This window comes from Prunus mume, linkage group LG8, assembly GCF_029339155.1.
Source record: "Prunus mume cultivar Tortuosa linkage group LG8, ASM2933915v1, whole genome shotgun sequence".
NCBI lineage: Eukaryota > Viridiplantae > Streptophyta > Magnoliopsida > Rosales > Rosaceae > Prunus > Prunus mume.
In genome coordinates this window covers 20,370,164-20,492,445 of record NC_142705.1, presented here as the reverse complement: position 1 = coordinate 20,492,445, position 122,282 = coordinate 20,370,164, and the positions used below count along the sequence as shown (strand labels likewise).

The following is a 122,282-nucleotide window of genomic DNA, read 5'->3' as shown; positions in this document are numbered from 1 at the left end:
ATCATTATGAATAGTATATTATATTAATTAACCAGACCAGAAATCTTTGAATTGCCATAAAACTCACGACTATAACATGAAGATTTCGGGACTACTTATGCAGCAATGTGGAAAACTAGTCTCGCATGATCTACAAAATACCATTCTGAGCTATACTCACTAACATTTTTTTAAACCAGTTTCATATTTTATCAGCTACCTCTGCAGTTGAATTGATTTCCTATAGTCATGGACCAATAACTAAACTCATGCATTACCAAAAATTTCCTTTAAAATCAGTAAAAATATTTTTCGAATGCTATTTCAACAATGATTGACTTTACAAAATCTTTATGCAAACTTGCAACTTGCACAAAGTCTCATATCGAAACTTTGTGCAAACTTCCACTTCCACCTCTCTATAAAAAGGGGTACAGGTCCCCAAAATGAGGTAACGACTTTTCACATTTACTGTTACTCTGCTAAAATTACCACATATCGTTGACTTAAGCATTAGAGAGCCTTAGGCAGACACCACACTGGTGCCCGAAGCTTGACGACTGTTCCTTCCTTATTTCCTTCTGCAAGATCCACCACTCCTTCACCTAAGTTGACCCTCCGAAAAAGAGCATCAACAGTTTGGCGCCGTCGTACCTCTCTACCAGCTCTGCTGGCTCCATCTCTCATCCGACCCTGTCGTCTCTTCTGCCTCTCCCACTCCACTATGCCGAGTGAAGCTAGCCTTAATACCCAACATCATACCCCTTATGGGGAGTCCTCCCGAAGGAAACCTTCGGCTGAAATGGAGCGCCTTCGTGCCAATGTCGCAAAGATAACGAAGAGCTATGATGTGGGTTTAAAATGCCATATTCCAAAATCCCAAATAGCAAACTACGCAAAACTTCCTGCAACAAATCTCATGTCTGTGGATGTAGAGAAACTTGCTAGTTTATGCAGTATGTTGTCCAGATTGTTCCATCAATATCATTATCAATCTATACAATTCCCATATGTGGATGGAGAAAAATACAGAAGGCTACTTATATTGATGCAATTTTTGATCCAACTGTCGTTTTGAAATCTCTCATACAAACTGATCAGCTATGGCTTACTCAGTTTGCACAGTAGATCCCAAAACTTGATCAAAGTCTTTTGCAATATGATCAAGCACTAACCTTGATCAGACATATTGGTTGTAGAGGATCTTCTTCTCTATGCAACACTGCAATGCTATTTCTCTATGATGGGGGGAGAATTGTTTTAGCGTGTGTTGTTGCTAGAGAAGGGACCCTATATATATGCATCATTCGAAAGCCTTGCCCATCAAGGAGCAATCAAGTGTTCCAGTTGCATTAGAATTAGTTGTTTCAATCCACGTAGAATTAGGAATTCTATCATCTCTTGTATTTCAATTAGGATAGCTTTTATACAGAGATAATCCGATAAGCCTGAGTATACTTCCTGAACATGCAAACCTCTCGAGTCCTGACATGATTAGAAGACCATAATTCATGGTTAAGACAATGAATTGTCTTACAAGTATATCTAGCCTTGTTTGGCATGTGGTATCCTCATGATATATAAGTTTTTGTCCTTGGTTTTAGGCTTAGGGGTACCCACTTTTGTGGACAAGGGACAGGCTGACCCTGAGTTTTTGGGGCCATAGGAAAAAATAAAACAAGGCGCCTACACAAGACAATCCTACAACCAAAAAAATAAAAATAAAACCTTAATTTTATTGGTCGGTTCTTTTTCCTCAGCTAGAAAACACTATATAATCAAATTTGGCTTAATTGTGCAAGATATAGGGCTCTTTACAATGTAACAGTTTAGGGTTTAGGCGCAAGTAAATATATACAAAGGCCCCAAGAAGACATAGGCCTCTTTTCGAAGAAATTGTTGAGTTTTACAACCCTAGAATTATACATATTATGTCATATTTATTGGCCTCTTTAACTACTGAGTTTTGCAATCTAAATACAACTACTTCAACTGATTGGAAATAAGAAAGTTCAAAGGCAATTTCTTCAGAGCCTTTTTGCCTAAAACCTGGTAATCGACCTGGGTTGGTTTGCTTCAGATTCTGAATCTCTACATTTATACTCCACGTATTTATCTACATTTCAGAATAATCTAACAACTTAAAACAAAAAATATCTAGCATAAAATTAGGGGGTGTATTCAATTGAGATTTTAAAAGATTATTTATGGATAAATAAGTCCAGTCGATTTTAAAAGACTATTTAGGAATGCAATGACTTATAAGATTTTTTTTGAAGATTTTTATAATTAGGATTTTTTACGTTTGTATTTTAAAAGATTTATATCATAAAAATTTATAAGATTTGAAAGGACCACATGAATTTTTTACTTTTACGATGCTAACCAACCAACTTTTAGTCAGATGATGAGCAATGTCGGTCTAGTTCAATGATGCACGAATTCTCCAGGAACAGCCTCTACAAATAATTTGGAATTTTTCCTTCCAAAAGGTTTATTATTATTATAATTATTTTTTTAGGACCTTTCCTATTAAGAGGGGCGATAGCACACTAAACTCACACACACTACACAAATGCTATGACTCAAATGGAGGATCTATCCCAGAGGGAGCATTTGCTCCAAACCACTACACTAGTGGGTGTTTTGCAACCCCTGCTACAAATTAAGTTAGACACTAATTGTAATTTCCATGATGCAATTAAGTGGTTAGGCATTGACTTGACTTAAGTAATTGAATAAATTTGAAGTTTTCAATTAGTTTGGATCATACTATATTGATTGACTTGATAAACAAAAACAAGTTGCACATTGAAGAGTATACAAATTAGATAATCACTTTTTCTTTTTTCTTTCTTCTTATTTCAATAATTTCTAATTTTATATTGGGGAAATTTTTTGAGGGTGCACTAAGTGGAACTGAATTTTTTTTAAATTATTTTTTGGTGCATTGGAGCAAATTTTGGCGAGACAATAGTACCTACTCAAAATTTGGCCAAATATTTCCTAATTTTCTTCCCACACAACTGTTAACCTAGACTAGACTTGAGAATTGAGATGGTGATTTGCCTTCCTACACACACCAAACTCTTTCTCACTATTGTCTTGCAGTTGTTGACTCGACTTGACTTGACTTGAGATGGTTGGTAATGGTGCCTTTCAATGTCCACTCAATTTTTTAAATTTGTCTCCCATCCAAGGCGGGGCACAAGCTATAATTATCTTCTTGCAAATATGGACCTTGACTTAATTGAAACATATGTCTACCAACCCAATATTATTATTGTACGTATATATTTATTGATACTTATATAGTAAAGCATAAATCTTCCACCAATCACATATTAAAAATAAGATAAATTAATATTACATGTGGTGTTACGATTACTCTTAAAAATTTCTCATATTATAATTTATAGTGATGATCTTGCAATTCTTAAGTAGGAAGGAGTATATTTAGTGCTGAATCTGATCGCTAAAGTTTCGGAGCAAGGAAGTCAAAGTGTCCTTCATTTTGTATTCAGCTTCACATCTATTAGAGAGATGATGCACAAGCTGGTCTGTAAAGATGGTCTCCCTAACCATCAAGGTAAAACCACATGGATTATTTGTGACTTTTGCATAAGGTTGCAATCTATGAGATGCATAAAAGAAAAGAAACAAAGTTAATTGACTCTCGACATAAATGTTTGGAGATGTCCCAAATCAAGTTCTTACAAACAAGACAAGTTACAAATCATTTACCAAAGAAAATTCCCACTATATAATTCCTTACAAAAAAATACATATTTACCGATGTATAAAGGCACAGGTAGATAATAGTGAAACATTCAAAATACTAAAAATTGTCCTTGATTAAAGAATTTATTAAGTATTAAAACTTTCAATAAATAAGGATAATATAGTAAATTAATTTTTTTCATATTAAAAAAAATTAAAATTCAAAATCAAAATAAAAACCTGGTTCTTAATTCATGCAGGACACAACTTCTCTTTTTAAAATTTTAAAAGAAAAAAAAAAACTAATTGACACACAGCTTGTATGAATCGAACAAGGAAAATAAAGGGTGTCGTTTAATCGAACTTCGCGTCGTCACTTAGAGGCTTGACTCTAAAGACTTGGACTCTTTATTTCCACCAAAAGCACATTTTTAAGAAATCACTTTAAAGACTTAAAAGATTTACAATCAAGTTTTGCATATTGCCATCACAGTGACTTATCTTTTTGAAGTCGGATGTTGCTGGTATGCTAAAAAGAAAAGCTTGTATTCATTTTTGGCACATCCTTTCAATTTGAGATCGGATTCTTTCTTATTTAAATGATTTTATATCCTTGTAACATGTTTAACACATTCATAGATAGAAGACCAAAACATATCATACATATGTTACTGCTAGAAATTAAGTTGGCCACTAATTTTCAAGATGCAAGTGGCCAAAAATTGATTTGAGACTTGAGATTAATGGACAAGAAGACTTGTGAAAATTTCGGGCTTATGGGCCAAGCTTAGGGTCTCTGACATAATTTTTGTGAATAGAACTTTAATGGCCAGGCGGGCCCTACGTTAATGCATTCACATTGTTAGTCTGGTAAGTGTACTTTGAATTGAATTTCATTCACACTGCATGAACGAGATCGATGTATATATTTATGGCTGTTGCTTGGTTGATTAAAATAACACTATAACTGGAATTAATATCTCAATGGGAGAAGTCCGAATCAATTGTTCTTACACGTAATTAAAAATATAGAAAATTAGTTACATACCCATTTCTAAACATAAAACTATAAAAAAACCCTATACTATTTAATGTATATAAACACACCCAAAATAAACCCAAAAATCAACAGCTGTATATTTTTTAATTTAATTATTAAGATGAAATACCTTTATTACCCTTTTAACATGAAATTGGATTTCCTAATAAACACCAGATCAGACTCACGACCTGCAATCTCTCATCTTCATCTTCAACCCCAATTTTCAGTTTTTGTTCTTCCACCTCAGTTTTGACGATGAAATCCTAAGCTCTGTTATCAAGTAACTCTCTCTCTCTCTCTCTCTCTCTCTAAAAGAATAAGAATGATGAAGTCAAGGATTCTGATTGTGTAAGGTAACTATTTCTTCTAATTCTAATTAATTCGTCTTTTATATGTTGGGATCTGTGAAAAATTTGGAGGATTTGCAACATGAGCAAATGGACAATGACTTGGCGGATTTAGAGGATGAAATGGCTCATGGTGCATTGGTGACTTGGCTCAATATAAAATCCTATTCGATCTGTGATCTTCGATTTTGAGGTATTTGATTTTTTTTTTAATTTGAATTCATATTCGATTTTATTGTAGTCTAATTTGGGTGATTTCATATTCGATTAATTAAGTTGCTGGTTAAGTTTTCATAATTTTTGCAGTTTTGGAGTTTAAATTTGAAATGTAGATCCAATTCTTCTTGATTTTATATGTTTACTTTTGTTGTTGTCAATTTGGAGATAAGCTATTGGATTTTCTGATTTCATTCTATTTGTATTTAGATATTCGTTTGAGTTTTAAATTGTGATTTTAATTTCTTTTTGTTTATAATTTGGATTGATTTCAGATTCGGTTTGGTTGTGTTTTGGTTTGAGCTGTGGTTACAAATCTGTGATATTTGATTCGGTTATCATATTAATTGAGGTATGTTTTTTCAATTGAATCTGAGTATATTCGTGTTTTTTCTGTTTATGCACTATTGGTTTTTGAGTCGACTATAATTTGCTGTTAGGTAGCAGTGTTATTACCTTATATTGGAACTTTACATACATGTTTTAGAAAGTGTTATTACCTTATACTAGAACTTTACAATGGTGGGCATGCATTAGAAATAGGATTTTATATGAAACTAGCAGTGTTATTACCCTATATTGGAACTTTACAATGGGTAAACATGCATTAGAAATAGGATTTCAAAGGAATCTAGCAATGTTATTACCATATACTGAAACTTTACAAGGGGTAGACATGCATTAGAAATAGAATTTCAGAGGAATCTAGCAGTGTTATTACCCTATACTGGAACTTTACAAGGGGGTAAACATGCATTAGAAATAGTATTTCAGAGGAATCTAGCAGTGTTATTACCTATCTTACTGGAACTTTACAAGGGGAAGACATGCATCATAAATAGGATTTCAGAAGAATCTAGCAGTGTTATTACCCTATACTTGAACTTTACAATGGGTAGACATGCATTAGAAATAGGATTTCAGAGGAATTTAGCAGTGTTATTACCCTATACTGGAACTTTACAATAGGTAAACATGCATTAGAAATAGAATTTCAGAGGAATCTAGCAATGTTATTACCCTATACTGAAACTTTACAAGGGATAGACATGCATTAGAAATAAAATTTTAGAGGAATCTAGCAGTGTTATTACCCTATACTGGAACTTTACAAGGGGTAAACATGTATTAGAAATAGTATTTCAGAGGAATCTAGCAGTATTATTACCCTATACTGGAACTTTACAAGGGGTAGACATGCATTAGAAATTGGATTTCAAAAGAATTTAGTAGTGTTATTACCCTATACTGGAACTTTACAATAGTAGACATGCATTAGAAATAGGATTTCAGAAGAATCGAGCATTTATGTTTAGCTCTTAAGCTTGTACATCATGTTGGTATTGTTTATTTTAAAGTCTAAATTTGGTTGGATAAATGTTACTGTTAGTTAGTAATGGGGTTGTGTATCAAAATTATGCAAGAGTACTATTGGAATGTTTATTATCTTCTACTTGTATATATGAAAATAATGGCAGTGATCTTTGCAGTAACATTTAATGTATTTTTGTGGTTGTTTTCCAGAACAATATCGCAGTTTTCTGTCCAGGCTTAACAGATGGCTCACTGGGAGACATGTTTTACTTTCATTCTTTCCGCAGTCTAGGTCTGATCGTTGATGTAGTGCAAGGTATGCTGCTCGTTACTTTTTCATTGCAGCTGATAATTAACTTGAGAAAGTGTAATCACAAGATAGCATGCCTTGGAATAGATATTAGGGCCATGAACGACGAAGCTGTCCATGCAAATCCAAGGAAGACTGGAATGATCATTCTCGGAAGGGGCCTGCCCAAACACCACATTTGCAATGCCAACATGATGCGTAATGGTGCGGATTATGCTGTCTTCATCAATACTGCACCAAAGTTTGATGGGAGTGATTCTGGAGCTCATCCGGATGAGGCTGTATCATGGGGAAAATACGGGGTTCTGCTAAAACTGAGGTATTACCTAACCTACGTCATATCTTCACTATGCTCATTCCCTTTTAGCTCTCATTTTTGTTTGCATTATAATATATACTTCTATCCACCAAATGCTAACCCTTCCAGCGTTTTATCCATCTGTTTAATTTCCCTCCTTTTGATTGGTTGAACCAGGTACATTGCAATGCAACAATTGCTTTCCCTTTGCTGGTTGTTGAAACATTTGCCAAGAAAGCTGTCGAGACCATGACTTAATATATAGTTTCATTGTGAAGATTGATTTATGATATAGAGTTTCAAGTAGTCGTGATGAAGTGATAACTGCTTGATGGGGCTCAGCAGACATGATAATTACCACATTGTATTCAAGGGTTTGCAAGATCCTATGTAGGATTAAGAATACAGAAATTCACATTTTTCCCCTTGTGTTAGATTTTTGGTCTATCGTAGGGGTTGAGATGACATACTAGGGGAATTTACTTGTTATTTCTGATCATTTTATTCAAATTCAAGTTCGAACTCCTATATGAATGCTAAGTCCATTTACTTAAGAGGTATATATCCCTATTCTCTAGTTAGGCTAAAATTCTTGTCAAATTGTTATGTTCACCAAATTACGCCACTTTTAAGTCATTCCTGATACCTCCATGAAAATTAAAAAAATGTTTGGGCTTTTTTATAAAATTGGGCTGGGCTTGTTTTGGGTGTTTTTTGAGTTTTTTTTTGTTTTTTTTTTCTGGTGGCCATCAATGGCAGTCCTGTAATTTATAGGAACTTCAACACCAATTTCTTATATGGTAAATGAATTTTGGGTGTGTTTCTAAAAGTGCATTCCATGTGGGGTTTTTTTATAATTTCAGCTTCTATTTTGGGTATATTAGTGAAGCTCCCTTAAAAATAATACAAAATCATATTTATTCCTACTAAGCACTCCAAATTAACTCATAATCTTCTGTAGATATTTGTGCAAGACAAAGTAACAAATCATTACTATGATTAAAAATAAAATTAAAAAAGTTAAAGTTTGACAACAAAACTATGGGATGGGTGAAAATAAAAGAGAATTAATTTGCTTTCAGTAGTAAATGATATGATTTAAAATACTCTACAGAAAATAACATATATGGCAAACAATTGTTTCAAGTTCTTACAAATCATTTACCATAACTCAACGGTGTGGATAACTCCACACCACCAACTATTCATCCAATGGTCTATAACAGTGGGTGCATCCATGCACCAGGCCCTTTCAAATCTTATAAATTCTTATGATATAAATCCATGTGGTCCAGATTGAAAATATTTTTAGAATGCTAGTTCAACAATGTTTTGACTTTACAAAATCTGTCAGGTCTGGAAAATCCAGTGCTGGTACCGTATAGAGCAAATCAGGAACAAACTAGGGAAGAACATGGGAACGAAATATGAGAGGGTAGGTACAGCAAAATCCACTACTCCAGCACTGCAAAAGCGAGCATGAGTTAGTCCAGAATTGCATAATTTGTTTTCCAGAAATGATTGTTACTGATCATTACAATTAAAAATAAATATAACTAAAAACAAAGCATGTACAGATATGGAAATAAAATTAACAGAAAAATTCCAAGTACATGGGGAGATAAACAGAACATTTAAGTAGGACTTACCACAAAAAGCAAGGGTCCCTGTTTAAACTTGTCATAAAATGAAAATGCCAACGGCTTTGGATTGTCCCCAGGTCCTCTAATAAACCCACTGAATTCATATATGGTATAAATCATAAGTACCAGATAAATTGATATCAAGTTATATTTGTCAGCAAACAACAATATTGAATCAATGATTAGATAACAATACTCAGCATTTGGCCAAAAATGAGAACAAGAAAAAAAAGAAGAAGAGTATAATCAACTCACATCAAAGATGCAGATATTAGAGGAGTCCTTCTAACATCATAAATGGCAATAAGACCTCTGTATAACTCATCACCATCTTTAAAAGATACAGCCAAACGCTCTCCTGAAGCATCCCAAGCTATCTTCTCAATGGTCTGACTGGAGGAAATAACGACTTATCAGAACTTTCTTCACGTACAAGTGGTATGTATTGCAAAATATACACACTGAGGTTTTTAACTTGCAACTGTAATTTAAAATAACAAACTATAAAGCTTTTCTGCAATTCTTAGTTTGAGGATTGTTTAGTCTGATCAATCCTCATGGAGAATTTTAGTAGCGTCCCCGTCCCATGTGAAGCAGAAAGCACAAGGCAGGAACATAATTATGAACAAGAGAGGAACAGAAAAAGAATGTAAATTGGAATTTTATATATCTACTTATTTACTTATGGATAAAATCAGGCAATATGGATGGCTTCATCATGTCGGCTTTAGTAACTTTTTCTTCTTCTTTCCTTTTCAGTTTTTCTTCTGTTTTCAGAAGGCAAGAGTAGCAAATGGATTGGCTTTGGGTACTCCTACATGGCAGCACAGAGCACTGTAATGGTATTGCAAGGGATGGTAAAGATGATGAATGGATGATCACTAAAGATGGCAGCAGTGGTTATTTGAGGGTTGGGGGGTGTGTTGTTTCAGTGGTTTATTGGCTTGTTCCTCCCGGTTAGTTTGGGAGGGGTTGGTGTTGTTTGTTTCTTTTTGTGTTGTTGTTGTTCTTCGGTTGTGGTTGCCTTATCCACCTCCGTGTTCTTTTGCTTAATAAATTTCGTTTCTTCTCAAAAAAAATTGTTGCATGCATTATAAGCACTCCAGAAAAGAAATGTTGAGAAACTAACTTCACCAGAGACCACCAAATAAAGGCCGATGGTCGTGCTACTAGACAGTCTAGAAATTACGGCAAATTACCATGGATACTATTAAAAAAAAAAAATTAAGAAATCCAATTAGCTCACTTCCAGAAACCAACTTATCAAGAAATCATGCCAAATAAAAATGTCTTTTGCAATTAACTCTTAACTCTGTTAAAGCAACAATATAATACAGTTCTGATAAAGAAACCCCATTAAATGACAAATGGTTGATCAAACACTCATAGGGCAATCAAAATATAGAGAATATTAAAACAGCAACAAAAGATTACTGTTTACCTGTTTGTTAAGGACATAATCTCTGGTAGCTCAACAGGTAATAAGTGCGCATCTGAAAGTTACAATCATGACTTTACCAGTAAGAATCGAAATACATTTTTCAATTGCTTCTCAAAAACTGTTATCCATCATGACACTATTGACATTCATTTGAAAATCAAATTTTGCAAGTTCTTTTAACCATTGCATCACTGATCTGTAAAAAGGATCAGTGTGTACACGGAAATACTTCCTTAGAAAAAATATCAGTACATATGAAACGTCCAAAGTGCGCACTGCAAACACTAAGGAAATGTATTCAGACAATTTTCGCTCTTTTGAAAGAAAGCTAAAATAGGTAATCCCTTGAGAATCTTGTGTGTTTCACATCATAGGTGCAAATTCAATAATCAGGTTGAAATCAACGAGAAAATTTATAGGCAAGAAATCAGACTACTTATTGTTTTCTACTAAAGTCATTGAATAATGCCATAAAATTTCACGTTTCAACAGAAAACCAAATGAGATAGTGCTATTGCATTAGATACTTTAGTCAATGTATGCAATTTACAGCCTGTTTGCTTAGTTAAGGGCCGACTCTAATTGTCTATTATAAGGGAAGTTGCAGGAATACTTGGAAGGGCATTTCTAGAGGATACGACTCTTTTCAGAGCTGCTGTAAATTGGTAGTTGGGAGAGCGGTTAATGTGAGATTCTGGGAGGATATTTGGTCATGGGGAGAGTTCTTTGGCAGATACTTTTCCAAGATTATATAGGTTATCAAGTTATCATGGAATGTCTATTGCAAATTGTACAAATCCAGATTTGTTCCCTTACAGTTGGGATTTTGGTTTTAGGAGGAATCCAAAAGGCACTATATGTCAACGGACTCAAACATAAAACTTGTAAGTAAGCTCGCTTACCAAGTGATGGAGGCTTCGAAGCGAAGTGAATGGAACCCAATGTTGAAGATTTAGAGAAAGCAAGAAGTATCATATGCCCATCAGGATCCCATGATGCTCCCTATAAGAGGACACAACGAGTATAAAAAATATATTAAAATAAGTGAAATTTCCAATCAATATAGAACTTTCTGTTCAATTAAATCCGAATGTGCTTTTAAATGAGCTTGATGAGTGAGGGATTAACATATGGTGGAGACGGATCCGAGAGAGAGAGAGTGAGAAAAGAGAGAGAGCGAGAGAGAGAGGGGGTACAGAGTTTTGAGAGGTGTAAAAGGCCGGGTAGTCTAAACTTTGAGAAACTTGGAGGGATTCTTGAAGTGAGCATTTTAATATTTCTATGCAACACATAATGACGGGAAAAATTCCATAGGCTGACAGCTGAATCATCAAAATGTTTTTTTTTTAGCTACATGGGTCATCACTTTAAATAAAAATTCTATGCATCAACAAATTATGAACATTCATTTTTCTTTACCTTGACGAAGCCACTAGTTGAAGACCATGGTTCAGATGTCCATGTGTTTGTCTCCCAGAGATAAAATGTTCCATCACTGTAAAAGAACAGAATGATCATCTTATGAACCAGCTTCAACTAAGAGTGGGACAAACCAAATCAAAGTGCAATTACTCGAAGAAGAAAGTACAATTTTGCTGAGAAAAAGTAATCTCCAGTTGGCGACCACTTCAGCATTGATATGCCACCTAGTCCTCGTCTAATGGGTGTCCCAAGCCCTGATAAAGCAAATACAAAAAATGAAATCATACATTCCAAAAGTAGAGTTTACTTTTTCTGCTTCAAAAAAGTTAGACAATCTCATCACTCATCAAAAAAATAAAAATTAATAGATTTTGGATAGAGGGGTGCAGTAGAGAAAGAAACACAAATATTAACTCAATAATGCTGGAGTCTGCTCAAGCAAAAGCAGCTTTTAGAAAGAGCTTTCTAAAATAATTTTGAAAGCACTTAAAACACAGCAAAAAGCACATGAAAAAGCACCTCAGTAAAATATACCAAACCACAATTCATTGCTTCTTAAAAGGAAAGCAAAGAAACACTATCAATATTTGTATAATATTTCATTGCCTGCTCAAGCACAAGTAGCTTATAGAAAGCACTTCCTAAATTTTTATTTTTTTTTCAAAAGCATCTAAAATACAAGCAAAAGCACCTTGGTAAAATATACCAATTCAAAATTCATTATTGAAAAGAAAATCACATGCAAGTTGTTACAAAGCAATCATGAATGGAGCCCTTATCTTCTCATTGTTTTTTTCCCAATCTTCACAGTACATACCAAATCATTCATAAAAAAAGGATTAATTAATAGTTCTCAGAAACCAACATCAGTTCTACAACGGTATATGCAACTCAAGTGACAAATACTTTGAGGTTGCTGTTAAGTAAAGTGTAAGTAAGATCAAGTTATTTGGACAAACAAAACTAGAATGGTTGTGGTAATTTAGTAATTAACATGCTAATGATGATAAGCAAACATCAATTTTAACATGCAAAAAAACAAGAAACAATGTCTGGTGGTAATGTAGTAATTAACATGCTAACGATGATAAGCAAACATACAAGCTTTAACATGCAGAAAACATAACACAATGTCAAGCAATAGCCAACAAAGTCACCAGAAAACTAGAGAACACATTACGAGTGGAAGTAGCAGGTAATATATGTTCAATACCTTGAGCAACATCCCATATGGTAAATGACGAGCTCTCATAAGAGCCAGATGCCAAATATGTAAATACACGTCAAGGAAATCACATATAGCACTACTGAACAAAACTGAAGGTGAAAACAAAGGCTCTTTTTCAATACAAAGAAAACAGGGCCTTTGTTACTACTTGAGACAAAATCCTATATTATCCTTCCTAGTATATAGAAAGAAAATTGATGTCATTCGATAATACTATAGAGCACGTAAATTTATGTGGACTACTGCAACAAAATGCAAAAGGTAAACAAAAGCGAAAAAGTTTTCTCAAATTTTTTAATAATCATATGTAGATGACAGTGATAAATTGCAAGAAAGCCTATATTTTCATGCAGAGTCTCATCAATTTAACATAATTGAAAACCAGAACAGAGATTGTTTGGATATCTTCCATCGGGACTCCATGACAGTGCACTAATCTGTTCCCCATTATGACTTCGAAGAAAATCCACCAAAGTATATCGGACTCCAGAACCTCTAGAGAGAGTTCCCAAGAACGAAGAAGCACCAGATCTGACAGAGGCTGCACTTCCGGGGAAAGAAGCAGCCCAAATGCAAATTCCACCACTGAAATTAAATCCCATGCAATGAGAGAAAATCAGACTTACAATCATATAGCCCATCTAAATACATAAAATGTAGATATGCAGAAACTATGATACTTGCTTGCATGCTACTGAAAGTTGTCTTCCACCATTTGGCCTCCACTCAAGTACCTTGACCTCTCTCTGGGACTCATTAGCCAAAATGCACGGCTCCTTCCCCTCTGTTGAAGTATAAATTGTATTGGCAAGCCAACAAAGATAGCAGAGAAACAACTTATACAGTTGAAACCACTAACTAGTAAAGCATCTAACCTGAATCCTCAAAATCACGAACTATAACTTGATTTGGGCCAGATATAAATGCTATAATATGTTTATGTTGGTGCCAGCTGACTCCTTGAAGATCAACTTCTGGTAACAAGTTTACCTACAAGTTCAGTTAGTAAGGACCTAGATTTAAGAATCCTTTTACCACTTTCTCATCTAGAAGTCTTTATGCACTTTCTTCATAACTGTTGTCTCTCATATCAACCTTGTTGCTGCTTAACTACTAACAACAAGCTAAGAAATCAGAGCTAAACAAGGGTTGCCAATACACTGATAAGATAATGTAAACTACTTATGGCAACATGGACTCAAGGCCATAACTCTACAGTTTCATGATACATGCAGGACATGGCATTTAAAACTTTATTATCTTTCTGAATAATTAGGGTGAATTTGTAATTTATGTGTCATATCTACATTCAACGACTTTTGAGGGGCACATGTCTTGACAATAATGGGCGGCTGAAACGTGGCACAAACAGAGATGGTTCTTCAACAAATATTGGATGCCATGAAACAGAAGTCGAACCAAATATTGGGTTAGCATTACTGCTACTCCGCTCAGATTATTGGTTTGTCTTGCCCAATAAATCTCATACTCAACATGGTATTTGAATGCTTAATTAGATAATGCCTAACTCAACTCCCATTGTAAGGTAATGACTCTTCCAAAAGGGCCACATGCAAAAATACACACACAAATGGAAAAAAGTTCAACTGGGTGATTAGTAAATACAGAAAAGAAAATGCAACACACATGATTAGGATGGAAGAGAGGTGTGAGAGAGCGGTTGAGGATCCCCTGCAAAGTTTGTAGAAATCCCTTTGTTGGAGCTGTTGTTGCAACTTGTTGGTCGTCCTGCTCGGGGCTCGGTGGCCGCGCCAGCTGATCAGACTGAAACGGAACCGGACTGAATACCATTCCCTACACAAAAATTTCACATACACCCCCAAATTCCAATGCCACATGAACACGATCAATAATGTACAATGTATTTAAGAACTGAATTTGAAAAAAGATTCACTACTCACAAGAATCTTTCCATAAGTGTCCTTGGCTACATCATCGGAGAGGCTCTCAGCAGTGACTGCAAATTATATGCATATATAATATGAATATCAATTTACATATAAAACACGTAGAGAGAGAGAGAGAGAGAGAGAGAGAGAGAGAGAGAGGTTTGTTCATACTGAGGTCGCGATTGATTTCGCATATGGAGACAGAACCAGGATGAGGAAAGGAAGGCATTTCTTCCTTGTGTTGGAGTTTGTCGACGACTAGGGTTTCGTCGTGCCTCTTCTGTGCTCACACTTCTTCCCACTTGTGAAAATGCTCAAGCTCAACTCAGGTCAGTTCCTCAATCGAATTTACCAAATTATATTGTAACGGGCGACTCTTTTCTGCCCTCCGAAGATTTTTTATTTTTATTTTCAAATAAATCCTCTGTGCGTAGCTTTCTAGCGGTTTTTAGATTTTAATTTTTAATCCCTCTATCGACATCTGCCCTCCCGCTCAATCTGTGCAGGCTGTGAAATTTTATGTTTTTGAGATTTTTTTTAATAGGTTTTTTTTTTTTTTTTTTTTTTTGGGCTAAAGTTAACAAGGTGAGGGGAAAACTCACACACATGTGGGCCTCATCATTTGACCTATGGGCTCATGGGGTGATAGGGCCTGTCCGCCCGTTATGCTTTGAGATGCCTGGGCTAGGCTAGGTTTGGGCTTGAGTGTCAAGTCCACCCCCAATTAAGCTCAAGAAAGCTCGGTCCCGCCGTTGAGGCCCGAGTCATGGGTCGGCCCGCTGAGGCCGTTGAGGCCCTGCCGATGGGCTTTCTTAAGCTCGGGCCATGGGTCGGGCTTGGCTTTGAATTTTCTAAAAAATTCAGCCCTTTGGCCTGTATTTTCTCTCCTTTTAAAGCCCGGCCCATTGACGAGCCATACACACATGTATGATTTTCAACTGTTTTACCTCCTCCCTTGGATTTAACCCTCCGAACTAAAAAATCAGCTAATTTTGCACTTGAATTTATTAAAACAACTAATTTAGCCCTTGCTATAAATTTTTTCAAATTTCATCCACTTTTTCATTCAAAAAATCAAGTGATTTACTTTTATTATTATTATTATTATTAAAAACTAAAATAGTTAGGGAAAAAAAAGTGATACTCTCTCTCCTCGTTATTTGGGTTGGGTCCCAAGCAACAAACACCCTCAAAACTCAGCCTCCAATGTGAATTTTCCGGCGACACCCAGCATCCTCCCTCTAAAACCCTAACCCCTAGAAACCCAGAGCACCACCAAAGAAGCCATGCCTCCAAAGTTCAACCCATCTCAGGTGGTCGATGTCTTAAGAACCCAAAATGCATGCAATTCAAAATTGGAACCAGCCAATTCCATAAAAACCCAAAAAAAAAATTATTAAAAAAAACTCAAAAACAACCTCTAAATACAGTATAATGGGTACTAATTGTTTGAACACAAAACTAGCAATATTTTGACACATTTGGATTTTGGTCTTTGTATAATGTTCATTCCTCAATTAATTAATCAGAGATTTCAGTGATATGTATCTTTCGTTTGAAGTTATGAGTTACTTGTTGAAAAGCTTCGTGATTTAGAAGCTTATAAAGTGTTCTGTCAAGACCTTGAGGACGCTAACATTGAAATGTGATGAAACACAAAGTGCTAATGCGAAATAGCTAGAAATTACATGAGACGCTCAAAGAGAATAAGTCTTTGATAATAGAAAGTGTATAGCTCTGTTTGACATTACAATTGAAAATCTTAATAATTGATTATCCCCACAGAAGCCTACAGACCCTTATTTAAGCTAAAACAAAAGCTAATGAAAGGACTCAACTATTAACTACGATACATGTATCATACTAGAAACCACATGGAACTGAATTTCTTGCACCACCCAAGACTTCTCGACTTTCCAATTACCCAATAATGGATCAGTCATTAAACATCTCCCTTAATGCACTGCATCATACTCCCCTCGTGAGAAGAAACTTGATGTGTTCATAAATTCACATGATTTTATATCCTTTTTACTTAGTTTTGTGAATTAATTTGGACTAAAGATGCTGAGTTGAGTTATTTCCTGTTTTTCAGCTTATGAGCCACGGAATGAATAAATTCGTCAAGTATTCATCATAATAGAGTTCGACATGATTCCAATTGGAAATGGGAGACAGCATCTTGAAGTTTATCCATGAATATTTTCATAATTTTTGAAGGCTGCTAAGGTGCCCATTTTTAATTAGACAATTCAGCATAAATCAATTCCCGGAGAATACTGAGTCAGCAGGGGTATTTTGGCTACAACTCACTCATACAACATCGGATTGAGGCACATGATATATGGCTGAAAAGAAGACATCCAGAGCTTTCCAAAGAGTGGTCATACGTAATTTTTGGAGGTCAGAAACGTGTCCAAATCGCATTCGTAATGAGGATCACGTGCAGTTTCCTGGAGGTTTTAGGAAACTTAGTTTTAATTAGCTTTTCTAGTTAGGAACTGACTTGGAAATCAAGTCTTCGTGTAAGGCCACTTGTTTAGGCCCATTCTAACTAGGTTTTAGGTTCTTTTAAGAGGGGAGGTCGTAGAGGCTAAAGGGACAAGAAATTTCAGACTTCAACCGTGGAGCAAGGAAGAGCCACCGTGCCTCTAAACTCTAAGGGTTTTCCTTATCTCTTTCTCCATGTTTTATTTTTGCTTTGTTACCATGATTATGAGTAACTAATTTTCTTTTACTAAGACACAATGTAACCCTTTTCTAATTATTCAAAGCTTAGTTATGTCATGCTATTAGAATTTCCATGTTGTTGAAATTTAATCACTGTGCTTATTTTCCTAACTAATGATCTTGATGCTTAGCTACCATCTAGGTTTTTGGTTAAGTAATTTGATGCATGTTAGGGTATACGCCATGCCTAATATGAGTTTTGCTTTTATGATTAAATTCATGAATGCGCCTAAGGTAAACACTATACTCTTAGGGGTTTGTGTGATTGTGTGAAGTTCTCATTGAACCTAAGGTCTTTTTATATGTTTATATTTATGCCTCACGCCAAGGATAAATTGCATGTAAGAAGAAGTGGTTAATTGCTGTGAAAAGAATTAGTCATAATTTTGGAGAACTAATCATCAACATAACTTGGGAATTTTGATAGTATGCATGCTAAGGTTTGGATAAGAGGAATTGTGGTGAAATTGTTGTCTTGGTAAGCTTCTTTAAAATCTTTCACAAACTTATTTAGTTCACGTTTTTCTTCGTTATCTTGTCTTTTAATTTTCTTGTTTTCAATGTTCTTTCAAAGAAAATCTTTCAAAACCAACTTTCAAAAATCCTCTATTAAGTTTTAGTTGAGTCATTAGTTTTAAGTTTATTAATTAGGGTGTCTAGAGTAATTTAGGATTTAAATTAGTTTATAATTCACAACAACTTGAGAATTTATTCAGTCTCTGTGGGAACGACCTTGTACTTGCCTTGGCTATATTGCATTAACCTTGTGCGCTTGCAAGTTTATTTCTTGAATTTAACTATCTAATTTTCAGGTAGTAAAATTATACATCAAGTTTTTGGCGCCGCTGCCGGGGACTAAGTTTAATTCTTTGTGTTGTGTGATTTTAGCTTTACTTTAGTCTTTATTTCGGTTGCATATCGTCCCTTTTTAATATTTGTTTTATTGTTTTACTTTATTGTATTTCTTTGATTTATTCTCTTTTATTATTTGTTTCTTTGTTTTCCAGCACCACCTGTTATTCACTATCTCTTTTGTTTTGTTGTCTGTAGGTTGCTCTCAAATATTTGCATGTTGTGTGTGTGTTAGTTGATGGTCAGCACAAGATTCCAAGGTCAAGAATTAGTACCCTTTGATCCTGAGATAGAAAAAACGTTCCGAGAGCTCTGTCACATCAACCAACAAGCATTTGATACTGATTTAGAGTCTGACACAGAGTCAATGGCAGCCAACACTAAGCCCTTGAAGGAGTATTCACAGCCCACAATTTTAGAAGAGCCTTCATGTATCACATTTCCTGAAATTGATGATGTTTCGTTTGAGCTGAAATCCGGTACCATTGGTCTTCTTCCTTCGTTCTATGGTAAATCAAATGAAGATCCCAACATTCATATTAAGGATTTTTACATAGCTTGTGGTACGGTTCATATCAAGGGAGTTTCACAAGAAATAGTGCGTCTGAGATTGTTCCCCTTCACTCTCAAAGACAAGGCCAAGTCATGGTTCACCTCTCTTCCTGCTGGATCCATCACGTCATGGGAAGAACTTGCTCAAAAATTCATGCTGAAATTTTTCCCTGCCACAAAAACATTGCTACTTCGGAAGGAAATCACGAACTTTGAACAAAAGCCTCAAGAATCTTTTCATGAGTGCTGGGAGCGATTTTGTGATCTACTACAACAATGTCCTCATCATGGAGTGGAAACTTGGATGCAAATGCAGATCTTTTACCAAGGACTAACCTCAGCCAGTAGAAACAATGTTGATGCGGCGTGTGGAGGAGCTCTGAGTGAGAAAGATCCTAAGGAGTGCTTCAAAACTTTTGAGAGAGTTGCTGCCAATTCTATGCAATGGGGCGATGACAGATTCACAAGGAAGATTACTGTGCATAGTGTCGATACAAATCCTGGATTCGCTTCAGCATCTCAAGTATCCAACTTGGAAAAGAAGCTTGAAAATTTCATGCAGTCAATGACCAAATTTGTTTCTCCTTCCTCTGTGTGTGCTATTTGCTCTGATAATTCTCATCCAACTAATAATTGCCCTTTGAGTGATCTTACGCAGGAGCAGGCTAATCAAATAAATTCATTTCAAAAGCCACGACATGATCCCTACTCCAACACGTATAACCCGGGATGGAAGAACCACCCCAATTTCTCATGGAGCAACAACAATCCGTCTGAGCAGCGCATTTATCCTCAGCAAAAACCTGTCAATCCGAATGAACCAAGAGAACCAACTTTGAAGGAGATTATGACTCAATTTATTCAGACTCAACAACAAACAAACAATAACCTTCAAGCTGGTTATCAAAATTGTCATGCTGCAATTCAGAAATTGGAAGTCCAAGTGAGCCAGATTGCAAACATAGTCAATGAGAGGGAGAAAGGCAAGTTACCTAGCCAACCTGAAATCAATCCAAGAGGCCAGGAGCACATTAAGGCGATAAAAACATTAAGGAGTGGGCGAACTTATGAGGCTAGACCTGAAGATGTTTCTAAGGCTGAAACAGAGGGAAAACAAGCTGCTGAAATGGAGTTAGACGTGGAAGACATGAATACACTTCAGCCACACCCTGTCCCTGCCACAACGGATGTTACAGAGGCCCCAACAGCAGCTATTGAGCCTACCAAAGAACCTACAGCAGCTACCCCTTCCAAGGAGCGAATATATGTGCCTCAAGTTCCTTTTCCGCAAAGACTACAGAAGCACAAGAGAGATCAACAAACAATGGATATTCTGGAATTGTTTAGAAAGGTTCAAATAAATATTCCATTGTTGGATGCAGTGAAGCAAATCCCAGCTTATGCTAAGTTCCTCAAGGATGTTTGCACAAACAAGCGAAAGTTTGCTACACATGAGAAAGTGATGTTGTCCGAGGAATGCAGTGCAGTTCTCCTTAAGAAATTGCCACCAAAACTTAAGGATCCAGGGAGTTTTACAATTTCTTGCATTATTGGAAATTTACATATTGAAAAGGCTTTAATTGATTTGGGTGCAAGTATTAACTTAATGCCTTATTCTGTATTTCAGCAGCTAGGCATTGGAGAGATCAAACCAACTTCTGTGAGCTTGCAACTGGCTGATAGGTCTATCAAATATCCACTTGGAATCGTTGAAGATATACTAATCAAAGTGGATCAATTTGTTCTTCCAGCAGATTTTATCATCCTTGACATGGAGGAAGACAGAGAAGTTCCCATCATTATGGGACGTCCTTTTATGGCTACTGCTGGCACCATTATTGATGTGAAGAAAGGTTTATTGTCTATGACTGTGCAAGGCCAAACTGTTGAGTTCAAGGTGTTTGAAGCCATTAAGAAACCTGTGGAGATGGATGAGTGTTTTTGTGTAGATGTCGTTGATACTATTGCCCACACCACTTTCCTAGCTAATGTAAACGAGGATGAACTTCTCACATGCCTAGCTAACCCGGAGCTAAGATCAGATTCTAATGAGGCCCAACACCTTATAGCAGCTTTGGATTCGACACCTATTCAGTTCCCAAGGTGGCGTCACACATATGAGCCACTAGGGACACCTAGCGCTCCTATATTGCCTTCCGTTGAGATACCTCCAAAGCTAGAGCTCAAGCCATTGCCTGAACACTTGAAATATGCCTTTCTGGGAGAATCGATACACTTCCTGTGATCATTGCTTCTGATTTGACTGTTACCGAGGAAGAAAAGCTTTTGCGGGTTTTGAGAGAGTACAAAACAGCTTTAGGATGGACCATAGCTGACATTAAAGGCATTAGTCCATCCATGTGCATGCATCGAATTTTACTAGAGGATGGTTCTAAGGCTACCATTGATGCGCAAAGAAGATTGAATCCTAACATGAAGGAGGTAGTCCGAGGTGAAGTTTTAAAACTTCTTGATGTAGGTGTGATCTATCCCATCTCTGACAGCAAGTGGGTTAGTCCAGTTCAAGTCGTCCCCAAGAAGTCTGGAATCACAGTGGTTCAGAATGAAAACAATGAACTCGTGCCTACAAGAATGACCACAGGATGGAGAGTCTGTATAGACTACAGGAAGTTGAATTCATCTACTAGAAAAGATCATTTTCCCTTGCCTTTTATTGATCAAATGTTAGAAAGATTAGCTGGTCACTCACATTACTGTTTTCTTGATGGCTATTCAGGTTATAATCAGATTCCCATTGCCCCTGAGGATCAAGAGAAGACGACATTTACCTGCCCCTTTGGGACGTTTGCTTATAGGAGGATGCCTTTTGGCTTGTGCAACGCACCTGCGACCTTTCAACGATGCATGATGAGTATATTCTCTGATATGGTTGAGAGAATAATTGAGGTTTTTATGGATGATTTTTCTGTTTTTGGAGATTCATTTGATACTTGTCTGTTTAACCTCAAACTTGTGTTGGAAAGGTGCACGGACACTAACCTTGTTTTAAATTGGGAGAAATGTCATTTTATGGTACAACAGGGTATTGTGCTAGGCCATTCAGTCTCTAGTAAAGGCATTTCTGTTGATAAAGCAAAGATAGACATCATTGCTAAATTGCCGCCACCAACCTCAGTGAAGGGTGTGAGATCTTTTCTTGGCCATGCCGGGTTCTACAGGCGTTTCATCAAGGACTTCTCCAAAATCAGTCGTCCCTTGTGCAACCTGCTCGCCAAAGACGCCATTTTTGAGTTTGATGATTCATGTTTACTTGCTTTTAACAATTTAAAAAAGCTTCTTACTTCTGCTCCTATTATCACAGCTCCAGATTGGAGTTTCCCTTTTGAACTGATGTGTGATGCTTCTGACTATGCAATAGGTGCTGTTCTTGGTCAACGAAAGGAAAAGCTTTTACACGTGATTCATTATGCAAGTAGAACATTGAATGATGCACAACTCAATTACTCAACCACTGAGAAGGAATTGCTTGCCATAATCTTTGCTTTGGAGAAGTTTAGATCTTATCTTGTTGGATCTAAAGTCATAGTGTATTCTGACCATGCTGCTCTGAAGTACCTAATGACAAAGAAGGATGCCAAACCCAGACTCATTCGATGGATTTTGTTGCTACAAGAGTTTGACTTAGAGATTCGAGACAAGAAAGGCTCCGAAAATGTGGTAGCAGATCACTTGTCAAGGCTCACACCGAGCCACAAAGAGGAAGTGTTGCCCCTGAATGAGTCATTTCCGGATGAACAACTATTTTCTGTACAGCATGGAGTCCCCTGGTATGCAGACATTGTGAATTATTTGGTTAGTGGAATTATTCCAGCTGATTCTAACTCTCAGCAAAAGAAGAAGTTCCTGTCCATGGTCAAATTTTATTTTTGGGATGAACCATACTTGTATAAGCATTGCCCTGATCAAATTATCCGAAGATGTTTACCGGAGAATGAGCAACAGAGCATTCTGAATTTTTCTCATAGTTATGCATGTGGTGGACATTTTGGTCCCAAACGGACAGCTGATAAAATTTTGCAAAGTGGTTTCTTTTGGCCAACTTTGTTTAAGGATGCCTACAAGTATTGTGCAGCTTGTGATCGATGTCAAAGAGTTGGTAATATTTCCAAAAAGAATGAGATGCCACTTCAAAGTATTCTTGTGGTTGAACTCTTTGATGTCTGGGGTATTGACTTTATGGGCCCTTTTCAGTCATCCTGTAGCAACAAATATATATTAGTGGCTGTAGATTATGTGTCAAAATGGGTTGAAGCTATGGCGTGTCCCACTGCTGATGCTGCTGTTGTTATGCGTTTTCTAAAAGGATTCATCTTCTCACGGTTTGGCATTCCAAGAGTGATCATCAGTGATGGAGGGAAGCACTTCATCAACAGAGCATTTGACAAGCTTATGGCTAAATATCATATCCATCATAGAGTCTCTACACCTTATCATCCTCAGACCAGTGGCCAAGTTGAGGTTTCTAATAGAGAAATCAAGAGAATCTTAGAGAAAACAGTCAGTGCTTCAAGGAAGGATTGGTCTCTGCAGCTAAACGATGCATTGTGGGCTTATCGGACAGCTTACAAAACACCTATAGGCATGTCACCATTTCGATTGGTGTATGGGAAAGCATGCCACTTGCCTATGGAGTTGGAACATAAAGCATATTGGGCTATCAAGAAGCTCAATTTTGACATACAGGCTGCTGGTGTGAAACGGAAGCTACAACTTAATGAACTCGAGGAGCTAAGACATGAGGCTTATGAGAATGCAAGGATATATAAAGAAAAGACCAAAAAGTTGCATGATCAAGCTATTTCCAGGAAGACATTCGTGACGGGAGAGAAAGTGTTACTTTATAACTCCAAACTTCGACTCTTTCCAGGCAAATTGCGTTCAAGATGGACAGGCCCCTTCCTCGTCACTCAAGTTTCTCCTCATGGTGCTGTAGAGATTCAGAATATGTCAACTGGGACCCAATTCAAAGTGAATGGTCATCGCCTCAAGCATTATCTAGAATCTCACTTTGATCCTCAAGAGGTGGTGTCATTCTTTGACACCATTCCATCACCATGTTCCTGAGCACCATTCTTAAGTCCAGCTAATGACTTAAAACAAGCGCTTCTTGGGAGGCAACCCAAGTTTTCTAACTTTTCCTTGTTAATTTGTTGTTTTTGCTTCTTTTGCTGTCTTTTTGGTTTCCTTAGCAATTTGATTATTTTGTTTGTGTGTAGGAACAAGTCGAACACATCCCAGCATGTTTAAGGAGTCTTTTTCAATGTGTTGGCACTCCTCATTTGGACCGCAAAGCAAGGGAAGGCAACAAGTTGCAGTTCGAGACTCCACAACCTGTAGTTATAAGTATTTTCCAGGTTTCAATGCCCAGATTTTGATCCAATGCTCCCAAGGCTGCAAACTAGTTTTTGTGGGTGTCCATACACCTAGGCTAACTTCAGGGAGTAGGATTCACGGCTTGAAAGCCAAGCCATAAGGCCTTTGTGCACAAGGATACCAAACAGCTCACATATGCCTTTTTGTTGGGGTTGCAATTGCCAAGAGTTGAAATCATGCAAGAGGAAAGGTTATTTTGGTTGATGTTTTTGTTGGAGAAGTTGAGAAGTTTTCCTATGCACAATATCATTTTCTTAGTTCTTCCGCACCAAGGAGTGGCCCCCGCAAGTGACATATGGTCTCAACAAGATGTTCTGGATGCTGGTTTGGTTTGGAGAACTTTATTGTTCAATTTTGCCTTTTGGCACAATTATGGTCATTTTTGGATTCTCCTCATAATTTTCACTATGGAGTGTTTCACATGAATTCAAGGTTTCAGACATGTTGCAAATGGTTATGGTGATGATTTGGACTAAGTTTGGGGGTCCCGTATGGCCTACATTGTGTTTTAGGTGGATTGGAAGTTCAAAAATGAGCCAAAATACCAAAACTGATACTGCTGCATTTTCTTGCTGTTCATCGGATTTTTCGTTCACTAAAACCCCTTTTGCGAGGGGTGTTCATCGGATTTTTTGTCGACAAAAGGTTCCTGACAACCTTTAGTGACGGTTTTCTGCAGAAAAACCATCGCTAAAGGTCATTTTTCCAGATTTTTGCTGCTGTTGCTGTCCTCAAAAGCTGCTGCTTCACACTAGTTTGGGGGTGGTTTGCCTCTCACACTAGAGCCTCATGCCTCACCATAAACCGGGGAAGTCCTCTTCTTTTACTTGTTTCTCTTATTGATTGATTTACTTTTTCTTTTTTTTTTTTTTTTTCTTTATGCTTCCATCCTTAACTATGCATTGCATGTTTTCTTTTCTTAACATTGAGGACAATGTTTAGTTCTAGTTTGGGGGTGGGAAACTTTGTTTAGGTTGTTTTCTTTTACTAAAATTTTTATTATAAACAAATAAAATTAAAAAAAAAAAATTTAAAATATAAAATTAAAAAATTAAAAAAAAATTTGTTATTCTTAGTCCGTTTTTGTTCTTGTTAATTGTGGACAATTCAAAGTATAGTGAAATTTCAATTTTGAATTTGATATTCATAGGTGAGTTTAAAGGTTTGAACATGCTTCCATTATGAAATCTAGGATGAAATTTGCAATCACAGTTATTTACTTTGGATTAGTGGATTAGTCATATGCTTCACCTTGAGACTTTCACATACACGCCAACATTCTTGCAGGGAGTTAAACGAGTTTTGAGTATGCTCATCCTTTTCTTTTATAAAATATAGGACTAGTTAGCATTTAACTAAAAGAAAAAGGTATAACATATTGAAAGTGACCAAAGAAGTCACAGCCCCATGCAAAAGCAAGGTACAATTCAATGAAGCTAGGGTGAAAATTGAAGTGAGCTAAAAGCTAAAAGTCGGAATTACATACAAGCCTTTTCAACTCGAGTGAGTAAGTCCTTCGGGATGTCTTCACATTTAGTGCCCTAAAGTCATTTGATTTGGGAGTCACTGACCTAAAGCTCGTTACATGGGTTGATTAGAAAGCTTGTTCCGAAAAAAAAAAAAAAAAAAAAAAAAAACCTTTGCTAGTTGTTTGCTAGGTAGTCCGTATTTTATAGCATAAGAGGTGCTGCATACTTGAGATTGGTTTAATTTTCTGCGTTTGTGTTGGCCTCACACTACACCAAGAATAGCATGTGAGTTCTTTACTAATCTTTTGTAAATCTCTTTGATTGTATGAATTAATTGTTTAAAATTTTGGAAGTTTGTTCTTTCTTTTAAACCTTTCTATGAGTTGAGAATTCTGATTGGTGTTCCAATGTACTTTTGATTGATTGCAATTGGCGAGGAGAAAAATTGTACTGAGACTAACACCTTTGGTTTGTACGAAGAAGAGTCCTGTCTGTCGTGTGTTTCTGTTTCTTTCTGTTTGTTTTCTTCTTTTTTTTTTTTTTTTTTTTTCTTTCTTCGTTCTTTATTATTATTATTATTTTTTGCTCGAGGACTAGCAAAATCCAAGTTTGGGGGTATTTGATGTGTTCATAAATTCACATGATTTTATATCCTTTTTACTTAGTTTTGTGAATTAATTTGGACTAAAGATGCTGAGTTGAGTTATTTCCTGTTTTTCAGCTTATGAGCCACGGAATGAATAAATTCGTCAAGTATTCATCATAATAGAGTTCGACATGATTCCAATTGGAAATGGGAGACAGCATCTTGAAGTTTATCCATGAATATTTTCATAATTTTTGAAGGCTGCTAAGGTGCCCATTTTTAATTAGACAATTCAGCATAAATCAATTCCCGGAGAATACTGAGTCAGCAGGGGTATTTTGGCTACAACTCACTCATACAACATCGGATTGAGGCACATGATATATGGCTGAAAAGAAGACATCCAGAGCTTTCCAAAGAGTGGTCATACGTAATTTTTGGAGGTCAGAAACGTGTCCAAATCGCATTCGTAATGAGGATCACGTGCAGTTTCCTGGAGGTTTTAGGAAACTTAGTTTTAATTAGCTTTTCTAGTTAGGAACTGACTTGGAAATCAAGTCTTCGTGTAAGGCCACTTGTTTAGGCCCATTCTAACTAGGTTTTAGGTTCTTTTAAGAGGGGAGGTCGTAGAGGCTAAAGGGACAAGAAATTTCAGACTTCAACCGTGGAGCAAGGAAGAGCCACCGTGCCTCTAAACTCTAAGGGTTTTCCTTATCTCTTTCTCCATGTTTTATTTTTGCTTTGTTACCATGATTATGAGTAACTAATTTTCTTTTACTAAGACACAATGTAACCCTTTTCTAATTATTCAAAGCTTAGTTATGTCATGCTATTAGAATTTCCATGTTGTTGAAATTTAATCACTGTGCTTATTTTCCTAACTAATGATCTTGATGCTTAGCTACCATCTAGGTTTTTGGTTAAGTAATTTGATGCATGTTAGGGTATACGCCATGCCTAATATGAGTTTTGCTTTTTATGATTAAATTCATGAATGCGCCTAAGGTAAACACTATACTCTTAGGGGTTTGTGTGATTGTGTGAAGTTCTCATTGAACCTAAGGTCTTTTTATATGTTTATATTTATGCCTCACGCCAAGGATAAATTGCATGTAAGAAGAAGTGGTTAATTGCTGTGAAAAGAATTAGTCATAATTTTGGAGAACTAATCATCAACATAACTTGGGAATTTTGATAGTATGCATGCTAAGGTTTGGATAAGAGGAATTGTGGTGAAATTGTTGTCTTGGTAAGCTTCTTTAAAATCTTTCACAAACTTATTTAGTTCACGTTTTTCTTCGTTATCTTGTATTTTAATTTTCTTGTTTTCAATGTTCTTTCAAAGAAAATCTTTCAAAACCAACTTTCAAAAATCCTCTATTAAGTTTTAGTTGAGTCATTAGTTTTAAGTTTATTAATTAGGGTGTCTAGAGTAATTTAGGATTTAAATTAGTTTATAATTCACAACAACTTGAGAATTTATTCAGTCTCTGTGGGAACGACCTTGTACTTGCCTTGGCTATATTGCATTAACCTTGTGCGCTTGCAAGTTTATTTCTTGAATTTAACTATCTAATTTTCAGGTAGTAAAATTATACATCAAAACTCGCCCTCGAGTTTGAATCGAATTCGCCAAGATATTCAGACAAGTCTTGCACATTAAAAGTAGGATGGGTACAATAGTCGAAGGTAGCTCGATTTTGTAAGCATTGTCATTGATCTTTTCCAAAATTCGACATGGACCAATTTTCTTTTCCTTCAATTTATTATAAGCGTCAGATGGAAAACGCTCTTTTTTCAAATAAACCCACACAAGATCACCTTCACGAAATACCTTTACACGCCAATGAGCATTAGCAGCTTCTCTGTACTTCTCATTGCTTTCCTCGAGTTTCTTCTTCACATCCTCATGAACTCTTGCTATTGAAACAACAAAATCTTCTGCTTTCTTGCTGGTTACTGTAGGATTAGAAATGGGAACAAGATCAAGATAGTGGCTTGGAGTTTTCCCATAGACAACCTCAAATGGAGTCTTTCCTGTAGAACGATTTACACTCGAGTTGTAGGCAAATTCTGCTTGAGGAAGTACTGAATCCCATTGTTTTGGCTTCTTTGCTGACAAACTCCTGAGTAAATTGCCCAATGTTCTATTCACAACCTCAGTTTGCCCATCCGTTTGAGGGTGGTAGGCACTACCATAAAGCAAATTAGTACCAATTCTCTTCCACAAATGCGTCCAAAAATGGTTGAGAAATTTTGTATCCCTGTCCGAAACAATAGACTTTGGAACACCATGATGCTTAACCACCACTTTGAAATAAATATAAGCTATATAGGAAGCATCCATTGTTTTCTTGCATGGAATGAAATGAGCCATTTTAGATACACGATCAACAACCACAAAAATAGAATCATTACCTCGCTGGGTTCTTGGCAGACCAACTACAAAGTCCATGCTTATAAGTTATATCATGCCAAGGGGCTTCTGGAACGAGTAATGGCATGTATAACCCAGTATTCTATTTCTTCCCTTTGCTGGTTTGGCATATACGACACCTATTCACATACTGCCATACTGGATGACATTTCAATATATTGCAGGCCAAAAATACCTGTCCCTTACAAGGGAAATTGTCTTGTCATTTCCAAAATGTCCACCTAAACCGCCAGAATGCAGCGACACTTGAGCAAGGATGTTGGAAAACATGAACGACGAACTGCTAAAATATGAAAACTATGAGAGAATATTTGTTTGTGGGAATTTTCTGTGTATTCTTCTCTTTGTAGGAGATCATATTTATAATACGACGAAACCTGAATGGGCAAGTAAATAATAAATTCCTAAATCTATTTACAATAGGAAATCAAGAATTAAAGTAAATCAATTATAATTATAATAGGAATTCTTGGTGTGTAAGGAAAGTAAGTTAATATCCACAAGTCACGCCAACACTCCCCCTCACGTTGGTGCATAGATGTCGCCAATGCCCAACTGATCCAGTGAATTGTGGATTGCTTTACTGGAAATCGCCTTTGTCAAAATATCCGCCAATTGATCCTCGGATTTCACAAAAGGAAACTGAAACACTTTAGCCTCAAGCTTCTGTTTGATGAAGTGTCGATCCACCTCAACATGTTTAGTACGATCATGTTGAACCGGATTCTGTGCAATGGCTATAGCAACCTTGTTGTCACAAAAGAGATTCATTGTAGATGTAGGTTATACCCAAGTTCAGTAAACAACTTTCTTAACCAAAGAAGTTCACAAATCCCTTTAGTCATGCCTCTGAACTCGGCTTCTGCATTGGATAAAGCTACTACATTCTATTTCTTGCTCCTCCATGTCACCGAATTATCTCCCACGAATGTGAAGTAACCCGATGTGGATTTTCTATCTGTTACATTACCTGCCCAATCTGCATCTGAATAACCATCAATATTTAGATGACCATGCTTTGAGAACATAAGTCCTTTTCCAGGTGCAGACTTCAAATATCTAAGTATCCGAAGAACTGCATTCATGTGGTCTTCACTTGGAGAGTGCATAAATTGACTGACAACGCTCATTGCATAAGCAATGTCTGGTCGAGTATGTGACAAATAGATCAATCTTCCCACTAACCTTTGGTATCTTTCTTTGTTAGTTGGAACTTGATCCGGATATTCTCCAAGATGATGATTCTGAATAATAAGAGTGTCCGCAAGTTTGCAATTTAGCATTCTTGTGTCTGTCAACAAGTCCAAGACATATTTCCTTTGAGAGAGAAATATGTCTTGCTGCGATTGAGCCACCTTAATTCCCAAGAAATACTTGAGTCCACCTAGATCATTCATCTCAAACTCTGTAGCCAAATAGTCTTGTAGCTGTGATATTTCCTGTTTATCATTCCCAGTAATAATCATATCATCAACATAAATTATTAATGTTGTTACCTTCCCTTTCCGATGTTTCAAGAACAAAGTATGATCTGAGTTGCACTGTTTGAAACCATTGTTCTTCATTGCCATGGCTGAACCGTCCAAACCATGCACGTGGTGACTGTTTCAACCCATACAATGCTTTTCGTAACCTGCAAACTGTTCTAGTCTGAGTAGTATTATAACCAGGAGGAATGTCCATGTACACCTCCTCCGTGAGTTCGCCATGTAGAAAAGCATTCTTTACATCAAACTGGTGTAGTGGCCAATCCAAATTAGCTGCAAGGGACAATAAGACTCTGACGGTGTTTAACTTTGCAACTGGAGCAAAGGTTTCTTCATAGTCTATACCATAGGTCTGTGTGTACCCTTTTGCCACAAGTCTTGCATTGTATCGCTTGATAGATCCATATGCATTGTGTTTTATAGTAAACACCCATCTACAGCCGATAGTCTTTTTTCCTCATGGTATAGTCTCCAATGTCCAAGTCTGATTTTTCTCAAGAGCTTTCATCTCCTCTTTTATAGCTTGGACCCACTTAGGATCTTTCAATGCTTTAGAGACCTTGGTTGGAATATGGATAGCAGACAACTGATGCACAAAAGCCTTGAGTGGTTCAGACAGCTTCTCAATGGATATATGATTTGCAATTGGATACTTGGATGTCTTGCCAATATCAGGTGAATAGCGGTTTGGTGGCTTCCCACGATTTTTCCTGAAAGGTAATTGATATCTAATAGTTTTATCTTCTAAATGCACAAGTCTAGTAGGAGTAGTTACCTCAAGGATATTCTCAGGAGATTAGTCTGTTGGTACTGTTGAGTTAGAGGAGGGTCTTCATCTTGTTGTTCTGTATTGTCTGTAGGTGTGAGACTCGGATCATAAATATCTTTGTATTGATCAGGTGGGTCAGGTAATTGATCGCTATGAATGGGCGATTGGTTGCTTTTCGGCAGAGAGTAATCTTGTGCTCCAGACTCGGGATGATCAATCATTTCTGTACATAGGAGAATTTCTTCGTTTTCCAAGTTGCTCCAATTCTGCTCTTCACTTCAGATCTCCCCCTTAAGCGTAGAATTGGATGATGGGTCATGGAACAACAGCTCAGATTCTAGAAAGGTCACATCTAAAGTGACATATGTACGTCGGGTAGGAGGGTGATAACAACGGTAGCCTTTCTAATGAGTGGCATAACCCACAAAAACACAACGAAGTGCACATGGATCAAGTTTGCTACGTTGATTTTTGTGGAGATGAACGAAAGCCACACATCCAAAGATTCGGGGTGTGAGTACCAAAACAGAGGGCAGAGGTCTGTTTTGTGCAAGCACCTGTAAGGGAGTTTTAAAGGTCAATACACCAGAAGGCATGCGGTTGATTAGGTGAACTGCAGTGACAATAGCATCATCCCAGTGATGGCGAGGAACATGAGCACCAATCAAAAGTGCTCGAGCGGTTTCAAGAAGATGTCGATTCTTTCATTTAGCAACACCATTTTGTTGTGGTGTCTGTGTTGGCTGCGCAAATCTCACGGCCTGGTGCTTCGGGCCGAGGGATGTGCGTTAACACGTGACATCCTTCTTTGGATGCGTGTGGTTGTGCGTGATGCACGGCGTACCACCGCGGCGTCGAGATGGTGATGAGGTTTGGGTCGAAGATTGTTTAAATGATGCGCTGTTTCGAGTTCGACTCTGATCAAACGACATTGTGGCCAGAGAGGAACCTGATCTCTGCCGTGTTCATGACCGAGCTACAAGGCATTTAATGGTGGTGTTGGTGGAGGGTTTTGGGTCGTGCTCGCGCTGCTCGAGAGCGACGGTCGTATGATATATGGGGTGAATGAGATGACAACAGAGATGGTGCTCCGGCGCCTTGAAAATCAAGGGTCGTATGATATATTGATGAATGGATTTTCCTTACAATCTACCACTACTCCTAGGAAAGCAAATAAATGTATTGAAAGTGCATTACAGGAAAATATAATTTGCTCCGTGAGAGGCTTTTGGTTTGGTGTTTGAACCCCTTGAATGTAGTCTTGAGCTTAGTATTTATAGGGGGAGTCCTAAAGGGACAATCAAGGCTGAAAAGATCTACGTGGTGGAGCCTGATCGGGGTAAGTGGGTAGTCAAATCGGCATTTGGGATCGTGAAGCATGGTGGTGTGACTCCCATGGATCTGGATAAATCTCGCCACCGCCTACGATCGTGGGTTCTCGCCCCTTGGCCGTGGTAATGCATTTCATGCCCGTCCGTGGTTGGTGATCCGACCTCAAGTTGTAAGCATACTTGTGAGAGTGCTTGTGCCTAACTACTCGATCTCTATTGCAAATCCCGACTTCACTACTTCCTTCTTCCCTCGTGCATTAAATGCTTATTGCAACTAGTGGGCTTGCTACAATAGTCAGAGGCATTATTTCATTAAATGGGGCGTGGGACCCGAGGCCACGTGGCAATTTGACCGCAGTACCTTTGGCCATGTCTTTATGGCCCTCGGCTTTGGCTCATAATACCGTAGTTGCGAGGATTCGCTTCGCAGCTTTTCTCTTGTTTTCGGAGGCGAAATGCCTAATGAAACGTGGCCATTTCAGTTCATGAGTAGGTGCTATGGCCGAGAGGAGGTCCTTCGGGTTTATGACCGTGATTTATTAGGCACAAACATTGCCCCACGCCCTGGATTCTTCGGCCGGCTCGGGCGTAGGTCGGATGGATTCTAAGGATAAACCCTTTGCATTCCTCCCGAAGTGATTGATACTAGCGCTTTAAATGCCTACGCATTTATTGCTCAAGCACGTCTCGTAGGCCATCATTGCCCAGACTTGCGCGAGCCGTTGTTTAGTCTCGTTAAATGAAACGACGGCTTCCGGGCTTTTGACACGTCATCGCGCATGCGAACATACTGTCGACCATTACGTTTCTCGAGAGAGCCATGCCCTTTCGTTTCGAATTCTAACGCCAATATAAAAGGCCTTGTCTTCTTCATTTTTCTTTACGCTTTCAGAATCCTCGAAGCCCAAAGACGCCAAATCATTCTCTCAATTCTTCAACCTTTTCGAACTTCACGTTGAACTCTTTGCTCCTTTTTCTGAGTGCTTGGTTCCCGCCATTCTAACTCGCTCTGATGCCCCCTTGTTTCTCCAAAATCGGGTTGAGCCAAATCCACCGATCCTTGCGCCGTGGCCTGATCCAGATGGTTTTTCCTCTCCCGCCGCCACCAACTATCCTTCGTCTTGAAATCCAACGTGTGCCAAGGCCATGATGTGGAGGAGATTCCCTCCCGACCCGGGCGGAGAATGACCTCCTCCTTATGAGGTCGTGGAGAAACTGTAATGCGATTGATGAAGATGGGAGGGCCTGGTATGATGATTCCAACTTGGCCACGCTCTTGGTCTAGCACCTTGGCCGCACCGTGTCCAGAGTGGACGCCCGCCCATGTCCCGAGTGACGGCCTCGCTTCAACTTGGCCGTACCCATGTCTAGAGGACGCCCTACCCATGTCCCGAGTGACGGCTGGCCTCAACCTGGCCGTACATCCATGTCCGAGTGACGACCTTGGCCATGGCCGCGGCTGAAGATGTGGGGTGGAGACACCACCTAGGAAAGAATCGTCGCCTATTCTAGCGAGGATCAAGAAGCGGCCGTTCATAGATTTAGAATGTACTCTATTTTTCGATATGTATGTTTATATGTTTCATTCGCCATGACCGGCCGTTCTTTTTGTAACCGTGACCCTTTTCTTTTAATCTAAATGAAGTATGACTCCCTTTTTCTTCTGACCGAATGTATGTTTTTTCTTTTTTCCTTTCATCTTTGTCGATTGTAAACCTCATAACCCGTTCTGGGCCATCTCCTATAATGACAGGGTATATCTCTTCAAATACTGGCCGTTTATTGGCAAGTTGTGCCATTCTCCATCCCTATCTCTTAACTGAAATGCACCTCGGCCAAGAATTCATTCGATAATAAACGGCCCTTCCTAGTTGGGTGAGAATTTACCGAACCGAGGGTCCTTAGTCCCGATAGAAGCACGACACGCCATACCAAGTCGCCGCGTAAAGTCATTTGCTTCACTTTCCTGTTGTAGGCCCTCGCCGCGATCCGCTTTTGTTCTGCATTAGGTTATAAGCATCGAGTCCGGATTGCTCCAGTCTTCTAATTCGAGCCATGGCTGCGCGATAATCCTTCTCTTCCTACCAGTGTCGTTTGGTCACACGGAGAGACCGAACCTTTAACTCCATCGGAACGATGGCATCATGGCCGTAGGTTAAGGCATAAGGGGATGTGCCGAGCGATCGTTTGAGACTCGGTAAGCCCAAAGGGCTTCAGGAGTAAGTCGTGTCACGCCTAGGTTTTTCCTTAATCATTTTCTCGAGGATACCCTTGATTACCTTGTTGTCGGCCTCGCCCGTCTGCTAGATCGTGGGTAGTAGGGTGTCGAGTGGACCAATTTGATCCCTATCTTTTCGGCATATTCTCGAGTCTCGCCGATGCGAAATCGGGCCGTTATCGGCCGTGATGGTTTCGGATATATCGAATCTGTGATGATGTGATTTTCAAGAATCGACCACCTATGCGCTGAAATAGACCGATAGGACTTCGCTCGACCCATTTAGTGAAATAGCCGGCTGCCACCAAAATCCGGCGCATCGTTAGATGCACCGGTGGGTAAATTTTGCCGATGATATCCACGGCCCATCCTCCAACGCCACGGTTTAGTGACCGGTGGAGGGCTTCAACCGCACCCTTTGTATGGGCCGTAGATTTGACACTTGATACACCTTTCGCATACTCTATACAGTTCTTTAAAATGGTTGACCAATAATAGCCGTGCCTCCGGACTAACCATCTCATCTTAACGCCAAATTGGTGAGCGCCGCAAATCCTTTTGTGGGATTCGGTCATGATAACCTTAATATCTTCGGCGCTGGGGCATAGGAGCAATAAGCCTTTCGATCCTTTTCGATACAGCTCGATCCGTAAATCAAATAACACCGAGCCCGGAAACGAGTAGTCCTCTCATGGTTGCCGGAGGATCGCGCAGATATTTTACTATGGGTAGCGCCAATCGGCTTCGGCCGATGATTCTTGCGTCGTCATTTCTCGCTCGACCAAAGCCGGCAGGCACGCTCGATTCTTATCACGCATCGCCGTCGCTGTCCGAATGTTCACACCGACGCTACTGGGCCATCTCGTTGGCCTCATGGTTTTCGGCGCGTGGTACGTGAACGAAGGAAATCTTAGAAAACTCGTCGGCCATATTGAGGGCCGTCACATAATACATGGTTAAATTCTCGCCGCATGGTACTCCCGGCAGTTGGTTGATTACCGTTGAGAATCACCGAGACCAGGACACGGGTCGCTTTCATTTCCTTTAGAAATTTCAAGACCGATGATGAGTGCTTCATATTCGGCCCTGATTATTGGTGCATTTGAAATCAAGTTGGAACGCAAATTGCCACCTTTGTCCTTGGGGGACTCGATCACGACCCGCCCCGATCTAACCTCGATCGGAGCCATCGAAGTACATAGTCCAAGAGTTCTTCTCTATGCGGGCCATGCCGATCTCGACCTCCAACTCTTCTTCCCGCTTTGAGTCGGGTGGTGGGCAAGAAATCGCCAATGCCCGACCTTTGACCGATTTCGAGCCACATATTGGAAGGTGAATTCGATAATGCCATCATCCACTTCCGATTCGCCGCTGTATGATCGGCCGAGTGACCATGTATTTGATGAGGTTGGTCTTGAAGATGATCTGAACGACCGAAGGAAGCATATAATGGCGCAACTTGGTAGCCGCGAAATAAAGTGCCAAGCATAATTTCTTGATCGGTGAATAGTTTAGCTCGGCCATGTTAAGGGTGCAGCTCAGATAGTGCATCGCTTGCTCTCGCTCGACTCATTGTTCCGAGCCGCCAGATACCGATAGAGCCCTCTCGCCGAATGTAAAGCCTCAAGGGCTTCCTCTTTCGGCAGATAAGGACCGTGGTTGAGATAAATATTTCTTGATGTCGTCGAGGGCCGCTTGATGTTCGCCCCACACGAACCGTTCTGTGTCTTTCGGTTTGAGCAGAGGAGTCAACGGCCGGATTTTTCCTGCCAAATTGGACATGAACCGTCTCAAAAAGTTGACCTTACCGAGGAAGGACTAGAGTTCCTTCTTGGTCCTCGACGGAGGCGCTGCCATAATGGCCGTGGCTTTATTTTTATCTACCTCGATCCCTCGTTGGTGAACCAAGAAACCGAGAAAGTTCCCGACGGTGACGCCAAAAGCACATTTCTTAGGGTTCATCTTCAGGCCGTGTGTCCGCATTCGATTGAAAGCCTGTCGGAGATGCTCCACGTGGTCGGCTTTGGATGGGGATTTTACAACGACGTCGTCGATGTAGACCTCAAAGGTTCGGCCAATTAGGTCGTGGAAAATAAGGTTCATAGCTCATTAGTACGTTGCGCCGGCATTCTTCGGCCAAACGGCATGACCACCCATTCATAAGTCCTGATTGCGCTTGGACATCTGAACGCCGTCTTGTGGACATCTTCCTCGGCTATGAAGATTTGGTTGTAACCAGTGTGGTCGTCCATGAAAGACAAGAGTTCGTGCCGCGGCTCCGGCCCACCGGAGGTCGGACATAGGCATGGGATACTCGTCCTTGGGGTCGCGAGGTTTAGATTTCTGTAGTCGGTGCACACCCTCAAAGCCCCGTCTTTTTCAAAACTGGTACGATGTTAGCCACCATTCAACGTCGAGCCGTGAGGATAAAGCCGGCTTTGAGGAGCCGTTCAATTTCTCTTTGACCTTAAGCTGTATGTCGGTTGAGAATCACCTCGGCGACTGTTGGAAAAGCCTAAACCCTTCCCTAATCTTTAGTTCGTGCTCGACCAAACTTCTTGGCAATCCAGGCATCTCATGATAATCCCAAGCAAAACAATCTTTATATTCATGGAGCAGGCCGATAATCTACCGCTAATTCGAGGTTCAAAAGTCGCTTACAAAAGAGGCCGGGTTTGGACTCGGTCCCTACATTTATTTCTAATAACGGGTCCTAGACCTCGGGGTAGTCATCCTCCATCTCGGTGGGCGCCGCTCCAAGTCGTCAAAGGCTAAAGTGTCCGCTTTATCTCGATTCGTGGAGGAATTCGATTAGGTTGATCAGCGAGTTTGGCTGTAAGGATTCCTCCGCTCAATATTCTAGCGTCTTTCCAAAGAGGTCGGTCACGCCGCCGCTTCCTTTTCTTTAATGGTTTTGTCTATCATTTAAAGGCTAGTGAGGTCGATCAATACTTCGCACGCCAAATCCTGTCGAACATTCTCGGCGCCTAACTCCAAGACTTTCTGGGCCGTTGTCTCGGTCGGTCGACCACTTGCATCGTGGTCGGTGAGGACAACCCATCCAACGTCGTCATCGTAAATCCGTGCTTGCACAACATTGGTTTCGAAGGGTTTTTTGTCGGCCGGGTGTATGGATACCCTCGCCGTCCCAAAAGAACAACAGTTGGAAGAGGGAGGACGGTATGCAACCGGACTGGTGGATCCAGTCACGATCGAGCAATATATTGTAGTCCACACCGGATGCGACTACGTAGAAGGCTGCGACTCTTGTCTGGTCGGCAACGGTGATTTTTAACGGTAATACCCCGATGGTCTTAGATTTATCGCCGACAAAGCTGCTCATGACCACATCGCTGGGGATAAGGGCCTCTTTTGACATATCCAGCTTCTTCATCACGGAATAGGGAAGGATGTTAACCATCGCCCCACAGTCAAAGAAGACCTTGGACACGGGCACACCCTCTACATGAGCCGAGATGTACAATGGGTTGAGGTGTCGGTATTTGTTTGGCTTGTCCCTGGGTATTACCTCGTTAAAAGCTACGGCCAACAACTCTTCCTTTGTTTTTGGCCTTTGATCAAGCCGCTCCTCGCCACGCCATTATCCAAGCCGTTGGTCCGCCTCCGGAGCTGAAAACTCGGATGGTAGCACCAAGACCATGTTCATGCCGACCTCCTTTGGCTCTGCTGGTTTCCCTACCACCTCCTCTTTGCCCTCACGCCTGGCAGGGTTTTTCCTCAACCACCCCGAGGACCTCCTCGATTCTTCGTCGGAGATTCCCAATATGGAGTCGCCTTCAGCCTCGTGTCCAAAGAAAGGGTCGCTGGGCCCTCGACCATAGGCCTCGCAGTCCTAGGGGTATCGTCCGTGGATGCTTTGGTCTTAGGGGGATCCGAGGTCTCGACCTCCTCCTCGAGGGCTTGTCTAGCCTTAGCTAACGCATCCCTCGCCATTAAGTAGTCGCCCGCACGCCTTACCCGGGCCCTTTCCTCGGCCGATCAAGATAGTGTCACTGAGTCATAGTAAAATATTGGCGGAGGTATTCTTTGCTCTCTTTTCTAGCACAACTCTTTCTCTCTCCATCTCTCTCTCTAGCTTCACTCTCTCTCTCACTCTCTCTCTCTCTCTCTCTCTCCCCTATTCGCTCTCTTGCTCTCTGCTCAATTGTGAACCCTCCTCAACCCCATATTTTAGGTATGGCTTCTGAATAGCTACTTGCAACCTTGAAGCTCTACTGGATCGCCGACCTTGAATAGGTAGTGTTGATGGTTATTTTCTCAATATCTATGGGATTATGTGAAATGAGTTTTATTTTGATTGCTTGGGTTTGTGTTAAATTAGTTTTGGCTTTAATTGCTTTCGGTTAGGTTTTTTGAATCTTCATGCTCATCCATCTGAGTTTTTACCAATTGCATTTAGATTGCTCTGAATATGTGAATCTTGAAACTTGGGATTTTCCATTTGATGTAATAGATCTGTATAGTGTGATTGTGATGAATCCTTGTTCACTACTGCGTTAGTGTTGTATTGCTATTGTGTTCCTGTTTTTTTGTTGTCATATTGCTATTATGTTGCTATTTTTAGTAGTTTCCCTAACAGGTTTCCAATCCGTTTCAAAGCCCATATATCAAAACATTCTAATTGAATAGCTGACACTCGGATCCAAGCTGCCATCCTGGTAATATGGGCAGTTGCTGGGCAAAACCCAAGTCGCCACTTTTGCATCACTAGATACTGACCTGAGATTATCCACGATCCTCCTGTAAGTACAGAGTTAAGATCTTCCTCCAAGTCACATTTGACAACAAAGTAGTTGTTGACAACGTCAATTAATTTCCATCCCCCCTTCAGATTCCATTTCTGTTGTAATCGGGCATGAAGAAAATTGTAGGTGTGTGGTCTGCCAAGGAGCTTGATTATGAGTGCATTTTGCCAAGGCTCACATAAACGAGTCATAGCTTTCTCAGAGAACTAGATACAAGGGCCACGCTCTTCGCGAGAGGTCACAACATCCTTCTCGTCGTTCAAATCATCATAGTCGGCCTCCAAAGAATTCATGTCAACCCCAAAAAATTTTGCCATGCTCATCTTGTTCATTAGTTTATCCTTGAAACTACACGAGAACGTAGAGGGGTTTGGTAGCTGGGCTAGTTCGACAGGAGTCGTTGGCTGCTGTTCGTGAGTCATCTCACAGTCAGCAGATGGCTCCGTTGTGGGTCTACTTCTTTTGGTCATCCGATAGTTTTGAAGGAAAGCTCCAGGAAATCCCTCTTCCATGTCACCACGAAGGCAAGGCCACACTGAGCCGACGGAGCCAGTCGATCTGGTCCTGAGAGAGCTCAAGTTTCTACGTGGCGGCTAGGTCGCGCTTTTTCTCTTGCGAAGGGACTTTTTTCAGTTACTCAAAATTAACTCTTTTTATTTTTATTTTTTATGAATTAACTTGGTTGTTTTTTGTTTTAGGCGAAATTACCAGTTTTTTCCATGTGGTGTGTTTACAGGTTTTGCTATGCTTTTTCCCTTCTTATCGCCGGAGGCTGCATGTTATCATCAGGTCTCAACCACTATCATTGGCTTTTTGACTCCACAGATGTCTCTCCTGTGGGTTTCCCTCGGTGGCACCTATGGAGTTTGGTATGCCCTTAAAGTGCAAATAGCACTTATTGCTTGGATTATGGCAGCGCTACTCATTGCACTTATTGCTTGGATCAAGCTCATAAACAATCTGAAATGGACGATTTGTACTCCATCCATTATTCCACATTATGAAAGCTACATATATTCATGACATGATTGGGCACATAAGGCATTCCTTCTCCCAAAAGTAATGAAGAGATTTACTTTCACCTGTAAATATTGGTCTGTTGGCATGCTCATTACTTGATCTAGAAGCAAATATGTAATAAAAATTGTTTACTATATGCAAACATATAAAATCATATAATTCTAATCACAAGAAGAAACTAGAAGAAATACGAACCAAAAAATAAGGGGATAATTTTCTGTACAAATAAACTAGACTTCTGCAACTGAAGATGTTAGTATAAAGCTCACATCAGCCATCTTGAAGAAGACATACCGGAATTTCATTGCATGTGGAAATTTGATGGAAAATGACCTGTGAATTTGAACTGTGCCAAAGGACCATCCCCTTCCAGTTTAGTTTCTGGTGACTTTGTTCCAACAAGTGACCATGACGAGCTGAAATTCACTGAAGTGCCTTTCCACAGTGACCACACACTAACATAGTGCAAATTCCAGATACAATGAAGCTCTTACCATATGGTGCAGCATGTTTAAGTCGGCAAACTGACTACTTATTACTCCTTTGAGGAAACAAACTATAATGGTGCATGCTCAAATACAACTTCACAATGCATGTGGTATGGAAGGAAAGTAATATTAACAGAAAGAAAACCAGGACTAGGAGTAAAATCAATAGAAACGAGTAAGCTGACATCTGTAACAAAAAATGAACATGTAAGATTTTAAGATTGTTCATGTGAGTTTCTGTTTAAGTACTTCTTTGATACATTAAAAGAATGGGAAATGCTTGATCCAAAAAATTCTGTTTCTATGCACAAATATTCTCTCGTATTACAAAAGGAGAAAATAGTACATTTCCACTCTGAAACATGGAAAGAGAAGCCATAATATAGATAAATATCAAAGCAAATGAACTACCTGCTAGTTTTGCAATTTAATCCCCATATTGACATAGGCCTATGAAACCACATACTGCTGCAAATGTTTAGTTCTTTTCTTGTTCTTCAGCTTACGGAAAGCACATGACTCTATTTGTCTAATTCTCTCTCTACTAACTCCCATCAGCTCCCCTATCTCTTGCAATGTCTTCATTCTTCCATCCTCCAATCCAAACCTCCATCTGACAACCTGTTTCTCTCTTGCATTGAGACTATCTAGTACCTTCTCCAAGTCCTGTTTCATGAATTTTTTCATCAGCATATCTTCTGCTGTTTCTGCATCGGGATCTGCAATTACTTCCTGTGCAGAAAGACATGACCTCGTCAGAAAAGGAATACTTAAAACACAAAAGGTGACAAAATGTTGGATGAAAATTGCCACTTCATTGGAAGTAGAGAAAGGACAGACCGAAGGTTTAAGATTCTGGTTGATGCCAATTTTCTGCTCCAGAGATCTAGGGGCTTTTGGAGTCAGTAATACAGCAGCAAGCCTCTTCATTGACAGCCCTGTGGCCTCTGCAACTTCTTCATCATTAGGATGTCTTCCATTTACACTATACAATTGCTTTTTAGCCTCTCTAACTCTATAAGTCGCCTCCACCATGTGAAACTGTTTTACCAAAATATTGCAAATGCAAAGAGTAAAAAATATGAAGCATATACAAATTCAGCAGGAATGTGAATCAGAACAATGACCTCTCCACCTCAGAATCAATTTGATAGTGTACATTCAAGTGTGGTGAAAGAAAGAAAGAAAAACAATTGAATTCTACCCTGTGTTGGTCAACTGAAGTGAGGTCCCAAAAGGGAGAATCCTTTATGTCCTAGGCGTAAGCAGTTTTTCAAACTAGCCAGTCTCAACAATTGAATCCAAAAATTCACGTTACCATTGTACCAAATAGGAACCACTGGAAAAATAAAATGAACATGAAGGTAAAACTCACAGGTAAGCGAATTGTTCTGGACTGATCAGAAAGAGACTTTCGAACAGCCTGTTTAATCCACCAGTGTGCGTAGGTTGAGAACTTAAAACCCTTAGAAGCATCAAATTTCTCTGCACCTCTTACAAGACCTCGACATCCTTGCTAAAAGTCAATAAGCAAGATTTAGGTATTATTCAAAGGTGGCAAGACTTCAGGAACATAATTATTTCAATCCTTCAGGAAAGTGTTCATATTAGAGCAAACTATGGTACATATGATATGAAAATAAGATAAAGTAATACCTGAACAAGATCTTGTAGATTCATCCCAGCTCCCTGATAATTTTTTGCAATTGATATAACAAGCCTTATGTTGCTCTTGATCATTTTGTCTTTGCACAGAATACCATAGTTTATGCGCTTCCTCAATGTCTTCTGATCAACTCCTGCTGCTGCTGCCCACTGGGCAATTGTGGGCTGACCACCACATCTTTGTACAAGCTCCTCCTGGAGCTTTTCCAGTTTCAATAGTTCCTAAAACATATGAAAAATACTTGAGGCATCAGAAATCAGATCATAGAGAAATATAAATAAAATAGTCAAATTAAGTCCAAATATCCCAAGAATATTTTCCTTAATGCTTATATATTTCTTGAACTACATGAAGTAGGAACTCCATTGTTTTCCTAGTTTACTTCTACTTGTACAACATTCCAATGACCTTACTTTTTGCCAATTTAATTGGGACAAAAGTATTTAATTTTCTAAGACTGAAAACAATTTCCTTTGAAATTATCTCCACTTTTCATCCATGATATGATAGCATATCATATCAATCAAAATCCAAGCAGTAATTGTTATCCAAAGCTTCCTAAGAAAAGCATTATATTCTTTTGGACCAAAAAAAGGCATTCTATTCTTTGAATTTAATTCCATGAAATGCATGAACTGGCAAAGTAACTAACTAAATAATTGACCATCAACAATTCCAAGGGCATCTATCAAAACCAACCCATGGGAGGTACTATACTTTACCTTCATGATAAACTACATAAGTAGGATCAACCGTTAACAAACTGTAACCAGACATCATCTAAAATATAACCTACAAAAGGGTACTTGTGCATGGTTCATTTTTGGACCAACATAGAATCATCTTTCTAATGGATATCATCATGGATACTGACCTATCACCTATCAGAGGGTAAATTATTTCATTTTTGCTCTTGTTTTTTTTTGGGTGGAGGGGGGTGGGGGCGTGCGCAGGGGTGCAGTAGTAATGAAATGTTCAAGGGGTAATTCATATAGCATTATAAAAAAGGTGGATTCAAAACTCTCACAAGATCACTGTTGATGATACAAGTAATACCTGTATTCCTTCGGAAAGCTCAATTTCTTCATTTGCAGTAAGAAGCCTAGAAGTGTGGGTAGTTGCTCTCAGGTAACGCAATGGATCAGAATGGTCTACATCTTGTAAAGAGGCACGCTTTTTTCTGCTGGTTGAACCAGACTTCACTGACACAACACTTGCAGCAGCCTTCTCTGCTGCTTTGGCTCTTCTGGCCTTCCTTTCTATTTGACGACTCGATCTTGCAGTTATACCCTCGGAAAGTTGCTCCTGCAGAAGTTCAAATTCTTGATTTGTTGACTCCACATCTTCTGACTCTTTTATGGCAAGCTGAATGAAATGATTTTCCACCAGTGCAGTTTCAGATCCCATGGAAGCTCCTAATCTAGAAGGTTGTTTGGTTTCCATATGCTTAGCCCATTTGAAATGCAAAGCATTAGTCTTGGGAGAAACTGGAGATGAACTTTCAGCTTTAGCAGAGTGATTAGTGCTAACCAGCAATGCCACATCCTTTGCAACCTTGAGAGCCGCTTTTGCAAGAGTAACAGCTTCAGCTGCAGCAGCTGCTATTACAGCCTCTTCACTTGTAAGAAGATTTTCTGTAGCTAAAGTTGCTCCAAAGTTTGCCTGGTGATAAACATCAAAGCTATTAGAGTTTTAAGCTCAACATCTTTCATACATAGGAAAAACTCAAACTGAGAAAGAAAATACCTGGAACCCTAAACCCGCTAAATATACCATGAGGTCAAATTTGTAATTGTAGTATGCAATGAACTAGTGAAGGTGGCTAGGTCACAGCCAGCTAAAAGATGTTCAAAAAATTGTCCGGGAACCTAACCACCATGCATGTGAAATTTTTAGAACAGTATTTATTTTCAATTTGACAAACACAAACCTAATATGTGCAAGTTTTCTGTTATCCAGGAATCATGCAAATACAGCAGGCATCCAACTAAATACAATGGAGCAATAATATCAAACATGCTCAATCCAATTCGTAAAAATTACAAAGTATCCCAAATGTCTGCATGTCTGCATTCAAGCATTGTCACCAAAAACAAAAATAAGTAATAGATAAATTCTGCAAGCTTTATCCCCGAGGAAAGAAATTCTAATTAAAGATACTATATGAAATACTGAAAAGTAACTAGATATCCAGTAGACCTATTCTAACCTCAATGGGAGGACCAGTTGCCCCTGTATATGTCCATGGTCTATTTGCAGCCAAAGAATCGGAATTAACTTCTAAAGAAGGTAATCTCAGCTTCTCCACATCAAGAACTGTAGTTGTTCCTGTTGATGTTGAACGCGATGCAGTGGATAAAATAGATTGAGCCCGGAAACAGAGAGGATCTCTACTCTTTGCTGCATATATCAACCAAGAAATCATGAGAGAAATAGAGCAAATAAGATCCACGACCTTGTATTTCTTTTAAAATATCATAAGAAATGTACATGTCTTCTGTTCTACAATCAATAAGCCTGGCTTTACATGACTACAACTTTGGTATGGAACATTCTCACAAATGTGCAATGCAAGTATAAGTATTCAAGTCAGTTCATCACAAAGGAAATTATATAGATGTCATGCTTCAAAAATATGATGGAAAAACGAGTAAAACTAGTTCAGTTTCTAAGTTTTAAGCGGTTTTAGACATAATTACATAAGATTTCAATTGCAAAAACCAAATTTTCATAACTGATAATGTAGACCAACCAAATGGGCACAACCCATTTAGCTAGGATACAACATTAACATAACATTTAGCTGGGAAATAACATAATTGACTTGAAGCAAGAGATTGAAACCTTGGAAGCCCTTGGCAATGGAGGTTCCCTCCTTAAATAACCCATCAAAGAAAAGTCTCTGAGTCCTAACTCTGAAGCCCAGGACTGTGAGCTTGGTGGACATGACTCCAATGGCCCTCTTCTTCTTGTGCCTGTGGTTTGTTGGGTAGGAAAGTGGCAGTGGGGAGAGAAATGAGGGACATATTAAAGAGGAAGATACATTAGGAGGAGTGTGTTTGTGGGAATTACAAAACCCAACTGCTGATGATGAAGAAGAAGATGAAATTGATAAGATTGACATCTCTTTCTGCTGTTCTACATATAAAGCTTCAAAGACATAGCATGCTTCAGCCTTCACCTCTGAGTCAAAAGAGAAAAGACATAGCAGTAGTTGCAGCAGCGGAACATAGTAAGTAGAAGAGAGGGAGGAACTGAAGATGGATGCGAGAGGGAGAGAAAGAGTGCTTCAAACTGAGCCGTTTTCTTATCCTCTAGGATTTGGAGTTTTGGACCACCCAAAACTACAACTCAAAATAAGTGTTGAGGAGGGAGAAGGACCAGGCCCGTTTCTTCCATCTAGCATTTCTATCCGGTATTGAACGTTTTTCACAATTTTTTTTTTTTTTTTTTTTGGGGTCAAACTTTTTTCACTTCGAAACAAAATTAAAATCCTATTTAATATTATTTTCTTAAGAAAAAAAATTGCTCATTTATAAATCAGATTTTGTTACTACTAGCCTCGTGTGCTAAGGCCTTTTCTTAAAACAAAAATCTTATCTTTTAAATATATAAATATATAAAAAGTAATTTACAAAACTGAAAAGAAAACAAAAAAGAGATGAACGTGGGTGTAGTGGAGAGAGAGGTATGTGGGTGGAGAGAGAGGAAATAAAACCCTTAAAAAATAAAAAAAACATCAACAACATATTTTGTATGTCTAAAATAAGGCCATTCCTTACCTCAGTACTAGGGACATCTACTGAAACAGAAATCCCAGCTTGAACCCCTTCAGAAGGAGGCTCCACTTCTCCAGCTCTTTCCTTTGGAAGAACTTCTCCAACATTAGGAATTGGGCTCGAAGGTGGCACCGAAGTTAATGGAGAGGTAGGAGGGGGAGGAATCTGCAGACAAATAAATTAAGATCAGCAGTGACAATTTCATGTCTTCTACTAATCAACAGATGAATAGCAAGAAAAGAATACCTAAAGGGCAGCAGGGGACGACTGTGGAGTCTTTGCAGGTGAAGTCCTTGCCCACTTGCTTTGAGTAGTCTCGGGCTGAGCCTGGCCCACATCGCCACCACTCACAGACTCCTCAGGCAGGGACCTCTTTCTGGTACCCAGTTTTTCAACTACATCAAACGAAGGAGCGATCCAGAATCCATGCAATTAGGTAAAGAAATTCTTAGAAATTACGAGTATGGTTTCTTTTGCCTTTACATGAAGAAGCAAGAAAAAGAGGTACAATAGAATCGAGCCTACTAGCAGCCTTGACAACAAGAGAAGCAAAAGGCACTTCCTTCACCAAATTTCGCTTCATTTGAACGAAAATCAAAGCTTTAGTGCTGGAAATTGAAATGACGGAAATCTAAATTCCGTCATTTTAGAACTCTATGTAATTTGCAATTCCTTCATCCAAACAGAGCATTGTTGTCTCTATCATTATGCATAACTCATTGAATTCCTTAAAAAGCTTGGAAAGTTGTGTCTTCATTGAGTTCAAGGTGGGCTTCTTCAAAATGGAAGAACATGGGCGATGCCACTGAATATAATCCTCATGGTGCTGCCTTGGTGTGCACTTTTTTATGTCTATAAAACCATGGTAGAGGTACATTTCATACCTACTTTTGTTTAGAGGTTGCAACAACTAGGGGCGGCCATGGGTTGGGTTGGGTTGGGTTGGTTTTAGTCCCAACCCGATATATAGTTGTTTATGATTTCTTGGACCCAAGAACTGCTCATTATTAGGCCAAGACAACTGAACCCAAACTTTTTGTGACGGGGTTAGGCAGTTTGGACGAGTGAACTCAAAATTAAGCCTACTTTTAAGTTTCGGTTCCAACCCATAACCCAACTTGTATGTAGCGGTTTATGATTTTTTTGAACTCAAGACCCACTCATTTTTAGGCCAACCTAACCCACTATGATCGGATTAGGCAGTTCAGTCGAATTGACTTGAAATTGTGCCCATCCCTAACAACAACCACTGTTCCAATAAATAAAACACCATGACTTTGTGCATGGTATGGTAAACTTTGTCCACAAACAACGAATACTTCTCAACACACAATAGGAGAGCTTAGGCAACGAAATAAGGCTTAGCTGAAGTAAGAAGCTTGGGGGATGATCCATCCCCATCCCATAATTCTAGACATGGGATTAGCAAGCTCGGCATTACCGACAAAATCATGGTGTTTCCCTTTTGTCGGGCGAGTAGGCTGATTGAAGAAGTTTTTCTCCTTTTTTAATTGAGTGCGCAACATGCCACCACCAAGTCGCAAATGGCTTGAATGGAATGTAAGTAGATGATGCATCTGTTGAAGAAAAATGTGAACCTCCCAACATAATTTCACCACCACTAATTAAATAATGGAGTTTTATTATTTTAGGTTTGCCCCATTCGAGACGCGGTGTCTCTTAATTACAATCCCTTGCTTCAAGGGAACAACCGTTGATTCCATCATAAAGAAACAGAATGTGTGTGTTTGGTTTTGCAATTGCCCCTAAGTCCAACGTCAGGGTGCCTATGCATCCCTTCCAGGAATCAACCCACTCGTAGTTCAAAGAATCACAATGAATAAATGACTCATTGCAAGAAAAATTTGATTTGAATTGTATTGAGAAGTGTTTGAGTGAATTTAGCTGAATAAACCAGGGATTCAATACAGAATTGTGTTCGGGGCGAATTTTGTTAAAAAATAAACAAGGGATTCAAATTTGGTTGCTGTTGCGTCTATTAGTATGGTGCCTAAGTACCCTTGATGGGATCAAACCAACGTAGTTCGGAATTGATTTGTACGGAGATGGATATTTGATTTGTGGGAATTTAGTTGATGTAACCAGTGATTCAAATTTAGTTGCGGTTGCGTCTTTTTGTGTCTATTGGGATGCTAGACTACCTACATACCCTTGATGGGATCAAACCAATGTAGTTCAGAATTTAGAAATTAATGGGTAAGTATGGACCCACTAATTGAGAATTTGTGTTTGAGAAATTTGAATTTAATCTCATTGAAATTCGCATGGGTGGATGACCCATGGGAAAAATTGGATGATTTTGTACCATTTTTCTCATTGTCAATGTCCAAGAAAAATAATGAGCAATTTTGAATGAACCCACTAATTTTCTACAATTGACATTTGCATTTAGACCCAAATATGACTATGAGGATTTTAAAAATGATCCCTTAACCATATAATAGGTAATTCGGGCCTCTGTAAATTTAATGGGTAATTATTTGGATCACCCATTAAATATTTTGGGCTTTTAAGAACTAATGGGCAAATATTTTTGGCAACCCATTAATGTGTTTCGGGCCTTCGATATTTTTTATCAATTACCCCATGAGCAAGGAGTCCATATCATAAAATCTTTGGTATCCAGCAACCAATTGAAGCCAACCTGATAGCTATGAAACTCTTCTAGAGTTTGTTCCGAAATAAAATCAGGCTTTGCAACTCCCATATTTATTTGGAGTACTTGAGATTAACTCAAATATTTCACTATATCTCTTAGAAAGATCAAACAACAATTCCAAAACAAGTATTATTCGTGCGAAGCAAGCTGGAAGAGAAAACCAACAGTAAGGCTTGTTTCTTTTCTTTTTTTAACTCCTTTTCCTTTTAGCTGGCATCTCCTTCCTCTATCTTGGCCATCATCATTTATTTTGTCTATCATTCAAGCAAAGTGGCGCATAGCCACTTTCTTCTTTATTTTATATTATTTTTTTTTGTTCGTTGACTTTTCTTCGACCTCTTACTATTTTTTCCTTTTGTCTGTTCTAACACCAACACAACTCCTTCCTCTTGCTATTTCTCTTCGTTTCTTTTTGTACTGTAGCGAACCTTTTTCCATTGTCATATCCAAAGCAAAACACAGAGCTTCTTTTGTTTTGATTGTTTGTACAAAAACACTAGATGCGGAATTCAAGGAGTGGGCTGCACAACGTAGCCTCCCTTTTCAAGCTTTCTTTCTTTCTTTTTTATGTTTTGCTCACTTCCCTTTTTCTTCTTTTTCTGTCTATATGCAAACAACTGATTTCTATTTTTTTTTGTTTCAGAGCAGCACACTGCATACAGAAGAAATTAGTGAGCGCTTGTTTTTAACAAAGAGGGAGAGAGTTGATCAGATTCTCCAAAGGCAAAGGTATAACCTTTTTTTTTATTTTCCTCTACTTTGCTTCAATCGTCAATTCCCATTTTTTTATTTTTTTTTATTTTTATAGAACTATGCCCTTAAAGCCAACTAATTATGTAATAGTTAGAGTTAAGGGCATCTTTGATCAAAGACATATTATGTTATCAATGGGCAAGAAAAGTTGTTTATACATTAAATCATCATATATTATCTTTCAATATGTAGAACAACCATAGTCCAAGTAATACACAAGTGAGTTATGTAATGAGATTGCATACATGGAGACTTCTCATCATCCCTAAATCCTGAATATGTTTCTGGTCATAGAAATATTGATTGGGCATCCATATTCCGAAAATACCAGTACACACAGTATCGTCTCTATGTGTAGGGAATGGCAAGGTCTCAAGTCATTAAGTGTGGAAACACATCGATATGTGTGTATGTGCTTGTAGAAGAACAAGTACACTAAACGCAATCCAACACATGAGTTACAACATGGAAGTCTTTACTCACATGTGAAGCTGGAACTCATAAATTGTAATGGTGCAAATTAATCCTTAAACCTGAGGCATCATAGATGTTTTGTGGCTATGTTGTTATTCTTTGAGGCACTATATAGTCATGCTGAATTAGGCATACCTTAAAGGTGCTCATCAGGATTCTCAATAGAGTCATGGAAGCAAATGAATGTACAACAAGGAATCTCTACTCTCAGTAAAGGAGGGAGAATACTCCAAGATATGATTGGTCAAATCTCTACGCAGAGTAATGGATAAGATTTGAAAGAAGAAGTCTTCAAATCTTACCAGGATAATCATATAAAAGGAATTATTCACATTAGGATACTGACAATCGGATTCTATGATCTGATAATGTGAATAAGGAGTATTGACATAAGAGAAGGATTCAATTGCATGGTCATCCCAATTTGAATAGGTTCATTCACAACATCTCATTTAGCTAGAATAATTGTGACTTGCTGCTAGGCAACAACCATAGTTTGTGGATGTCTTAAAAGGTTTCAATTAACCTTTATTCACAGGAAGAGTTAAATTGTGGAATTTAATTCGTATATCATCTCTGAGGAGTTATGTCAACCCATTACCTTGCTAAAGGGATCCTACGGATCTGCATACCCAAAGAATTGATTAGAGGTACAAATGAGGACAAATGAAATGAGGAGACACAACACAAGTCAATGGTTGATAATCAAATGTCAAAGTCAACGGTCAAAAGTCAATACGTTGACCAGAGCAATTGACCAAAGTCAAATAGTTCGACCAGGTCAATTAAGTAAGATTATAATTATAATTTAATAGTTAAATTGCAGTTAAAAGATTAATTATGAAATTAATATTGACATATAGAAATATTGGATTGGGCTTTTAAATATGATTTAAAAGGAAATGGACAAAATAGCCCAAAAGGCTATTGGGTCCAAGGGATAAGTGGCATAAGATGACATGACCCATGGACCAATGGAGCCCCAAATACCCACCAAATTGTCTTTTGTATTGTCCTATATAAGCTAAGTGTTGGAGAAAACCTAGCTAGGGTTTTTGGTTTCCTACTTTGGTTGATGAGTTATCTTCTTTGTATCTCATCTTCCATAAACCAAAAAATTGGTCTAGTCAAGAAGTAGACTTGCATCCATACTTCTCGATTGTCTTCTCTTCATCTATAGGAGCATTTGGTGTGGTGAGGTAGATGACTCCAATCTTGGAGCCTTAAGGTGAAGGAGTAAAAATCAAGATAAACAAAAGGTCTTTCTAACAAAGGTGTTCATTCTTGAGAAATCAAGAAAAGGCCATCAAGGCACTACTACAAAAAAGGAAAAACACGACGGGAATTCACCGTCGTGTATTCAGTTTTCAAATGGTCGTGGAATACACCGACATCTTTTCCATAACAAAACCACGACGGTAAATAACCGTGGTTGTTAAAACAAAAAACGTCATCAACAAATAAAAACCGACGTCTTTGTACTGCAAAAAGACATAAAAAAAATCGACGATGAGAATAGACGACCAACTCTGACAAAAAACCGTCGTTAAAAAGGAAACATATGACATAGATTCACAGAACATGGCCGCAAGATTCACATACAACGATGAGAACTAAAACTCAACACCGTTAAATAAACCTTTAACGACAAATAAAAATATGACGTCTTTAAATACATAACAAATGACGTTATGGACACCTACTACGTTACTACATTTCCAACAACCGTCGTAAAATAAATTTTCCACTTCGATTTTTCTATGAATGATGACGTGGAAATAGATGTAAGGGTCATTACTTACGACGCATGTATGTACAGAGACGACGTTGAAATATATAAACAACGTCGGTTCCAAATAAATGAGAGCCGTATTATAGAATTTATACTTCATATTTTGAAATATAATCTATGTGTAATGACTCTGAAACGGCATCGTTTCTCATTCCACTGCCGTGTAAAATAATTTTAACGACACGATCTGAAAATAAACGACGTGGAAGAAAAGGATTTGGTCATTAATTACGACACATTAATTTATAAAGACAACATTGTCATCTATATACAACGTCGTTACCATGAAAAAGACTGCCGTGTTTCATAATTTATATGTCATCATTAAAAAAATTAACGTGTCTAATTCATATATCTTAACGTCGACAAATTTACCAATGGAGTTCAAATACCGTCGTGAATTCATCCTTTTCCACTTCGTTTATGAAAGAACATGCGACGTGGTAAATTTATGACGACGTCGTCTTTTGTAACGTTCTGGTTAAATATCTCGCCTTTTAGACGTTGGTATTATGGGATTGGAGTCGTGTTATTTTGAATTACATGACGGTTCTTTATGCTTCTCCGACGTGTTATCCTGAATAACTGTTTCACAATAGCGTCGTGGTTCTTCATTGTTATGTTGCTTTAAGACGTCAGTAAATATATTGCGGTCGTTGAATGCTCCAAAACGTCATTTTTTATTAGAACAGACGTTTTATTTTCACATTTTTATCAAGATCGTCGTGTTTGTAATCTGGAACCAGTAATTTTTGTACTGATTTTTTTTGTGGCCAAAACCTGTATAATGAAAGTGATGAAATCACATTACAATATATTACAAAATTAATGTCATACACTGCCAATTACATAAAGCATCATTCAATCCATATATCTTCACACCCATCTCAAATATTTTGACTCCCTAACTCACCCACCACTTCATCAAATGTGTCAACATTTGGCATCCCTCTAGTAAATGGCTCACACTCAATTCTCACATCACCTAAGACATCATCACCAATAACATCATTATATTCTCTATTTGACATTGATAACACTACCGACCAACCACGATGCATCGGGTCGTCAACAAAAAATACTTGTTTGACTTGAGAAGCCAAAACAAATTGGTCATTTCTATGTCCAATTTTACTCAAATCTACAAGGGTAAATCCAAGTTTGTCCACTACAAGACCAGAAATACTATCTATCCAATCACACCTAAAGACTGGGATTGTAAACTTTTGGTAGTCAAGGTCCTAAATTTCTTGAATGACACCATAGAAACCCATATTTGAGAGAATTGGGTTTTTATCCTTGGCACTAGCAACTTGCATGGTATGTGCAAGTAAATAAACTCCACTATTTTGAGTTGTCCGCACATCATCTTGTGCCTTGATGTTGAATTTAATACCTTTAATAAGATAGCTCCTATATAATGGCACTGCCATGTTTGGACCAGCTGCTAGCCACCTTAAATTTTCTGATATGCCATGATTGTCTTCCTCATTAAGTTTACTTTGAACCTGCAAATTAATCATAACTTAATTCAATCTAACATAGAAAGAAGAAAATTAAAAGTCCAATATGTTATTCAATAACATATACCTTGAAGCGTAGCCATTGAATGAAAGTGCTATTGTGCTTATCCTGCAGCCACTTTGTTCTCTTTCTAAATTTTGGATAAGCGGTCTTGATGTGGATCATATGTTGCCTACATGACACAAAAAATTCAAGCATTACGGTCCCAAACATATAAGATAAACATAAGAAATAATTTAAAATGGAAACTTAAAGAATAAAACTCATACGTACTCGATATAAGGTAGGACTTCCTCCGTATTCTCCAAGACATATAGATGTGCTTGGTTCAACAGGTCTCGATCAACTACGCTCACTGTGCAACCTGATAATGGCTTTGAAACTCCCATATTTTGGCTTGAAGGCACTCCAACTGTACTAACATCAGATAAATGCTCGGTACAAAACTCTACAGCTTCTTCAGGTATATACCGCTCAAGCAATGCAACCTTCGGGACGAGTACGATTCTGAACATACCCCTTTAGCACTTTCATATATCTTTCAAATGGATACATCCATCTAAAATATACTGGTCCACATAGACAAACTTCTCTGACAAGATGTACTACTAGATGAACCATGATATCAAAGAATGAAGGGGGAAAGTACTTCTCAAGCAAACACAAAGTAATTACTACATCTTCTTCCAACTTATCTAGCTTGGAAACATCAACAGTCTTTGCACATATAGCATTGAAGAAGAAGCACAAACGAGTTATTGCATACCTTGCAGGCTTCTCCAAAACATGAACGAATTGCCACAGGGAGCAATTGTTGCATTAAGGTATGACAATCATGTGATTTAAGGCCAAGAAGTCTTGAATCTTGTAAAGATACAAGATTTTTTATATTTGAAGAATAACCTTCAGGGACCTTCATACCATAGAAAGAATTGCAAACCTCTTTCTTCTCTGCTCTTGACAAATTTCAAGGCCCGGGAGGCAAACGAGTACGTCTTTCTTCATACTCGGGTTGCAAATCTGTTTTGACCCCATGTTCAATAAATCTAATCGAGCAGCAATCCCATTTTTATTTTTCCAGGATCTCCAGAATGTACCAATGATACTATCGCAAACATTCTTCTGAATGTGCATAACATCTAGGACATGTCTCACAGGAAGGTATTTCCAATACTCGAGATCAAAGAATATTGATTTCTTCTTCCAACAAACTTTGTCACCATCTTCAACCATATGCAGCACTTCTTCTCCGGTTAATGGCTCGGGAGGTGTGCCATATTCAGGTTTCCCATTAAAAGCTGCACGTTGCCTCTTATATGGATGATTGATTGGTAACCATTTTCTATGCCCAATGTAACAAATTTTGTGGCCATTTTTCAACCTGTGACTAGGTGTATCATCGCCGCATATTGGACAAGGTTTAAATCCTTTAACAACACAACCAGATAAGTTTCCATAGGCGGGGAAATCATTAATTGTCCACATTAATGCAGCTCTGAGTGTAAAGTATTCTCCATTATGTGCATCATACACTCCTCCAATCCCATCCCACAAAGATTTTAAATCATCAATCAAAGGCTCCAAGTAGACGTCTATATCATTTTCGGGCTGTTTAGGACTGGAAATCAATAAGGTCAACATCATGAACTTTCGTTACATGCACAGACCATGGAGGGAAATTATATGTAACTAAGATAACTGGCCAGCAACTATATCTGCTACTTAGAGAACTGTGGGGATTGAATCCATCAGATGAAAGAGCCAATCTCAAGTTTCTCGGCTCATTACCAAACTCGGGCCATTTATCATCAAGAAGTTTCCAAGACGGGGAATCCGCCGGATGAGACATCTAATCACAATTGATTTTTAGCAGCATGCCAAGTCAAACTCTTAGCTGTCTCATGTGATCGAAACATCCTTTTAAACCTTGGAATTGGAGGAAAATACCACACCACCTTCGCTGGCACACCCTCTTTCAAGATTGAATCTTTGCCTTCCTTCCACCTTGAGATACCACAAGTAGGACAATTAGTTGAATCCTCATACTCTTTCCTATACAAGATGCAATCATTGGGGCATGCGTGCATTTTCTCATAACTCAGCCCCAATGCACACAAAGTCTTTTTTGCCTCATACATAGAGGCCGGTATTGTATTTCCTTCTGGAAGCAAATCGCCTTGAAGTATCAATAATTTTGTAAAACAAACATCACTCATCCCATGTTTTGCCTTCAAATTATATAACTTCACTAATGCCGATAACTTCGTGTACTTTCTACAACCAGGGTACAATGGTTGATCTCCATCCCCAATCACATTGGCAAACTCATAAGGATCGGATCCAAAATCACCAAAATCATTATCATCCATCTCTATTTCTTTAGACACAAAACTGTACCTACTATGGTCATCATCTTCTTGAACATTTCTACTAGCATTAGTAGTTGCTTCCCAAGGTTCTCCGTGAAATGTCCAATTCTTATAGCTTTGGTCAACTCCATTAAAATATAAGTGATCCCTTATAATTCCAACCCCAAACAATTTCAAATTAACACATTTAACACATGGACAATGGATATGTGTTGTAGTTAGAAGATTTTCTACAGAAAAGTTCAAAAATGCTTCCACCCCTAACTCATATGCCTTCGATCTTCTATCCGAGTGCATCCATGACTTATCCATCTCCGACACTATACCCTATTATATATAATAAAGTGAAAAGACAAGTAATGACCATCACTATAGCAGATTATATAAAGTTCTAATAGCAAGTAATATACAACACGGACGACGGTTTTTAAACAAAAACAGACGTATTTGACATATATAGACGACGGATTTTCAACAAACGTCGTCTAATTATAACCACGACGGTAGTTAAATAACACCATCGTGTATAAGTAATACAAACGACGGTTTATGAAAAAACCGTCGTCGTATGCCTAAAACAGCGTCGATATCCCAGTTTATTTTCAAGATCCCAAAACCCTATTAAGAAACCAACATATACATGAAACCAAGCATGAAAACAATAAATCCATTCCCAATTCAACGTAACAGAGAGTCATTAAAAGATCCGACAAAATTAAATCCATTCCCTATTCAACATAACAGAGAGTGATCAAGAAAACATTAAACATAAAATCCATGAACCCATACCTCCAACAACATTATTAACAGATCGCAAAACATATATCTAAAACCCTTTAACAAAACAACCTAATATCATTCAATGAATTTACAAGGGGAAGAGAGGGTTTGTACTTATAGGTTGGCAGAGCTCACAGATTATGGCCTAGTTGGATTCGACAGAGCCTAGAGAGCCCAACTTTGAATTAGAGATGAAGTGAGAGAGCGAAATGTTATGTTGCTAAGAAATTTGAAAATTTTAGGGTTCAGGGTTAGATGTATAAAACTAAGAGCCAAATCTGAAAATTTTAGGTCGTGCGAATATTTTTAGAAAGCGCGCTCTTTAAAACATCGACGGAAAAAACAACCGTCGTTAAAAGTTCACTTTAAACATGACACTTATTACATTAAAGACGTCGTGGTAAAACTTTGTACGACACAAAATCAAACAGAAGTTGTCAAAACTATGAAAAACCATGGCGAAAGTTCTACCAAAACTAACGTAAATATAGTATTCCACGACTCAAACACTGAACATAACACCGTTTATTTTGAAGAAACCACGTTGTCTATTGAACCAATAGGAGTTGACGTTGCATTTTTTTGATTTATTTTAAATTTATTTTGAATATTTTGAATTAAAAATAATAAAATATTCTTATATCAACAACAAACCACGTCGGGGTTAATTAATTAACGACGTTGTAAATAATAATAAACGACTCACTTGTAAAAAGGACGTCATTTAAAAGAGAAACCATGACGGATGTTTCACCATCCGACGTAAAATCAATATTCCACGACTTAAACAAAAAAGGTGTCGCCGTGTAATTTAATTACCACGTCATATCTGTCGTCTAAATATCCTTTTACGTCGGTTTTTGACATAATTATGTCGTTGGAAAGTTATTACACGTCGGTTACACAATTTGTTTTTTCTTTTAAATTATGAAAACCTCAACAAATTTTCTGGGAAAAGAAGGATATATATTATAGACAAAATTTGTACATTATATATTATAGATTGTACATATAAAAATATCAAGTGTTCCAAAAATCCTCTACTCCATATGAAGGCAAACAAACTCTGCCCATTCATTCCGGACTTCATCAATGGCTGCTTGGGGGTATGGCGCTTGCTCTTTTCCCTTGGCAAACTGCAATCCATAAACAATGATTATTAAGCTTTACAAAATAAAAAGAAATTCAGTCACAGACGACGCTATTTTTCATAACCGACGTAGTATATCGATTCAACGACGGTAATTTTAAAGGACCGTCGTTGATAATACAAAAAACCACATAAAATGTTTCTGAAAATTTTCTTCTTACCTTCTTCTCAAACTCCAAGGAAGGATCCATGATGATGTCCCTCATGAAGCGCATCACATAATACCCGCATTCGACACTGCTGGGTTGCTTTGGTGTGCCTGGCAGAGTTTTCCAAATTGGTGCTTTACGGCCTGGTCTGCCTATGTGGGAATTATATATTTTAAAGCACTGTTCACGATGTTTTTGCCTTCCTCATCAACCACACGATTTCCAGGCAGAGGATCCAAAAATAGACGGTTTCCCTCTTTGCTCTCACAATCAAGAAGACGCAATGACGGCTGCTCAAAATGAACATAAAAATGACGGTTAATATAAAAAGGCAGCACAAGAAAACAACGACGGTTATTTATAAAAAACGACATATTATACAGTGTCACACGACAAAATAACGTAGCAATCGACGTCATTATGAATTTATCACGACGGTAATTAACCACGATGTGGTTAGTTATTTCAAACGACTCAATAAATAAAGAACCGACGTGGTTAGATGTTTCAAACGGCACAAAATTAGTTAAACAGCTTTATACGCAGTCAGTTAGTGAAAATCATACAAACAAAATCCTTTTAAGGAGACTAACCCTGGATTGTAAGGCATCATGAAAATCTGTTCACCATCTGTCTTCTGAAGACGATCGTTACAATTGCGTGATCATCGGTTAGTGACCTGCGTTGGCACTAACTTGAGCAGGGTCGATAAAGCCAACCATGCTGCACATATTTGCTTCTCTCAAACGATCATATAAGCACCTAAATATATAAAACAAAGATTTATAAATAAAAAAAAGTCAGCACAAAAAACACACGACGATTATTTATAAACAAACGACGTATTATACAATTTCACACGACGAACTGAAATAGAAACAGACGTTATAACCTATTTATCACGACGGTAAAAAAAGAACGACGTGGTTAGTGGTTTCAAACGACGCAATAAATAAACCACCGACGTCTTATGCTAAAATGTTTATTTGTTTTCAAACACAAATTTGAGTGTGAAATAAATATTTGATAAGGACAAACCTCATATATACTGCAACCACGGTAGCCCCAATTTCTTCCATGCCTGCTAACTGTGTAATATCTTCATGCAAGACGAAGGTACTGCGATCTGCACCAAACACCTCATTCTCAATTGTGAAGGTCATGATCTTCTCCTGAGGCTTTAGTGTCGTTTCCACATAACGACAAAGGGATTGTAAGGAAGATTGCACCTCCACATTTGAATAATCAACTACTTCATTACCCTGTTTAAAGAAATAAAGCAAAATAAAATGACGTGGTAATTCAATAAAAATGACGGTTTAAATAAAACAACGTCGTCTGATAATAATTTAAAAGACGGTAATAAAAAACCGTCGTGTTGAATAATTTATTACGTCATAGGAAACAAATTCCGACGTCTAATTTGAAAACAAACGACGGTTTAAAGAAAAATATCGACGTCTGAAATTTGAAAAACAAATAAAAAAGGCAAAGTTATGAGAATATACCTCTTCGTCATGCTTTTCTTCATCTTGTTTTTCTTCTTTCTTCTCTTCATCATTTTTTTCTTCCATTTTCTCTTCATCTTTTTTTTCTTCTTTTTTTTCTTCCTCCTTCTCTTCATCTTTTTTTTCTTCCTTATTCTCCTCATCTTTTCTTTCTTCCTTCTTCTCTTCATCTTTTTTTTCTTCTTTCTTCTCTTCATCTTGATTTTCTAAATCCCCAGATTTCTGTTTTAAGTAAAAAAGAAATATATATATATAAGACAGATTGTACAGAAAGTAAAAAAATTAAATCAAAATGTCGTGGTAAGGCATAACATAAGACGGTATGTAAGAATTATGGACGTCTTAAAATTATTAAACGATGGTAAATAATAAACGTCGTGGGATTTGTCTATTACATCGGTAAGGACTAAAACCGTCATCTAAAAACCATAAGGCACGACGTCTAATGGCGTGTAAAACAAGTAAACTAAAAACGACGTGGTATTGAAATACAAACGATGGTTTATTTATAAAATAGTCGTGGTATGATTTTCAAACGACGGTTTTCTTCGTAATAACGACGTCTAATAGTTTTTTAAAAAAAGAGAATTCAAAGTTCAGATATGTTACCGTTTCTTCCTGCATTGTTCCCCATTTTTGGCAGTATCATCCTCAAAATGTAGGGATCTCACATCAGCCCCAGAGCAGCTTGCTTTGTCAAACATTGGATTTTTGGGACTTTGCTCTAGACCTTGGTTTTGACAGGGGCAAGTTTTCGGTTTAAGCATGCTTGGATCAAAATTGGGGATGAGTTGGGAAAGTGACTCAAGAATGTTCCTCTCAGCCTCTACCAATTGCTTGGTTCTGGCCTCCATCCTTAAAGTCTCTTTCCTTGATCTAGCTTCCATCTTCTTAGTCTCTTCTTGAAGGACAATTCTTACACTTTCCTTCAATTGATCGGCAAACTTTACCCTCTGTTGTCTAGGTAAATTGAAGTATTGCCTAGGGGAAATCCCAGCACCTACCCCTCTTACTCTCCCTGGATGCTTGGGACGCAAAGCCAAGGTCAACACATCATTACTACCAGATACACTGAGACTGCCTTCAACCACTTATTTTTGCAATTCATCCTAAAATAAAGACATAAAAAAGTCAGCACAAGAAAACACACGACGGTTATTTATAAACAAACGACGTATTATAAAATTTCACACGACGCAATAACATAGAAGTCGACGTTATTAAAACTTTATAACGACGGTTGATAGGAGCATATTTATGCGACTTTGCTATCTTATTTCTTTGCATTTACTTAGTTAATTCCCATTTATTAGAGTGATTTAGCTTATTTTCGTACTATTGTAGGTCCAAATGGCAAGATTGGAAAGAAAGGGCATTTTGGAGCATTTTAGAGCAGTTTTGGACTTGGAATGGATAGCATATGCATGGGCCAAGATGGATGGACGTTTTTGAAGTTCGAATAGGCTAGGAATGTGCTAAAAAGATGGGGAAATTAATTCAAGAATCAGCTTCTGGGAAGTAAAACCCTAACTGATTTTATTTTATTTTACCTTATCCTAATCCTATTCGACCTAAATTCCAGCTGGAAAAGGGGGGGATTAATTTCATATTAGGAAACCTAAAAACCCTAATTTCGTGGGTTTCTATTGGGCCCTATAATGCCTAAAGAAATCTGCCAAATAAAACCCTAATTTCGTGGGTTTCTGCTGGGCCCTTTTACCCTAGATCTACCACATATATAAAGGAGGGGTTACCGCAGGAGAAGGGAGTTCTTTTGGTGCCGTAGCAAGAAAGGAGAAAGGGAGAAGAAGAACTTGGTGCCGGAACCTGCTGCATCCATTGGGTTTTTCAGAGTTCTTCCCTTGATTAGTTCAAATGTTTATTCTAGATTGCTTTTCAATTATTATGAACATGTGTAACTGAATTTCTTCTTAGTTAGAGGTGAATTCGAAGCCATGGACATATGTTTTACATGAATTGATTACTTCCAGTTATGGTTTCCTAAAGTATGAATGTGATTTACTTTTCTGTTTTATTGAGAACTTATTCTTGCATGTTTATTAAGGATGCATACTTAGTTTGTATGCAGGGATTTGATGCTAGAATATAAGGGAATTTCACCTAATCGTTATGAACTTATATTCATAAGTAGTAAAAGTCACTAGTCATGATTGCGTTAAGTAAATTCTTGGCAGGAGTATCATGCTTTTCATAGTTACAATTGCCTTGTCAAGGCTTATGATTTTCATAGAACTTAATGATCTTTGATATGTATCTCTATCATGCTGTTCATATAGGGAACTTGATAAGGATAATTTGATTGCGTCGCTGAGTCCAATTCAATGAACTTAGGAAAATCTGAGAGTTAATTAGTGCATTCACAATTAATTTGGGGCTTTGTCATTCATACTTTATAGAAAGAGTAACTGGAGATCGATTTGTGTGCATATGTTCCATGTGTGGAGAAGAATCCTCTAACTATCCCTTAATCCATATTTCATTCACGACTTAGTTGTTTGCTGCTGTCAGTTTTACTTTATTCTAAATCATCCAATTTCCCCCCAATCATTGTTCCCTTAACTTAGTTTCCAATTTAATAAGTCTAATTTGTGTTGATTAGCATCCCTCCTAATCCCCGGAATAGAATGATCCCTACTTACTCGTACTACGATTGCATAAATTATAGGGTTTAATTTGTGCGTTAGTTATTTCTCACGCCAAATTTTGGAGTTTGCATTGATTATAGGAAGCTCAACGCCACCACAAGGAAAGATCACTTCCCTTTGCCGTTCATTGATCAAATGCTTGAAAGGTTAGCCGGTCATTCTTTTTATTGCTTTCTTGATGGCTATTCGGGATATAATCAGATTGTTATAGCCCCAGATGACCAAGAAAAGACTACTTTTACTTGTCCGTTTGGTACTTTTGCTTATCGACGAATGCCATTTGGTTTATGTAATGCACCAGCCACCTTTCAAAGATGCATGGTAAGTATCTTTTCCGATTTCGTTGAGAAGATTATTGAGGTTTTCATGGATGATTTTAGTGTCTTTGGTGACTCTTTTGATGGCTGTTTAACTAATCTCACGTTGATATTAAAACGTTGCATTGAAACCAACCTTGTTTTAAATTGGGAAAAACAGTCACTTCATGGTAAAACAAGGCATAGTTTTAGGACATATAGTTTCAGAAAAGGGAATTGAAGTTGATAAATCAAAAATAGGTCTTGTACGCCACTTACCCTCTCCCACTTCGGTGAGAGAGGTTCGTTCTTTCCTTGGACATGCAGGATTCTATAGACGTTTTATCAAAGATTTCTCGAAGATTTCAACACCCTTGTGCCGACTTCTACAAAAGGATGTGCCGTTTGTGTTCGATGACGAATGTGAGAAGGCGTTCAATCACCTCAAAGAATTGTTAACTTCAGCACCTATCATTGTTCCACCAGATTGGAGCCTTCCGTTCGAGCTTATGTGTGATGCATCAGATTATGCTTTAGGGGCTGTTTTGGGACAACGGAAGGACAAGAAGCCACACGTCATCTACTACGCATCCCGAACCTTGAATGATGCTCAATTGAATTACTCCACCACTGAAAAAGAACTTCTTGCTGTTGTGTTTGCTTTAGATAAGTTTCGTTCTTATTTACTTTGTACTAAAGTTATAATTTACTCTGACCATGCAGCTTTGAAGTACTTACTCACAAAGAAAGAAGCCAAACCAAGGCTTATTCGCTGGATGCTTCTTCTTCAGGAGTTTGACGTGGAAATTAGGGACAAAAGAGGATGTGAAAATGTAGTGGCTGACCACTTGAGCCGTTTGGTACATGAAGAAGACCTTCTACCTATTCCAGAGGCATTCCCAGATGAACAATTGCTGACCATTGAGGTAAGTGAGCCATGGTATGCTGATATTGTGAATTATATTGTGTCTAAACAAGTTCCAAGCACCATAACTAGGCACCAACGCGATAAACTTAAAAAAATTGCACGGTTTTATGTGTGGGATGACCCTTATTTGTGGAAATATTGCCCTGATCAAATTATTCGTAGATGTGTGCATGATTCTGAGTTTAATTCAATCTTAACCTTCTGTCACACTTATGCATGTGGGGGTCACTTTGGTACACAACGCACAGCACTTAAGGTTTTAGAATGTGGATTTTATTGGCCTACTATCTTTAAGGATGCTAGAATTTTTTGTATGACTTGTGATCGTTGTCAAAGAACGGGCAATATAGGTGCAAAAGATCAAATGCCACAAACCCCTATCTTTTCTGTTGAGATTTTTGATGTTTGGGGTATTGATTTCATGGGCCCTTTTCCTTCTTCACATGGTTTTAATTATATCCTACTTGCTGTGGATTATGTTTCAAAATGGGTGGAAGCAAAAGCCACCCGTACCAATGATTCCAAAGTGGTTGCAGATTTTATTAAAACTAACATATTTGCAAGATTTGGAATGCCACGAGTACTTATAAGTGATGGGGGCTCTCACTTTTGTAATCGGACCATAGAGGCACTACTTAAGAAGTATAATGTCACGCATAAGGTTTCAACACCTTATCATCCCCAAACAAGTGGACAAGCCGAAGTTTCCAACCGGGAAATCAAGCAGATCTTGGAAAAGACAGTTGGACCAACTCGAAAGGATTGGAGCTTGCGTTTGAATGATGCATTGTGGGCATATCGTACTGCCTACAAAACACCAATTGGAATGTCTCCTTTTCGGCTCATTTATGGGAAACCATGCCATCTTCCAGTTGAGTTGGAGCATCGTGCACATTGGGCAGTCAAGACTTTCAACATGAACATTGATGCCGCTGGACTTCATAGGAAATTGCAATTGAATGAGCTTGAGGAAATTCGGACTGAAGCTTATGAGAACGCTCATATTTACAAGGAGAAAACAAAGGCTGCCCATGACAAGATGATTCGTAGTAAAACGTTTTCTGTGGGGCAGAAAGTGTTACTTTTCAACTCTCGCCTTCGTTTGTTTCCGGGTAAGTTGCGTTCTAAATGGATTGGTCCTTTTGTTGTTACTAATGTTTTTCCCTATGGTGCAGTCCAAATTCAAAGTTTTAAGACAGGACATGAATTCAAAGTGAATGGACACCGTTTGAAGCCATACTATGAGTCTTTTGAGGAGCATGTAGTGGAGGATGTACCCCTCCATGCCATTGGCCCTAGTGAAGCTTAAAGGGAGGTACCGTCCGGCTGGAAGACGTTAAAGCAAGCGCTTCTTGGGAGGCAACCCATGTGTTCAAATAGAAAGACAACGGAATCTCCGGGCTCTACAACCAGATTTGCTCTCTTTTACTCTTCTCTTTATTATTTTTACTTTGCTATGATTGTCTTGTTTGCTAGTTGTCTCTCATTGCTTTCTTGTTTAAAGTTTTCTTTTGAAACATTGAGGACAATGTTTAGTTTAAATGTGGGGGGGTAAACAGAGTGCTTTTCGTGATTTATTTTCAAAATTCACCACCTATCACTATTAATGTTGTTATTCACTGTTTTAAAAAGTGTTTTCGTGCTTTATTTAAAATTTAAAAAAAAAAACCAAAAGAGTCAAGAGTCGTTTTTGTTGTTTGTTTGTGTCTTAGGGTACCTTCCAACACAATGATGAGGATTTGGTTTTTAATTGCATGACTTTTAAAGAAAGTTACAAACATGGGTGGAAGTCTGATATGCTCTTTGGTTAATACTTAGTTATAGTTGTCAATTACGAATTCACATGTAATCACACACCAAAAAAAAAAAAAGGATCATCTGTTTTTGTAACATGCTGGAAGGAAGGAACTCAAACTAACGCTACAACCCTGAGAGACTTGAGCCTGTTCTTTGTTTGGAGAGTTATTAATCTTGATATTCTTGTTTTCTAAAGTCGTTGCATGATCTCATTATTTCTTTGCTTGGTTGCTACTTAGAATGCTTTTTCATCTCTTTAGTTCCAAATACTAGAACTCATGCCCGTTCCATTCAAAGCATCAAATTGATTGCGTAACAAATAACAAGATGAAGTTGTTTAGTTACCATCAGAGCCAAAAAGCCTTATCCCTTGCATATGCATTGTAGGTTTAACCCTTTTGAAGCCTTATTTAGCTTATTTTCTTTGTTAGCTTGCATTATCCCTACCAAGCCTAGTATAAGAATATCCATACCCTTGTTCTTAAAGAATAGTCAAGCATGACTTGTTGGGAATTCCTTTTGATTTACGATTTGCAGAAAAAAAAAAAACAAAAAACAAGTGTGGGGGAAGGATTTGTTCCTTTGGATTAGTGTTGTTCAAAAAAAAAAAAACCAAAAAAAAAAAAAAAAGAGAGAAAAAGAAGAAGAAGGGATATGTGAATCTGACCCTAAAGTTGTATAAATCTCCCATTTGTGCTAAAAATTGGGTGCTGCAATCACAAGTTGAATTCCAAGTGTTGATTTCATTGCTCTGTTTACTATTACTTTAAGAACCTTTGTTTATCCTCAACCTTTCTTTGTTAGCCAATACCTTAGCCCCAATACAACCCTTAGACTTCTATCTTGATTGTTATGTGTTTCAATATGTGGAGTTTGAAATTGGTATGAGTTTATGGAATCCCTGGTTCTCGCTTCTAAGTAGTAGCATTCTGTTCATGAGATCATATACACGTTCGTATTAATAATTCCAGAAAGTGCTTTCTTTGTTATAACATATGTGAGTGCTAGTCTACACATTTACATCAATCTTCTCACATATACTTAGTATAGGGAGTGTAGTCAGAAAATCTGTGTGAAAATAGAGAGTATATCGGGTGAGGAATTGAGTGAATTCTCTAAGGCATGTTACCACTTTCAAATGTTGTTTTAATTGATTAAATGTGAGCTAGTGAGTGTTTACTGTGATTAAGTATGAGCTCGAGGGTAAAGATAGCTCAAATCTGTGTGAGTAGTGATTTTTAACATGTCATGTTTCATTGGAAATCCCTGAGGCAATTGTTGGAAGGTTTAGGTTTATTTTTATTTTTTTAATTTTAAATAAAGCACGAAAACACTTTTTAAAACAGTGAATAACAATATTAGTAGTGATAGGTGGTGAATTTTGAAAATAAATCACGAAAAGCACTCTGTTTAACGGTAGTTACTAACGACGTGGTTATTCATTTCAAACGACGCAATAAATAAACCACCGACGTCTTATGCTATAATTACAGAAAATAGAGCAGTGATTCCATATTCAGACCTTTAACGACGTTTTTTAAAACATTTCGATGTAGTAATACAATTCACACGACGTAAAAATTAACTACCGACTTCTTATGCTATAATTACAGAAAACAGAGCAGTGATTCCAGATTTAGACATTTCACGACGTTTTAAAAAAAAAAATCGACGTAGTAATATAATTCACACGACGCCAAAATAACATATGACGTAATAAGAATTATGAACAGTTTAATAAAACAGAATAGACCTTTAACGACCTTTTTAAAACATTGCGACGTAGTAATGACATTCACACGATGCAAAAATATAACATAAGACGTAATAAGAATTATACACAGTTTAAAAAAAAATTAAAACAGAGTGTGTAGGCTTACAAGTAATTTTTCTTTCTCTGCCACCTTTGGATCCGGGATGTTACCATGTTTGTCCTGTCTAGCTTTCTTCCATAAGGTAGATCGATCAATTTCTACCCCAGGCATGGTTTCCTCCAATTGATCCTCCAGACTAGCATATCCTTGGATGATTGTACTCAAGTTTCTCCCTAATCTGTGAATGTTGAGAATGCACAGACTCAAATTCTTTGGATAACCTTGAAGCTACAAAGGCATCCCATTCTGCTTTCTCTATGAATTTATATATTTCAGGGGGTTGGCTTAATTTCTACCTCTCCTTGATGTATGGAAGGATATAATGCCTCGTCAGTGTAGACTTGAAATCCTTGGCAGCAGAAGATAACACCGAGTTCTTGCCTCCTTGACCTACCACAAAAGCCATGTCAATGGCTTCCCAAATCTGCTCCTTTATATCCTTGGGGATTTCAGCCCATTTCTTGTCCACAAGTGAGACTCTGGAGCGTGCCAACACACCAATGTAGGACTGCATCTCAGTATGTGCAGGGCCACATCCTTTCCCCCTTTTATTGTACTCAACAACTGGCTTGATTTTCTGAATTTTTCTCTTCACAACACGAGGCAGTCTACTCATACCTCGACCTGACTTTGAATCCTCGGACATTGTTGTCGTGCTGGTTGGTTCTGTCTCAGTAGATGAAACAAACTTCATCTTCTTCAAGGGCTTGTCTTGAGGAGTTACCATTCCAAGCTCCTTACCTTCATTTTTTTTGGAGCCAGAGTCCTTACTTTGGTCTTGAGAAACCATGGTTGCAGAAAAAACAAACATGCAAGTGAAAATATTTCAGTAAAAAATTAAGAACACAAACGACGGTTATTTATAAAACACGACGTATGATAAGATTTTACACGACGCAATAATATAACATCAGACGTAATAAATGTTTAAAACGAGAGTACTTAAACAACGACGAAACAATATTAAAGAAGACGTAATAAGAACTTATTACGGCGATATTTACACGACGTCGTGATTTTTAAATTCACATGACGTGAATATTAATATAACGTCGTGGTATGGACATTCACACGACGTAAATAATAAGATACCATCGTCTGTATAAGAATCCAAAAACCTTTTTCTTTCTCTGTGAATGTTTGATTGCAGGTTTAATTTCTTTGAAACATGGTTTTTGTTTTTCCTAATTTGATAAAATACAAAGAAAAAGAAAGAAATGTTTGGCATCTTATATAGATGACGGTATCTTAGTATAACGTCGTGGTATTAACATTCACATGACGTCAATAATAAGATACCGTCGTCTATATAAGATACCAAACCCTACTTTCTTTGTCTTCGTATTTTATCAAATTAGGAAAAACGAAAACCATGGTTCAGAGAAATCAAACCTGCAATTAAACAAGCAAATAAAAAATCGACAGTCATTTTAAAAACAACTTAGATCAATTTTAAGACGACGCTAGGACGACTGACAAACTGTCGTGGTCTACATATTTAACCACGTAAATAAGAAGCTACCATCGTCTTATTTAGTTGAAGTAGTTGTGTTCAAAGTTGGAAACTTTCCCTCTTTGTCTGTGTATTTTATCAAACTTGGAAAGAATAAAAATGTTTTTGGCCAGAAAAAAGGTAAAAAGATTTTCAAAACAAAAACCGTATGAGCATGCAAAATAGCAACAAAAATAGTGAGAAATGAAAGCTTACCTTTTGAGTGCAATGAAAGCTTTCTCTCGGAGTTTGGTGTTTAAGTTCAGAGACGACGACGAAGACAAGAGGAAAATGATGAGATACTGACGATTGCTCGACAAGGAAAAAGACGAAAAGTTTTCTCTGGGAGATTGAAATTTTTTCTCGGGTTTGGAAACAATGCATGTGTAAGTCAGGTAGACGAAAAGTTGTATATATATATACAAACCGTTTCATAATAATAAGACGGCGGTTTACATAGAACGACGACGTATAAATAAACAAATTACGACGATAATTTGAACTTAGGACGTGGTAAATAAATACGACAGTAGTGTTGTAGGTACCATCGTAGTAAACTCCTAAATAAAAGTCGATAAATCAATATCTCACGTCATGGTAGGAGTATTTAACACGACGTTTTTTTCTAATTTACCGACGTTGATTTTTATAATATACGTCGTTTTTTTGTAATATACCGACGTAGAATTTATAAATAAGTGGCGGTTTGTATGTAAGGACCGCCGTGGGTTTTAAAAACTTATTGTATAAATTTGTCGCTTTCTTTCAGTTTCAGTTTTCATTTAGGTTTCCAAGTTCTTCCTCTCTCACAGACACACTCTCTCACATCTCAAAGACAATAATTTGGATGTCTTTCTCAAAGAGAAATGGAGCTTACTCTCCAAAAAATCTATGTCCACAAGAGGAAGCTTGTCAAGCCTGATAGGAGACTTAGTGCTTCTGAGTACTCCTTGCTTTCCATCAAAAGAGATGCAAGCCTGGCCTCCACTCTGTCGAAGGAAAGTTAAGCCGCAGGGAAACTCGAAGATCGGATGTGCTCCTCTGCTCGATTTTCTTGGCTAAGAAGATCTGTCAGATTTGTGATAGCCTGTTCCTTTATCCATAGAGCTTCTGAAGAAAAAGATGGGTTTTCAAGAATGCGATAAAGAATAGAAATGGCTTCAGATGGCCTCTAAAGCCTGAGCAATCAAATCAGATGGCTTCAGCTGTCAATGCTTTGAACTATCCAAGTCCTGCAGAAAGAAAACGGTTAAAGAAATTGAAACAACGACGGTTTTCTGTTCTTCCGTCGTCTTTTTTTAAACTAAGACGACGCAATATTTTTTTCGCGACGTGGATTCGTTTTTAAAATGTCATTATGTGTAATATAACCGACGTGGATTTTATTTTTATAATTATAAATAGAAATTTTTTTCCCTTGTTCTTTCAATGTATTTTTCAAAAACAGTGCGTTATAAATAGAGTTTTTTTTCAAGAGGAAATTAATGTTCTAGAATTTGTAAAGTTTCTTTTTTGGGTGACTGAGTAAAATCAAATACGAATATAAAAACAACGACTGTTTTTTGTTATATCGTCGTCTTTTTTGTCGTCTTAAGTGAGACTAAGACAACGTAATGTATTTGTTCCCCGACGTGGATTATTTTTGTTAAACGTCGTTAGGTGTAATATAACCGACGTGGATTTGATTTTTTAATTATAAATAGAGTTTTTTTTCACGGGTTCTTTCAGTTTTAGTATTCGATTAGGGTTTCAACTTCTTCTTGCCCCTTTCTCTGTCTCATGTCATCTCTTAGGAGGCAATTGTTTGAATGTTGGTGTGTGTGTGTATGTTTGTGTATCTGATTCACAAACATACACACATCACCAATTTTCAAAAAATTGTCTCTCTGATTGCAAATCTGTGACTGCAGTCGTGAAGTTTTAGGAGGCAATTGTTTGGATGTTGATGTGTGTGTGCGTTTGTGTAGATACACAAACGCACACATATCATCAACTTCCAAACAATTGTCTCTCTGATTGCAGATCTGAGGCTGCCGTCGTCAAATTTCAGAGGCAATTTTTTGGATGTTAATGTGTGTGTGCGTTTGTGTATCTCAAAGACACAAATACACATACATCATTAACCTCTAAAATATTGTCTTTCTGGTAAGATTATGATGAGGAACAGAGTTTCATCTTGTAAGATTTCCTAACCCTTGTGATCTCAAAAAATCTGATTATTTCGGCGGTTTTCTATATAAACTGTCGTGGTTATTTCAATTCTTGTCATTAAGTAGATCTACCAAAATAGGTTAGAAACAATGACACACCAAAATGAACAGTCTACAGGAACAAAACATAAAGAAATAAACTGAAAACTAAAAGAAACCCATCAAAAGAGCACACCACCGCCTCTCATGTTCTGTCAAAGAATGCCTCCTATGTAAATGTAGTCCTTTGTAGAGCGCGAGAATTGTTTAGCATGCAATGGGTCATAACCAAAAGAAAACAAGACAACCACATGAACAAAACATAAAATAAAGAACTACCACCAAACGCCACCACCACCAAACAAGACAAAACAAAACACCACTACAAGCCCAACAAATAAACGCTCATACTATAATGAGTGGAAAGTTATAAGGGGTAAGTTATAAACCATCAGATCAATCCAAGGGCTAGGGAGAATTGAGATAAATTTGTGCAATCGGGTAGGTGAGGAACCCAAACTCGAATTTAATATCCAGCATTGAAGTTCATTCCAAAAAAAAAAAAAAAAGGCAAGTCGAAGTTTGAACAAAAAACCCATCGATGTAAAACCCATAGCTCTGAGAAACTTCTAAGCTTTGAGAAACGGTTGAAGGCAACGGTTAACGACGATTGAAGGCAACGGTTGAACGCAACTCCATTCTCTAACCCATGAAAAAGTATTTATTTTGAGTGGAAGGGGCAAATGCGTGGATTCCGAAAGCGTGAAGGGGCGAAGCAGTGGAAAGGGAAGGAGAGAAGCCGTATTCATTGGAAGTGATAGGTTCCATTTGTGGAGCAAAGCCGCACAAAGAGTCCGCACAGACACCTTGCGATTGTTCAATAACCAGCATTTGGTGAGTAATTTATGAAATTTGGGTTTAAGGTTAGAGTAAGGATTTTCCCCAATTTGTACCATCAATGTTGTTGAATTTGGCATCTCTTCTTTGTGCTTCACTTACATGTTAATTTTTGCTTGGGAATATGTTAAAAAATGAATTAAAATCAAGTCAAGAACATGTCAATAATGATGTGAATAAGATAATGGTGTTGAATTGGAGGACGCCCTCAAAACCTTCCACATTTGAAGCAGTGCACAGTGCAGATTATCTCTCTGGCACTAGAGAATATATATTTTTTGAAATAAATATTATTTCCTTTGTTACTAAATTTGCCTGTGAAAAATGAGAACAGATAATAATAAACTCATGAATAAAAGTGCAAAGCATTTGAAATAAAGGTTGATCTATGACAATTGTGGCTGACTGAAGAAAAAGTTAGAAAGAAAGAAGGATGTGGCAATGACTTAGCAAGCAGATAGCAGAGCAGATGCTTTGCTTTGCTTCCTTCCACCATCTTTCTTATTTATTTATTTATTTATTTTGTGTTGTGTATGAGATGACAATAATTGTCATGTGTGTGAAGTGCAAAACTTGCCTAGATTGCACTCACACTCACTCATGCATCAACCATTGATTGGAGTTTGGATCCATAAATAAAACACATGCTATTGCTTGTAATTCACAGAATCATTGCATTAACAGGTATTTGCAAAAAATTTGTCATATTGATTTGATGATGTTAAAGTCTGTGATTAGTAATCCCTATGCGCATGTACTTTGTAAAATTTGTAATGTGCCTGGTTGACTAGTTGTGTAAATACCAATATGTTTGTGCAAATACGTGGTAGTATATGTGTTCATGTTATTTCATCTTGTATTTCAGGAAATGGGATCCAACGTGGAGCTGGTATGGCCAGAGTCAGAGGCATATGCGTCACGGGTGAACAACTGCTCACATGCAAATTCATCCCTAGCTGCAATTCCAGCAAAGTTGACTGCCGACCAATTAGAACAATTCAAGACATCATGCTTTGGCCATCTTCTGAATATAGATAAGATTCAATTTAGCGGGCAGATTGTGAATGGGGTTGTGTTGCGTCGAGTAGCGGGGCAGGGTGTGAAAGACTTGGATGAACTGAGTTTCTTAATAGGGTGCAACGTTGCTCAGCTCACTCGTCAGGATTTCTGTTTGATCACAAGGCTTCGTTTTGGGGAAGTGCCTGAAGTTTCAAGTGGAGAAAGTGATGAAATTAGACTTCATAAAAGATATTTTATAGACGAAGGAATTACATGTAATGCTTTAGAAGAAGCATTTTTGAGGTGCACAGAGGAAGATGACATCTACAAGCTAGCTCTTGTTTACTTTGCTGAGTTAGTGGTTTTGGGAAGAGACAAGTATTTGAACATCAATGTAAATTACCTGACCCTTGTAGAGGACTTGGATGCGTTCAACAGGTATCCGTGGGGTTTGGTGTCCTTTGACAAAACTCAAGACAGTCTATTTTCTGCACCGACAAAGTATATGAAAAGCTTTGAAAATGAAGAGGGATGAGGGAAGGGGAAAAGTAAGGTAACGGAAACAAGCCGAAGAAATGAGAAGGGCAAGAAGGATAAGCATGATGAAGTGCAAAGAGGTGGCTGGAGTTTTAAAGGTTTCACGTATGCTTTCGAGGTACATGGTAATAATGTTCATATCAGTTATGCTTTGTGGACTTTAAAATTTAAATAATGACTTTTGTCCTGTGAATTGTGTAGATTTGGGTATATGAATTAATTCCTAGAATGGCGGACCTAAATTACTGCAAGGTTGTTGATCCGACAGCTGTCCCGTGTATTTTGTGATGGAGAACTACTACGTCTATTCCCAAGATGAGAAAGTTGAACAATTATTTTTTCCAGAGCAAAGAGGTTTGGTTTGCAACCCTTGGAACTATTTATAAAATTCAATGAAATTATTAAGTAGAATGTTTGAATATGACTCTTCTCTGTATTTTGAAACAGTCAATTCAGTTGCGGGCGCTACGTCCGAGTGAAGAGGAAATGAGACAACCATATTGGAGTTGGCCACAGGATCACCCTGCTGTTGTCTCGGCAAAGTCAATTCCTTCTTCATGTGCTGACTTTGATGAGTTGAACAAGGTGTTAAGCTTGTTGAGGTCTGAGTTGTTTCAAGTAAAGCGGGAAAAGGACGTCCTTGAGTTAAAGGTTATATGGATGGAAAAAAATTTGAACCACTGCTTAAGTCCTCATTTTGAGCAGGAAGTAAGGAGGGACCTAGCTGTATTGAAAGAGAGGACGAATCATTGTGCTATCTCACATCTATTTAAGGGATCTAAGGAAGTGGATGACATTGAATGGGATGAAGGGCCAAGTAACAGAAATGAGGGAGAGGAAAAGGAAGAGGAAGGGATTGAAGGGGGTAAAGTGCAAAGAAAACCAAGTGAGGTAGAGGAAGCGCAAAGGAAAAGAAGTGATGGAGAACAAGTGAAAATAAAAAGCAGCAAGGGAGAGGAAGCGCAAAGAAAGAGCATTGAGGGAGAGGAAGTGAAAAGAAAAAGTAGTGAGGGAGAGGAACTGCAAATAAAGAGCAGTGAGAGAGAGGATCCGCATAAAGAAAAAGAAGGGAGGGCAAGGAAGTGAAAAGACAAAGAAGTGAGGAAAAGGAAGTGCAAAGAAACTAATGTGAGGAAGAGGATGATGAAGTTATGTTGCTTGGCGATGACATTGGCGAGAGCACGGAAGGGACAAAGGTTGAGTTTACTCTCAGGGACATTGATTTGGATCAACCTACAGCTGTGCTATCTCAGTTGAACGTTTGGTTGAATGATGAAGGTAAAGCTGTGGAACAACGGGTCCAATTACGGAAGAGGAAGAGGATTATTCCTATGTGGAAGATCATTGAAGCTAATGAATTGGTGAAAAAAACTATGCCAGAGACAATCCAACTTCGGATGTTAGACCCAATAAAGGCGATTCCGCATGAGGATATGGTGAAATTGTTGAAAATTTGTTAGGAATGGCGCCATAACCCAAAGTAAGTCCCCTGTTTTTTGAGATAGAAGGCATGAGTGTATATATTTTTTAATTGTTGTGTTCTAAAACTTTTTTATATTCACAGTTTAGTGATGCAATTTGGCAATGTGGAAGCTGAGATTGAATTCTTCGCTTCCCTTGTCAAAGATGACGGTTGGCTGAAATGAGATGTAAGTTTAATTGATTATGCATTTGTTTTAATGTACATAGATTATGAGATTGACAAGAAAACATGTGTAGCACATTGATTTGGGGTTGTATCTCATCCGGAAGCGACAACAAGAGTTGGAGGTTGTAGAAATATCGGACTAAACAACGACCGATATATTTTTTATGGTATGTCATAAGCCTTGACCAAGTGCAATTAATAATTACAAATATTCATACTTGCTTTGTGGAGCTGTTTAACCATTGATTGTTTTCTATTTCACAGAATCACATTCATACTTGCTTTGCGGATAATAAAAGAAACAAAGAGCAGGTTGTGTGGAAAATTAGAAACAGTTTATTGAACGTTGTAAATGGCAAGATGTATGAGATGGATTGGCAGAACATGTATAAGATGTATGCCCCTTGTATGTTGACGAAGTATAAGCATTGGGTGGCTCTAACGACTGATCTGGTTAAGTGTGAAATCAAAGTGTACGATTCAATGGTTTCACTTATTCCATATGAGATCTTAAAGGAAGAACTCGCCCCGCTTTCAATTACGATTCCAAATCTTCTCAACACCATCGACTTTTATGAAGAAGGTGTTTACGCAAATGATTGCAGCCGAGATTGGTGGTTTCCGTGGCCAATAGAACGTGTGGATGTTCCACAACATACTAATCAGTGAGCACAACTTTTTATTTAATTTTATTACTTTAAATTGTCAATTACATTAGAATGTCATTACTTGAATTGATCGAGTTCTTGTTTTTCTTCGGAGGCGATTGTGGCATGTTCGTGTTGAAGTACATTGAGCTTTTGAGTGCTGAGATTCTGTTAGCTACTTGCACCTCGCAGAACATGCCCTTTTTCCGGTTCAAGTTGGCTGCATAGATATTACGGGGAGATGCTTACATGCCATGATATTGGTTGAACTTGGTTTAGGTACATGATGATTAAATTGGTTTTGGGAATGTAAATACACAATACAGCCCCACGGGTCCTTTTTGAATTCTACCTCTGCTCCTCAATTATTCTTCGTCTTTCTCAATCTTAGTGTATTTTTGTACATAATTTTAGGTTTAAGTTATTAGACAATAACAATTAGAACCAAAATAGTGGCAAATTTTATAGCGGATGCATGCTTTCATTTCGATTAGTGTGATCATATTGGGCTAAATGTATATGGTAGCTGGATGCAGAGCATAGATAGAAAAATGAAGAATCTGAAATGGAGATGCAGAGGTTTAGTGAGGAGAAAAGTAAATGGATCTATAAATCTATTGCACGTGGGCAATCTAAATGGATAGGCAGATGCATTTTTGAAGTTAGGCACATGCCATTCCCATACATAGAATGTGCATCTGGAGTGTAAAGTTTTTTTGGATTTAATGAAACAAACATCTGTGTAATATTGGCCTAACTCCTTCACGACATTTACATAACCTTAACCAAACTGCATTGAATTGGTATTTGAAGACTGCATATGTGAATAGGGACTGATGGCTTTTTAAGTGTATTACATCATTGCAAAGTGATATGTCATGATTTATCCAAGCCACCATTCCAAATATCATATCTTAATCTTTAAGCAGTTCAACATGCCTTGACTTAATCGCAATGGGTTGCATCTAATTCTGTAAGGGGAACAGGCGGCTATGCCCTCGCCTCCAATGTTTTATTCAATCATGCCCTCTTTATAGAAACACATGAAAAAATGTCCCCGGCTGCAATGCTATAAAAACTCCTTATTGGTTCCATACTACCCCTTGGGTTTGAATCCCTCTCTCCTTTATAATCGGTTAATAAATTCATTGATTTTCTTTATTTTATTGGTTTTGGGCAGCTCAGTAGCATAAAAGTAATGTATATTGGTGCGTCTATATTGCATGTCTATTGCGTCTATATTACATATCTATTGCGTCTATATTGCATGTCTGTTGGGTCCATATTGCATGTCCATTGTGTCTATATTGCGTCTATATTGCGTGTGTATTGATTGTTTATTGCTTACGAATGAAATAAACAATAATACACAGGCAATAGACAAGCAATATACATACAACAGACAAGCAATATACACGCAATAGACATGCAATATACGTCAATCCTCAATTACACCATCCATAAGGAAGTCGTATTGAATAGGAAATTCTACTTAACAGTTGTTCTTCCTACTAAAAGAAAGAATAAGGATCGTTTCCCCCTTTAAATCTAACTCCTTAAATCTTACTTGAGTGGTACTTTTGCCCCCAATAAACATCAATATCGGAGTAATAACATGCGATATACATGCAGTAAACAATCAATAGACCTTCAATAAACAATCAATATCGGACCAATAACATGCAAAATACATGCAGTAAACATTCAATAATCCTTCAATAACCATGCAATATCCGAGCAATAACATGCGATATACATGCAGTAAACAATCAATAAACCTTGAATAAGCATTCAATATCCATACAATAACATGACACAATAAACCTTCAATAAACATTCAATATCGGACTAATAACATGCAAAATACATACAGTAAACAATCAATAATCCTTCAATAAACATTCAATATCCAAGCAATAACATGCGATATACATGCAGTAAACAATCAATAAACCTTGAATAAGTATTCAATATCCAATCAATAACATGCGATACACATGCAGTAAACAATCAATAAACCTTCAATATACGCAAATAAACAATATATATACACCGAATAATTATGCAATTTTAAAAAACTGTATAGTCTTATTATTGCATCGTATTGGCCCTGTATTGTGATTTTATCGTCTTCGTATGATTTTATTTTTTTAAAGTCAGTCTTGGAAAGTTTTTGCTGGGTTTCAGACAAATAAATGCTTTTATTTCAAACAATAATTCAAGAACTAAAATTACAAAATGAGTTTGAAAACTCATTGGTGGTGCGTGCAACATGTCTTTTTGGGGAAAACTTTTAGAATCCTTGAAACTGTGCACTTAATTGGTCATTAAAAGAACAAATAATATGAAAATTGATACAAGTAATAAAACTAATACCAAGTCCTTAATGGACTTCATCATATTCAGCACCGTAGCATCATATGTGTCATCTTCTGCTCTTCTTGAGCAGATGTTACATCAACCCATTCGAATCCATTGCAACTGGTGGCTCCCTAATTGCAGGCATCATATATGCAAAATAATTTTGTCAGAGTTAGACCTTGGTTTTTTTCACCCACATACATATTTTGGAAATGAAAACTTACATAGGAGCTTAGGCACTTCCAGCTTCCCTCGATTTTTATCTGGTTTTGAAACTCGAAGCACCATTGCAGCTCCACAATACTGACACCTCTTTGCTTGAGTGGGAGATGAAGACGAAGACATGTTGAATCTTCTCACTTGTACCTCTTCTCACTCAGAGCTTCTCACTAAAACCTCTTCGGACTCATACCTTCTCACTCATAGTTCTCAGTCATACCCCTTCACTCATAACCCTAAACTTCTCACTCAGCTCTCTCTCATCTTTGCCCAAATCGAATTATATCCTTCTTTTCTGTGTGTGGGTGGGTTGGTCACGATTTGGACACCTATACCGTTAGAATTGTGGCACCTTTTACCCCAAACACCAATATAATATTTCACTACCAAATATTAATCTAAAAATTGAGGGGTGCTTTAAATATATTATTTTAATTATATTTCATTAAGGCAACTAGTTGGATAAGAATCCATCATCATTGGTTCCATTTTAATAACATTACTAGGGTTACTTTGGTGTGGGAAAATGAAAAAGTATCTGATGGGACGTGACTATCAGTAATCCATCGTATTTGTATCAATGAATGTGATGGCGGGAAAATCCTAAAAATGGCTATGCAAATAGGTTATTAATTGACTTTTTGACTGTCCGACTCTCTTTGCATTTCAATGACATTTTCCCTTCTCTTCTCTTGAGTTTTAGGGTGTTTGGTTCAGTTTCTTTGAAAATGATCAAATTGGAAAAATTCGAAGTGGAAACACCTTTTCAAAACACTACAAACAGAGGCTAAAACAAAACCAAAACCCCATATATTCTCATTTCTTCCCTCTTCCACTCCTCAAATTGTTCCATTCCAAAAATATTTCAATCAATTCGAAACATTTCACTATACTCGAAGGAAAGAGAAGGAAGCATATCCATTTGGATATGCCCCAAGCCTTCATCCCGGAGTTAGCTTGGTTTAAAGTGATGTTATACGTGGCAATCCAATCATCGGAAGATCTCTTTCATATGGCATCCGTGTGTCCATTATTCCATACGTTGGCAAACACTCCACAAGTGTGGAACACCATTTCAATGGCAAAGTACCCAGACCATCCTAGCTGGTACCATGGCAATCCTGCGGTCCAGCTTTTCTTGCAACAATGCAGGGCTTGCGAGAACCCTGACTCGATATTTAGAGAAGTGTTCGAAGTGTTTTTCATGCAGGGTAACATGGAAGCGTTGTATGGGATGCGCATTGCAGCCACGGTAGGCCATATGGAAGCGGCATATCTAGTTGGACTACTTGGCATGTCCGGATTTGGTCAGTCAAAAGAGGATGCATTAGAATTTTTGTGTTCTTTGAATGAACACAACAACATTGATATGAAAGGAACTAGGGATGCTTTGAGACGAAGATTAAGCCGAGTTTTCTCTGTTGGAAGACATATCGTAGATATGTTTTACTATGGGAAGATTAAGTTCAATCACTGCAGTGCTTGTAACAACAACGAATGGTGTTTTGTTATTCAAGGCTGGCCTACTGAAGCAAAGATAAATCATGCCTTCTGGACTTGTTGCAATCGATGCAAATGGGACCATGAGAGTGTTTTTTGGTTCAAGGTGATGCGTGTGTATGTTGTGTCGGGGAATCCATACCCTTATAATTAGTTGTAGTATGTTTTTTCGGTTTTTGTGCATTGTGGACTTGCTTCTCTTCAGTTTTAGGTTGGTTGGCTACATTGTACAAATGTTGTTTAAATGTTGGCAGTGAAATGATTACTGACATCATAGACACGTACGAATGACATTTTACTGACACAGATATTTTGAACAACTGCAATCTTAATATTTGGTAAATGAAAAAGCATGCATGGAGTGAGTAGGTGTCTTTTCATCGGTGCTTAGGAATGACATTTTTCCACTTATCATATCTCAAACGATTTGGTTACACGTTTCTTAAGCAAAACTTGAACAGTGAATGACTTTGAATAATTTTTTTTTTCTGATGTTGTAGAATGGATGGCTTGTATATTTCCATTTTATTTTTGAAAACATCCCTTAACCCGAAAAAAATAAAAAAAATTAAGAAATTGAAAAAGAGAGAAACTGATTAGCACCAGAAATGGTCTATTCGCACGCAAAATAAAATAAAAATAAAAATTTGGAGTAAATATAATTAACAAATGTGCATGCTAAAAAAGTAATATAATAATAATAATAATAATTTAGGGTAAATAATAATAAAATACTAATGTAGCGTAACCATGAATCGGGGAATTCAACAAGGGAGATGAAGTCTCAATGAGTTCGTGGCAATTTTCTGATCATTTTTCTAATTTTTGTGTATTTAGTTATGAATTTTCTAAGAAAAAGTAATAAAATAATAATTTAGAGTAAAAGGAAAGAATGTGGCCATGTTGACTGACGTACACTTGTGCAAGTGGTGAAAGGTGACGAGCTGAGATCACACCAATTGTCCTCTTGCAATTATTTTGACTTTTTTAGTGCAAAAATCTTTGAAAAAAGGTAATAAATAGTAGGAAAATCCTAAAAATGCCCCGAAAATTACTCCAGCCTCCTTGTGACAATATAAAACTAGGAGAACCTATAAATTATCCGTTTTGTAATGAAAAAATCCAAATTGTTTTACATAACTCACTTTCCTCTTAACCATAAGTATATATGTTTGTTAACTTTAACTTTAATAACCTACTTCAACAAGCATCTCCCGTTAATGTTCGGAATTGTTTTGTAAAATGTGTAACCATGAATCAGGGAATTCAGCAAGGGAGATGGAGTCTCAATGAGTTCGTAGCAATTTTTGGATCAATTTTCTAGTTTTTGTGTATTTAGTTATGAATTTTCTAAGAAAAGGTAATAAAATAATAATTTAGGGTAAAAGGCAAGGATGTGGCCATGTTGAGTGATGTACACTTGTGCAAGTGGTGAAAGGTGATAGGTTGAGATCGCGCCAGGTGTCCTCTTACAATTATTTTGGCTTTTTTAGTGCAAAAATCTTTGAAAAAAGGTAATAAATAGTAGGAAAATCATAACAATACCCCGAAAATTACTCCGGCCTCCTTCTGAAGTTATAAAACTTGGGAAACCTATAAATCATCCGTTTTGCAATGAAAAAATCCAAATTGTTTTACATAATTCACTTTCCTCTTAACCCTAAGTATATATGTTTGTTAACTTTAACTTCAATAACCTACTTCAACAAGCATCTCCCGTTAATGTTCGGAATTGTTTTGTAAAATGCGTAACCATAAATCGAGGAATTCAGCAAGGGAGATGGAGTCTCAATGAGTTCGTAGCAATTTTTGGATCATTTTTCTACTTTTTGTGTATTTAGTTATGAATTTTCTAAGAAAAAGTAATAAAATAATAATTTACGGTAAAAGGCAATGATGTGGCCATGTTGATCTGACGTACACTTGTGCAAGTGGTGAAAGGTGATGGGCTGAGATCGCGTCAAGTGTCCTCTTGCAATTATTTTGGCTTTTTTAGTGCAAAAATCTTTGAAAAAATGTAATAAATAGTAGGAAAATCCTAAAAATGCCCCGAAAATTACTCCGGCCTCCTTGTGACATTATAAAACTAGGGGAACCTATAAATCATCCGTTTCACAATGAAAAAATCCAAATTGTTTTACATAACTCACTTTCCTCTTAACCCAAGTATATATGTTTGTTCACTTAAACTTCAATAACCTACTTCAACAAGTATATTTCCTTAATATTCGTTATATAATTTGTAATAATACAAGAATTAGTTTCCTTTCATATATAAGGATGTAAAATTATCTGTTTTGTAATAATGTACATATATAATAATTGCACACTACTTTGAAGCTATCATTGCAACTGCGCTTAGAGCTTTGAACACGTCACAGGTATTCAATAAGTTGTCCATATGCACCTACTCCTAGAGTTTTGAACATGTCATAGGTATTCAATAAGTTGTCTATATGACGCCGCATTGGGAATCAGTAATATATTTCTACCATGTCCAATCACATAAAATAATGTCATACTTTTTCTGAAAAAACCTCACACCAGTCAAGCAATTTTAAAATATTAGTGAATATTTGTCCTAGTCTATATGAGTGATTATATATTCACTTTGCATTTTTTTCACAACATATGTTAACTTTGAGGGATTCCACAAACATATAATATAAAGACAGAAAGCAATAGTAGGAGATGAACCAGTACAAAAAATAATATATAACTGGTACAAAATAATGCCATAACCTTGTCACAAGCGCACTCACAAATGCTTTTCCATAAACCTTGCCCTAACATATAATAAATAAAGGCAACATTGCATATGATGCAATCATGTCCAAATCTGATACGTGATAAATAAAAAATACACATGGCAGCAACATATGACTGAAGTAGATGGGCACTTTGCATCTCGTGTTATCGTAATTAAAGACATCAAAATATTAAGGTTGAAATCTTCCATAGTAGTAAGCATCAAAATAGGTTTGAAGCAGAGTTTAACGAAAATTCCAATTCCACTGATTTGTCTCTGCTCAAACACGAGAACCAAAATGGTTACTTCCCTTGCTGAGTATATTTGTTAAAGTCAGAAACGGTAATAGATGGCCAATCAAACCTGAGTACGACGAGTTTTGCATAGGACCAAAAGTAGTCGAATCCAGCTTGCATCACACGCTTCTTTGACTCTACTGAATTAGATGAGTTCTTGTGTTTTTGAACAGCTACACTCTGAAGTCGTTTGTGTCTACGCTTCATGCGCTGCAACTTCGCCCTATCCAGATTGGCCTGCCTTTTGTCATCTTTAATTTGGCCTTCAACAAATTCCGAACATGCCCTTGCCTTTTGGATTTCATCACCAAGTTGAAGATGTCTCTCCTTCCAGAAAGCAAGAACTCTTTCAGACTCAAAACTTCCAACAAAGTGGTCATTCTGCCTAGGAATGTGACACTGCTTATCTGGTGACTCACTTGCGTTTCAAAGGCGGTCTTTGTTTGGAGGGGTGTTTATTATGCTCACATTAAACTTGGTTAGTAAATCCATTCTATGGGGGGAGAGAGTTTCTGTAGAGGAGAGAATTTCAGTAGATGGAGACAGATTCGGTGGAGGAGTGAGTTTTTTTGTGGAGGGAGAGTTTCTATGAAGGGGGTGATAGTAATAACAATAAAAGGGTTCCTGCCAAAAAACATTTGGTTAACAATGTATAAATTAATTTTTGGTCTGATACAATATAAGTTTAATCCTAACTAGTTTGGTTAGTTTGGTTGGGTTCACTAACTAGATGTCACTTGCATTGAGTTACTTTCAACCACTAACAGTGGTGTAAGGAGAGTGTGAGGTTGACAGGCTTGAAAAGAAAAACCTGACACCTCTTTTTTAAAAATTAAAATAAAGTACATATGTTGACTACACACAAGCTTTGGTATGTTGGTCTAGAAAGCTATGTCCCTTTTCTCAAACGAAATTGTATATGCAATCCTCATCCTCTAAAACAAATAGGATTATTCAAGCATGTCAACCTCTTCAGGCGCCAACAAAACAGTCGAAGATGAAAAATAGGAGTCGCAGGTTCCATTTCCACATTGTACTCGCCAACCGCTTCCATTTTCAACATCATTTGGGAGTGAGGGGGACTCCGATGATCCATTAGAGGCAATACATGCAGTCAGTAGCAATCTAGATTATAATTCCAAACTAATCAATTCATGGCATGAGAAATGTGTTGAAGACGAGGCCATTTTGGTTGATCTTAACATTAGAGTGAACAAAGCGTTCTCCTAAAAGAACAAGTACTTGAAGCTGAGTCATAAAAGGAAGCTGAAAGCTGAGGAGTTGGATACAGTAATGAATGATGAAATTAAAGGTTGTTTGATGAACCATATGCGATGCGAAGAGCACCACAGTGAACTAGAGTTGGCATTCAACGAAGGATTCGAAAAATTCCGAGCATTTGTGGCAACTACTCATAAAAGTTATAATTGGGACTATGTGTCCCCTGATTCTGTGAGAGAGATACTAGATAATGGTGGTGACATGAGTGAGCATAAGCACGTCAAAGCTGCTCGGAAGAAGCCAACCGATACAACTAAGTGGTTGCAGCTACCGTTGTTCAGTTGGTTAGGGGTGATCGTGGTATTGCACAAATTAGAAGTATATTCCCTTAAATGTCATTATCTAATTTAAAATAACACAAATATCAGTTTCATTTGCTTCATATATAATTATTGGGACTATGTATTGCAAGTCATCATGTGTTCCTTTTGTCTAACATTATATTTTGCAAATATCGAAATATTATTCAATAAGCAGTCAATATCACAGCACGTTGGGAATCAGTAAAGCCTTTTTATCATGTCTGTTCACATTAATGAGCTGGCATACTTTTTCTCAAAAAACTGACACGTGAGTCATAAGTAACATACCATGTGCTATACATTGTTTAGTGAATGGTTTATGGTTTATTTATATATAATAAAATTTCAAATATTGCTGAATATTTATTTCGTCTATATCACTGGGGACATGAGTGACCATAAGCATGTGAGACCTGCTAAGAAGAAACTGACCAATACGACCGAGTGATTGTGGCTACCGTTATTCAATTGCTTGGGGAGATCTCGTGGTATTGCTAAGAGGGAGCACATAAAATGCTTTGCAATCAAATTTTGTTTTGTGTGTAGAATTATGAGTTGTTCAAATGTTAGTGTATCATTTAATATTCTCCAACCGTTCGAAATGTGATTAGCTACAATGTACTTTTTTACATGCTACTTTCTAATCATTTTGTTCCAACAAAGTGCTTCAAGTATCCTTCATTTACGAATGTTTACAAAATCATGCACCTAATAACCAATCAAGCTCAGATCTTAATAACCAGTAAAACACTAGAACATAACATTCGGAAAAAGTGGGTGCTGCTTGTTTGCCCGTTCTTGGTTTACTCCTATGATGGAAGGGCAAAGTTCCCCACTGCCTTGAGAACCATAGACTGGTCAACAAGTCAGCTTTCTTTGGTGTGCGAGCGTGCCACTGCTAGTAATAAAAATTCTAGCAGACTTAGTTTGGAATGGATAACTTGCGCCCCAAGTTACTGATTTCTTAAACAAACGATTGTGAATTTGGGTGAGGAATATCTCCCAAGTAAGTTCTTTTCTTGCCTCAGACTGGTGAGGACTTTAACAATTTATCTCAGTATAAAGAGGTTGTTCTGGCCAGAATGGTTGATGAAATTTAAGCTGTTTTTAGGCGGAACGCCTTTTACAAAACTATAAAAATAGATATCAATGCTAAAAAGATAAAAAGATAGCTGGATCTCCATTTCTGCCTAGATGGGAGGCTCTGGACTGGGAATGTCTTGGACTGGACCGTTGACAACTCTGATTGCCCGATTTTCAACTACAAATCGATACCAAAGGTTGATTCTGGCGAGCTTTAATGTACCTTAAGCTTTGTGAAGCTTCGAGGGCAGAAGCTGCGGCTTCTTGATCTGAAAGCGAAGTGGCTGTTCTTGAGGACGTCGGTGAGCTAGAGACTGCACTGTGAAATTTGTTGAGGTTTTCCATTTTTGGAGAGAACTCAAGCTCTACCTATCTTGGTTTCTGCTGAACCAAATTTGTAACGAGAAAAATCTCGTTCTGAATGACTTATTTCTTAAGTCTGAGCCTTGGGAATTCTGATTTGAAGCTGGTTTTACTTGAAATTCAAGTTACTTGAAATTCAAGTGGGCTTGTTGGTTGATTTTGAGTTGTCCATTTGGCTGATGGTTTCCTTGTGTAGGATTTTGTTTGATTGGATGATGAATTTTTGTTGTGTGTTTTTGTTGTCCTTTACCCTGTTCACTCCTTCTTGTATTTATAGTAAAACTGTTTCTTTTCTGGAGTAGGGTGATTGTGTTTATTTATTGGGCGGCAAAGATATCTCCCCCCTTTTTCTTTTTTAATGGAAGGAAAGAAAATAGGATTTCTTCAGTTTTGGCAGATAGGCTCTCAAATAGGCAATCACTTCCCTGATTTTCTTGAAAAGGAACCTAATCTCTTTCCCAATTTCAACTGCCCCTTGTGATATTTTACCCGTGATGGTTAGTTTGACTCCTTTTCGACACCTTTCCTCGCTTATCCCTCTCTGAGATTGTAACTTGCTTATCTCCTTGGGAGAATTACCTTCTCTGAAAAGACAGAAGAAAAATCTCTGAATATATATATATATGTAAGAGGGATTTGATCTTCAGTTTTTTCATAATCAACTTGATGTCATGAACCCTTCAATCACTTCTTCTATGACAGTTGCCATTGCTGACTTTTCTTTATCCCAGAGATGTCACGTGGGATTGTTCCTATTTCTGGGCTCCCTCTTCCTATTATATTGGGCCTGTGAGGCCCAGATTAGCCTTGTTTGCTCTGATGAGCCTTGGGCTGGTCTCTTACAGTTTTGGGCTTCCATCTTTTATTTGGGCTGGGTGTGTCAATTTTGGCCCAAACAACTGCTGGAAATGATGAGTGCTCGAAATCATTACGTAATGGAAACAACAATTGCTGGAAATGTTGCATTAGCCTGTGATATAATCAATGAATCTCTGTTAAAACATAATTCATCATAAACTACCCATTTCACATGGTAAAAGTCATTGCTTCTTCACATAACTCAAAATTTGATACTTCATCAAATGTCTATGAAAATTTTTGAATAGGGAGAAGACGTAAAATTAACGTGTGTCCAAATTTCATGCAAGAATGAAACTAAGCAAATTTTCATTTCAATTATCAGTGGACATAGTAAGAGCTCATCGGTACACATGAACAAAAAAAATAATAATAAAACTACATCTAGAAAACTTCACCTGATCATTAGTCTTCATAACAACCGGGCTTCATATAATAGAAACATAAATCATTCAGTAGGTCTGTGCAGTTGATTCGTCATTGTTCGAAGGTAATGTCCTGCATAAACATCAAACACAAGCACATAAAAAATTTACCTATTCAAATTTTAGGTGTTATTATAAATAGATTTAACATCTTATGGTGTGTTCAAATTTATTGGGCATTGTCTTCTATCATGACCAATGTGTTCACATTCCCGACAGTGTCTAATCCCTCGCTTCATTGCCTTTTCCTTTGCTCCCGTTACTCATTTCGACCTTCCTTTGCACCTTAATCTCTTAGGGTCTTTCATATATTGTGTTTGAGAGCTAGACCCTCCAACTTCGTTATTACTTGGTCCATCCTTCAACAACTTCAACTTCACCCGCAAACTTTTTGGAGTCTCTGACAGAAGCTCACATCCTTCTTCACACATTAATGCAAGTCGGGACATTGTACTCCTCTTTATTAAAAGACAAGGATCTGTATAGTCTTTAATTTCGTTGCCATTTGCATCTGACACCAATCCAGATTTCATAGTTTTCTTCCACCTCTTCAAAATATATTTATCGGGCATATATTCAATCTGGTCCCTTCTGAACAATGCTAGGATGTGCTTGCAAATAATTCCAACAAATTCAAATATTTTGCAGCTACACGATGCGTGGTCAGAATCTTTGACATATACGACTTCTGCCACTCTTGTTTCCCAATTTTTCCTTTCGCTCACATTAAAGACAACTTTAGAAGCATCGTCTATTTTGAGCTCTAGGAAACATGTTATACTTTGTATTAGTTCTTGCTCAAACTTTTGCAACATTATCCTTGTGTACAAGGTAGCCATTTGTTTGTTCATTGGCATCGGTAGAATACATTGAGCCACTTCAAATGCATCTACATGATCAGCAACTAACTCTTTTTGACGTTGATGAGAAAGTGCCCTCTCAAATCGTATTATGAAATCCATCAACGAATTTCTCCTTGCTATGTGTTGCTTGAAGAAAGCATGAGAACATTCCGCTCTTTGGCTGCTTGACATTCCAGCAGCAAAAAAGTGTTATGCGTAGGCTGGAACCCAAGATTCCCTTAAATCAAACATTGAACTTAGCCATGAATGGTCAGTCAAACCAGCCTTTGTAACCACAATATTCCACTTTGCATCAAACTCATCCTTATTGTTAGTATCCCATATGACTTTCTGAAATTCATGTCAATACTCCTTATAAGCAGAATGTGGTAACTTAACAAAGAACTTTGATGTGATGTGTCATATGCAAAGTCAATGAAATGTAGTCGGGAAGGCTATTGAAATCGCTTTGGTCATTGCCGCATCTTGATCTGTAATGATCGTTTTAGGTTCGCCACCTACGATGGCTTTCTTAAACTCCTCAAACATCCAAATAAACGACTCAGACATTTCCTTGCTCAAAAATGAGCATGCTAAGACAATTGTCTGACTATGGTTATTAATGTGGTATCGAATACAACAACATCTCCATAAAACCCATATGCCCATCTAGAAGTTGCATTTGCCCAAAAACATCGACTAAACCTGTCATCACCATCTCCCTCAATGTTGAAATAAAAAGCCTTATTTTTTTTATGTTCAGCCATAAAATACTCGATCACTAGTTCAACATCGTGGTTCCTCAGCTTCCCGTTCACACTACATTCAAGATTATAAATATCCTTTTGATAAAACCGATTCCATTCCTCCGGATTGCACTTCAAAAATACTTACCTTCTGATGAATGGGAATATTAACCGAAACCAACTATTTTGTGAGTACTTTTGTAGAATCTGAAATACGACGGTGTGATCTCAATAAATGCACTCTTTCTGAGGGTGTCATCTTATTGTGTCCATCTGCAAAAAGAGAGATGGTATACTTCTTGCTCCCATTTGTCTTCACAACCACAATCTTAGCTTTGCAATTGCATCTACTTATTCCCCGTTGTCTTTTTCTCTCCCCAGTTTCATCTTTCCTGTATGCACCTTATTTGTAACATACAAATTCTTTCCTCAGAATCTCTTTCTTATGTTTTCCCCCAAAAGCTAGAATGAAGTCGAATACCAAAGCCAGTCAAGAATGCATATCTATTATAGAAATTATAAACGAGGTCAAGCGAGTCGAACTTCATCCCAACTGCTGGTGTTTCCTCATTTCTTACTTCAGGAATGTAAACCCTCCCATTAGTTGTTACACAGTCATCACTCTCTGAGCCCCCAGACATTTTACCCACGTATATTATTGAACTACTTCTATATTACTGCATAGCAAATATTAATTCATTAATCAATCATTACTGCATTACAACATATCAATGCATTTCACTTACACAAAACATTGCCCAAATTGACACAAAACAAGCATAGCCTAGCACGTTGGATTCTGATTACACAAAACGCAAGCAAAATTTAATAATAGTTATGTCATCTCTTGTGAAATAATCTGGAAAAAATAACATTACAACTAACATGTTCAACTAAGAACACAAATGTAATTCAACCCAGCAATTACAAAACTTCACCCAATATCTTCTCCAAATGCTTACTCATAATGCCATTAAGCCTAAGTTTAGGATCTTTTACCTACATTTTATAATTTCTCACCCCCACCAAAAACAACCAACTAAATATATTGAATATTCATAAGACGCATTACAAATGGCAGAAATGACGCATTATTGATTCCACTTATGACAGGACCCGCCTGAATTTCCTCAAAAGGCGGACCGTCTTGGTGCCGACATCACACTGCGATGCGGGCCCACTTACTAAAACCAAGATCTCCTACCAAAATTTTGGTGAGTCTCCCCTGTAAAATGCTCAAACCCAACAATATTCAACCTGCATAATTTACATGATAGATAAATTCCAATCCAGCATGCTTTTAACATACAACAATCCAACATAAAATGGCCTCCGGCCTCAAGTAACAACCTAACATGGGCGATAACAGAGCATCTACAGAATTTGTTTACAACAAACAGTGGAGTAGAAAGAATTTACACAGACCTAACAAGCGATGAAAGTTTGGAGCTCGCAACTTTGCTCGAACGCTTCCAAAAGCAACTCTGCACTGGGGGCACAAAACAGAAATATGTGAGTGGACAAAAATAAAGTTTGCACTTTAAATCAACATAATAACCCCACCATGTAAAAATAATGCTCTAGCATGCAGTTTCACAATTCAGAAACCAAAACTCAAAACACATTATCTCAAAGTCCAATACATCTCCACATCTCAATTCCACAACTCGTTTCCCAACGATATGCAACTCTCATCAACCCGTAAACACTCATATATAAATATATATATATATATATAACTAGGACTATAATATAATATATACTTCTCTCCATACTAATGTACGGAAACAATCCAAGGATTGTTAAGCGTACGCAGGATTTCGAACACTAACCGCGTCCGGGATGAGTAGTCCAACCGGGATGGAACTCCATAGCTCACACGCCGGCACGCCAGCGACACGTGTAGCTCACAAATCTCATAACAAGTCCTACGACGCAGCGGTATCATCACCCCACCGCCGCCAGCGCGTGTGTGATGATGCTTGCAATATACATACTCTTCCCATCGCGGCGCCAGCGACACGTATGGAAAGTGTCTCACACACCGCACTGCCAACGACATGTGTGAGACCCGCAATCTCATGGCCTTCCCACCCCACGGCCTGCCAACGACGTGTGTGGGAAGCCTAGTAACTAGGGAATGGTACTCACCTAACATACTCATACATCTCATAACCATCCCTCAAACTCTTATCTTTCCACAATCTCACCACAACAACCTCTCATACTCTATACATAGACAATATAGATAGTCATCCCAAAATCCATATCAACATATTCATCATACTCAAATATATATATATCCATACTCAAAATATATTGCCAATACGTATAAGAATATTCAAATCCATCAACCAAATAATTATTAAATCAAAATCACCATTTAAAATATATGCACAAATCTTTCATCAATAAAACCATGCATATGCTTAAAACAAAGTCCACTCACAAATAATCCCAAGCTGCCCGGCCCCGAGAGGGTCTGCCTGCTGCGAATGGTCGACCGAAGTACCTATTTCGAGATACGAACCCTTGATTAATATAACGTACTTCAAAACGGAAATTCAAAAAGGAAATACTTAAATCCCCAAGTTCCCGGTGCGCGTACGTTCAAAGGAATATCCTAAGCTCGATTCTGAGTTTGGGAATCGCTTCCCAATGCGGTAATCGCGATTCCCAAACTTCAAATTATTGAATCGGAACATATGGGGCTCCAATTCACGATCCGCGAATTCCTATAGATTTCTAAGAGTACCTAGATCAACATACTTGTTTGGAAAGCGATCCAATGGTTAGAACTTATCGAACCGGATAACGCACAATATGCGAAATCCGTTCGATAGTCAAACGACATCCAAATTGAGATCCGCAAAATCCTACGCACTCGTGACAACCTAAGGATCTCTTCAAGATAAAAGCAACTTCACCAGCCTTGCCCACGCGCCGCCACGCGCCGCGCGCGCGGGTGTGTAGAGAAATTTTCGGCGACGAAAAATCTCCAAATTACGAACCACCCTTCCAATCCTAGATACTACTCGACGAATGGAGCATCTTTTCAACTACGGCAGCGTCCAATTCGGACGGCAAGTGGCTAAATTTCACATTAAAAACCGGCCAAAACCTAACTTCCAAATTCGGGAATTTAAGCGCAAATCGATGAATTCCTATGCAACAGCCAGCTAGAACACATAAAATGGATGAGAAACCTCACCTTACCCGTCGGAAATGGTGGTGGAGGAGAGAGATCGACGGCTGAAAGTTCAGTCGATTCCGCAGCTTTTCGCTTTTTCCGGCGAATCCGAAGGTTCCCAATTTGTCTTGGCGGGAAGAGAGAGGAGAGGTGGCGGTTCGAATGGAACCGGTCTCGTCGGACGGGGTGGTGGAAGTGGTGGCGGTGTGGTGGTTTACTTACGTGAGCGATGCGAGGGGAAATCGCAGAGGGGAGAAGACGCGGGAGAGAGAGAGAGAGAGTGAGGTAAAAATTGAAAAATCTGATTTTTACTCCAAACTTTTCAAAATATTTACGGCTCCGCCACCGAACGTATTTTGATCGCCAAAACTTCGTTAAATCTCGATTCAAGCCTACCGCACTTTGTCTACGGTTTCGTCTCAGTACCACCTATGCAACCAAACCACTCGTGGTCCCAAAATCTTCCCGAATAAGAAATTGACCAAAATTACCCTTAACCCAAGAGTAATTTAATATTTTCTCTTAATTAAATTAAAATAGGAAAATAATCGGAGTCGGGGTGTTACATTCTACCCTCCTTAAAAAAATTTCGTCCCCGAAATTCACGTACCTGTCAATGGAAGAGATAAGGATACTTGGCCCGCATCTGCTCTTCGGGTTCCCAAGTAGCTTCTTCAACAGTTTGGCTTCTCCACAAGACTTTCACTACCGGGATGGATCTAGAACGCAACCTTTGTTCTTTCCTATCCAAGATCTGTACTGGTTGTTCCTCATACGACAAATCTTCTTCTAGCTCCATAGGTTGATATTCTAATACATGGGAAGGATCTGGCATGTATTTCCGGAGCATGGATACATGGAACACATCATGAACTCGAGATAGTTCTGGGGGTAAGGCTAGTCTATAAGCAACAGGTCCAATTCGCTCTGTGATCTCATAGGGTCCAATGTAACGAGGGCTTAACTTCCCACGTTTCCCTTCATATGCGGCCATGAATAATATGCCCGTAGCGTCCGGTACATCTTCGTGCTACCCGGATGCATAGTGTAAGTGGAACAGTGAGCTTCCTCCATGATTTCTCTTTTCAACTCCACATTCTTACTAAGTACACATAGACGAGCTCCTTTTACCAAGGCTTTGTCTCCCCTTATAGCATAATCCTTCCGTGTTCCATTTTCTACTTCTCCCCTTATCCTACAGAGTGTAGGATCTTCCAACTGGCCTGCAATTACCCGCTCCACCATAATGGGTCTCACATGCAAGCTAGCAAGGATTCTACCTTGTTGAGTCATCTCCATTTCTACTCCATCCTTCCGCAGTTCCACCAACAACGGAAGATAGGCCGCCCTAATATGGGCTAAGTTCGCAGTAGTTTTCCTACTCAATGCATCTGCAAGCACATTAGCTCGGCCTGGGTGATACTCAATCGTACAATCATAGTCCTTGATCAATTCCAACCAACGCCGTTGTCTCATATTCAGCTCCTTCTAGGTAAAGAAATACTTGAGGCTCTTGTGATCCGTAAAAATCTGACATGTCTCACCATACAAGTATTGCCGCCAAATCTTCAAAGCAAACACTACTGCAGCAAGTTCCAAATCATGGAGTGGATAATTTCGCTCATGCTTTTTGAGTTGCCTCGAGGCATAAGCAATCACCCGGTCATGTTGCATCAGAACACATCCCAATCCTTGCAAAGATGCATCACTATAGATCACAAAGCCCCCCGAGTTATCAGGAAGAGCCAAAACGGGTGCGGTGGTCAACCGCCTCTTCAACTCCTGAAAACTCCGTTCGCACTCCTCCGTCCACTCAAATGCAACGTCCTTCCTTGTCAACCGCGTGAGAGGCGTTGCTATCGAAGAGAACCCTTCCACAAATCGACGATAGTAACCTGCTAACCCCAGAAAACTCTGTACTTCCGTCACACTTGTGGGTTGTACCCAATTTACAATAGCCTCAACTTTCTGTGGGTCCACATAAATCCCTTCCGTTGAGATCACATGTCCAAGGAACACCACTCTATCCAGCCAAAACTGACACTTGCTAAATTTGGCATAAAGTTGCTTCCTCCTTAAAGTCCTCAATACCAACCTTAGATGCTTCTTATGCCCTTCCAAAGTCTTGGAATAAACCAAGATATCATCTATGAACACAATCACAAAGTGATCCAAATATGGTCGGAACACTCTGTTCATGAGATCCATAAATGCTGCTGGAGCATTCGTCAATCCAAACGGCATTACCAGAAATTCATAATGTCATGCGCGTTACGAATGCGGTCTTGGGGACATCCTCCTCTCTAATCCTCAGCGATGGTATCCGACCTCGGATCAATCTTAGAGAAATACTTGGCATCTTTTAAGCGGATCGAACAAATCATCAATCCGCGGCAAAGGATACCGGTTACGTACTGTCACCTTATTCAACTGCCGGTAATCAATACATAACCTCATGGTCCCATCCTTCTTCCTCACAAACAACACCGGTGCACCCCATGGGGAAACACTAGGTCGGATGAAACCCATATCCACTAATTCCTGCAATGAATCTTCACCTCCGGAGTTCATTGGTGTCATCCTGTAAGGAGTTAGATAGATAGGATTGGTGCCGGAAGAAGTTCAATAGTGAACTCAATTTCCCTTTCAGGAGGTAACCCAGGAAGATCATCTGGAAAGACATCGGGAACTCACGACAACGAGAATATCTTCCAGATTCAAGGTGATCTCTCGAGTGTCGATGATATGAGCTAGAAATCCTTCACACCCTTTCTTGAGTAACCTCTTAGCTGTAATAGCAGAGATAAGGCAAGTAGGGAGGATTCTACGTTCTCCCCGGAAAATCACTTTAGGCTGTCCTGGACTCCGGAATGTCACTTCCTTCCGGTAACAATCCACGGACGCATGATGCTTCTCTAGCCAATCCATCCCCAAAATAATATCTAAATCCACCAATTCTAAAGCAATCAAATTGGCTTCCAACCACTCATCGTCTACTTGAACATAACATTCTCTGAATACCCGGTCCGCATACATGACTTCCCCTGTGGGTAGAGAAATACTAAAACTTCCTGTCATGGGTGTCGGTCTCACACTGACATAAGGTAAGAAGTTGTGTGCTACGAAAGAATGTGTGGCCCCCGGGTCAATTAAAACACGAGCGAGATAACCAAAAATAGGGATCATACCAGTAATCACGTCTGGAGTGGCATGTGCCTCCTTTGAGTCATAGAGAACACCCTAGCCTAAGTGGTAGAACGCATGGTGACCCTTGAATTTCTGCCACTTCTTCCCGAGAAGATGGCGGTGCCATCTTGGAAGATCCCATTTGTAGAAGAAGTAGCACCACTCGACTCGATCTTGACCCAAATTACCTTGCCTCGCTGGCTCCGATCCCACCTTTGGTGTATCACGGGTAGATCTGGGCAAATCCTCTTAGTATGCCACTGTCCACAAAAGTAGCATATTGGGCTGCTGCTCAGCTTAGTTTACCCCTTGAATGGAACTAGGGCAATCCTTTGCAAAGTGCCCCACCCGCCAATCGAGCATGTCAACCCACCTGCTCGAGGGAGTCCTAGTGTGCTAGATGCATTCTGCTCGAATCGAGTCCACGCTGGGACGAGAACCGGATCTCCACTACCGAAGGCTGGATCCTAGTCCGCCCGACCATCCACCACTAGCGTGCCGAACTAGATCCTCCTCTCTTGGATGGGCCCGACTAGGGCCACCCAATCCTTGCGCATCTCTGCGGCGTCTTCCTGTACCCATAGCACATGTCTTAGATACTCAGCCTTGAGCCAAAGCTCTCATGTTGGGATACGTGCTAGCAAATGACCACGGAATCTCCCACCACAAACCGCCTTCAAAACGCCTCGCACCGATCCTCTTGGTAGCCACTAATTACGGTGCAAACCTCGGCATTCATTAAACTTATGCTCATATTCGCCACGACATTGATCCTGTTTGAATACAGAACTCTGTCTTTTTAGCATATCGATAGGAAGGTGGATAGAATTGATCGGAGAAGATTCTTTGGAATTCCTCCCAGGTAATAGCAGCTGGATTCTTCATAACCCATTTTTGCAGCTTTCCACCAATGATAAGCATTCCCTTTTAGAAAGGTAGCCAAACGGACTCTATCTTCATCTGGGCACTCCAGTACCTCAAAAATCCGCTCCACATCAAGTAATCCAACACTCACCTCTGTCTGGGCCACCCATGAAATCTTTGGCTCCGAGTTCTTTCACCCTTTGATTTGAACTTTCTCACTCGCCTCCCGCAAAGCGGTAGTCATCGTGTGGGTAAATTGGCTCGGCACATGGCGCAAGTCCAAGGCATTATCCGGCAGGTGGAGATGGTGGAGGAGATGGAACTGGTGGTGAAGGAGGTGGTGACGGAGATGGTGGTGGAGGATTTGGGCCCCATCTCTGACCACGACCTCGTGTTCTTGGTCGGCGAGTTGCCATGGTTCTACACAAAGAAACCATCAAATCATTAGATCAACAATGCAGCAAAAGTGCAAATGTCGAAGGAAAATGAACCTAATGCTCTGATACCAAGTGACAGGACCCGCCCGAATTTCAAACCGAGGCAGCGGACCGTCTTGGTGCCGACATCACTGCGATGCCGGGCCCACTTACTAAAACCCAAGATCTCCTACCAAAATTTTGGCAGAGTCTCCCCTGTAAAATGCTCAAACCCAACAATATTCAACCTGCATAATTTACATGATAGATAAATTCCAACTGCCAGCATGCTTTTAACATACAACAATCCAACATAAAATGGCCTCCGGCCTCAAGTAACAACCTAACATGGGCGATAACAGAGCATCTACAGAATTTGTTTACAACAAACAGTGGAGTAGAAAGAATTTACAGACCCTAACAACTGATGAAAAGTTTGGAGCTCGCAACCGCTCGACGCTTCCAAAAGCAACTCTGCTGGGGGGCACAAAACAGAAATATGTGAGTGGACAAAAATAAAGTTTGCACTTTAAATCAACATAATAACCCCACCATGTAAAAATAATGCTCTAGCATGCAGTTTCACAATTCAGAAACCAAAACTCAAAACACATTATCTCAAAGTCCAATACATCTCCACATCTCAATTCCACAACTCATTTCCCAACGATATGCAACTCTCATCAACCCGTAAACACTCATATATAAATATATATATATATAACTAGGACTATAATATAATATATACTTCTCTCCATACTAATGTCTTTGAAACAATCCAACCGGGATTGTTAAGCGTACGCAGGATTTCGAACACTAACCGGCGTCCGGGGATGAGTAGTCCAACCGGGGCGGAACTCCATAGCTCACACGCCGGCACGCCAGCGACACGTGTAGCTCACAAATCTCATAACAAGTCCTACGCGTGCAGACAGTATCATCACCCCACCGCACGCCAGCACGCGTGTGTGATGATACTTAAGCAATATACATACTCTTCCCATACGCGGCACCGCCAACGACACGTATGGAAAGTGTCTCACACACCGCACGCCAAGCGACATGTGTGAGACCCGCAATCTCATGGCCTTCCCACCCCACCGGCACTGCCAACGACGTGTGTGGGAAGCCTAGTAACTAGGGAATGGTACTCACCTAACATACTCATACATCTCACAACCATCCCTCAAACTCTTATCTTTCCACAATCTCACCACAACAACCTCTCATACTCTATACATAGACAATATAGATAGTCATCCCAAAATCCATATCAACATATTCATCATACTCAAATATATATATATATATATCCATACTCAAAATATATTGTCAATACGTATAAGAATATTCAAATCCATCAACCAAATAATTATTAAATCAAAATCACCATTTAAAATATATGCACAAATCTTTCATCAATAAAACCATGCATATGCTTAAAACAAAGTCCACTCACAAATAATCCCAAGCTGCCCGGCCCCGAGAGGGTCCTGCCTGCGAATGGTCGACCGAAGTACCTATTTCGAGATACGAACCCTTGATTAATATAACGTACTTCAAAACGGAAATTCACAAAAGGAAATACTTAAATCCCCAAGTTCCCGGTGCGCGTACGTTCAAAGGAATATCCTAAGGTCCGTTACAGGTTTGGGAATTGCTTCTCAATCGTACGGTAATCGCGATTCCCCAAACTTCAAATTATTGAATCGGAACATCCGGGGCTCCGATTCACGATCCGCGAATTCCTATAGGTTTCTAAGAGTACCTAGATCAACATACTTCAGTTTGGAAACGATCCAACGGTTAGAACTTATCGAACCCGGATAACGCACAATATGCGAAATCCGTTCGATAGTCAAACGACATCCAAATTGAGATCCGCAAAATCCTACGCACTCGTGACAACCTAAGGATCTCTTCAAGATAAAAGCAACTTCACCAGCCTTGCCCACGCGCCGTGCTGGTGTGTAGAGAAATTTCGGCGACGAAAAATCTCCAAATTACGAACCACCCTTCCAATCCTAGATACTACTCGACGAATGGAGCATCTTTTTCAACTACGGCAAGCGTCCAATTCGGACGGCAAGTGGCGGAATTTCCATTAAAACCGCCAAAACCTAACTTCCAAATTCGGAATTTAAAGCGAATCGATCAATTCCTATGCAGCGGCCAGCTAGAACACGAAAATGGATGAGAAACCTCACCTTACCCGTCGAAAATGGTGGTGGAGGAGAGAGATCGAAGCGGTTGGAAGTTCGGTCAATGATTCCGCAGCTTTTTCGCATTTTCCGCGAATCCGAAGGTTCCGGGTGTCTTGGCCGGGAAGAGAGAGGGAATGGTGGCGGTTCGAATGGAACCGGTCTCGTTAGACGGGGTGGTGCAAGTGGTGGCGGTGTGGTGGTTTACATTCGTGAGCGATGTGAGGAAGGGAAATCGCAGAGGGGGAGAAGACGCGAGAGAGAGAGAGAGAGAGAGAGAGAGAGAGAGAGTGAGGTAAAAATTGAAAAATCTGATTTTTACTCCAAACTTTTCGAAATATTTACGGCTCCGCCACCGAATGTATTTTGATCGCCAAAACTTCGTTAAATCTCGATTCAAGCCTACCACTTTGTCTACGGTTTCGTCTCAGTACCACCTACGCAACCAAACCACTCGTGGTCCCAAAATCTTCCCGAATAAGAAATTGACCAAAATTACCCTTAACCCAAGAGTAATTTAATATTTTCTCTTAATTAAATTAAAATAGGAAAATAATCGGAGTCGGGGTGTTACAACTAATGACGCATTGTTGATGCCACAAATGACGAATTTCCTACCCTCACAAAAAACAAACCAAACCCAATAAATCAATCCAGCAATAGTGAACTTACCTCTCAAAGTCAATCAGGAGCTCCAAAGTCAGTCAGCTTGAGAGAATGTGGTGGACATTAGAGAAGACTCTTTGGTAGTGGAGACTCCATCTCTACCAAAATCAAGGAACAACTGTTACTACAGCGTATAGCTACAGAAAGAGATATGCTACTTTGCTTTCATCTGGAATCTCGTCTGCTGAATGAAAAAGAGAAGGGGTTTTCACTTGAGCCATAGAATCAAAACAGGGCAATAGCTAGGTAAGAGTCATTAATCGTCATACCGAGGATACCATAGATTGCAGGCCTCCCAAGGAGCTGATGACAATGGAGCAACTATAGGGTTTGGGAGCTTTGGATCTTTCTAATTGTGGGTTTGCATTACATTCAAAAAGAGAGTATTGTGTTCTTGAGTTTTTCACAGAGAGGGAAAGATCTTCAACTGAAGTTGGGTTTCCAACGGGTCAGATTTCAACTCAGTTCTACATACACCCTCTTTTAAAAACTCACCGTTGGATTTTATCCGACAGCTCTTACATAACCCTCAAAAACACCACTTATAATTTTCCACTCACTATAGAAGCACTCACAAATAAAAACCCAACACAATGTATGGTTGTCAAAGAAAACCTCCTATGTGCGCTACATGTTTATTTTCTGCTGATGATTAAGCTTCATGTTCATAGTTTGAAATGTTGGTGCTTTTTTTTTTTTTTTTTTTTTTTTGTTTGAGGGTCGGCTGATGACCACAAATAAAATCATATATTTTGACATATTTTCTTTTAAATTTATTTTGCTTCATTATTTTCTTTTATTAATAAATTGATAAACAAAGCCAAACAAAAAAGAGAAAAGAAAGGAAAAGAAACCAGCTTTGACAATATGAAGAGTAAATGCATTTATTAATTGTCAATCATGAAATCAATCAAGTACGTGCCATTAAAGGATCCAGAAGAAACAACAGTAAAAGGGTTGTAGCTCAAGTAATTAAGAGCAGCAAATGGGTTGTAGCTCAAGTAATTAAGAGCATTTATCCGTGCATCTTTGGTCCTCGGTACATCAAGCCATGATCTCCAAATACCAGCAATGGTTTTTAGAAAGCTTGGAGCTTAAGCAAGTTAATTGCTAGACTGCAACAAATATATATCTCATTTTCAAATAGTACTTCTACCTCTCAATGAAACTTGCAGCCCACGCTAGGTAATCAATCAAACAGAGCAAATCCAAGATGTACTGTGGACGTCTTTGATAATCTCTCAATCCCTGTGCATTTATGCATTTTACTTTTTACAAGTTTTAAACCAAAGGCAGGAGGAGCTTGTTGACACATGCTTTTGCAACTTAGTATATCACTTCTAGTTCCAACATTAGCAAGTTGATCATTGATAATGTAATGTTACAAGTACTTAATCAATGCCCAGGTAACAATTGTTAAAATCACAACCGCAAGAAACAGTAGGATCAAAGAAGAACAACCGCCTTTGGTGCGTTTGTTCAGCACAGCCAATTTCTTTTGCACCCGCTGTTTCAAGAACAATGTCAATGTGAGTTTAAATTTAATTAAATATAAAAGTGGAGGAGTATAACAAATCGAATCGGGTGAAACGATACCAAAATACACAGATTTTGTTTAGGGTTTGTTGTTCAAAAAAGTGTTGAGATTTATATTCTCTTTCTCTTTGACTATCTGATCATTAAGGTGGGTACTATGTATGCCAGAAAGAGGTCAGTTTATTCAAAACTATATGTCTATGCGAATGTTGGTGCTGTCCCATGAAATTCAAGCTAGGAAAGCAAGCAATAATATGGTAATGATAACCTGTAGGTTGGAATTTGTTGAGTCCACATGCTGGTCCAGATTATCCTGCATATTGTTTAAGAAAGACAAGTTAAAAAAACTGCAGAAGTCTTCATCGCAACTCTGGTCGGACATAAAAGACACCATAATAAAGTAAATTGGAGAATCAGCAAAAGACTCAACCAGAAGCATAGTGTGCAGATCAAGTTCTTCATTTACTGCCAACGAAATGTGTTTTGTACTAATAACTGTCTCCTCCAATTTTTCAAGTCCTTCATCTTGTTCTGCTAGGAATGTAAAACACATTACCATTAGTCGCAGACTAAATCAACTATTACAGAAAGTAAAAACCATTTAATTTACAATCACATGCCCTTCATGATTTGCCGTTGAAAGCTAACAAGACCATGGTTGTCTAAATCAGCCGTTCTGCTCATTATATCATCCATCTTCTTATCAGGGCCAAGCAAGTTCTGTCTATTAGCAAGGCTCGACATGTTGAGAGCAATAGCCATTTGATCAGCTTTAGAACTCAAATTTTTGAGCATATCTTTACGACGATTTATTTCTTTCCCTGTTCTGTTTATCACAGCAGCAATTATAATTTGTACAAAGAGTGAAACCCAGCTAAAATAAAGTACCATATGAACAGAAAACCTTTTTTGCTTGCACAAAAGTAGTTGCTACCATTACATGCTACTCATTTGACTTTAGTAAACATCTTAACGAAAATCCTCTCAGATTTCCAAAAAAGCAATCCTAATCCCATGACTTCGATATTCGATACCTAAACATGCGTTTTGACACAATTCAGGAGAAACACCACATTACAACGCACCACTATAGGGGCACATCATACAGACTCATCAGCAATACAGAGCAGAAGTTAGGGTTTATAGACATTAGTAAATTGTACAAGTGAATAAGCAATTTTGAACCCAAAGAAAAAAGATTACAGCAACAGTAGACCAGGAATCCTTCAGACTGTCTCAGTAGAAAACATTATCTATCATATATAATTTTTTTTATACATATATTTGTTCTCTGAGTTTTCAAACTTAAAACCATTGTATATTCATAAATGCAATCAAATATACACAAACATATGCTACAATGAACACAATCAGATCACCATTCATTAATTGATATCCCATTGTACAAATGTTTTTTTTAGAATTCAGATCAGAACAAAAAAAAATCCATTTTTGTATGATTAGAACTACTTTCATGAACAAGAAAAAAAAATCCATCAATCTATTCCAATCTTATTTAAGTAATTATGAGCCGACCATCTATCTATCACAAAAGATTTTACTAGATAAACTTAAGTGAATTAATGTTTAGTTGTTAAAAACATAGAACGAATCAACAGATATTTGATTAAGGAGATACTATGCACAAAATAACAAACATTCTAAATAAAATATTAAATCTTTCTTCTGTCATTATATTTGGTCTCCTTCCTTTTCCCTCTACAACCTGGATCAACTAGTTTACGACAGTAGTTCATTCTCAGGTCATTGTTCCAATTGACTACTACTAAAACATATCAAAGAACTTCTCACATTCTTTTTTTATTAGTTCCAACGTCATCCTTGAAGTAATATTAACTTATATTGCACATTTCACATTCCATGATGGGGAAGGTTTAATTGAAACCTTATATTAGTATTTCATTTTTTCTGATAAGAAAATGGATGGAATATAATAAAATCGAACAACCTTTAGGTTCCTACGAAATGAGGTTTGGAGTAAAACCACTAACAAGTTCCGGGGGATACAAAAGGAAATTCAAGCTAAATATTGGTCATGAGTTAAGAATAGGAATTGAACTCTACGAGAATACTCACATTGACTGCTTGTTAGGAAGTTTAGACAAGAGTGACTGCAAAGTCTCAAGCTTTGTCCTTAGTATTGTAACCTTTCTTCGAGTTGCAGACATATGACGTTGTGTTTCAGGTCCAGAGGGTGGCAATGAACTCCTTCCAGAAATCATACCATTGATTTCATCAGCAAGCTTTGAAGCATCATTGAATTCTCGCATCCACGAGTCAGGAGATGCCATTACTTTACTGCCAATACCAGACATATTGATATTAGTATGAACGTACGCATAGCCACTAAGCACATGGTTTAGTGCCCATTTGGGACTGCTTCTGTTTTAAGCTTTTCTGCCAAAAGCTGTCAGAAGCACTTCTAGCTCTTGGTAAACATTTTTAATTTTAAATTACCTAATGAATACACATATCCATCCAGTTACATGATCATATAGCCTAATTAGAAGTAGTGTACACCTAAAACCAAAATCATCATTAAAATTTAAAAGCAGATAATACATTAATTTCTTACAACACATGGTCATGTCAGCTTAGCATGCTGACACTGAGCAGATACAGGTAACTATATATATAATATATATATATATATATATTTACAATTTTTCAGTGAACCCAGATTTGATTTTAGCGCTGCAAGGGTTTAGAGGTGTCAACGACAATAATCATAAATTCCTTCAATTTTAATTTACTAGTTCTAGTTCATACCAATTCCAATTGTAGACGGACAGAGAAAAGAATAGTAAAGACATTACCAGATTCGATGTAATCTTACTTGTTGTGAGGGATTTTGATTCGAATCAGAGTGGGCGTTGGAGAAACAGAGGCGTGGACTTGAAGGTGAGAAGAGGTAAGAAGGAGCCTCGTTGCTTCCCAGAAAAGGAAGTACAATAGACAGAGGAAACAAATCCAACCAAAAGAACAAAACCGAAAACAAACAGACAAAAGAGAGAGAGAGAGTTTTTATTTTATTTTTTTGTCTGTTATCCAATGAATGCGCATTCATGATAGTTTGTGTGTTTGTTTTATTTTTTAATAATTTTTTTATACAAGTCACATTGGGAAAGGAAAATCGATCCTAGAATATTGGATGGAAATGTAAATACCCTAACAACTTCAGCTATAAGTCCATGTAAGTATGACTTCTTTGGTCCAATTTGAACTATTTCAATTTTGAGCTTGCATGAATTTTTTATTAGATCGGATTTGAACTATTTCAATTTTGAACAACTCTGAGATCGTATGCCTAGACAGAGATGGGCTTATGCTTTTGGAACATTCCTTATACAAGAGAAGTTGAAATCTCCATCAGGATGAGAAGAAATACGAGCTTATGTTGCTTGCCAAAATTATCTAATCGGAACGTACTATTAGCATCCACCAGAAGACGTCAATAAATAAGTTAACGACAATGTGATATTTGTTTCGACAAAATAGATGAGCAAATGCTGGCAATAAGATGAACAAATCTTTGCAAAATCAGTGTTGACCAAAGTATGGTGCCAAAGAAATAACAATGCACAAATAGTCTGGCTTTTTAATCTTGCGTTAGAATCTCTGTTCTAAATATCCATGATGTTAGCTCAATAACACTTACAAGAGAATCCTATACATCACAATAATTCTACATTTTTCAGCTACGAATTGGCTTGGAGGGATCACCTGCTCAAATAGGCTTTTGAAAATCTGCCACAAACAAAACATAAATACATTAAAAAAAACAATGTATCTTGTAAATTTAAGGAATGCTTAACCAAACTTTCAACCTAATGAATTCCAACGGTAATATGCAGACAGAGTGCGACTGTTACCTCTTCTTGACCAAAAGTTCTTCGACTAGTTGAGCAAAGAATAGATTGAATAGAGTTTAACGCATTCCATTGTAGTTTAGATGATGCTTCCGAGGCAAGAGAACTACAAACGAGCATAACTTGGATATTTAGTCCAGCAATACCTAAAAATTGGCAGGCCAAAAGGCCAAAGCCATAGCTAGCTACTAAGAGAATGATTTTACACCATAAAAGTACCTTCAGATATACTGCAAAAGCTTTCTGGGGGGAAGATCGCCCCTGGGTCTGCTCCACTCTGGCCAGAGACTGCCAGAGCCAGGCAATTTTTACTGTAGAGAACAAGAAACAACTAATTAATAAGTTAGGTGATTGCAGAGCTCAATAATTTGAAGACTGTATTTCACCTAAACCAAAAAAAAAAAAAAATTTGAAAAGCTTACCTTGACCATGATGGAACAAATTTAGTATTTGGTATAACATCGTCATCTTCTTCGTTTTCATCATCTGATTCTTTGTATGGAGAGATTTCATAAGACTGTTCTTGATGTGTATTCGCAGCGGACTTCCCATTGTCTATTGCTTTGTCTACATTGCTCAGTACCTTAAAGATCATATGAAGTATCAGCATGAAGCTGTAAAGACAAAGTAAATGTACACGAAATATGCAGCCATTCATGAAGCTGTTAGTAGTTAGTTACCCTCCAGCCTGCAGTAAAAGCTCAGAAATTTTTCTTACACATAGGCCTCCCTAGTATGAACTACGCAAGTAAAACCACTCAACATATGAATACATGTTATTTCAGAGGAGAGGAATGGGTTTAATTGCCTCCTATGCTGTACAATATGCAATAGATCCTAAGATAAGGTGAATATCAATTCTTAAGAAGTCATTAGCATTTACCACTGTGCTATATCCAAAATTACTCAAGGCCAAACTGTGTTCTTCATGGATAATACTCTCTCTTCTGGCATTACTTGTTGAAACCCTGGAAGTCCTAGGCTCAGTCTCTGAAATGTTCCTGAAAGTGTCATATTCCCTTTCTTCCTCCATTGTCTTATGCGCTGTTTCATCCTTAGATTTCTTACTCTCATGTCCTCTTCCATCCTATATAAGACAGTCCAATACTGATTGTGATTTCTAATATAGCAAAAAGATAGATTTAATAAAAGGTGACATGGCATGAAGAATCATACAATGGCCTGGCGTTTCATTTCTTTATCTTCTTTTTCAGCTGGTAACTTGTCTTCATGTTCTCTCTGCTGTCTCCGTGCTTCAACACGCATTTTTTTTCTTTCCTTCTCCTTCCTATCTTCCTCTTCCCTTTGTCTTTTCTTTGCTGCCATATCAGCATCTTTTTTCTTCCTCTCTTCTTCTTTCTGTTTCTTTTGCAGCTCTAACTGCCTCATATTCGCTTGCTCCTTTCTTGACCGCTCAAGCTTCAAGGCTTCCTTCTTCATCTTGCGCTCATTCTCTTTCTTTTGTGCAAGACGCTTTGCAGTTTCGGCAGCCTCCAGGGCCTTCACTTTGATGTCCCTCTTCCCTATAAGAAAGCACAAGAAGCTCCAAATACTGAACCAAATCATCGGAGAACAAGAAGAAACAAAGAAAAGAAAAAGATTCCAAAATCTTCACCAGACATTCACAATGATGCAATCAAACAACAGGTGAATCATTGTCAACCTCCTACCGACATGACAAGTTTACCAATAAAATACTTTATTACCCCAATGATCCCAGACATGCAAAACTAATTTACAGCTCCGAACATAACACTCCTCGATTCAGTAAAAACAAAACGATCATCCATACTGTAGTCCAGTTTCCACATACAGTTAAGATCTACACTCTAAATACACTCATATGGAATATGTACATGTAATGCAATTCCAAAGTTCTAAAATTGACGGTTCTTCATGATTAAAATTACTAGTAAGAAATTACCTGTTACAACTGCAGCTGATTGTTTCTGTTGAACAAGAGGAATGAAGGAAGTCATACTGGACACAATATTGTTACGCTTAGGCTCCCACTCTGACAAACTTGGACCACCTTTTCTCAAGCTGGTTTTTCCAGATAATTTTGGTTTACGAAGTGGTCCAGTGGTCCTCTTAATATCATTTGTTCCTCGTGATATGCTCAGGTTCTCCTTGTTGTTATATCTTCTCTTGATGCTGTTTTGGATTCCATGCTTCAGTTTGAAGCTCTTACTAGTCCCCGTTAAGCTGAATTCAGCGTTGACTGAGTCTAGACTAAGTCTATCAGCATGCGGTTCAGCTTTCGAAACTGATGCAGGAGGGTTTGGAATTTCAGTAATGTCAGCAAGTGGTACTCTTTGTATTGAGCTATTTAATACTTCTGAAACAATGCCACCTCGGGAAGTAGCAGATACCTCATCTATATTCTCATTTTCTTCACTAATGCAGGGAAGTTCTGGATTTAAGCTCCCTCGCTTCCCCGAACTGCTAGTGCTTGAACCAGTTCTATCCCAGAGTTTCCCAACTGGCGATATGTAAGGTTTCTTAATGTCCCAACCAGATTGACCACTACGATTTGGTAGGCAATCAGAATAGGACCTTCCATTAAACGCCTGGCCAACTTCCTCACTCAAGCAACTATGACCATCCTTTAACGGCTTGACGGCATCATTCATTGGCAAGGTGGTCCTCATATCCACACCACCCTCTAGAAGCCCAGTTGGAACAGACTGATAGAGATTTGGAATTTTGTGCGACTTATTTGAAGCTGAAAAGCATGCCATTGGAGTTTGCATGCAAACAGATTTGCAAAGCTGCTCCAAAATGCTGGCACGTTCAAATGTAGTGCTTGGAAGGTTCCACTCATCAAAGTTAATATCCTCTCGAGCAATGCTTGTTGGTTCGTCATCTGTTTCTAAAATGAACCCCTCAAGCTCAGGCTTTGTACCATCACCACCAATCAAATCCAAGGATTGGCCACGTGGAGAACCAACTGAAAAATATGAAAAATTTCTGGTCCCTCCAAGATCAAATCTCTTTTCCTGCATGGCTCTTCCAGCGCAAGTCCAATTGTCAACATTTCCCAGTGTAGGATTATCCTCAAGAGGAAGAGAAACATGGTTCCCTTCTATGCATGGACTTCCTGTATCAACAATAATGCTAGTTGGATGTACTACTCCTGTTTCCTCCATAAAACAATCTTGAGACGGGCCAGCATCCTGCTTCATCAAACTTGAGAGAAGTGATGCTTCCAATTCTTCATGCATAAAAGTGAACGGTGCATTCCCACTTCTGTCCCCCTCCCACGCTGATTTCACCCTGTGAAACACAATCTTATGCATTAGAACATATTATATAGTAGCAGACAAGCAACCTGTATAAGAAAACAAGTAAACAGAATTCCCAAATAAAACAAGACTACTAAATAGGATAGTAACAATATAAGGGAAGTAGCTTAGCTCAGAGAGAGAGAGAGAGAGAGAGAGAGCAATGCACAACAGAAAATTGAGTACCTCTTTCATATGTGCCTTAGGTGAAGATTCAGACCTCTCTATCATGTGGTGATCCTCATTTTGATGTGTTTCTTCAACTGGAATTCCACTGACAACTGAATTCACAACATCCTCCTGAGAAATTGAAAGGCCCTGAGATTCTAGTACGGCATTCGGACTATGCTCTACATTTCCCAAGTTTCCACAAATAGAATCTCTATTGATGGTGTGAAAAACCTTTTCTATCAAGTCCCGTGAAGAAGACAGATCATCAACTATTGTGTGCTCAATCTTTCTTCGTTTATGCTGAGGCCATGAACCCTGCATAGAAGAGCTAAAACTTCTTCCTTTGGATTTCTCTGCAATCTGGCATTCAGTTGATTTGGTATAACCTACATCTCCCTTATCACCAATACTCCACAGTTCATAGTTTGGAGAAATGTGTGAATGTATAATCGGCTGAGGCAAGTTACCCTTCATCTCATCCATGGAAGCAGCACAAGGATTCTCAACTGCAAGATTCTTTGCATCCGGGATTCTGAAATAACCAGGTTCGGACACCATAGTAAAATCAGAATCCGTTGATACTGTAGGATTACTAACGGCATGAGAATACAGTGCACTCTCTTCTGTGACCAATTCAGTTGGTTTTGCAGCATTAACATTAGACAGGCTTTCAACCAAACTTTCCCAGGCTACTTGCAAGCCCATTGGATTATCTGTCAAAAAGGATTTCTGAACTTTGCCACTTTCTAGCAAAGTATTGGCAGCTCCATCCTTATGAGCATTGGATGTCTCTTTTACTGATGAGGCAGCATTTTCATTCGAGGCACTTCCAGTTTTATGCAACTGCCCTTCAGGGGCTTCAGATAAACTACTCTGGAGCTCCTTTCCTCTGACGGAAACTTCCCGACCCCCCAGAAAACTCATCTCCAGTGGTGTGTTACAATTGTCTTGGTAATTGACAGTTATTCCTTCAGCCATTATGTTTTCAGCATGCATCAAGGAAAGAGAACTTTTTTCTGATGACCTTCCCTGCATTCCCTTCTTAAGAGCAGGAGTACAAATTCCATTCAAACAGGACTCTTCCACGTCATCAAAATTAAGTTGCTTGGGATTCACAAAAGCACAATCAGCAGGCTGCCTTGAGTGTAAAACTTCTCCTCCACTTCTAAGCCCATTACCATCCAAGGTAGATCCAGAACGAATAGGATTAGCTTCAATACATCCATCAGGATCAATTTCAGTTTCTCCAACACTTGCAACTTCAACAAATTCACAGGTTTGTGTACAGGGTACCTCTTGTACCATAGTACTGGACATATCCAGATGCCTGATTCCTGCAACCCCATGAGTCAGATTTTCTGGCAAATCCTTGTTTGAAGCAGCAGATCTGGACTGTGTACCCCTGTGATCCAAAACCTGGGAATTGTCCTCTGCCCCACACTTGTCTGAAGAATCTGTTGAATTCACTGCACATAGTTCTAGATCCCTTTGAATTGGAATAGACGTTCCAGCAGATATTTGAGTTCTCTGGGCATCATGAGACTTGTTCGATGCAGCAGACATTGACTGGTTTATTCTTTGACCCAATATGTTGCTGCTGGCATCTTTTGCTACAATTCTTTGACCAGACATGTAGGAGCTGGAACCTTTTGCTGTTCTTTCAACACTACGCACAACTTGTGACCCAGTACTTCTGGAGACAAACTCCACAGAAGAATTCTCCTTACTTGAATGTTTTTCCCCATTTACTGCACTTAACTCTAGATTATCACATGTATCAGGAGGCTTGACTAAGTTTATTTCATCAACATGCTCAGTTTGTAGGAAAGATATCGCACACCCAATAATCCCACCAGCACAACCATTAACGTTGTTCTTAACCTGTGAACTGCTTTTATTGGCACTGTTGCGAATTGCGAGAGCTCTTTGCCTGGACTTGGATCTTTGAACTCTAGCCAGTGATAGATCTGGGTCATGATAAATGTTCGAGGTTTTTGCATTCCCTGATATTCAGGAAAAATAGCACTTGGATCCTCTTCTCTCTGATCTTGAGGAACACCTTTGGAGGAAGCTCCTGCATTACTAATGGGGCACTGTGGCAAAATTGTAACCTCATCTCCTGCACCTCTAGCTGGTGATAGAGCTGGGTAAGGGTAAATGTCTGACAATCTTGCAGCCCTATGATATTCTGGAGACGTAACACTCGGATCCTCTTCTCTCTGATCTTGAGGAACACAATCAGAGGAACAACGAGCGTTACTAATGGGGCACTGTGGCAAAATAGATACCTCATCTCCTGCACATCTAGCCAGTGATAGAGCTGGGTTGTGGTAAATGTCTGAGATCCTTGCATCCTTCTGATCTTCTGGAGATGTAACACTAGGATCCTCTTCTCTCTGGTCTTGAGGAACGCCATTGGAGGCACACCCAGCATTACTTACAGGGCAGTGTGGCAAAATCAAAACCTCCTCTCCTGCACTGAAACCTCTGTCAAAACCATGACGTTCAGTGCACAAACCATTTGGTAGCTCCCCACTGTGAGCTGTAGGAACTGGCTTGTCAAACACGGGGCAATGGCTACCAGTAAAATGGATCACGGGCTGTGTGCGAGGGAGTGGAAATCCTAAAATCAGCTCTGGTTTGTTCAATACTGTAATGAACAAATCAAAAGATTCTTAATTAATCCATAGGCATAACATAAGGGCAAGGACATTGCATACATACAGCAAAAAATATATACTACATACAGTACAGATGTGTGTGTGTTAGCTCAGGCCGTGGAACTGAAATCCCCTATTCACTGAAGCCATTCTGAGATACTTGTCATGACCAGTTGATGTATCGTTCAAATTACAAATAATATCCCGAATTACGAACTTTCTTGGAAACCAAACAGAGAATTAATAAATCGTTGACGGTTCGAATTATACTAATACATAATGCAATATTAAAAACCCAGGGATCATTTTTTTCATCATCTAAAAACTTAATTGCTACTAAAATCAAAACAACACAGAAACTATTTCAGTCTAAAGAAACACAATTAACAATGTTATTAAAACGATGCCTTCCAAAACCACGCAATTCGAAGTGAAAATGGCAAGAGTTGTAGAGAAATTATGAAAATGGAAGATCACTCTCAAGCATTTTTGGTAAAACTTAGTAAGAAAAAATTGTATGATTGCTTTGAACTGATAGAATTGAAGGTGGGGAAAGTAGTACGCACCATGATTGGGGTCAAAGGAGGAGGACAAAAGCCATGGAGGAGGGGCAATTCCGTCAATAAGGCATTTGGAGGTGAGGTGTTGCTCGAAGAGGTAGGCCTGGTGTTTGGCTTGGTTGACGATCCATTTCTTCCTCTCGAAGATTTGCACCAACAGCTTCTCTGTCGTCGGCATTTTCACACTTCAACCATGGATTTCGATTCACTGAGTTACAGAGGGAGGGAGGGAGAGAGAGAGAGAGAGAGATTTGGCTGTTTGGGAATGGACGGTCGAGATAGGTTTCGCGTATTAGCGCGGACTGGTTTTCAAATTTTCGGGAACTTGAGGAGTTTTGAGTTGAGCGGGTTTTGGGCTGAATTAGAAATGGAGGCCCAATAAATTGAAATTACTTTAGACACATACCCATTGATTTTTATTTTTATTTTTTTATAAAGGACAATTTTCACATATAAAAAGATTATTAAAAAAAACAAAGAAATTAAAAACAAAAAATAGAGGAATGTCGGTGTAGCGGAGACAGATGAATGAGGTGGAGTGGGCACTAACCACTTACCCCTTAATTACTTAAGTGGAATTTGTTTTTTAATTTTGTAATTTAGCAAATTTATTTTTTACAATTATATCCTCATTATATTAGATTGTGGTGTTTGTTAACCATGGGTATTTTCAAAGCTTTTGAATGTTTCATTTTTAAGTTTATTTATATACTAGCCTCCCTTTCGCGCCTGCAATAGGCTTTTTTTTTAATTAAAAAAATTAATTTATTTATTTATTTTAGAATTAAAAATAATAATGGGTAGTTGTATTCCATAAAAATAGGATTCATTATCTGATTTTTTTATATAAAAGAATTAATATGAAAAAGTGTGAATTCACCATATTATCCTCATTTGATTAATAATTTAAATTTTTAATGTTTGCATTAACTAAGAGCATTTTCTGGTATTTTGAATGTTTCATCGTTCTCTGCCTTTTGCTTTATATATATAGATATAGAAGATTAATCAATCATTAGAGCATCTTCAACTAATATGTCAAATTGTCACATGGACATGAAATGGCCAAAATTGAAAGTTAAACCTACTCCAACCAAATAGTCAAATCCGATATGGATTTAAAAACTGGAAGAGATATGTCCAAAATAATATATCAAAAAGATTGATGTCAAATACTATTTTAAAATTTTTTTAGTCATGGACCCCACTATCATTTACTCTCGTTTCAAACTTTATGCATTATATGAGCCCCATTTTCTTTTAAAAGTATAATAAATAGTATGGTATTCGGCATTTTGGGTGAAGTTTAATTTTTTCCAAAGTGTCAAATTGTCACATAAGTCATCAAATTCAATTTAACATTTTGCATTTAACATCTCCAAGGTAGATGTTAAATTTAAATTTGATGACTTATGTGACAATTTGACACTTAGGAAAAATTTTAACTCCACCGAAAATGTTGTTGAGGCCCAAAAAAAATCCTAGGCTAGGCCCAAGCTTAATCCTAACCCAACATGATGCTTTGCCAAAATAGAAGCCCGATGGGGGTATGTGAAAAGCAAACATGCAAACCCGTCACGCTTGAAGGGTCAAAACAAACTCGTAAAACATACCAACCCTGTAAGCCCACACACATCAACCTGTTAGGTGCAATTTAGTTTGGTCATAGCCAATTATAGCACAATAAGAATTCAAGCATGAATATGTCAAATAAGCACACAACGCCAAGCCAAAAGACTGCTATCCTAACTCCAAGCCATGCTACACGTGGGCCAAAGCCCGTAAAATAAGAAACATGGGGCTTTCTATGAAGGTTGTGGTATGGATAGTAGACCTGGCAATATTGCATACGACCAAGATTAACACGACCGCATTTGAAATTATCAGATTTGGGTTGAGCTTAATGGGGTGGTTGAAAAGCGGTGAACCGTTAGCTACCGTTAAGCTAACGGGTTGGGTCAATTCGCGAATATTCACATCCACCCGTTAAGGAGGGTAATTTGGTAGTTTTGCAAAATATTTTTTCTTTTCTTTTCTTCTTCCCCTTTTCCTCTTTAGTTTCCTTCTTTCCGTGTTTGTTTCTTCTTTCTTTTTTGTCTTTTTCCTCTTTACCCTTTTCCTTTTCTTCTTCCTCCCATTCTTCTCTTCTTCTCTTCTTCTTTGCTTCTCTGCTTCTTTGCTCTTTTTTGGTCAAGATTCTCTTATGCTCTTCTTCTCTCCACTCAATAGACTTCACAGCCCATCCATCACGGATCAAGAAGGAGGTTGTTGGTTTTGGTTCTCTCAGTCAATTTTGAATTTTCTTTCTTCCTCAGTTTATGTAGTTGTTGAGTTTTTAATATATCTGTGTGAGAGAGATATACTATTTTGGGGTGAGAAGACTGAAATAAAGAGGGAAAGAGGGAAGAAAAATTAGGGTTGGGGTTTGGGGAAAAAAAGAGAGAAGGTGTGTCTGCAGAGAAGCGTGATAGTTTTTTTTTCTGGTTTATTCTTAACGGGTTAACGGGTCGTGTCGGATATTACATGAATTGTAACGGGTCGTGTGGGTCTAGTATTTGTCACTGTTAACTTAACGGGTCGTGTCGTGTTAACCCGTTAACTTAATGGGTTGACACGAACACGACCGAAACCCAGTTAATGACTCGTTTGCCAGGTCTAATGGATAGACACGAGTCTTCACAAAAGCTTGGGCCAAAAATTGACACATCCAGGCCAAGGCCCAACATAATAGGAAGAGGGAATCCAGCATCAAGAGGGAACAATCCCACATGGCAGCCTCTGGGGATAAAAAGTCAGCAAAGGCGGCCTGCGGGAGAAAAAGTCAAGACAATGGCAGCCTGCGGGATGAAAAAGAATGGCAATGCTTTGCCATAGAAGGAGTGGTGAAGGGTTAGCTTTATGGAATGAAGAAGGCTACATGGAGATAATAGAGGCGATCCACGGCCATTTCTACCTACGCCATGTGTTGTGAGGCAAGGTATTAACATGATGACCTTGGTCCTTTCACCTTCTTTGGAGTCAACTGAAGCCGCCCCATGGTGTCACGGCCCAGAGGCTCATTGAAGAAGGTCTAACCAATTCCTTGGAGGATTGGAACAGACCTTTTGTCCTAAATTTTCATAGCACTAATGTCTAGTCCCAATCAACAGGAAAAGGATCGAGCTGCAACAATCCGGTCCATTACAAAAGATTGTTGATATATCTTGGGAGGAAAGGAAGTTTTTTGAGCAATTCACCATCAATATGGCAGAATTCACTCATGAAAGCATGGAAAGCCAGGAGGAAGAAGAACTACAGGAGGAAGTGCTAGATTTTGCACCAGCCGCACTGGATGACTCTCTGCCAGAGGTAGAAGATCCTTTGCAGGAAATAAACTTAGGAGCAGAGGAGGATCCAAGGCCTACCTTTATCGCAGCACTATTGAGAGAGCCACTTAAGAATGAACTCGTTGCACTTCGCAAGAGTTCAAAATTGTTTTGCTTGGCATTATCATGAGATGCCAGATTAGACAGGGGAATTGGTAGAACACTGGTGCCAATCAAAGAGGGATACCTACCGGTCAAGCAGCCGTAAGAAGGATTTCCATGGACCACAGGAATCTGAAAGTCAAAGAAGAAATAGAAAGGCTGCTCAAGATTCATCGAGCCCGCCATCTATCTTGCCATTGGCTAGCTAACATTGTACCGGGTTCTAAAAGGAAATCGGGCGCTGGGAACCGTGGATTACAGAAACCTGAATGAAGCCTCTCCCAAGGATGAGTACCCTATGCCAATGGCAGACATGCTAGTAGATGGAGCTGCCCACAACCAGATGCTATCTTTTATGGATGGCAACGCAGAGTTACAATCAGATCATGATGGCAGAAGAAGATATCCACAAGACAGCCTTCATGTGTCCAGGGCATATAGGTGCTTTTGAATACACTGTAATGCCTTTTGGCTTGAGAAATGCAGGGGCTACCTATCAAAGGGCAATGAATTCTGTTTTCCACGATATGATTGGACATTCCCTGGAAGTTTATATTGATGATGTTGTGATTAAATCACCAGAGGAGGGAAACCACATGACAGATCTAAGAAGAGCATTCCTAAGAATGAGGCAACATAAACTGAAAATGAACCCAAAGAAGTGTGTTTTTGGAGTTCAAGAGGGAAATTTCCTAAGGATTCTTGGTCCACCAAAGAGGCATAGAGATCGACAAAAACAAAGCAAGATCCATCATAGAAGCTTTGCCACCTAGGAACAAGAAGGAATTGCAAAGTCTCTTAGGAAAAATTAATTTTTTGAGGAGATTTATATCCAATTCTGCAGGAAAGATCCAGCCTTTCTCTTCTTTGTTAAGATTAAAACAGGAACAAACCTTTAAGTGGGAAGAATAAAGCACCAACAAGCTTTTGAGGAAATCAAGCATTACCTCTCAAATCCACCATTCTGTCCCCACCAAGGAGAGGCACTCACTCAAGCTCTATATATCGCGTGATCGAGTATCCATTGGAAGTTTATTGGTCTGGGATAACAAGGAAGGAAAGGAACAAAGTGGTTTATTACCTAAGCGAACTACAATGATGTGGAAAGAAAATATTCTGCAATTGAAAGACTTTGCCTAGCCTTGTACTTCACTGCTGTAAAGCTCAGACATTACATGCTGCCATACACCATCTATATCATTGCCAAAACAGATCTGATCAAATACATGCTAACAAGACCAATGCTTGAGAGGCGTGATTGGAAAATGGACCTTGGCCTTGACAGATTTGCCTTCAGATATGTTCCTCGAAGCCGTCAAAGGACAAGCTGTGGCAGACTTCCTAGCGAGATCATCCCGGAGAGGAGATTGAAAATATGGACTCTCTAGACATAGCAAATGCAGATCTATTGACCAGAGCTCACACCTGCCTCAACAATCCTATCTACTCAGTTCATCTTGCACCTTGGAAGTTATACTTTGATGGATCAAAAACTGATATAACTTCAGGGGTCAGGAATTGTCTTGGAAGAACCACTTGGAATCAGACACTGCTATTCTTTCCAATTGGATTTCCAATGCACCAACAACAGGGCAGAATATGAGGCCTTAATCATTGGCTTAGAAATACTGGTAGAACTAGGAATCCAATCTGTGGAAAGTCGGGAGATTCCATCGGGTTTTGAAACAAATTCTTTGGGAATACAAGTGCCTAAGCCCTTCTTTTGGTGTCTACTTGGTAGGCGACTAGGAATCTTCCTCGATTCACGAAGCCACTTGGGAACATATCCCAAGGGAAGAAAATTTTGCCAATGAATTGGCCCAAGTGGCAACAGTGTACAAATGCCGAAGATTGTGTACAAAGAATCATCGGGATAGGAAAGAAAAGCCTACCATCATTACGGCGGGGATGGAGATAGATGTCAGTGCCACAATCATCAAGATGATTGGAGAAATCCTATCATGACCTATCTACGATATCCAACTTTGCCCTCCGAGAAAAGAGTGAGAATCATGGCTTTAAACTACCTTATGTGGAATGAAGATTTGGTCCGAAAGAGCAAGGATGAGGTGCTTTTAAGGTGCCTCGGAAAGGAAGAATACATGAAAGTTATGGGGGAAACCCATGAAGGAATCATGGAGCACATCAAGGTGGGAGAAAAATGTGCTGGTTAATTAGGAGATATGGCTATCTGGCCAACCATGATGAAAGATTGCATTAACTATTCCAAGGGGTGTGAATCTTGTCAAAGACACGGTCCAGTCCAGCAGGCTCCATCAGTTCCCATGAATCCAGTGGTAAAACCATGGCCCTTTAGAGGATGGGCAATGGATCTCATTGGTAAGATCTATCCACCACACAGAAGAGATTGCTTTATCATTGTTGCCACAGACTATTTCACTAAGTGGGTGGAAGCCAAAGGCATTAAATCTACTACATCTCAAGAGATCATCACTTTCATAGAAGAGCAGATTATCCAAAGATTTGGCATCCCAGAATCAATCACAACTGATAGAGGATCCTCCTTCATATCCGGAGAAATGCTTGGACATGGGAGGCATTCAAATTACTGCTCCAATCCACTCCTTATTATGCCCTAGCCAATGGACAGGCAGAATCAAGCAACAAAGTGATCATCAACATTATCGGAAAATGCTTGAGAAGAATCGAAACAATGGCATGAGAAGCGAAACTCAGGCATATAGAACTTCAAAAGAGAAGCGGCGCATGACTCCTATGCGTTAACCTACGGTCATGATGCAATTCTGTCTATGGAGATGTTGTTCACCCTGCAGAATTGCTCACCAACATGACTTAGTAGGAGAAAACTACTCCCGAGCTATGCTATGCTGCTGAATGAAGGATTAGATGCGAGGCGAGAATTGACACTCTCAACAAACTCCTGGCAGGAAAACAGGCTGTATCAAGGGCCTACAACAAGAGAGTCAGGGACAAGAGTTTTGAAGAAGGGGAGATAGTCGAAGGCGGTTTCGCCTCGGAACCCATGTGGTGGTTATGGAAAATGGTAGCCTACATGGGAAGGCCCTTTCATAATCAACAGATCCTCGGAATGGGGGCATACAGGTTGCAGGATAGGGATGGAGAAGTTCATACGGCCCCAATCAATGGCAAATGGTTAAAAAAGTTTTATCCAACCATGTGGGATGCGCAAGTCTGTACAAACAGACCTCGGGATAGACACAAGATTACACTAGAAATCTTTTGGTTCCTTTCAAAATTACCCTTGTTTCTACTTCTATCTTTTAAGTTTGTCCCTTTTTGTTGTACTTCCATACTGTCTTTAAAGTTTGTCCTTTGTTTCTCTACCTTCTTTAAGTTTGTCTTTTGTTTCTACTTACATCTTTAAAGTTTGTCCTTTGTTTCTTTACATCTTTAAAGTTTGTCTTTTGTTTAACATACTTTGTCTTTAAAGTTTGTCTTTTGTTTCTACTTCTGTCTTTGAGTTTGTCCTTTGTTGTACTTCTACTGCATTTTCCATTAACGGGAATTTACCACGCGCCAATTTAATGGCCATGTCATTTAAGTGCGAAACCGTTCCAAAACGATTCAAACTTAAGGGCATTGTTTGGGCCAAAATTGACACATCCAGCCCAAGGCCCAACATAATAGGAAGAGGGAATCGGCCAGAAGAGGAACAATCCCACATGGCACCTCGGGATAAAAAGTCGACAAAGGCGACCTCGGGAGAAAAAGTCGACAATGGCGACCTCGGGATGAAAAAGTCAGACAATGCAACTCCCATAGAAGGAGTATTGAAGGGTTCGTGACATCAAGAAGAAGCAGAAGATTAAATCCCCCATATATATGTATATACAGAGATTTTTCCTGTCTTTACAGAGAAGGTAATTCTCCCAAGATAGATAAGCAAGTTACAAATCTCGAGAGAGGATAAGCGAAAGGAGGAGTGTCGGAAAAGAATCAAACTAACCATCAGGTAAAATATCACAAGGGGCAGCAGAAGTGATGGCCTATCCAGAGAACCTATCGCCAAAATTGAAGAAGAAGAGGAAAGGGAAAATATCTTTGCTCGCCCAATAAAAACACAATCACCCTACTCCAGAGAAGAAAGCAGTTTTTCTATAAATACAAGAAGGAGTGAACAGGGTAGAGGACACTCAAAAACCAAAAAATCAATCAAAAACAATAAGAATTCAAGCATGAATATGTCAAATAAACACACAACGCCAAGCCAAAAGACCGCTATCCTAACTCCAAGCCACGCTACACGTGGGCCAAAGCCCGTAAAATAAGAAACCTGGGGCTTTCTATGAAGGTTGTGGTATGGATAAACATGAGGCTTCACAAAACCTATTGAGAATTCAAGAGATGGAAGTTTTTGGCTACTTGGGAGCATCCAAAACTCAAGCCCATCTCTTGGGCCCGAGCACATGGGCAAGCCATGGAGAGAGAAGGTGGTCCAATGCCTTGGGGAAAAAATATATAAAGATTTACAACACTTTGGAAAAGCCCCTACCAAGGGCCTCGTCAAAAGCCACTTCCAACAGCTTGACGAAACCTCAAAAGGCTTAAATGGATGCTTAAAATAGAAGCCTATGATCCAGTACCTTAGGAAAAGGCCCAGCCCAGCACCTTATAAAAATCTAGCATCGCATCTGGCTATTAGAACAAGTCAAACAAAAGCCACTGAAAAGGACCAAAGGAAATTCACAAGACAAATAGAATACCTATTGGATTAAGGCTCCTACTCTTGTTTCTTTCTTCCTCCATCTTTAGTAGGAAAACCAAAGAAAAAAGTGGGTGGCGCCTTACCCACATGAAGAGGTCCAGCAGTGTTAGAACCTTGGAACCCCAAGAGCTTCAGGCCTATGGGTTCAGACTAAGGAAGTTTTCACCAAATAGGATTAAGGGAAGAAGACTAAGAAAAGAGGGAGGGAGTTTTGATAAAATAGAAGTCTAAAGTGCCTATAAAAGGAGGCCACTTCTACCCAGTAAAAGACACAATCATCCAGAGCACGACCAAGCTTTTGTCAACCAAACTGGAAGTTCTTTCAAGGAATCCTCCCCTCTGCTTCGATCTTCTTTGTTCTTCCTTAGTCAAAATCTTCCCAAAAGCCTTTTCTCCTTTACTTCAGGCCTTAATTTTATTTAGAAACTCATGCTCTTTCTCTATATGGCTAAATTTGTGAAGGCTTAGCTCCCATGCCATAAGCTTCTCAAACCAAGCCACTTATTAATCTGTCATGTTTATCTGGTTATTTGTGAAAGGAGCCCAAAGAGTTTTCTAAGGTTTCAACAAACTTTTCAGGAAGAGCCTGGTTCTTGAACTCAGGCACAAGGGGATTTTTGTTTGTCTTTCTCTTATAGCAGCCCAAGCCCATCCGTCTGGCTGTTGGAACAAAAAGACCCATACAGATGTCAAATGTCAAATGTCATATCATTTTATTATATTTTTCAAAACATATGGGACCCATGTGATGCATAAAGTATTAAAAGAGAGTACTCAGTCAATGATAGTGGAGTTCATAATCCCATAAGTCATTAAAATAACACTTGACATCAAGCTTTTTGATATGTTATTTTTGACATCTCTCCCTGCCTTCAAATCCATATAGAATTTGACAACTCAATTGTAGGAACTTTAATATTAAAAATTTGCATTTCATATACTTGGAAATTTTACATCTCCTTTGGAGATGCTCTATTTTCCCAATATATTCCTCATTCTTCTTATTCTTATTTCTTCTTCAAAACCCAAACTCTCGGGTACTGTTCATCATCCCAGAAGTCAAATTTCCAAAGCTTGAATCATAAAATTTCATTAATCAAAGTTGTACATTTGCTCGAGTATTGTACCATGTCCAAAAATCAGCATCATCCGATCAATCTAGGTACCTCAAACATGTTCTGACATTTTTGTGTTCATCCACGGCTGGTGAGTTTCAGTAAGCTCGGTTGCAACATTTTTAGTTAATTTCTAGTGCTCAAATGATTATGATTCCTTCATGAAAGTTGTTCCAAATTTTGTTATCTTCAGACCTTCAAATTTCAGAATCTTCTCATGCTTGTAGTGTCCTAAAACCTTGGTTTTACTCAAATATATTCATCAATTCATGTTGTGATACCTAAACGACATGAAATGCAAGTATAGGGGGGTGAGGGGAGGGAGTGAGACTATAAGCAAAGCACATGGGGCATATCAATAAATAATCCTTTATATAAATTGTAGAATCATCAATCATTTATATATACCAAGTAAAAGTATTTGGAACCTCTTAAGGGGGGTGTATCCAATTCTAAATTTTAAAGACTTTTATAGGGGTTAAAAAGTCTGGAGGTATTCAACTGTGACTTTTAAGAGCATTACAATTGGCTCCCTAAACCACCTCATTAGACAAATTTTAGGGATGAATCATAAAAATGCAAATCCAACCACGCTCCATATCCACCTCCTAAAATAGGAAGTCCTCTAGGAGCTCCTAAATTTGAGGAGAGAGAAATGACTCCTGTGACTCCCTATAATTTAATTCTGCTTTATTTAATGAGTGTTTCAAACATTTATTTAATGCTAACTATTTTTTATTTTATTTTTTAATAGAGATGGACCAATCAAAAAAGAGTTATAGCATTTATGACTCTCCAAATTAGAGAGTATGGTTGGAGTTGAAATTTTTTAGATAGCTCCTAAAATAGCTTTCTTATATTTTTAGCTAAATTTTAGCTAAGAAATAGAGAGCATCATTGTGGATGCTTTAAATAGTATTTAAAAGTTTAGTGGTCTTCAATTGTGACTTTTAAAAAATATTTAAAAAATTGGTGGTATCTAGTTGTGACTTTTAAAAGTCTTTAATGCATTTGGATGAGGAAATTTAAAGGTACAAAGGAATTCATAAATGATGGAAATTAATGTTATAGAATTTGTAAAGTTTCATGTTTGGGTAAGGAATTTAAATATGGAATTTAACTTTTATTTGTAATGTTTTTATTTTTATTTGTAAACTCAATCTATCTTGGAATTTTAAAAATGACTACTTTTTAGATAGAATTTAAAGTTGGGATTTATGACCTCCAAATTCTATATTTTTTCCCATGTGGAATTTGTAAATTTCTATTTTTTTTCAATCCAAACATGGGAATTGGTTCAGGTCAATTTAGAAATTCTAACTTTTGTCAAAATCCCAAGTTAATTTCCCTCATTCAAATGCACTGTAAAAGTTTGGTGGTATCCAAAAACTTAATGACTTTTAAAAATCTTATTAAATGAATGACTTTTGCATACTTTTAAGGCTAACTATTTACGAGAATTTATCAAAAATAGCCAAAACTTGACTCCTAATTTAAAAAATGTCAGTTTTTGTAAAATATTTCAAATATAGCAAAAAGCTCACCTAAATAGACACAAATGCCCTTAAATTTAAAATCCACATAAACCTAAAAAAGAAAACCCTATTAGATTGGGAATCTCTATATGTCCGTTTGTAGACGTATTGCCACCTTAGTCAAACAGTGAGTGCAGTTCTTCCTTGATTCTTCATTCAGTTTCTTCTTCGTTTAATCTTCATACTAAATTATATTACATATAGGGCATACATCCAAAAACCATTGAAAAACAACATTTTTTGTT

The 122,282-nt window shown here is 38.4% G+C and overlaps 9 protein-coding genes and 1 non-coding gene across 14 annotated transcripts; 4 read left to right on the top strand and 6 right to left on the bottom strand.

Annotated features, from left to right (window-relative positions):
* Nucleotides 1-4,829: 4,829 nt before the first annotated feature.
* LOC103334747 (deoxyhypusine synthase-like) lies at nucleotides 4,830-7,751 on the top strand. 3 transcript variants are annotated; one of them, XM_089043255.1, is made up of 6 exons: nucleotides 4,830-5,021; nucleotides 5,161-5,281; nucleotides 5,580-5,656; nucleotides 6,829-6,934; nucleotides 7,016-7,247; nucleotides 7,404-7,751. In XM_089043255.1, exons 4-6 carry the CDS (start codon nucleotides 6,880-6,882, stop codon nucleotides 7,477-7,479), a joined length of 363 nt encoding a protein of 120 aa, XP_088899381.1. In that variant the 5' UTR covers nucleotides 4,830-5,021; nucleotides 5,161-5,281; nucleotides 5,580-5,656; nucleotides 6,829-6,879; the 3' UTR covers nucleotides 7,480-7,751. The 3 variants fall into 3 exon arrangements, with proteins under 3 accessions (XP_088899381.1, XP_088899383.1, XP_088899382.1); XM_089043257.1 differs by lacking the exon at nucleotides 5,580-5,656; XM_089043256.1 differs by lacking the exon at nucleotides 4,830-5,021 and having other exon boundaries at nucleotides 5,051-5,281.
* Nucleotides 7,752-8,320: 569 nt separating this feature from the next.
* Nucleotides 8,321-15,249, bottom strand: LOC148915001 (aladin-like). Its single transcript, XM_089043254.1, has 14 exons — nucleotides 15,042-15,249; nucleotides 14,883-14,938; nucleotides 14,608-14,775; nucleotides 13,836-13,950; nucleotides 13,645-13,744; nucleotides 13,366-13,545; nucleotides 12,946-13,004; nucleotides 11,899-11,986; nucleotides 11,730-11,805; nucleotides 11,213-11,312; nucleotides 10,311-10,362; nucleotides 9,125-9,262; nucleotides 8,876-8,963; nucleotides 8,321-8,691 (listed from the first exon to the last, which is right to left on the bottom strand). The coding sequence occupies exons 1-14, from the start codon at nucleotides 15,097-15,099 to the stop codon at nucleotides 8,629-8,631; spliced, it is 1,341 nt and encodes a 446-aa protein (XP_088899380.1). The 5' UTR covers nucleotides 15,100-15,249; the 3' UTR covers nucleotides 8,321-8,628.
* A 3,441-nt stretch (nucleotides 15,250-18,690) lies between these two features.
* On the top strand, nucleotides 18,691-24,089 carry LOC103341623 (uncharacterized). Its single transcript, XM_089043373.1, has 3 exons — nucleotides 18,691-20,485; nucleotides 21,388-22,959; nucleotides 23,464-24,089. Exons 1-3 carry the CDS (start codon nucleotides 18,691-18,693, stop codon nucleotides 24,087-24,089), a joined length of 3,993 nt encoding a protein of 1,330 aa, XP_088899499.1.
* LOC148915000 (small nucleolar RNA R71) lies at nucleotides 19,192-19,298 on the bottom strand. The gene has a single exon (XR_016123046.1). It is a non-coding gene; the product is annotated as a small nucleolar RNA R71 (small nucleolar RNA).
* Nucleotides 24,090-41,157: 17,068 nt separating the features above from the next.
* LOC148914999 (RNA polymerase sigma factor sigB-like) lies at nucleotides 41,158-46,029 on the bottom strand. The gene is made up of 7 exons (XM_089042730.1): nucleotides 45,480-46,029; nucleotides 44,845-45,035; nucleotides 43,692-44,297; nucleotides 42,626-42,856; nucleotides 42,345-42,485; nucleotides 41,810-42,010; nucleotides 41,158-41,701 (listed from the first exon to the last, which is right to left on the bottom strand). The coding sequence occupies exons 1-7, from the start codon at nucleotides 45,757-45,759 to the stop codon at nucleotides 41,420-41,422; spliced, it is 1,932 nt and encodes a 643-aa protein (XP_088898856.1). The 5' UTR covers nucleotides 45,760-46,029; the 3' UTR covers nucleotides 41,158-41,419.
* Nucleotides 46,030-72,600: 26,571 nt separating this feature from the next.
* LOC148914998 (uncharacterized) lies at nucleotides 72,601-73,266 on the top strand. Its single transcript, XM_089043371.1, has one exon. The coding sequence runs from the start codon at nucleotides 72,601-72,603 to the stop codon at nucleotides 73,264-73,266; it is 666 nt and encodes a 221-aa protein (XP_088899497.1).
* A 5,955-nt stretch (nucleotides 73,267-79,221) lies between these two features.
* On the top strand, nucleotides 79,222-79,797 carry LOC148914997 (uncharacterized). Its single transcript, XM_089043370.1, has one exon. It carries the CDS (start codon nucleotides 79,222-79,224, stop codon nucleotides 79,795-79,797), a length of 576 nt encoding a protein of 191 aa, XP_088899496.1.
* A 20,366-nt stretch (nucleotides 79,798-100,163) lies between these two features.
* LOC103339109 (syntaxin-51-like) lies at nucleotides 100,164-103,756 on the bottom strand. 3 transcript variants are annotated; one of them, XM_008242388.2, is made up of 6 exons: nucleotides 103,505-103,640; nucleotides 102,745-102,966; nucleotides 101,268-101,473; nucleotides 101,078-101,178; nucleotides 100,916-100,960; nucleotides 100,164-100,618 (listed from the first exon to the last, which is right to left on the bottom strand). In XM_008242388.2, the coding sequence occupies exons 2-6, from the start codon at nucleotides 102,957-102,959 to the stop codon at nucleotides 100,493-100,495; spliced, it is 693 nt and encodes a 230-aa protein (XP_008240610.2). In that variant the 5' UTR covers nucleotides 102,960-102,966; nucleotides 103,505-103,640; the 3' UTR covers nucleotides 100,164-100,492. The 3 variants fall into 3 exon arrangements, with proteins under 3 accessions (XP_008240610.2, XP_088899758.1, XP_088899757.1); XM_089043632.1 differs by having other exon boundaries at nucleotides 100,916-101,178; nucleotides 103,485-103,756; XM_089043631.1 differs by having other exon boundaries at nucleotides 100,916-101,178; nucleotides 103,505-103,677.
* A 409-nt stretch (nucleotides 103,757-104,165) lies between these two features.
* On the bottom strand, nucleotides 104,166-108,146 carry LOC103339120 (uncharacterized). The gene is made up of 8 exons (XM_089043541.1): nucleotides 108,008-108,146; nucleotides 106,462-107,813; nucleotides 105,714-106,060; nucleotides 105,421-105,624; nucleotides 104,960-105,120; nucleotides 104,757-104,848; nucleotides 104,541-104,643; nucleotides 104,166-104,415 (listed from the first exon to the last, which is right to left on the bottom strand). Exons 2-7 carry the CDS (start codon nucleotides 107,759-107,761, stop codon nucleotides 104,597-104,599), a joined length of 2,151 nt encoding a protein of 716 aa, XP_088899667.1. The 5' UTR covers nucleotides 107,762-107,813; nucleotides 108,008-108,146; the 3' UTR covers nucleotides 104,166-104,415; nucleotides 104,541-104,596.
* Nucleotides 108,147-109,649: 1,503 nt separating this feature from the next.
* On the bottom strand, nucleotides 109,650-111,521 carry LOC148914996 (uncharacterized). The gene is made up of 2 exons (XM_089043542.1): nucleotides 111,219-111,521; nucleotides 109,650-110,642 (listed from the first exon to the last, which is right to left on the bottom strand). The coding sequence occupies exons 1-2, from the start codon at nucleotides 111,388-111,390 to the stop codon at nucleotides 109,789-109,791; spliced, it is 1,026 nt and encodes a 341-aa protein (XP_088899668.1). The 5' UTR covers nucleotides 111,391-111,521; the 3' UTR covers nucleotides 109,650-109,788.
* Between the last annotated feature and the right edge of the window lie 10,761 nt (nucleotides 111,522-122,282).

Bases quoted from the DNA above. Each gene is read 5' to 3' on its own strand.
- LOC103334747 (XM_089043257.1), top strand. From the start codon at position 6,880: ATGTTTTACTTTCATTCTTTCCGCAGTCTAGGTCTGATCGTTGATGTA. The intron at 6,935-7,015 runs GTATGCTGCTCG...GCCTTGGAATAG, and splicing joins GATCGTTGATGTAGTGCAAG to ATATTAGGGCCATGAACGAC. The intron at 7,248-7,403 runs GTATTACCTAAC...TGGTTGAACCAG, and splicing joins GGGGTTCTGCTAAAACTGAG to GTACATTGCAATGCAACAAT.
- LOC148915001 (XM_089043254.1), bottom strand. From the start codon at position 15,099: ATGCCTTCCTTTCCTCATCCTGGTTCTGTCTCCATATGCGAAATCAAT. The intron at 14,776-14,882 runs GTGAGTAGTGAA...ATTTTTGTGTAG, and splicing joins ACACTTATGGAAAGATTCTT to GGAATGGTATTCAGTCCGGT. The intron at 13,745-13,835 runs GTTAGATGCTTT...ATACTTCAACAG, and splicing joins TCGTGATTTTGAGGATTCAG to AGGGGAAGGAGCCGTGCATT.
- LOC103341623 (XM_089043373.1), top strand. From the start codon at position 18,691: ATGGTCAGCACAAGATTCCAAGGTCAAGAATTAGTACCCTTTGATCCT. The intron at 20,486-21,387 runs GTGCAGTTCTCC...GAATTTTACTAG, and splicing joins GATGTTGTCCGAGGAATGCA to AGGATGGTTCTAAGGCTACC. The intron at 22,960-23,463 runs AGCAACAGAGCA...CTTATCATCCTC, and splicing joins AAGATGTTTACCGGAGAATG to AGACCAGTGGCCAAGTTGAG.
- LOC148914999 (XM_089042730.1), bottom strand. From the start codon at position 45,759: ATGTCAATCTTATCAATTTCATCTTCTTCTTCATCATCAGCAGTTGGG. The intron at 44,298-44,844 runs GTTAGAATAGGT...GTTTATCACCAG, and splicing joins CAACTGGTCCTCCCATTGAG to GCAAACTTTGGAGCAACTTT. The intron at 41,702-41,809 runs GTCTGTCCTTTC...CTTTCTGCACAG, and splicing joins ACCAGAATCTTAAACCTTCG to GAAGTAATTGCAGATCCCGA.
- LOC148914998 (XM_089043371.1), top strand. From the start codon at position 72,601: ATGGGATCCAACGTGGAGCTGGTATGGCCAGAGTCAGAGGCATATGCG.
- LOC148914997 (XM_089043370.1), top strand. From the start codon at position 79,222: ATGGCAAAGTACCCAGACCATCCTAGCTGGTACCATGGCAATCCTGCG.
- LOC103339109 (XM_089043632.1), bottom strand. From the start codon at position 103,735: ATGAATGCGCATTCATTGGATAACAGACAAAAAAATAAAATAAAAACT. The intron at 101,474-102,744 runs GTGAGTATTCTC...TGTGATAAACAG, and splicing joins CTTCCTAACAAGCAGTCAAT to AACAGGGAAAGAAATAAATC. The intron at 101,179-101,267 runs GCATGTGATTGT...CATTCCTAGCAG, and splicing joins TCAACGGCAAATCATGAAGG to AACAAGATGAAGGACTTGAA.
- LOC103339120 (XM_089043541.1), bottom strand. From the start codon at position 107,761: ATGCATGAAGAATTGGAAGCATCACTTCTCTCAAGTTTGATGAAGCAG. The intron at 106,061-106,461 runs GTAATTTCTTAC...GCTTTCTTATAG, and splicing joins ATCAGCTGCAGTTGTAACAG to GGAAGAGGGACATCAAAGTG. The intron at 104,849-104,959 runs GTAAGCTTTTCA...TGTTCTCTACAG, and splicing joins TTTGTTCCATCATGGTCAAG to TAAAAATTGCCTGGCTCTGG.
- LOC148914996 (XM_089043542.1), bottom strand. From the start codon at position 111,390: ATGCCGACGACAGAGAAGCTGTTGGTGCAAATCTTCGAGAGGAAGAAA. The intron at 110,643-111,218 runs GTGCGTACTACT...TGTTCATTACAG, and splicing joins CTCCTTTGACCCCAATCATG to TATTGAACAAACCAGAGCTG.